Below are 144,179 nucleotides of genomic sequence, written 5' to 3'. Positions count from 1 at the left end.
GCCTAGGGTTTAAGTTTGGCTCTTTATGGATGGTTCTTGAGGGTAAAGTTGGAAACTTTACCCTTCTAGAGATCGTTTTGGAAGAGATCTGAGATTGGGAGTCCCCAGATTCGATGGAAGTATCTTAATGCATAAAGAGGTTGGATTTCTGCCCAACTCGGCGAGTTCATTAGTGAACTCGACGAGTTGATAGGATTTTTCCCAATCCAGGCAGTTGGTGGAGAACTCGACGAGTTGAAGTACAACTTGGCGAGTTGAGTCAACTCAGGTCGTTGAATTTGACTTTTTACTTTAGTCTTTGACCAAGTTTGACCTATAAGGGGTTTTGGGGCATTTGAGTTGTATCTAAGGACTTGTTTTTGTGTTAGCGTTTATGTAGAGCTGATATTCGGAGTTCAGACCTAGCCGACTATCGTTCAGTATTGAGGTGAGTCTCTTCACCATATCAATGGGTCGAAGGCACCAAGGCTGTCCCATGTTATTTAGCTAAAGTGGTTATTTGCGAATGTAATGTTTTATGTATGTACATGAAGACCATGTGGGGTTAACATGACAGTTAGTTAAGACCATGTGGGGGTTCCCATGGCAGTTAGTCAAGACCATGTGGGGGTTCCCATGGTAGTTACTTAGGACCATGTGGGGGCTCCCATGACACCTTGAGTAAGACCATGAAGGGTTTTCATGGCATCCTTATATGTTTGTATGCATGACTTATGTGGTTTTATATGGGATATGTTATGGGAACTCACTAAGCATTATCTTACATTTTATTGATTGTTTCAGATACCTCTGGATCAAAGGGTAAGGGCCAGGCATGATGGCGCAACACACACTCTCCAACATTTTGTTATAGACACTCTGATCTTTTGAATAATTAATCGATGTAATGGATTATTGAGAAGTAAATTACGATTGGAATTTATAATTAATGAACATGGGTTTTAATATTTAAATGAAAATTTTTATTTGAAAATTTGGGTTGTTGCAATGTACAATCATATATGATTGTATTTTTCTTCGATATTATAATTTATGATTAGGCATACCCCGTTGTTGCCGGTACACTATGGCGTTAGAGCGGCAAATGAGAAATATATGGCTGAGTTGAATCTCAAGATCTCTATTTTATTTAATCTCAAGTGAACCATCCCATATATATATATATATATATATATATATATATATATATATATATATATATATTGGTGTATCTAGAAAGAAAGGTCTGGGTTGCACAATTGTTTTTAGGGTTGCACTATTAGGAAAAAAAAACTCATTCATGGAGGTAGTTTCCATCAAAAAAAATTGTCAATAAATTGACAAATTTTCACAAAATTCACAATTATCATACTTCGTGATGGTTTACCAACAGATTCATGAAAGATATGTGATAGATTTTAATGAATTTTCATTAAATTGACATTTGACGGAAAAATTTGAAGCATAGATCATCAATCTTCCAAAAAGAATGCAGTATTAATCGTTATTTTTTCGCAGAACACTCGACGATAGAACAATAAGATATATGTAATAATATATTTTGATCAAATATTCAAGTAGAATAATCTATATAGTGTATGTTTTGTTTTGTTATTACAGAGTGTTCTATTATAATAAATTGTTATTCTTCAAAAAGTTATGTCGATCAAAATATATATTCTCTCAGAACATTTATTATTTTATTGTTCAAGAATATTGTTAGTTTTTAATGTACTCATAAACATATTCTCTTAGACATGTCCGAATTAAAAGAACTATGATTCGTAAAATCAAAATTTAAAATTAATAAAATATATGATCCCTTAAAATATGCAATTTACCTTTATTAAATTTATCTTAATCGACTAAAGTACCCTTGCAATTAAATTAGATTGTATATTTCAATTATCTTTAATTCAATAATATGTGTTATTCACTTTATTAAAATAATTAAAATGATTCCTCCACAATCAATCATACACTCATACAATAAATTGTTAGAATATAATAACCTAAGCATATATATATATATATATATATATATATATATATATATATATATATATATATATATATATATATATATATATATATATGTATATAAATAAAAGTTTGCTTGACACTTACTCTATTGGATTACTTCTTTCATGATTATTTTTTTATTCTTTTATTTTATTATATCGTATAATACGTTTTATAACGTCCATAACTACATTTAGCCTCATATACAAGTTATAAAAAGAATTAAAAATTTGTAAACTTAGAATCTTGTCAAACAATATAAAATTGTTGGCACTGCACGAAACCAAATCGCACCACATAATGTGGTTTACAAGTTTTGCACTTTTCGAAAAATTCAATCCGCACCGTAAACTCCCAATGATACAATCCATTATCTATAGTTTTGAACAAAACCGGTCGTCAGAATTTAAATATTCTCATATGCCATGATGAGCTAGAAAAAAAAGCCCATCTAGTTATTATAATATATATATATATATATATATATATATATATATATATATATATATATATATATATATATATATTAGATGCTCATTTTAAGTGGAAAAAAAAATGAAATTCTAAACATTTGATAAGTTTGAATTTATAAGAAAAAAAATAAAAAAAAAGTTATTGAATTATTAAAATCAAATTGGTTGTTTATCTTTTAAATTAAACAAATAATTTAGATAAATAAATAAAGAAAACTAATGAAACTTTAATTTAGAAATTTAAAATTATAAGGAAGTGAATTAATAAAATTGATATGCATTTCTTATTACATTTATTGCAATTATTAAATTTAAATATTATGTTGAAATTAATAAAATCAAAAAAACCACAAAATATCATGTGGAAAAAAAATTAATTGAAAATAAACATAAAATGACATGTGGTCAAATCAATGAGAGCGTGACATGTGTGAAAAAATTATTTATTTAATAGGGAGAATATATATATATATATATATATATATATATATATATATATATATATATATATATATATATATATATATCACCCGTGGAACCATGGTTTTAAAATTAATTAAACTTTTTTAATAAAAAATTGTAATTATTAATCAGTTATTTTAAATAAGTCATTTTAAATAAAATATTAATTAAGAGATATATGAAATTTTTAAAGTTAATATAACTTCAAATTTAATATATAATTAGAAAATGTAAATTTGAATTTTGAAATGAGTGTCTAGTATATTTACATGACATATGACATAATATTAATCTGAAGTTCTATTAGAGTAACACTTGGCAAAATGAAATTAAAACTATTCATTTATTAGAATATATATATATATATATATATATATATATATATATATATATATATATATAATTCGGTCCCAAAATATTTTTGGGCTTGTATAGTGTCCATTTTGACCATTAAACACCGCATGGAATACGAGAAAATAAATTTGAAAGATGGCTTACAATAAGATCCTATTACTGTGAAACAACATTTTTCGTGTTGTTGATCTGCAGCGTAGCAATAACGTTTAACAAAGCCCAACTTACCTTTGGGCTTTTTAAGTACATGATGATGTCTTGTGACTCTGTTCTGGCTTTAGTTAATAACATATTCTATAAATAAATAGTAATATTAATTTGATTTTGGTCGTTTTACTTTTTTACTTGTACTTGGATTATTAACTGAAGAATGATGCCGAGTCGGGTACAAGTATGTATGCAAAAGAAATACGTATTTATGATGATCACTATTAGAATTAGGAGCTTAGTGACATTATTATGCTTTCGAAATTGAATGAAATTCATACGGTTTATGAAGAATGTAAAAATCTTTCATTGCAGGCCCGATGAAAGATTTAATATGGGGAAGAGAATACAAGATTTTTGCATGGATACGAAAACAACAAAAATCGTCGAAATCATAATAATGGTCTCCTAATCAGCGAGGACCGGTGCACAGATCCAACTAAAATAAAAGCGGAGGCCCTACGCTTTTTTTTTAAAAAAAATTCACTAAACGTTGGTCTTCTAGACCTAAATTCCGAAGTCCCCTCTTCAAAAGAATACCTGAATTAGATACGCACACCCTAGAACTCCCTTTCTTGCTTGAGGAAATTAAGGATGTTGTTTAGGCTTGTGGCAATGAAAAAGCATCGGCCCAGTGCGGGTTTACATTCAAGTTCATCAAAAGGTACAAGGAGGTCCTATTTGGGGACATTGTGGCTGTGGTCAAGCACTTCGAACATCATGGACGACTAGTTAAATCCTGCATCTCATCTTTTATCTCCCTAATCCCCAAACCAAAGATCCGATGAAACTAAGTGACTTTAGACCAATCAGTCGTATCACATATATATACATAATCATCGCCAAGATACTAGCTCTATGAATTAAAAATGTAATGGGGCATTGCATTAGTGAAGTACAATCGGCTTATGTGGAGGGAAAAAGTCTTTTACACATATCACTAATGGTAAACGGAATATATTCATGGGTAAAGAAAACCAAAAAGCAAGTACTTCTCTTCAAGGTCAATTTTGACAAGGCGTTTGGCAGCATTAGCTAGAAATTCCTTGATGGTAATATTATGCAGATCAGATTCGGAGCAAGTGGAGATTGTGGATGAGAGGCTGACTAAATTTAACGCATGCTTCTATATTAATAAATGGGAACCAAACTGAAGATTTCTCGACTTCGAAAGGAGTTAGAGAAGGGGAACCCCTCTCCACGTTTTTATTTGTTGCTGCCATGGAAGGTTTGAGCATGGAAATACAAGTAGCGTGTGATGCAGGTGTCTTTCAAGGACTACAATTGCCACACAATGGACCATTATTCTCACATCTCCTATACGCCGACAATATGCTATGTTGTAGGAGAATGATCAAAAAATTGCATCAAGAAATTACCAAGAATCCTTTGTTGCTTCCATGTGGCTTCGGGATTCAAAGTAAATTTCAACAAATCAAGAGTTTTTGGTGTTGATGCCAATATGTATGAAGTTTCTCGCTGGTCCATACCCTTAGGTTGTGAACCGTCTTGCCTACCCTTCACTTATCTTGGGGTACCTATGGGTGCTTAACATGAGAATCACTAAACATTGGACACCTATTTTTGAAAGATTTCATAACAAACTTTCAGGATGGAAATCGAAGATAGTATCTTTTGGTGGTCGTTTGACACTCATCAAATTAGTTTTGGGAATCTACCAAACTATTACTTGTTACTCTTAGTCGCACCTGCTAGTGCTTTGACCAAGCTAAGGAAAATACAAAGGAGTTCTCTTTGGGGTGGATCGAAGAATAAAGCAAAGATACACTAGGTTTCTTGGGACAAAGTCATTGCTGATAAAACCATGGGTGGGTTGGGCGTTGGTTCTATCAAATACCTCAATATTTCACTGATTATGAAAGGGAAACTATCAGGAAAGTCCCAATATTTTCGAAAAAGTTTCACTTTAGTCTAAAGTTTTGTTTGAACATAAAAGTCATGAATATTTCATTTTGGCTCAAATTAACAAAAAAAGTCTTTTTTTTCTTTTAATAGGAAATGACATATTATCGTGTTTTTACAAATAATCAGGACTTTTATGTTAAAAAAAACTTAGGACTACAGTGTAACTGTAACGTCCCAAAAATATGACCAAAAAATTTTATTTTTGATTTTATAAAACATTAATCAAAACATTGTCATCCAACCCTAAAAAGATCAAAGTATGTCAACACATCAAAGCATATCAGAGTAATTCTCAAAATGCGGAAAAATGTGGTGTGTGCTCTGCAACCATCCCGGGCTCTTCCATTTCGATCATGAAGTACCTGAAACATAAAACTGAAAATTGTAAGCACAAAGCATAGTGAGTTCCCCAAAATACCACATACCATACATACATACATAAATAAACACATAATGGGCCCCGCTCGGTATACAGATCTGTCAGTCATCAGGCCCCGCCTGGCATCGGTCCAAGCCCAATATACATATAAACATATAATCATATAATCAAACAAACACATGCGATAATCACAAAGATAATAGCATACATTACAGTCATTGGGCCGCGTCCGACATCAAGCCCCGCCCGGTAAACATAGACACATAACACATGCAAGAGTCATGTAGACAATGAGCATACTAAAATATCAAACCATCGGCCGACATTGGTGCCCTCAATTCGCTAAACATAGTGAGGAAACTCACCTCGTACTGTTGAATGTCACAGAAAAATCTCTAGATGTTGGCCCGCTAAAATCCTTGCGCTGTCAATCACAAAATAACATCTAACAAATAATTGGATCCCGACTCATACTAAGAGTCCAAACTATTGGATTTAGTGTCTAAGCCCATAACTATAATTGGTATGTACTTGACCCGAGAGTAGCATGGTCCATTTGGGTTGCATGGCACCGAAACAATTTGTAAGGATGGACTTTTAAGAAGAGGATATTCATGATTTATTAATATATTATAAGTTCTAATATACTAATATGAAATCATATTATTTAATTAGTATTGATCAAGAATTAATTTGGAATTAATTTTGTGATCAAAAGAGACTAATTAAATAAAAGGGGTTGATTTGGGAAATCATTCATTCTTATGGTGTGGGCCAATGATCCAGGATTCCTTAAGTTGGGCTAAACCCATGTGACAACCCATGGATGATCCATGGAGGTTTAAACCTATGGAGCATAAGGAATATGGAAGGTCATGCACATTAGGGTTTACATGGTGTAACCCTAGTTTTGCCACACTATATAAGAAACCCCTTGGCTACCAAAATCGGCACCTAAGTGAGCTTAGAAGAGTGCTAGCCGAATTTGTGAAGCACGTAATCCTCTCTCAACTCCTTCATTGTTGGTGATATTGTGTGAAGCATTTGAGTCATCACATTTGGGGTTCTAGGATCTTAAAGGTCCAAGGAATCAAACTACAAGAAAAGGTATGTGTTATAAGTAGTTTTTTTTTATACAAGTACCCATGATTGTATGCTAGTTAGGGTAATGCTTTGGAATATCATTTTGCATGTATAATTAGAGAAAACATAGATCCAAAACATTTAGGGTTATATGTGCACCTTAAGGTTGTTAGGATGCTCAAAACCTTTCATTGGTATCAGAGTCTAGGCTTGTTTTCTATTATACTTGATGTTATATTGATTTTCAAAGTGTAAAAAATCGAATTTCTACCTTCTGCTCAGTGAACGCGCCAATTCCACTAGGTGACTCGCCGAGTCCCCTTGTTAAATGATCAACTCGACGAGTCCAGTTCATGTACTCGCCGAGTTGGTGCTCCAGTGGGCAGATTTTCTGTAACACCGTAAATTTTCAAACAAAATTTTCATTTTAAAATCACATAATTCACATAACACAAATCACAAAAATGTCATTGATTTACTTGACAAAATGCGACTCCATAATTGTTTGATCAATAATCCAGGTTCCTAAAATCATAACTCTTTCTCGGGTGTGTAAAATCAAGTCGGTACCTTCCCGTGATCCTCAAAGCATATTAGTGAGAAAGAAATGAACGAAGTGTACCCAATATACAAAGTTTAGAACACATATGTTCACTTTTAATAATTTTGAGGAGCGAGATAGGGTGAACGTTCGTCCCAATTTGTGTCTCGAAAAATCGGAAACGAACTAGAGCGAGCGTTCTTTCTATTTTGCTTCTCTAGAAAGTAAGAGCGAAAGTGAACATGTAACCCAGAAGTGAACGAGCTACTTAGAAGGCAAGAGAGGCTTTGGAACTGATTCAGCCTCCATCATTCCTATACCTTGGAGTATTCTATTAAATGATGCTTCAGATAAGGCCTTAGTGAATATGTCTGCTGATTGATCTGCTGAGCGAACGAAATGGATTTCAACATTGCCATCCTCTACATAATCCTTGATGAAGTGATACCTTAGTGTTATGTGTTTCGTCTTTGAGTGTTGCACTGAGTTGTGACAGATGCGAATTTCACTTTCAGAGTCACAGTAGAGTGGGATTCGCTTCATATTCAGGCCATAATCACGCAGTTGATTCTGAATCCATATGACTTGAGATGTATAGGATACAACAGCGATATACTCAGTTTCGGCTGTTTACAACGAAACGCATGTTTGCTTTTTGGATTGCCAACTAACTAACTTTCCATCAAGAAATTGACATCCACCAGTCGTGCTTCTTCTATCTAAGTCGCACCCACCAAGATCAGCATCCGAAAACGCTTGAACGAAAAAGCCTGAATTCGCAGGATACCATATGCCTAGAGATGAAGTTCGTTTCAGATACGTGAAGATATTCTTCACTGCCACCATGTGAGGTTCGCGAGGGTTTGCTTGGAACCTTGCACAATAACAAATGGAAAACATAATATCCGGTCTACTAGCTGTTAGATACATCAAAGAACCAATCACCTGACGATAAAGGGTCATATCCGCAGCTGATTTTTCTAGAGAAGGTGTAAGTTTCGTTCCGAATGTCATTAGAACCTTCGCTTTAGAGTCTCCTATCATGCCAAATTTAGAGAGCAAAGTTTTCATATATGCTTCATGGTTAATGAAAATACCTTCTGGTCCCTGTCTTATATTCAATCCAAGGGAAAAGTTAATAGGACCCATTGAGCTTATCTCAAACTTAGTTTCCATCAACTTTTGGAATTTAGCTATGAGGCTGGGATTTGTGGATCCGAAAATGATGTCATCACCATAAATTTGGACGATCATCAAATGGTCACCCTCTTTCTTATGAAAGAAGGTTGGGTCAACCGAACCTTGTTTAAACTTAGACATTTTGAGGAAACGAGTAAGAGTTTCGTACTAGGCTCTTGGAGCTTGCTTCAGACCATAGACTGCCTTGTCCAACATATAGAAGTGATCAGGATACTTTTCATTCACAAACCCAGGTGGTTGCTCTACGTATACGGTCTCTTCTAATTCTCCATTTAGTAAAGCGCATTTAACGTCCATCTGAAACACCTTAAAATTCTTATGTGTTGCATATGCCAGGAATATACGAATAGATTCCAACCTTGCAACAGGTGCGAAGGTTTCTTCGTAGTCGATACCCTCTTCCTAGCAATATCCCTTAACCACGATTCTCGCCTTGTTCCTTATAACATTGCCTTCTTTGTCCAATTTGTTACAAAATACACATTTCAAACCTACAACTGATGCTTCAGGTGGAGTAGGAATCAGCCTCCAAACTTTGTTTCGTTCGAACTCATTGAGTTCGTCTTGCATCGCTTGCACCCAATCAGAATGATCAAGAGCATTGTTGACAGTTTTAGGTTCTATTTTGGACACGAACGCATTGAACATACAAAATTCCACTTTGGAGAATAAAGCAATTCATTTCGCTTTTAATTGAGATCTCGTAAGAACACCTGTAGAAGATTCACCGATTACTTGGGTTTTGGGGTGATCTTCGGTCCATTTGACAAGTGGAGGATAATTTAGATCATAGGAGGGGTCTAATTCGGCATTTACTTCCTCAAACTCTGATTGAACATCTGAAGCGTCATTTGCATCCTTGTTCTCCCCCTCGAATGACGAGTGATCTGCTTCATTAGGAATTGAAGTGTCTTCTTCACCCTGTGATGGAATGTTCGTTTCTTCCATAGCCGGTTGCTCCCCCTGAGGAGGTGCATTAGAGTCTGAATCATCCCCTTGGACTGGAGTGCTCGTGTCTTGAGGCACATTCGTAGTTGGTGGCTGATTATCATTGAGTTTCGTGACTTCATCTATTATCTTCTTCAATTCATTGACTTTGTTGTCAGCAGCTTTCTCTTCAGAAGAAATAGTTCTTTCAGGTTAATCAAATAGAAGCATGATTTTTTCATAAATATTAGCCAAGGGAACAGCCACTTGGTTCGTTGAAGGAAAGATCTCCTTTGCTTGACCATCATTCGCTTGAGTCTTCTTTAGTAATTATCATCGAATGTGACATAATAGGTTTCTTCAATCCTTTTGGATCTTTTGTTGAGAACCCTATATGCTTTTGATGTTAGCGAATATCCCAGAAAAATCCCTTCGTCAGCCTTCTCATCAAACTTGTTTCGTTGCTCCTTGGAATTGAAAATAAAACACCTGGAACCAAAAACATGAAAGAATTTTACGTTAGGTTTTCGTTTATTGATGATTTCATATGGAGTTACATAAAATCTTTTATTGAGAAGATATCTATTTTGAGTAAAACAGGCGGTGGCAACCGCATCAGTCCAGAAGTAAAGCGGCAGTGATGCGAATGAAAGCATGGTCCTTGCTGCTTGACACAGTGAACGGTTTCGTCTTTCAATTACCCCATTTTGCTGTGGAGTATAAGGAGCAGAAAAATTATGAGATACTCCCTTGTCAGTGAGGAATTCTTGTAATGCTTGGTTCTTATACTCCAGACCATTGTCGCTTTGAACATTGCGAACTACCTTTCGCAGTTGTAACTCAATTTGCTTGATGAAATCTTTAAGCTTAGGAGTTGCTTCAGAATTCTGCTTAAGAAAGAACACCCAAGTGAAATGAGAAAAATCATCTACAATTACAAGAATATACTTATTACCACCAATACACTCGATTGTAGATGGGCCACAAAGATCGATGTGAAGAAGTTCGAGTGGCTCAATAACCTTCGTGTTCACTATTTTTGGATGACTTTTCCTGCTTTGTTTTCCTAATTCTTAGGCGGCACATAGATGATCCTTGTCATACTTCAAGAGGGGAAGACCTCGAACATGATCACCAAGAACCAACTTGTTGATATCTTTGAAATTGAGGTGCGAAAGTCTCCTATGCCACCACCAACTATCGTCTATAGCAGCCTTAGTAAGTAGACAAATAGAAGGCTTCCCTCATATTGGATTGATGTTTAATGGATACATCTCGCCTTTGCGTTTTGATTTATGCAATACCGATTTCGTCTTCTTTTCGATAATTTCATATCCTTCATCATCAAATGAGACCTTTAGACATGTACCCACTACTAACTACGAAACACTTATTAAGTTATGTTGCAGTCCTTCAACATATGCCACATTGCAAATCAAGAATTCACCATTCCTTATCATACCATATCCTTTAATTTCTCCAAGTGCGTTGTTGCCAAACTTCACGAGACCTCCATCCTTCAGTTCTCTATATTCTTTCAACTCCTCCTTTCTTCTCGTCATGTGATGCGAACAGCCACTGTCAATATATCATTCAGTGTCAAACTGTTCATCACGAATTACCTGCAAGAATTAAGCAGATTTAGGAACCCAAAGGTGTTTAGGTTCTCGTGAGCCTTTTACAGAAACTGGATAAGCAACAGAGAGATCAATCATGTAGGTTCGTTTAGTTAAGGTTTCTTGATCTTTCTTCTTTATTATAAAAACTTTGATTTTGTTGTTTTTCGTTTCTTCAGAATCAGATTGTTTATTGTTAACTTGATTCTTGACGAATTATCTCTTAACTCTCTTAGGGTTAGCAGTCGATTTCTTGGTTTGAGCGTTAGGATTTGAGACTATCTTTCCCTTTCCTTTGACATCCTTGGGTGATACAGATGTGGAATGATATTTTGTTTTCTCAGTATGCTCCTTAGGAAAAGAGGTTTTTCGAATGAAGTTTGCATTTGATCTGCAAGAGTGACAACGCGAACATTGACTAGGACTTGCTTGCAAACGAGCTTTCGTACTCCGATTTGAAGATTTTCTCTACGAAGGTAATTGGAATTTTGAGATTGCCAAAGTTTCTTCCTTTCACTGAGATTATTCTAATATCTTCGATTCCTCAAACGTTTTTGCTCAGCAAGTTGTTCAGCTGACTTGTGAATATTCACTTGAGGTTTCGCTTTCTTCACATGAGGTTCGTTCTTTGCTGACTGAGGTTTGGTTTCGCTTTGAACTTCCTTGGTACCACTTGGGCTACCCTTTTCAAACGCCGAACGATTGTTCAGTGGTTCTGTTAAATATCTTCCTTTAACTTTCCAAGAGGTTCTTTTAGACAAACCCTCGGTTTCATTTGCATTGTCTATTGGTGCAGACCAAAAGAATTCATCACAACCACCTTTGTTGTCTTCATTAACGAGGGACGTAAGTTCGACTGTTTGATTTTTGTCTAGTCCTCCAATGCCAAACACTTGATTAGGAACAGTTTGGACCTTTGGGAAAATAGTTGCTTTCGCTTATAATGTTTTTGGTTCATTTTGAGAAATACGAGTGAATTCAACTGAATTTTCTGAAATGAGAACTTTCAACTTTTCATTTTCCTTTTGAAGGAATTGAGAACAACCGACCTCATCTTCTACATATATTTCACTCATTTCATTGTCCTCATCGAATTCAGAAACATTTTCAACATTTAATTTATTTTCTGAACTCAATTTTGAACTCAATGAATCAAATTTTTGTACAGTCTCGGTTTTGATTTTTAATTAGCCATTTTCATCAAGTAATTGTCTCAACACGTCCTTGTGATCCTTAGACTTGATGTATGATTCAATTTTATCAAGTCCAATTTTAAAGGCCTAAGAGGTTTCATCTGATGAAACAATAGATTCACATTGAAAACAATCAACATCAATTTCATCTTCCTTTAATTCCAAAAATGGCAAGATCATTTTATGAATTTTCTTACCAATTTCACAATCTAAATGCAATTGAGTGATATTAAATTAAATCCTCTTAGCAATCAAACAGAAAATGTTTCTTTGTTTTAAAAGCTTCAAATTGTCTCGTTGTAAATAAATAGACTCATCCCTTGACCTAGAAAGCTCGGACTCAATCTTCTCAATCCACATTCTCCACTCCTCACTTTTTGATGACACCCTGCTCATTTGATCGATCATGTTAGCGTTTGATATGCGAATTTATTTCAAACTTTCACTTATACTTGAAAAGGTGAATTTTAGATAATTTAAGTCAGTATCATAAATAGATACTGGAATATTAAGAGATTCAAGAATAGAATGTACCTTATTTATCAGCTGATCACATTCGTTGATTTGTATAAGAACCGGATTCGCAGCGAAGCAGTTGACATCCCATCGTTCATCTGCATCTCCCTTTCCATCATTTGTTGTGTACCCTCGCATTTGTGACACACCATTTGTCACCACAAAGCATCTTCCACCCACATGCAACTCTCCTTCTTTTGCCACCAAGCTCTTTCCATGAGTGGGTTTTCTGACTTCTTCATCTTCTGAATCAGTTGACCATACTTCCACTCCACCAAACTCGTTTTCATCATTATTTTCATGCACAACTAAAGCAGGCATAACTTTATCAATTTTCTTTTTCTGCTTGATTTCCTCAAACTTACGAAGATGATACTCCTTATCATCCTCTCCCTCCTTCTTCTCGTTCATTCTCCTTAGCATGCGATCTTTTGGTAAATGATTCTTATTGTGACAGTAGTTGCGATCATATCCTGAATCACCTGCCACCTTCTTCTCTTTCTTATCTTCTTCTTTCTGTAAGTTGTTCACTTTATCCTCTTTCACCTTTTCTGAACTATAGCTTCCCTGCTAATTTCGGTTTTCGGAAGGAAGCTTTTTCTTTATGAATCTCCTAGGGTTTGACACCATTAGAGCATACTCTTCATTTGTGAGTTCACAGTCAGAAAGGTTAGACTCAGAATCATCCTCATCAACTTGCTTTCCTTTTGCAACCAGAGCCAACAAACCCATGCTTGACACAACTTTCGTTTCTTTAGTAATTTCACTTTCATGTGACTTCCAGATCCCTACCAGCTTTGCTAAGGTATAGTTTCTGAACTGTTCGTGGGCTTTCATTTTCGATACCACTGCCATCCATTATGACATTAGTCCATTCATGAATGTTACCTTTTCCTCGATGACTTCTCATCCTATCCCATGCTTCATCATTCGGCTTAAAAGATGATTGAAACGATTGAACGTTTGACTCATGTTTTCATCAGCCTTTTGTACAAATGCACCAAATTCAAACAACAAGAGGGTTTGAGTTGAAGGTTCCAAATCTGCGTCTGTTGAGTAAATCTCTTTAAGCCTGTCCCATAATATGGCTTTTTCAATATCACAAGTGCTAACAAGACGAAATGTATCAGCTTGCAATGCAAATCTAATGATTCTCATTGCTTTGATGTGGCTTTGCAGTTTTTCTTTCTCATCTTGAGGAACTTCTTTGACATCAAGAAAAAGTCGATTGAGGTCGGTCTGAGTTTTAATCTCCTTTCTTGTTCCAGAGTGAACGGAATTTCCAACAGTAATAACTTGCCATATCAAGTATCCATTATCTTCCAAACCTAAAACTTAATCTTCAAAGTGAAGTGCCCAGACTTCATAGTCGCCAGGAAAGAGAATGGGAATCCTGGTTGTAGACCCAATGCTACTAATGGAATTTATTTGAGAATCATCATGCTACATTTTTAACAAGATATTGGGAACCTGTATATGAATCAGACGTGTAAAACTTAGGGTAATATTTAAATCACAATCACAACGTCAAGAACATAGAGATGACGGCTTAAAAGGATCTAATATCAACAGAAACCCTAATAGCTTCTTTTAATAGAAGAGATGTGTATGGATTACACAGTCTCCTACTCTGATACCAACTGATATGATTAAAATCCTTAATGATCGACAAGATTCAAACAGGTAAATAAAGAACACAAAGATGATCAAACAAATGCTAAATGATTAAAAGTCATGCCTCAGGTGAACTCGATGAAGAATTTCAATTGTAGAGGCGTGCTAGGGTTTACAAGAATGACTCTATCAAAAAAACGTTTTTGGTCTATGGTGCATGCATGCACTATTAATACTCAAACCCTAATTAATGACACGGCATGGACAGGCCCAATACCGAATACTAAATGGACTAACTAAACAAGCCCAAAGACGCACCACTTAACACCTTACATTCAGCATGGTGGTTACTAGACGATTTGTTATTGGATCCGGATCAAGATTAGGAGATGGCGGTCAGGAGGGACTAGCAGTGTCTGAGGTCATTGGTCAGATGATGTCGGATGAGTTAGACGCCATGATTCGAGAAATCCTGCATGATGAAGTTGCTACTCTGTTCCAGGCACAGTCGCAGAAATTTTTGGGTCTATCAACACCTCTATGGTGGAGTACTTTGGTGAGCGCTATGCAACTCTTGCTGAGACGGCTACCATTGCAGCCTCCGCAGCCGTAGCAGCCGCTGGTGGTGGGACCAATAGGGCTTTCTAGTACCGGGACTTTGATAACATGAAGCCCCCGACTTTTGATGGGGTTCAGGACCCGATCATAGCCATGAGGTGGCTATCTGGCATGGAGGGATGTTTCTTCACATGCTCATGTCCTGCTGACCAGAAGGTCAGATGTGCTTTGAACCTGCTGAGGTCCGGAGCCAAGGACTGGTGGAGGTTGATGACAGGGTCGTATTGTAATGATCAGAGAGTTGCAGTTACTTCGGAGCAATTCAAGGATCTGTTTCACGCTCGCTACATTCCACGGGTTGAGCGCGAGCGGCTGGCATAAGAGTTTCTGGATTTAAGGCAGAGTGTGGAGACGATGACGGAGATCACTCGTATGCTCACTGAGAGGGCGATGTATTTCCTGAAGTTTGCTTCTGAGCAGGCTTAGATGACACGTTATCTAAGCATGCTCAAGACTGACATCCGTCAGTTTGTTGCTACCCAGTGTTATGATACACTGATAAATTTACAGGAGGCCGCTAGGCAGCGTGAGCTGGAGATTGAGTTACAGTTGTGGGAGCAAAGGCATGCCCTGGTGCAGTTACAGCCTGCAACGAAGCGGCCTATGACCGCTGATTCTAGGTCTGGGGGTCAGCGTGGCTGCACTTGTGGGAAGTGCGGGAAGGGCCATTTGGGAGTTTGTAGATTGAGTAGTACATGCCTCAAATGCGACAAGGATGGGCACTTCGCGAGGGATTGTCGCCATCCAGCCCCGGTTGAGGATATGAGGATCTTCTATCACTGCGATCAGGTTGGTCACATGAAGACCAACTATCCATAGCTCACTGTCAGGCCGGCGCTAGCTCCAGCGCCGACTACATTGAGGAATACTGATGGAGCAGGGTAGGGCAAGGCCTCGGAGGTCTCAGGGACACGCCTTCTAGCTTACTACCGAGGAGGCTAGGGCAGCACCAGATGTGGTTGCTGGTATGTTTCTGTCCTTTATATTACTAATTATATTTGGTTTATGCTTATATGTGTTGTACCATGTTAGGTACATTCTTAGTGAAATCCTTACCTGTCTTGGTATTATTTGACTCGGGGGCGAGTCGGTCGTTTGTCTCTCAGTCATTTAGTAGGGAGTTCGGTTTGCCAGTAGGAGAGTTAGAGTGTCCGTTATGAGTCTCTATGGCCAACGAACACGGGATTTTCGCTTCTTCAGTCTATTAGGGTTGTGTGTTGGAGATCTTCGGGGTATCTTTCTCGATAGACTTGATTCCAATTCCCATGGGGGATGTATGTGTGATTGCGGGTATGGACTAGCTTTGTCGCTTCGGTGCCATGATCGACTACGAGGGTCAGCGGGTGGTAGTTTGAACCCCAAGTGGGGGAGAACTGGTTATATTTGGCGATGACACCAGATTGGGTTCAGGGTTCTGCTCAGCCACCAGGGCTAGACAGTATATTTAGCATAGGTGTGCGAGTTATCTAGAGAATGTGGTGTATATGCGGGTCAGGGATCAGACCTCGGTTTTAGAGGTTCCAGTAGTCAAGGAGTTCGCTGACGTTTTCCCAGAGGAGTTACCTGGAGTGCCTTCGGAGAGGCAGTTCGATTTTAGGATTGACCTAGTGCTAGGTATGGCTCCTATCACCAAGGTGTTGTACGGATTGGCACCACCAGAGATGCAGGAGCTATCATCACAGCTGCAGGAACTTCTGGGCAAGCAGTTCATTCATCCGAGCAGTTCTCCATGGGGAGCGCTGATTCTCTTTGTTGGGAAGAAGGATGGTTCACACCGGATGTGCATCGACTACCAGGAGTTCGTGGTGATGTCGTTTAGGCTCACCAGAGCGCCGACAGTGATTATGGACCTGATGAATCGGGTCTGCAAACTGATTCTCGATCTCTTAGTCATCGTGTTCATAGATGATATCTTGGTGTACTCCAAGACCAGGGAGCAGCACGAGGAGCATCTTCGGGAGCTATTGGGAGTCTTGAGGCGATAACGACTTTATGCCAAGTTCTCGAAGTGCGAGTTTTGGTTAAGAGAGGTTTAGTTCCTTGGACATCTCGTTAACCAGGAGGGGATTTTGGTCGATCCAACCAAGATCGAGGCGGTTATGCAGTGGGAGGTTCTAAAATCTCCATTGGAATATCAAAAGCTTCTTGGGATTGGTTGGGTACTACTAGAGATTCATACAAGATTTCTCCAAGATTACAGTACTCCTCACTCGTCTGACGAGGAAGGGGTGGATTTCAAGTGGGGCCCTAAGCAACAAAGGGTATTTGAGACCTTCAGACAACGACTTTTTGAGGCTCCAGTCTTGACTCTCTCGGAGGGAGTTGAGGATTTTGTAGTGTTCTGTGATGCATCTATCACGGGACTAGGAGTGGTCCACATGCAGAGAGGACGGATGATAGCCTACGCGTCACGGCAGTTGAAGCTGCACGAGATGAGATACCCTACTCATGATCTGGAGTAGGGAGCGGTGGTATTCGCTCTCAAGATTTGGAGACATTACCTCTATGGGGTCCGTTATACCATATACATGGACCACAAGAGTTTGAGGCACATCCTGGATCAGCCAAACTTGAACATAAGACAATGTAGGTGGTGTGACGTAGTCAAGAAGTATGACTGTGAGATCCTTTACCATCTTGGTAAAGCGAATGTGGTTACGGATGCCCTGAGCTGCAAGTCAGCTGGATCTTCTGCTCCAACTGCATGTATGAGGATATCGGTGGACTCTCCACTTTTGAGCTTGATTAGGGAAGCTCAAGCTGAGGGTATGCGTCTAGAGAACTGGAAGCTTGAGAGGATCAGGGGCGAGAACACCCATTTTGTGTAGGATAGTCGGGGATTATTAACCTATTATGGTCAGGTATGGGTTCCAATGTCTAGTGGGGTCAGACAAATTGTTCTAGAGGAGGCTCATAAGTCTCGGTTCTTTATTCACCCGGGGGCCACCAAGATGTATCGAGATCTGCGTCTGAGTTATTGGTGGTCACGCATGAAGAGGAGTTCACATGGTACGTTGAGAGGTGCTTGACCTGCCAAATGGTCAAGGCCGAGCATCAGAGGCCGCATGGTCAGCAGCAGCCTCTGGAGATTCCTATGTAGAAATAGGAGCAGATCATGATAGATTTCATCACCAAGCTACCGAGGATGGCTAGGGATTTCGATTCTATTTGGGTCATCGTGGATCGATTAACCAAGAGCGCCCATTTTCTAGCGATATGGGAAAGTTCATCAGTCGAGAAGCTGGTCGACTTGTATATCTGCGAGATCGTCGCTCGCCATGGGGTACTGGTCTCTATTGTCTCAGACTGTGATGTTCTGTTCACCTCCCATTTCTGGCAGAAGTTCCACAAGGAACTAGGCACGCGGCTGCACTTCAGTCCAGCCTATCATCCGTAGACAGACGGCCAGAGTAGGCGCACCATCTAAACTCTCTAGGATATGCAGAGAGCCAGCGTTATTGACTTCGGTGGGAGTTAGGACTCCTACCTACCTCTTGTAGAGTTCTCCTACAACAACAACTTTCATTCCAGTATTAGTGCTCCACCTTATGAGTTGTTGTATGGACGGAGATGTCGCACCCCAGTCTGTTGGGGTGAGATCAGTCATAGGGTGATGGGATGGACAGAGGTAGTTCTACAGACTACCGAAAGGATACAACATATTAGACAGAGATTGCAGGCCACTCAGAGTCGGCAAAAGAGTTATGCCAACTGATGCTGGTCTGAGTTGAAGTTCAGGGTGGGTGACATGCTATTACTGAAGGTCTCACCCTGGAAGGGTGTGATCCGCTTCAGAAAGAGGGGAAAGTTGGGTCCTTGATACATTAGGCCATTCAAGATCATTGTCAGGGTTGGAAAGGTGGCGTATAGACTGGATCTCTAGAAGGAGCTTAGTCAAATCCATAGCACTTTCCATGTGTCACAGTTGCGAAAGTGCATATTAGATGAGGAGGCAGTGGTGTCATTGGATGATATACATGTTGATGATCGTCTGAATTACGTGGAGAGACCAGTGGCCTTTCTGGAGAGGAAAGTGAAGGTTTTATGGAACAAGGAAGTACCTCTAGTAAAGGTACAATGGGAGCATCAAAGGGGATCCGAGTGGACTTGGGAGCCGGAGGCAGAGATGCAAGAGCATTACCCGTAGTTGTTCACTGCATCAGACTTCGAGGACGAAGTCTAGTCTAAGTAGGGGAGAGTTATAACACCCCGACTCCTAGGTATAAATTTTACAGCTTTATATTCATATTTAAAGGCCTACTTGACGAGTTGGATGCCCCAACTTGTCATGTAGAAATGGATATGGCCGCGTGACTTAAGGGACCTACTTGACGAGTAGGAGGACCCAACTCGACGAGTTGGATCTGGAAAATGAAACCCTGATTTTTAGGGTTTGCACCCTATGTAAAGGACCTTAACTCCTTCCTTCCATCCTCCTTACCACCCTTTCACATCTAGAAGAAAATCCTAAGCGATGTAACCCCATTTTTCAGTGTTTGTGAGGCTAAGATAGTGTTTTGGTGCATTAGTGGAAGAAGCTTGAAGGTTGAGAAGCTTGGAATGGGAAGGAGCTTGTAGATCTAGCATCTACATCATTTTGGCTTTCTTTTGAAGGTAACAAGTTGTTACCTTGATCTTTATAGTGTTAGATCTCCATATTCTTGGGTTTAAGGCCATTTTTAGCATATTTGTGGGTCATTTCGGGTATTGGGCATGATCTGAAGTTGTAACTTTAGATCTGGACTCCTCTAAGTCCTCAAAGTCATAAAGTTGTCGAATTTATCAAGCTTTGGCCATATTTTTGGCTTAAACCTCTTCCTTAGCTTGGTTTTGGCATTTAAGGCCTTCCATGCACGTAAAGTTTGTAACTTTACGTGGTAACCATGCCCTAGGAGGTTAGATCTACAACTCGAGGCCTTGGTCTTGCTTAAAAGCATCTGAATAAGAAAAAGACTGAAGGTAATCGACGAGTTGCATGGTCAAATCAACGAGTCAGATGAAGATTGCCTGTTTTGGTTCTGCATGGAATCAGCGGGTCAGTAAGATGACTCGACGAGTTGGTTAAGGTTTTCACGACATTTTGGACACTGCATGGACTTGACGAGTGGTCTACAACCTCTGTGAGACTAGGGTTTTCGCGATTTCTTGAGTTCTGAAGGAACTCAACGAGTCAATGAACTACACTCGACGAGTTAGGTCAACATGGATTGTTGACATTGACCGTTGACTTTGAATTTGACCAAGGGTTGATCAGTTTGACTTCTACGGGTATTTTACTAATTTGGAAATTTATGGAAGTGGATCATTGGTGGATGTAGGTGTTTGAGTTTGGAGTTGTATTTGGGGAGTTTGACATTATCATCGCGAGCTACTTGTGAGGTGAGTTGTCCTCACTATACTAACAGGGTCGAAGGCACCAATTTTGGCACTTCTTTTGGATTGTTATCATGGTTATTGCATGATGATATGCTTAGTGACCTGTTAGGTCGGTATCCTAGTATATAGGATGATCTTATGTTAGTGATCGGTTAGATCGGTATCCTGGTTATAGGATGATACTATGTTAGTGATCTGTTAGATCTGTATGGCTATCTGTACATGCTAGCTAGCGTATGATATTTATGTGCACATGATTGTTTGTTTGGGGTGGGTTGAGGCGACACTACTTTGTGTTGTAGGCCAACATACCCAGGGCGGTCCGGATAGACTGCAGTCCAGTAGGGCACATCAATCAGGCCGAAGGCCCGGAAAACGTTCCAGACAGGCTAAAGGCCCAGGTGGGTGGACCAGACATGCTTAAGGTTCTGAGAGTGGGCCAGATAAACTGCAGGCCCGGTGAGGGCAATCCAGTCATTTTGTAGACTCTATATGCATTTTCTTTATTTGCTATGACATGTTTATGATTTTATGGTGTTGGTATTTTGGGGGAACTCACTAAGTTTCGGGCTTACGATTTTGCATTTTTTTCAGGTACTTCTGATGATCGCGGGAATGAGAAGGCATGATCGTGCACCTCCTTATATTTTTATGATTTGATTCTGGGATACTCTAACATGAAACCATTTTGAAAACAAATTTGTAATAATTATTGGTTTTTGAATGATTTAAATTTTTTTAAATTGGCATGTTTTTTTTGGGTGTTACATCAAGAGCATGTTTATGGTGAACCGTCTTTAGTTCTATCCCAGTATGGAAGCATTTTAGGAGGCAAGACGAATCTTCGTGAAGCCTATCGTCTAGTGGCTGATCCCAAGCTAGAGCAAGACAGTAGGAAACCAGGTTTAGAAGATTTGGTGAATCGGTTAATTGCACTTGAACAAGAGGTGTATTTGAACCGACAATGCACCGTGGTGATCGTGGAAGAAGTGAATGACGAAATTATATGAAACAACATAAATTTTGATGAATCGGCGAAGTTTCACCAAATTATTCTTTTGATGAAAAGGTTAGTGATACCCTATATTTATGATATAATTTGTTAATAAATATGTATATTTTATTAATAATTAAAAGGTATTAATGTAGGTTTTAGATGAAGGGGAACTGAATAGAAATCACTTCGATGATGATGTTTTTGATGATAATGAAGCTGAAAAAGTTATTATACCTTATATTTATGATATAATGTGTTAATAAATTTGTATATTTTATTAATAATTATAACGTATTAATGTAGGTGTTGGATGAAGAGGCGTTAAACGAACGGGGGAAGAATACAAATAATTTCAATGAGGATATTTTGGATTTTGATGATAATGAAGCTTAAAAGGTAATTATACCTTATATTTATGATATAATTTGTTAATAAATACAGATATTTTATAAATAATGATAACATATGAAGTAGGTTTTAGGTGACAATGTAATAATCTTAGAGAGTACAAATCACTTTCATGATAATGTAGCTACACCCAATAGACATAGGCTTCGTAGTCCATCAAAGTTTATGTGTACTTTCACGTAGGTATACATTAAAATCTATTATGGAAAGAATATTTTTTATGTCAAATGTTCATAAAATAATGATATAAATGTTTGAGGAATGTTTTAGTTACACATGACACCGAAGCCAAAGCGAAGAGCAAAGAAGAAGGTGGATACCAGATCAACAACCCCTCCTACTCCTCCAATATTCGGTGTTGCTCATGACTTTTCAGTTTTACACCCGCAACCTTATGTAGTAGGCGATGAGGTTGTGTTACTAAATTATTTTTCATGTGTATAACGTGCAACACAGATTCTACAATTTGATATTAGATAGAGAGCTTTGGTGCGCGTTGTTTGGGCATACACACAACGGTTCGTTAGATGAAGCAGTAAGTATTTATAAATTTATTCCTATAAGTGATTATTTATTTATTAATTTATAACCAAAGTATCATAACCTTCGCAGCGTATCACGAATTGGATTAGACTGTTGATGGAGAGATGGTTTCAAGCTGACCAGTATACCATAAAGCCTTCAAATTTTTTTGTTTGGCATCTTCTGGAAGATAGTAACGATTGGAGGGCATTTATGTCTGGGGTAGCTACATACGCCAACATTATAGTTCCTTGGTGGGATGTGGATATGGTATATTATTGTTTTATTGAAATTACATTCATTAGTCTCATTTTTTTGTATCAAAATATTAATAATTAATTATTTTTTAAACTTGATGTTGGTTTATATGCTGATTCATTCCTATCCAAATCATTGGTTGTTTGGGGAACTACGATTGGAGTCAATGGAAGTCCATCTATATGACAGTCTTGGTAGGAGTGTGTTTGAAAATTTTGAGTAAAATGGAACTTTTAGCAAATGTGAGGTGTGGGTGGCAAAAATTTTAGACAAAATTAATTATTGGCAGAGGAAGAACATCCCAGGAGACCATTGAATATGGCATTTACTCTCGAAGATAATGTTCCCCAACAAAGCAGCGGGTTGGGAGATTGTGTTGTATTTGCTTGTATGTTTATGGAACAACTAGTATCAGGACAACAGATACGTGAACTTATAGACCCAAAAAATGTAGCTTTAGAGTTTCGTCAAAGGATGACCAAAATTTATTGGGGATCGTGTGTTGGTCCTATGTAGTTGGATGTGATATGTATGTAACTGAATGTTTAATTTATAAATTCAAGTGTTTCAATAGGAAAAGTAATTTTATATATAGCGTGATAGAATATATTAGGAATCGTGTGTTGGTCCATTCATCACCTACCAGGCAATATGGGGAAGTCAGTGGTGTTACACCCTCCTTAACGCTAATCCAACATCGTGTTACAACCAACACCCCGATTGTCGTCCATGGTCATGGAGAATTGGAACCAGTTACTGCATTCGAAGAAGTTGCTACATTGGACAACATTTTTGAATATGGGTGTTCGTTTCGTATAGATGATATGGGTGTTCGTTTCGTATAGATTTAACATCTATTTATAATAAAAAGGGAGTTAACAAGGACTTGACCAGTCTAGTGGAATCTCTATGTACTACAGTGAGTTATCACGTCAAACAGTTATCTATGTGTAGTCATTTCCAACTTTGACTACGATTTGCAGGTTACTATAGTGACTTGTCATGTCAAACAATCATCTATGAATTCCAACTCTACTACAAAATGGTTGCCTTTGGACTATGATTTGAAGATTACTAGGATGTATAAATATGACATATATGATCATTTACTTATTAAAAATATTATATATAATCTCAACTTTATTATGAGTTCATCTTGAAAGTTCGAAATTTGCTAATGCGACGAAGTGGATTGTTACTAATGTGATCCAGTCGACCCCATTGTTACACCCTCTTTGGAAGGCCCATATATGTGGGATGAAAGTTTTCAAGAATTGAAAAGGGTTGAAGAACAACAAAAATAGGATAAAGAATCGTCCCGACTTCTCAGTCAATGTCGTAAAGTTATTGCATTGGAATGCAAACAAGATCGATAATGGATAGACCTTAATAAAAAGAAAATCAAAGAGCACAAAGAATGGATCAAAAAGACTAAGAATACTATCAAATAACTGAAAAATAGTTTGCTGACAAGGACGCGGAGATGATACATCTTTGGGTGCAAAAGGATCGTTCCGAAGATAAAATGAGAATTAGGAATGAGTATATAACAATCGAGAAAGAGAAGTACACATTAAAGTTCCCTAAGGTTAATAATTAGTTAAAAAATGGTGTAAGATTAGCATGTCTTGGGTTTGCTATATGTTTTTTAGATTAATATTTTTGTTTACCGTTAATTTCCATGTATTTTATAAAATCATGTATAAAAACTTCATTTGCTTTTATGATGTTCACACTAAATTAAAATATAAAAGCATACGAACAACATCTTCGAAAACTAATAAAAACATTACAATACATAATAAATTAAAAAATCTTCAATTTAAGGTAGTTTTAAATCATAATCGGTGTTATAGCTCTATGAACAACTCGCAAAAGCCCCAATATAAAATGTTGTCTCAATAGTAGGAATTCTCGTGCGACTTGCTCCATTGTTGGATTCCATTCCAAAACAATTGTTACTCATGTGTCCTGATTGGACGCATGTAGAACACTATTTTCTTATTGGACCCTTTCCTTGGGATAGAATGTGTTATGTGTTTCTTGGCCTACCTTGTTGACGTTTATCCATCATAGGTGGCCTAACAGTCATCAAATCATCAGGGATCCCCCATTCGAATGGATTTGGCAAAGGGTTTACTGATTCCTCTTATGTTGTCCACAATGTTTCGGTATGGTAAACTTTTAATGCATACATCGAGCAGTCTTGGTAATTGTTGATTGTTAGCACTCTTATGACATGACCACAAGGTATGTCGTCAAATTACAAACGCCTAAATGTACATGTCATTTGTCTAAAATCAACAATGACGTTTTGTGTCCCCTTTTTGACCTCGCATTTCTTACTTGAGATCACGCGAACATCCCAATTACTAAAAGTATTTTTTTTTACAATATCATCGACCCAAGGGGTGAGAGTTGTTGTTGCTTCCGCTAAAAATAGAGAAAATTACATGGTTAAGATCAACAGCATTTAACACAAACATTAATATTACAACTTACTACCTGCAAAGTTACGTCTTTGAAACTACCACCGTTGCATTGTTGCATGAAAAGGTCAATCAACATCAGTATTGACACCTTACGTGCATGGTGAGATAATGCATTTATAGACTCCGCACTGTCAGACAACATAAGATTGTATCGGTTGCCTCTAAAATATGCCCTAGACCAAGTTTCAAGATTTATACTTTGTAAGTATTCTCATATTGGTTCTTTTGTCATTTTCTGATTTTCATAAGGTCCATGACATCATTAAAACCCTCAACTGTATAGGCTCTACAAGCCTCCAAAAAAATTCCTTTAACTGTCTTACTCTTCCCGTATCTAGCTATTATGTTGAAATATAAATGGACACCACATATTCCGTGATGAGCGTGTGGAAAAATGTGGGCAACAGATGTGTCTATAGATGGAGACCTATCAGATATAATTGTACGATCCTCCATATTGCCTATGCAATCACATAGTTTTTGAAAAAACCATGTCCAATAATCTGTACACTCATTTTTGCATATACCATATGCAACCGGTAATATTTGGTTTTGTCCATCCTTTGTAACTGCAAGTAACATGATACCTTTGAACTCTCCCTTTAGGTGGGCTCCATCTACTAGAAGGGTCGGCTTACAACAATTGACAAAAGCGCGTACCTACAATACATTGTGTGTGTGTGTATATACATATATATACATATATATATATATATATATATATATATATATATATATATATATATATATATATATATATATATATATTCAAATACACTAATTATAGTTAGGTACACCAAAAATAAAAATAAAAATAATAAAATACAGTAATACTAACCGAGCAACCAAGTGCGACAAACAAGAATTCAAACCGATCTTCACCATCTGTTTGAATATGTGTCACCGTGTTGGGATTATGTTCGACCAAATTGTGGAAATAAGTCGGAAGTTTGGTAAAAGAATCATCTTGAATACCCCTTAACAACAACAGTACATATTGCTTCGCACGCCAAGCTTGATGGTATGAGATACTGATTTTCAGTTGAGCATTCGTATCATTAATAATATGTCGTCCCCGATATACTCTACTATAATCTTCAGCCAAAACATTAGCAAGATATTCACCCAAAACATGTTTGTTTGCTTGTCGATTATTAGGTTGCAATATTGTTAAAGAACATGTGTGTACGTCAACAAATTTATTCACTTGGAAAAGTCTGCTAGAATTTTTAATTCCTTTTGCTCTTAGTAACCGAGAACATTTTTTTCCCAACACACACAACCTCATACCTTAATTTGGTTGATCTACTTGCATTCGTCTGAAAACCTTCTTGAAGACATTTTTTCCAATCGCCCATTTTAGAAGGTCTTTGTTCTTAAATATACGGAGACATTCAATCTTTTATGATTGACATCTACCATCTGTGATGGGATATCTTCATTAACATCAACTGCAATGCTAGTTGAGGGGGCATACTGTGAAACAGGTTATCGGGAAACTTAGCTTTATGTTCATCACCCAAATTATCTCCATCAAAATTGCTTTCTAAGTCGGTTATATCTCAAGCTACATCAGCAACATCAATAAAAATCCCCGTAACCATGTACATTTTCATCTTTCTGAATCATAAATTTTTTCTCTTTACTATTATCTATTTCACCCCTATTCTTAACTTTATCTTCTTATTGGGAACGTCAACATAACAACCACTCATGTCATTAAAATATGTACCAACATCATCATCAGCAACATACTTGTAATTTTCAGGATCCATATAGTTAATATGTGAATACCTCGCATTCACATTTTCAGCAACACTATGAAATTGAGATACACTATGAGTCATGAAAGTACCTATTGGATTGTTGCTCCCTTTATCACTGCATAAATTAGCAACCAACTTATTTCCACTCTCGCCACCCTTCGTAATCGCATCACATTCATTAGCCACTACAAAGACTTTCACGACCCTTCCTCCAATCAATTTGATTACGTTGATCAACACCCAAACATTCATGTCTTCATCTATGGCTATATAATGATTCAATTCAGGATGATGGAAACGAAGACTAATTTTATATATGTCTAACAAACCGGTTTTCATTCTCACCAAAGATATAAAATCTATATAACTAATATACTTGGAAAATATCAAAGCGAATTCAAAAATTCCTACATGTGGTCATACGTATTCAAGATTTATTTCCACAACTTTCCACCTCTCATCAGTTACAACGCAAACCAAATATTCATTCATTTTATTAGAGAGATTTTAAACAAATTTTCAAAAGAAATAATAACTATAGTGATAATTTTTTGTAAAACTTTATATATAATATGATGGTTTCGTAGTCAAACCCTATCAATTTCGTAATTAAAAAAAAGTGCAAAATCGCAGGTGGGTCGTAGAGGAAATCGCAGATGAACTTAGTTCATCTGTTATTTTAATGTGAGGTTGCAAAGTATTTATACGAAAAAAAAATAAACAAATAAAACCACTTGCGAACGTACAAGTCACTAAAACGTACCCATGTTCTATCAACTTGTACGCTCGCAGATGGAAGGTTAAAATCGTAAATAGGTTTAATCCATCTGGATTTTGATGGCTATTTTTATAACTTGGATTTTTTTTCCTTTTCTATTTTGCTATTTTTTACAAAGTAATTAAGGGATTAGACTATTTTTGTAATTTTCTCTTTTTAAAATTTTAGTGCTAACTACCCATAATAGTTTTAGGAATAAAATTAGAAGCGCATGAATGATCAAACTTTGCAAGTTGCAACTGAGACTTGCACCTTATACCACCCACTACGAATATTATTTAATGAATGAGATCGAGAATCCATATTATCAACCATAATAAACTCAGCAAATCCATAGGGTTTTATAGCTTTACTTACTTTTTAGCAAGATACAGATCCACCATAATTCCATATTGTGAAATACTGGCGATAAGTTTTTAGATTTCATCTCTCTTGGTAAGTTTGAAAATAGAATACAAAATAACTTTTGGTATTCCTAATCCGATTAGATACCTCTAAAACTCGTTGGAGTTCGTTGATCAATAAACTATAGATCATCGTTGGAGTTCGTTGATCGATAAACTATAGATCACATTTTATTCACTTTTCCTCTTCATATTTTTCACACGTTCCGTGTCTTCTAGATGTGAGTGAGTAGTCCCATGTTTTTGCCCACACTTTTTCCCTCTATAATGCTTTTCCTCTACTGTGATTTTTTTTGTTATAAATAGAATTGATTTGATTGAAGTAATCCCTTCACATCTACCATTTTACTGACGCTTTGATCATCCAATATTCAGACAGAATGACAATAGTCAATTGTCACACATAAGAGGAAAATTCCAGTCAAAACATTGAATGACGCAGGATGTGCAACTTACAATGCTTCCAGTACACCACCTTATGACTTTATCATTAGTAGGATTAAAGACTTGTAGCCATATTCATCAAATATACCGAATTGAATTTCGGTCATTCTTGATTGTTTCAAGGCTCAAATCCCCGTTTTTCTTTTTTTCTTTTTTATGTTTTTTAAATCTAATATTCTTTATGATTGTTTTAGATTTTAGATAAATAATTAAAAATCTTTTCCTAATCAATTCCGTGTGCTACAAATAAGGGTTGAATGTTATTTCATTCCCTATGAATATCAATTGTTTTCTATGTTTTTGAGGGTGCTCAATATTATTCGAGAATATCCTCGTGGAATTTCCTAATCAATGGTTATGTTGAGGGAACAAGAGAGACGTTAAATAATTAAAAATCTTTTTGTTGCTATTTTTTTTTTCCAATCTAATTAATTAAATATTTTTCTACTTTTGTTCCTATAAATCCTTCTATCCAATTAAATAATGACATGTGTCATTAAATGTGAGCATTAATCATTAAATAAGCATAAAATGTGACACATGTCATTATTTAATTGGATATGTAGCAACAAAAAATATAAAGATATTTAATTTCTCAATTAAATTTTGAAGTTAATAACTTAAAGGCCTTTGGCCTAACAGAATGATGGTTTTTAAAAAGTGTTTTTCCCCTAATGAGTTAAGAGTTTAAGTTGGTTCGTAAACAGATGAATAGTTAGTAATAAGATTTAAAAGGGGCGTGTGTTATTTGTTGAGACTTAAAGTCTTAACCATAGTTTATAACTTGTAGGCAGACCTGGTAAAATCTGGCAGGACACAACAACCCGACACGAAGTTAGCGGGTTAGGGTCAGAGATTTCGACCCGTTTATGTACACGAGTTGACACGATACGACACGATAATTAAACGGGTAGGGTTAGGGTCAAGACTTTCAACTCGAAGATGACTCGAAGATGACCCGTTTAATTTTATATATATATATATATATATATATATATATATATATATATATATATATATATATATATATATATATATCATATTTTTATAAATATTTTCGATATTATAATTTGAAGCGGCCCAAATTCAAGAATTAACAGTAAAATTCAAACTTTCAAAGTGACTTAATTTTACTCATCCTCACTACATATCTCATTTGCTTCATAACTCTTAACTATTTTCATTTTGCTTTTTAGAGTTACTAGTAAAATTTTTCTCCGTTCCACCTCCCAAATCAAACATTTCATTTTTTTCATTTTTTTCCTCCATGACTCTTACTTTTCAACCTTTAAAATGTTTCAAACCGACATTACACAACATATTTATAAAGTTTAAACTTTAACCCGAAACCCGACACGAAATCGACACGAAAATAAACGGGTTGACACGACACGATAATTAAACGGGTCAGGTTAGGGTCAAACACTCTCAACACGTTTAATGTCTTGACACGACACGAACCCAACACGACATGACACGTTTGCCAGGTCTACTTATAGGTGGTAGTTTAAAATTATGTATTTAAATGCTCGACTTTCTTCTTAGATTTTAACATTAAATAAAGGGAAATGGACTTAATAAGGTAATTAACTTTTCGGTTTGTTCACATCTGGGTAACTATCTTTTTTTGTACACATTTAGGTAACAAACTTTTTGTAAGTGTTCACATATGACCATTATGACCGGCTGTAGCAGGTTATATCTGGTCATAACCAGTCATAATGGTCATATGTGAACACTTCTAAAAAGTTCGTTACCTAGATGCGTTCAAAAAAAGATAGTTACCCAGATGTGAACAAACCGAAAAGGTAACAGTAAAATACGCGAATGGTCCCTGTAGTTTGGGTAATTTGTGCGTTTGGTCCATAACTTATTTTTTAACTTAGATGATCCTTACTATTTATTTTTGTTGTGTATTTGGTCCCTGTGCTACCTCAAAAGATTATTGTGGAACCCAATTTAAATTTCTCAAATGTGGTTTCAGATTTAAGGTGAAGAGATGCAGATATATGAGGTCTATTAATTTTTTTTAATATATAAAAATAAATACATAAATAAGAAAAAAAAATAAAAAGGGCACAATAGTCTTTTGAGGTAGGACAGGGACCAAATGCACAACAAAAATAAATAGTAGGGATCATCTAAGTTTAAAAAATAAGTTATGGACCAAACACACAAATTACCCAAACTACAGAGATCATTCGTGTATTTTACTGTTACCTTTTCGGTTTGTTCACATCTGGGTAACTATCTTTTTTTGTACACATCTAGGTAACGAACTTTTTGAAAATGTTCACATATGACCATTATGACTGGTTATGACCGGATATAACCTGCTACAGCCGGTCATAATGGTCATATGTGAACACTTCCAAAAAGTTCGTTACCTAGATGTGTACAAAAAAAAGATAGTTACCCAGATGTGAACAAACTGAAAAGTTAATTACCTTGTTAAGTCCATTTCCCTTAAATAAAAATTCACTATATATTACATTATTGTTTCGGAACAGCACCTATAAATAGGTAGCTGCATATTCTATAATTCCTAACCCAACACTAATAATCTGAACAGTATTATTCCAACCAAGAATCCTCCCATTATCATATTCAACATTAATTTGTTTGCATTATGGAAAATCCTTAAACGTTAGCCACAAAAACAAATAAGTTTATAATATAACAAGACTACTTTATATTATTTAATCATTAAAAGAAACCGTCGAAATTATTATGAACCTTAGTGCAAAATTCCACTTTATATTTAGTGTCAAAATGTCAATATTTGATCATAGTTATACCATTTATAAAGAACAATAGGATTTTCTTGATATTTAGAACTTCATCAATAAATAAATCTTCTATATTAGAATATCATCCATTTCGGGTCTACAATTTTGTATATGGTCTATTGGTCTTCCATCAATAATCAATAAGGAAATAATAAAAACAATCATAATTGAACTGAAAGGAAAAAGAATCATGATCCTCCATCACCACATCTGACATATCAAACCTCCTCCACCACTTATCGCCTCTTCCTCTAATGGAATGTATCATTATACAAAACACCATTTTTATTTCCCATATTACAGGAATTGTTTCAAAATGATAATTAAATTAATTAATAATTTATAAATGTTGTAAAATAAATGCATTTTCACTACAAAACCACTTTAAATTTGTGCATGTAATAAGTACACGTTTACTAACTGCACCGCATCTTCTTCTTTTAAACCCATTATATATATATATATATATATATATATATATATATATATATATATATATATATATATATATATATATATATATATATATATATATATATGGATGAACAACTATTGTGTGGACGTGTGGATAATGCTATTTTATGAAAATTATTAAGAGAATATGTTGTTTAGTAATGTGAATACGATAAATCTCATGGTCATCTGACCAAGGAGCATCACGTTGTCTTTGAAGCAGTTGCATGGTACTGGCAAAACTATTGTTATTTTAATGAATTCTCACAAATTCTAATTCATTTTTGTTCTCATGCATCGTTTTTTTTATATATTTTAATTCTTACAGAATACGACTCAATAAACATCCTGATAACATTCTAACAGAATAAGAATAATTAAAAAAAGTGTATAATAACCTTATAGACTGCTTAATAATTACAATAATTATATAAGATTGAATATATTCATATTATCAAACAAAATATTTTCTGTCATTCTCACAGAATAGCATTATCTACACGTCCACACAATAGATGTCAATCCACATTTGAACCTATATATATATATATATATATATATATATATATATATATATATATATATATATATATATATACACTTATAAAACTAGCATTTTTTCTTGAACCTCATGCATTTGAAACCTCCATAAAAATTTGCAAACAACTCATGCATTTGAAACTTCCTATTTTAATGAATACCTCTCAAAAGTCTCTTAATAATGATTAACAATTCAAAGATTTTATAACATATATAATATATTTAATAAACAATTAATGGATACTCTACTATAAAAATGTCAATCTTATTTAGTAGACACACAAATACAAATCACATACAAAATTCACAAAGAAAACAAATTTAAAGTTTTTTGTGTTGGTTTGAGGGCTTTGAACAATTTTTCGAACCATGTTATTATGTTAAAGTTTTTAATTTGTAATTTTGTTATATACTAATTCTTTTTGTATTTTCTTGATTTAAGTATTCTTTTAAGAATATCATTGTATGTTGTGGTTGAAATTTTAATGTAAATTAGATTAGATTCATGTTATCGATCATATGTTATGGAAGGTGATATATATATATATATATATATATATATATATATATATATATATATATATATATATCAATAACATTTAATTAACTATTGTATACATGTGTGTATGTTCATGTTGCTTCAAAACAATAATTAATTAAAAATCATGGATATGTCATATTATCCATGTAAGCCTTTTTTAAAATGCAAATTGTCTATCTTATCACTTTATATTTTAGTATATGTTTAACATTTTAATTATAATAATAAGTACTTTTAAAAGTTTCTTTCACTTATTAATAATAACAATTGGTTTTAAAATTAATAAGCAATAATTATAAATAATAAAATCAAATTACATGGATATTTCATATTATCCATGCAAATCTCTTTTAAAATGCAAACTGTCTATCTTATCACTTTATTATTTAGTATATGTTTAACATTTTAATAATAATATTAAGTGTTTCTTAAAAGTCTTTTTTAACTTATTATTAATAATAAGTGGCTTAAAATTAATGAATAACAATTTTAAATGATAATAACATCAAATTATAAATTACATTTAGCTATAAATAAATTGTATTTTAAATGAACATCATTATTGAAATTAGAAAATGATCGCATAAGTAAAAATATAATTAATCAATAATAATAATTGTTAAGAATAATACTAAATATTCCTTTCACCACATTCATTTAAACTCCCATTCACATTCATTTGAAACTTCTATGACTTTTTAATTTCTTTTTAATAATAATTATAAGTTGTGTAATAAGATTAAATAAATATCAAACCTAAAGTGTAATCATATATAAACTAAATTTCAATATTAAAATAATATATTTATTCTACTTATAAAGTTATGTTTTTTAACTTTTAACATATTATACTTAATTTATAAGTTTTAATATATTGTTGGATTATAAAACATTATCATTTTAAAGATAAAATTTTGGACCAATTTGTATAAAATACTTAAATTATTAATTTAAATATAACATTACATGGTCAACTTAAATATAAATTTTAGTTTAACTTAACAACCCAAAGAATATTATGTAAATAGTTAAAAGTGATTAGTTGTAGTGTCTTTAATAATGATTATAAGTTGGTTAATATGGTTAAATACATATCAAACTTAAAGTGTAATGATAAATAAACTAAATTTCAATTTTAAAATAATATATTTACTTATGCTTCTAAAGTTATGTGTTTAACTTTTAACATATTATACTTAATGTATTAGATTTAATATGTTGTTGTATGTAAACCATTATTAGTTTAAAGTTACAACTTTTGAACAGTTTTGACAAAATACTTAAATTGTTATTATTTTTTTTAATTTAAATATAACATTACAATGTCAACTTAAATATAAATTTCAGCTCCACTTATAAAACCAAAAAATATTATGTAAATAGTTAAAAGTGTTAAATTGGAGTGATAAATGCAAAAACAAAATTTTAATCTCAAATTAACTAAAATATCTCCTAAAGATATTTTATAATCATTAAAAGTATTCAAATAAGTAGTTTAAATAACTTATGATGACAATAGTTAAAAATAACTCTATATAAATGATTATATTGTTGCATTTAAAATCAAAAAACAATGTTTGATGTTTTAAATAATTATAATGATAGAAATTAAAACATTAAGCAAATAAATTTTAAAAAATTAATTAACAATAAAAACAGCTATAAATAACATTAAACCATATATTATATTTAATTTTATTCATATGTAACTTGCGGGTAGAAGTCATTCAAACGATTGAGATTATATACTTATAATAGATGTATATGTTATCAATGATTCAAAATAATCAATATATTATATCGATTTAGTAAATGAATTACTATATCAAATTTAACAACAATGTTATTACTATATTTAAAAAAAACATATATTTGTAAAGACTTCAACTATATATGTGTTTCAGCGCAACGCGCGAGCATTCGCCTAGTATATATATATATATATATATATATATATATATATATATATATATATATGGGATAGGGAATATACATTACAGCCCCACCTAAGCTTATGTACTAAACTTCTAAAATATGTCGTTTTAACATGCTAGATATACCCGGTTTGGTTTCACTTGGTAAATATATCATCCTCCACAACATATCATTCTTTCATTATCGTTTTACCATCCCTGTTTTCTTTCCTCAATTATCGTTTATTACTTCACCCAACTGAACATTACTAAACCATAAACATAAACCCTAAACCCTAAATTTAAACCCTCAACCCTAAATCTAAACCCTAAACCCTAAACCCTAAACCCTAAACCTAAGCACTAAACCCTAAATCTAAACCCGAAACCCTAAAACCTAAACCCTAAACCTAAAACTAAACCCTAAACCCTAAACCCTATTGTGTCGATCTTGAATTTACATCTTGAAGTATTAATCGTGAATCCATTAACCATAATCTTTATATAGTAAAACAATGTATTTCAAGAGGTTTAGTACCTAAGCTTAGGTGGGGCTGTAATGTATATTCCCTTTTCTCACACACACATATATATATATATATATATATATATATATATATATATATATATATATATGCGTGTGTGTATATGTGTGTGTTTATGTATGGTTATGCAACATCTATATTTTAAGGCTAAATTTTTTATTTAAATTAAATAAAACTAAATAATTAAATATTTAATTAATAATTAAAATAAGATAAAACTAGTGAATTAAAAGTTTCAAAGTTATTAGAAAGTTAAAATGAAAATAATAGAAAGCTAAAGTTTCATTAACTAAAATTGTCCTCCCAAAAAAATTTAAGTCCGCTTTAACATAACAAGGTTGGGTCTAAACTTATTTTAGACCAACCTTGTTAAGTCAAAGCCGATTTAAATCCAACCTTATTATGTTAAAACCGACTTAAATTTTTTGGAAATGACAATTTTAGTTCCTATAGCTTCAATTAATTCATATTTGTCATATTTTAGTTAATATAACCAAAATGAATAAATAAGGTTAACTTTGTGAAACTTAGAACGTTAAGTGTTGAGATCATTTTGTAATCATATAAAGAACTATTAGTATAAGGGGCTAAATGTTACAAAATACCAAACTCAATAACATAATCTGTGCACCCTTCTTTTATGTCTATTTGGATAGTTTTAAAATTAAAAGAGGAAGGAAGTCATGATTTTGAAGATGTAGAGAGATTGGGAGCTCATCTGAAGTTTAATCGAGTGTTTAGAGACTTGAATATTGTTCTAGCTTGGGATCAAATGATAAATTGATACCCAAACATTATTGGGAGCAAATGGCTCCCATATATTGATATACTTCGATAATTTTCTTATAGGCATTACTATTTCTATACCTTGCTTGGATATTAACTATATTTTGTGTGGTATTCTCTTTAATTTCAAATTCTTTAATGAAAGAATTTCTAAATCTGAGACATCCTATAAACAATTAAATGACATTGTTTAGAATGAGTTTTGAAAATAATTGAAATATTTAAAGATACTTTAGGATTTTGCATCATAATTGTGTGTGGTCCGGACACTTGTGACATGATACTTTTGGTAGGTTTGGAGGTTTATGTGTGGTCCCAATACTTGTAACTTAGGTACCTACTTTGATAATTGTTCGTCATTGTTTGTTGCCCCCAATTCAGGGTAGTTTGTTGTCATCCGTCAATCTTACATAAGGGTGGTTCATCGTTGTTCGTCGGCTCTATATGAGATGATTTGGATTTGAGATGTTTTGTACTCCAGATGTTTTGGATTTGAGATAATATGAGAATTGGATACTTTGTTCTGTTTTATATATAGAATTTTATGCATCACCTTATAATGTTTGATTAATGTTATGTTTCCCCTCAAATATGAGTTTTGATGGTTTTTTTTGAGTTTTCAAAAGGTTTATGTATATTTGTATACAAATCATGTACTCATTTATATAAAATGTATATAATGTCTAACCTTAAGATTATTCACTAGTCGTCTCGAAGCCTAACACTACATTGATATGTTTCCATGTTCGTGACATTTATTAGAAACATTGAGGATAAAGAAGGTTAAGGACATTAAGAAGACAATTTATTTGTATCGGATATTGTTTAAGATATTAAGACCCTTATCCACAAATGACATTTTAAATTACTAGCAATTGTTTTGAAATTTATTAATTGAACGGACTCATATGAAGACTTCATTTGAAATTCTGGAAAAAAAATCTTGAGATTCAATATTAGCCATATATTTGTTATTTGTTGTTCTAACGTTCTAGCGTACAGACATCAACAAGATATATATATATATATATATATATATATATATATATATATATATATATATAATCACAAATGATTATATAACAAAAGGTATAATAATATATGATTATAAATATATGTTTATTTAGAAAGTAAGTAATCATATATGATAATGGTGGTTGGTGGCAGAGGAGGTGATAGTCACTGATGTGGCGGTGGTCAAGGTTACGGAGGTGGTAGCGGTGGGTCGGTTGGTGGCAGAGGTGGTGGTGGTAGTGATGGTGACGTTTGTGGTGGTGAGGAAAGTGGTTGGGGTAAAAGGAACGGACGACACTACATAATCATTTATGATTATAAGACTCCTATCGTGTCGATACACCGTTGCGCTAAAGCGGGAAATGAGAAATTGATATCTCTATTTTCTTTAGAATCTCAACGAAACCTACTTCTCTCTCTCTCTCTCTCTCTCTCTCTAGATCTCACAATATTTATTGTTTTTATTTGAACTTACTTATATATATATATATATATATATATATATATATATATATATATATATATGTTGAGGTTCAATACATAACCATTATTAACAAGGAACGAATTAATAAATCTTGAGCATTGGAAATCATAATTATCAACGACCATGGGAATGGTTGTAGATTTGTACATTGAACATACATACACATATTTCTACTAAAAAACTCACCTCTTTTCATAGAGATTCATGCTGATACATAAAAAAACAAAATCTTTTTTTTTTTTTGAAAAAACAAAATTCACTTCGTTTTGTTGTTTTTTTTTTTTTTTTTAATATTTAGGTTTATTTTTACAAATAAAAACAAAAAACAAATTATACCAAAAATCTTAAATTTTTGTCCTTTATTAACAAATACCAACATCCATTAAAAAACATGGACCAGTTCAAATTCACATAATAAATCTGAACTGTAAATATTTCAATTTTAAAATTCACAATGTCAATACGGCTTACTATTTCAACTCTTCAATCATTCAAAATTAATTTAGTGAAATGTATACACAAATCAAAATATTAGTTTTATAAAATCAACAACTAGATTTATTCACATTGTAAATATGAACTTTATATAATTTAGTTTTTAAAATTCACAACGTGAATCAGAATTATTATCATTCACACGGTACATCTGAGCAGATTCACAATATCAATCTAAGCTGAAATTAAAAAAAGAAAAAAAAAAAAAAAAATATGAATATATGTTTAAAGAGAATAAAAAAATATGAATTTTGAAAACAATTTTTTTTCTTTTATAAAACGGAAAGTTAACTCTTCAAAAAAAAAAACAAAAGTAAATAAAGTAGCTTTTTATGAAGAAAAAAAGTATATATATATATATATATATATATATATATATATATATATATATATATATATATATTAGCTTTTTAGTTGAAAAAGCAAACCGAAATCGAAATTGGTTGGAACTGAATAGTGGTATTCGGTCCCGGCTCCTCCATTTCATTATTTTTGGTTTTGGTTCTTTCTATTTTTGTCCAATTCGGTGGTTTCGATATCAAACACTTATTTAATAGTACACTTCCTAGTAAAAACGAACCGAAACCGGAACCGATTGGAACATGTTAGTGCTATTAGGTCTGTTTTTGGTTGCTCATTTACTTCTTAATCAGTTTTTCATTCTTATATATATATATATATATATATATATATATATATATATATAGAGAGAGAGAGAGAGAGAGAGAATTGACGGAAAGAACAAACAAATTTTTTATCTACAATAAATTTAGTTACCAAATTTCACATGTGTGTGTACATACATATATTTATGAGACTTACAAAAAAAATTGAAGAAAAATTATAAGCTTGTATATATGCACATTTTTTATTGAAAATGCATATATGCATAAAAAATATTAATATGCATTAAAAATGCATCTTTTTGAAAAAAAAAATTTAAATCTTATTTCCAAAATATAAAGTGTATTTTCATATATTTGAATTTTTTTAATTGTTTTTAGTTTTTTTTAACTTTTTTTTAATTGGCGAAAATATTCCTTACATTTTGAAATTAATATTTGAAAAAAGTATTTTAAAAAAAAATGCATTTTTAATGCATATTCATATCTTTTTTTTGTATATATGCATATTTTTAAAAAACATATGCATATGCACATGCACATTTAAAAAAATTGAATATCTCTATATTCATATGATTAAGTATATACATATGCATATATACATATCAATAAATATGCACATATGTATATGCATATGCATATGAATAAGTATATACATAAGGCAATTAAATACATATGATTATGATTTTGTTTATGTATATGCATATGCATAAGAATGAGTTTATGAAATATGCATATAAATAACTGTGTGTGTGTGTGTGCGTGTGTGTGTGTGTATATATATATATATATATATATATATATATATGTGTGTGTGTGTGTGTGTGTGTGCTTATTAATATACATATGCATATACATAATAATAAGTATATACATATTCATAAGTATATGTGTATGCATATTAATAACTATAAGTATATACATAAGAATAAGTATATGCATATGTATATGGATAAGTATATGTATATACATAAGAATAAGTATATGCATATGAATAAGAATAAGTATATACATATACATAAGAATAATGTTAGGGTTATGATTTTCGATTCGAAGAAAACTAGTAAATAACCTTTTAATTAAATATAATATTTTATAAATTTTATATTTTTATAAATATAATGGGTCAACCTAATAGATAATTAAAATAAATAAATAATTGAGTGGTTAATAATATAAACTATGGGCTACTAAAACCCCAACAGATTCATTAAGTTCAAAATTAGACTTTTTTTACACTTACCAAACCTAATTCAGGCATTCCCACAAAAGTTCCATTCTTCACGACTTCAGCGGCACATCTTAATCCACTCAATGGTGCGTTGTCGTTTGGATTTCGTTCATTCCGTCTTTCCTTCCACCATTCGTTGAGAATTAGTCAATTCAGCTACTTCCAAACAAGGTTCATGTGGAAGTGAAATGAATAGAAAAAAGGAAAAGGAAAGAGGAACTCTTGGAGTAGTTTCTGATTTCAAAGCCTCAAACACAAACGATTTGAGTAGTTTGCGTTACTCTGTCATGGAAATAAATGACTGTAGTGCTACTTCCTTCTCCATAAAAAAGGCGGTTGATGACAAAATTTCCATTAAAGATTCTTGTTCTCAAGAATATGTTGGTGTTCTTTTTTATGATACTCATACTGAAACCAAAACTACTGATTCTGGTTCACATGATAATATTGTTTCTACTAAGATTCCGGATAAAACCACTACTACTTCTTCCAGTGAACACAAACTCCAACTGCCAGGAATAGAATATATGTCCATCCATTCGCATTCCAAGTCCAAGTCCAAATCCAAATGAAATTGCTATGCAAAACGATCCCAAAGGTAATATTAATTCCATAAGAAGGTTCAAAATAAGACTTCATTATTTTAATTTTCACTAAAAATTATATATCAAACAATCGACGATGGATGAGACGTTGTCTTCAGCATCCCCGAGACGCCATTAGATTCCGCATAACATTTCCATTCCCATATTAACATCTTATTAGATATTCTCTTTCTTAAGAACCAGAAAAGGCTAAGTTTTCTTTTAAAAAAATCTTATGCATTTGATTCATGCACACTTTTTTTCCTTTTTGCTTCTCATTCGGTGCAAATTGACCAAATTTGTTGATATCTTTAAATATGGACTGTAATCGTTGTGCAAGTTGTTGGTTTATGTAGAAATCAGAGGTTACTAGTAAGATTTTGAATTTAATTGACAAATCAAATGAATCCCATATCAGTTCGTTGGTTCGCTCCTATAAAATGAGTTCGTTGTTGAACTTGATATATATATATATATATATATATATATATATATATGATTAGGTTATTTTGTTTTTACTAACTATTGTGTGCTAGAATGCACATATCTAGACCACCGGATGGAATAGAATCAGAGGTCATGATCTGAGAGTCTATGATATTACAATAAGGTAACATGCACCATATAATCACACAATTTTCAGCATAAGGGTATTTTGGTCAATTTAACTATATTAAAATAGGAAATTTTCGGATTTTAAGGGATAATTAATTCCTTTTTATTTTAAAATCTGAATATTTTAAATTAATTCAAATTCAAAAACTCGATTTTATTCTGTCAGGATGATAGAATGCCAACCATTAACTAGTAAATATATTTTTGATTTTATTCTTGCAGAATACATTTTCAATGCAGTTATATTTGATAATTGACCTAATTTAAGAATAAGATATTATTCATATACATCCAACTTGGGTCTATGATTTTATTCTTAATATATATCCAAAATTAAATACAAATTCATACATATTCTTACAGACTAATATCCTTATACATTTTAATATAGTTATACATATTCTAACAGAATATCATCAAAAATTAATAAAATTCTTAGAAAATAACATTCGTGAATATACAATTATTGAACAAATACACTTGATCATCTTCAATGGTTCATATAATCAACTTGATCTTCACATATATACTTGTTGTTGAACTCGATTCCAAATATTTCTCTTGTATGATCAATAGTGAATTCCTTCTTCATGCAATTCTGAAAGAATAAGGTACATTACTCGTTAGTATTACCTGTTAAACAAATATACTTGTTGTTAACAAACATTCTCAAAGACTTTCTAACAGAATGTATTTATATAAATAAATTCTAACAGAATGCACTTAAATCACAGTGTTATCTTCTATATGCATAAACATTCTAAAGCATGTATAAATGTATTTTGTCAGAATTACTAGCAACATATGTTTTATGTAATACTTATATTCTCATAGAATGAAAGTGCAGAAAAACCCATAAGTAAAAATTGAAGAAAATGCACAAAACAATGAGTAAGTGCAGAAAAAATTACAAGTTTTAGACATGATAGCTCATATAAAATTCAATGCTTAGGTTGAATTGGAATTTAAGCATTGGAATCCAAGATTTCATTCTAACATAATTGGAATTCAAGATTCCTTTCTGGCAGAATTACCTTCATCGTATTAGATACCAAGATGATATTCTGGAAGGACTACACAACATCTCTGTTCATCAAAGATATACATCAATAATTCACATAATGAAACTAAAAACATCAAGAATAAATGATCATCATAACTTCATTTTTTTTCCTAAAGAATAAAATCGAAGAAAAAAACAACCAAATTCAAACCACCCTAATTAAACCAATTTCAATTTCAAATACAAAGAAGAACAAAAATTAAAAAATTAAGATGTTCTTTTCAAAATCTTTACCTAGTACAAACCAAAAAGGAAGGAACTTGAAAGTCGTTGATTCACAAAGACAACTTTGTTTACCATTTTTTTTCCTACCTGTGTTATTAATTAGACATTGATGTGGAGTTTGCACCATTAGTAGGCATGGCAACATCATATGGAGGCAAAAAAATCGGATATTAGGGTGCAATGTTGGCTAATACTAAAGGGAAGATGACGAGAATGAGAGAAAGGTCTTAACCGACATCAATTTTTCTATCTTCAAATCACCAACGATGGTTGGAAGCTTCGTTCGTTAATAAGCAAATGAGAGGAGGCAGAATTATAATACCAATGATATGAGAGGTTAGGGTTAAAGAGTTGGTCAAACAGTTTTTTATGGTAATTTCCATGATTTAAGGGATTTTATTTTAATTATCATATGTTAAGTTACATAACTACCCTTATAAGAATTATTAATTATTTAATTATTCCTAAATTTCTATTGGTTCTTACATGCACACAATAGTTGTTAGAAACATTTGAACCTAGCTCTCTCTCTCTCTCTCTATATATATATATATATATATATATATATATATATATATATACACACACACACACACACACACATATATATATATATATATATATATATATATATAATTTTGAATTTTTAAATTAATTCAGATTTAATTCTAATATAATTTTTAATAATAACCGATTTTATACAGTTAGAATGATAGAGAATGAACTATAAACGAGTAAAGATATTTTTGATTTTATTCTTATAGAATATGGTTCCATTCAAGATAATTTTATAAGATAACTTTTATAATTAACATGCTTAAAGATTTGTACAACATATTATCAATAATAACATTTTCTAAAGAATAAAAATTTTATTCTTTAAAATCACTAATTACATTAATTCGTAAAAAATAAGACTAAACAATTATTACATTCATTCTGAAAAAAAAAATATATGACTAATAAGGGTTTAAGAATTAAATTTATTCTTAATGACTAAAACTAAGAATGGTTTAAAAAAGAAGAAACGTAAAAATCTAACAAAAACACTAAACCATTTTGAAAGAATATTGCTGTTAAAAAACATTTTATACATTATGCTATAATACTCTTGTTTTCCATGTTTTTCTTCTTTTCCACATCAATGACAGTCTCTTCAAAAACCTAAATCCATAAAAAAAACATAATCAACTTTCAAATATTTAAAAATTTAGTGTATCCTATGAGAATAAAAAGTATAAATTCTGATAGAATGTAGTAGACATTATTAATTCATTTTGTTAAATGGATGTTGATGAAATCATATTATGTTAGAATAAGTGACATTTTGAGATAAACATTTATTACAAAGAAAAGAATAAAAAACAGATTTTGTGAACATAGAATATTTAGAAGTATAATTGTGGTTCAAATTCTTGACATTAAATTATGGTTCGCATTTTGTAACTTTACATGCACTCTTAAAATTATTAAAATTGAGGACCAAAATGTTTTAAAATGAAACCGTTTAAGGTGTTTACATTAACAATCGTGTCGAACCCTCTGTGTAGTTTCATAAAAATTACAAATTCTATGATCCATTTATGAGCCATTTTGATTTTTCTTAAACGAAATCCATAAAAGAAATTTCAGTACCACATATCTACAATTTTTGTTTAAAACTTATAATTCAAAGTTTCAATGATAAAGTTCGGTGGTAATAAAAACGATTTGGTGAACTTAGAATACTAAGAAGTATAATTACATACCTATTGGATGTTAGATTTCGGGTTGATGAAGGTGACATTTGCATGTTTTTATATCACCATTCCACTTTATAGGTTGCACACATTCAAGGCCTATCCTACCTATGTTATCAATTACTCATTGATGTGCAGTTTTCACCATCGGTAGGCATGGGGGCATCATATGGAGGCAAGACAAAATCGAATAGTATTGTGTGATCTTGGCCGATACTAGAGGGAAGAAGACGATAATGAGAGAAGGGTCATTATCAACATCAATTTTTCTATCTCTGAATCGCTGACGAAGGTTGATAGGTCTGACACTCCTTTGATCATACAATGGTTAAGGTTTATTCATTAATAAGAAAATTGGAGGAGGCAGAATTGGAATACAATAGGGTAGGGTTAAAGAGTTGGTCAAAGAGATTTTTATGGTATTTTCCATGAATTAAGGGATTTTATTTTAATTATCATATTCTAAGTTACATAACTACCCTTATATGAATTATTAAATATTTAATTATTCCTAAACTCTTATTGGTTCCTTACATGCATATAATAGATACAAGAAACATATAACCTTTATATATAAACCTATATATATATATATATATATATATATATATATATATATATATATATATATATATATATATATATATATTGCCGCAAAACACTTAGGCATGCCGGCGGAAACAGGCAAGGGATACACATGTGTTTTCAAACCAAACATGTTTTCTTAAACTATGTTAATCATTACCTTAATATATAAAAACATAGTTTTTCTTGTTTTTTTAATTTTTAAGGAGCTGTTTTTATCGAAAAGTTATTCTAAATATATTAAAATTCATAATTTTTTATTCTCTATAAATGGACATCTGTATTGATATAGTTTTAAGATAAAATAAAGTTTTTATTTTTTTATAGTTTCAGCTCCTGTTATTCATAAGTGAATAAAAATGCATCAGATTTTTATTATAATACATTCATTATTCACTTAAAAATAAAACACATGCTTACGTTTTTTTAGAGTTTAAGTATCATTTATATATGAATATAATACGTAATAAAGTTTTCTTACCTAAAATATATTTTGTTACATCATCTTTTATCACATGTTATATTCATATATAAATAAAACATGTATTAACATCGTCATATGTTATATTGAGTAAACATTTATCAAATTTTTGTTACCGATTCATTTGTTATTTATATATGAATAAGTAGTATGTTAATAAAAGACGAAGTGTTTTGAAAATTTAAACTTATTATTTAGATATGAATAATAAATGAACTGTGATAAAATTCTGATAAATGTGTTATTCATAAATGAATATAATTTGTGAGAATAGCTAATACATGTTTCATTCATATATGAATGATAGTTAAACTTTAAAAAAAATTAAACATATTTTTTTATTCATAAATGATTAACGAATATACTATAATAAAATATTATAAAAAAATAGATGTCTATTTATAGAGAATAAATAACGAGAGCTGAAACTATAAAAAAAATAAAAATTTTATTTTATCTTAAAATTATATAAATATAGTTGTCTATTTATAGGGAATAAAAAATATGAATTTTGATATATTTAAAATAGTTTTTCTATAAAAAGAGTTTCCTAAAAATATATATTAAAAAAACAATGTTTTGTGTATATTAATGTAAGGATTAGTATAGTTTAAAGAAACATGTTTGATTGAAAAACACATATAGAGGTAGGTTCAAATGTTTCTCACATCTATTGTGTGCTAGAATACACCAATAAAAATTGAGTAAACATTAAATGTATATTAAATGATATCCATATTTATAAATCTTTTTTATGGAAACTAATTTAATTCGTCATTAATGTCAATAATAATATTCTTTTAAAATGAATTCATATATAAAATAATAAGAGTGTATTCTGGGAGAACGAGAGTATGTTCTACTAGAATACACCATCATTCTTCATATTCCATACAACTTTATTGTATTTTAAGTGAGTGAGTCCTGAAATAATGTTATTGCTGACATAAAAACCTAGATACGAATTCATTCTGAAAGAATGTTATTGCTGACATTAATGACGAATTTAATTAATTTCTATAAAGAGAAAATTATAATTATGGATATCATTTAATATACATAAAATTATGGAAACCATTTAATATCTATCATTAGTTAATTAAATAATAATATAATTTTACTAAATCCCTATTGGTGCATTCTAGCACACAATAAATGTAAAAAACACTTTAACCTAGCCCAACACACACACACACACACATATATATATATATATATATATATATATATATATATATATATATATATATATATATTCATTTCCATTTCCGTCGGTATTATGGAGGATTTAGCGGCAAAAATAAATGATTGACTAAAAGTGATTCCCCCATTTTATTAATTTTTTATTTTTTCAATTCAACTTACCTCTCTCTCTCTCTCTCTCTCTATATATATATATATATATATATATATATATATATATATATATATATATATATATATATATATATATATAATTATCAAGTGTATATTATTAATATTTGAAAAGATTATATCGTAAAATACATAACAAATCAACTAAGCGGACAAAATTTATTATTATTGTTATATCAGTTCTGGCTGAAGAATTTGAAGAAGTCGCTTTCCCTTTTCCTTTTGCTCGAGCTTTTGTTTTGTCCCTTTCCATTGGTCAAGGAGGCAGACGTATTTCTTCAATGTCGTCGTTATCATCATTAAGATTAACGCCTACATGACCATCTAATGAGACTTGTTGTGAGCTCGAATATGAAGATGTCAGGCTTCTTTTTGGCGGATTTGCAATTTCTTCATGTGTTGCAAGTTCCCTCCACCTAATGCTTCTTTTGACAACTTCCCACACATGAATAAACATTAAAGACTTTCGCATATCATCTTGGAATGTAGCATGTGTTTTTTTCAACAAACTTGCTTCACTTTTTCCGCTAGCCCATTGCTTCTCAAAGTTTCTGTAAATTCCACTCTAGTGTGTGAGGACTTTGTTCATAAGATTCCATTTGGAGTTGCATTGGTCGGAGGTCCGATAATCTAGATTTCGACCCATTCCCCTACAAAAGTGCTCACTGATACGTAACCAAATTTGATCATGATTTTGACCTTTTCCCATGCCACCACCTTCAGATATGTCGACCCATGCCCTTGCTAACTCAACTTCTTCTTTTGTGTCCATCTTCTCGGATCAGCCTTCGCTTTCTTTTGTTGTTGAGGTTTTTGTTGTTGTTCTTCATGTTCTTCGTGTTCGGTTGAAGGTGTGAATGGCGGTTGGAATGGAAATTGGGTTTGAGATGGTTGGGTTTGAGGTTGATATTGGAAATTGAATTGTTGGGGTATTTGGAATTGTGAATAATAGCTAGGAACACCATCCATTTGTGGCCGGTAAGGTGGTGAAGATGATGGATCGTAGCCGAAAAGTGCGTAGGCGTTGTTAATATTTTGGTTTGGAGCATTTTGTTTGGAAGAGTTTGGATTATTGGAAGTAGACATTTTCAAAGAAAAAATTGTTGTTGAGAGTGTATAGTGTGGTGATTTCTTGGAAATTTGATTTGTATATATAGTAGATTCAAAAGGAAAAAAATGAAATGTGCCAAACTAGCTGTTGCCGACCGTTTGGCAATGTTTCATTCTTAAAATCCCCACAAAAATCACACATTTGCCATCGGTAAAGGACCACAAACAGTGCTTCACCGACACTAAAATCCCCTTCACGGCACGGTGTTCACAGTTGGTGAAAAGGGGACACGCCGGGCACCGTCGGTGTCCCCTTTATGATACCGTTTAGCCTAAGAAAAATATTATCAATCATGATACTTCTTTTACTAAAAGAAAAAAACAATCAAAATATCATAAATGGAGAGCAAATGTAAACAACATTTGATTTAATAATGTCGATTAAAAGCTTGTTGTCCAACATAGGGATGTTATTCGGGTAGGAACTCGACCGAACCGACCCGAACCCGAATAACCCAAAAACCAAATAACGATAGTTGCATGAACCGAAAACCAAACCGATTAACCAATACGAGTTCGGTTCGGTTCGGTTATTACCAGAATAACCCGAATAACATGAATAAGATGATTAGGGACCTAATATAACCAAAACAAACCGAATAAACTGTATTAGGATTCTATAACCCGAATAATAGAATAACAATGTACTTTTATACATCGACTGTCACACCCTCGGACCAAGGATGGCGAAAACATCCGGGGGTGGAGGACTTCATGTATAGTGTCACACCCTCGGACCAAAGGATTTTTCAAACTCTTCATGTATAATAATGTACTTTTTGATGAAGAGTTTGAAAATCCTTTGTTTGTGAATGTATTGCATACCAAGAAAATCTCTTATTTTCCTTAATAAATGTTATGTAGTCTTAAATCCCAAGACCGAGTGTCTATGTGTTTCGAAATTTTAACGGAGTGTGCAATTTTAAATAGATAAAACCCTTTTAAAGATAAAAGTTCTCGTAAACTTAAAGTGTGTTAACTCCATATGTGAGTCGCTATAACCATATTATGACTAGATGACCTGCTACAACGTTTGTCAGACGTTTAGAAATTGTTATGACATTTGTCACCCGTAGACCTGCAGGTCCGGCTATAGCTAGCAGCAAGGTGTGGGGTGTCAATCCCAATATAGATCTATACACAATTATCACGCTCTCCCTACGAGAGACTTTGGTTATAACTTACATGAATTTTAACCTGTACTCTAGGATTACAATGAAGACGTGTCTCACAATTTACGTTAACAAGTTTACGTGTAGTATGTTTAGTAATGCATAACTATGCTTCTTATGTTCCATCATGTATGTTTGTAATGCTAAAGGACTATTACCATATATAGAGTACCTTTTTTTATTAAATTGTAACTTAACGGAAAACATATATGAAATATGAAGTCATCAAAGACAAACACTTTGCTCAACATGTTACAAAGTGTTATGAAAACTGTAAGCTACGGACTATTTTTTAACCTTTCTGCACTGTTTTAGAAAAATCATAGAAAAATCATACGAAATCGAAAACCAAATCCGTAAACTATAGAAGTTTACGATATGTGTCTAGTATGTTCAAAAATTTTATTATGATTTTTAAAAATCTCTAACTTATGTGGAAATGTTCCTACTTACAGACTGGTTCGGATTCATTTCTGAAATGATAGGCAGTTTTGTATAAATCACCATAAATTGTGGAAAATTCTTATGGAGATGTGAAAGTAGTCATTTTAAAGGTAAAAACCTAAAATTTTTGCATATGAAATAGTTTTGAAAGATATTAGGTTTGAGGAAGTCAAAACAGTCCGTGATTAGGACTCAACTTTTATGTGAAAAGCTGATGTATGAGTTTGAGTGATAATAAGGAGTGTTAACTTGTACTCCCCCCCTCCACCCTAAAACCTGAATAAAACATAAAAATGTAAGGGTATGAACTCACCTTGTGTGACTTCTTTGCAGTGGACGATGAAGAAGGTGAAGCTCCAAGTCCAGAATACTTGGGGAAAGCTTAGGAGTTCAAGGAATCTATGGACAACATGATGATTTTCGATTAAGAATCTTGGTTGAGAACTCATTGAGTGATTATTATTTTAGATGATTGATGAAAGACTTACCAAGGTGAATGTGCATGAAATTTCTTCCTAGGGCTTGGTCGACTTCTAGAGAGATGAGAGGAACAGGAAAAATATATGTTGGGGGATGCACTTGGGTTTTATAGTGAAGGTTGGAAATCCAAATGATTAGATTCGAGAAAGATAATCTGATGGAGTGTTGGTACAAAGATATGGATTTGCCTAGGTAATTGGAGAAATAATCCCAATAGTTTATCATAGAGTGGTTATGGAAAATAGGGTGTGTCATAACTTTTTGGGGAAGTCAACTGTCCTTTGGATAAAGTTTTGTACAAAAGATATGATGTGGTGCGATGTTTCTCTGGTCATGATTTAAGTGGGTTAGCCCTCGCTTATTGTGGCGTGACTTGATTCTAGCTGACTATAGAGGTGAGTCTGGAGTCGATTTGCCCAATCCGGAGTCAAATTGCTACATCTGGAGTCGAATAGCAAGGTCCGGAGTCGATGCGAAGATTTCGCGGTGCGTGGAGTCACCTAATTCCGGATTCATCATATTCCGGACTCAAATGGCTTCGGTTCATGAAGGCTCTTTTGTTTTACGAGGTTTTTTCTCCTAGTTTAGAGTCATGTGGTTGAGGCAAGGAGTCTCGATTTGAAAGTGGACCCGGACTGAAAGAGAGTTCCGGAGCGACAGAGGGTTCCAGACCGAAAGAGAGTTCCGGTCCTAATAAAGTTGTTCCTTAAGAAAATTCCCGTTTTGAATGGTTTTTGGCTAAGTTAAGGGTTGAGTTGTCCTGGTTGATTATGAAGAGTTAAGAGAGGTTTTCGAGAAAGGCCTAGGAGAGATTTCACATACTTGGAGAGATTGAAATAGACCTTGTCGTAGGCCCTTATAAATGTTTTCCTTCATAGATCGAAGGTCGTAGGTTTGGTTATATCTTATTTTGAGTGTTATGCACCCCCAAAGGGTACATAATAGTGTCTTATAGAGTTGTTATTTCCCTCAAACTAATCAGGGTTTAGAATTTTTGAACATTTGAAACTTTCAAGTGTTACTTTGCATTAAGATTTCGAGTCATACATTGATAATTATAAAGAAATCCCTACATATTAGCACTAGTTGAGTTGACCAGTTTGACTTTCATTGACTTTCTTTTGACTTTGACTTTGACCAGAAGGTGACGATTGTTACATCATCCCCCCGTTAGAAGGAATTTCATCCTGAAATTAGCGTTTTGACTGGGACTTCAGGCGTTTAGGAAGAGATGCGGGTATTTTTGTTTCATCTGATCTTTGCGTTCCCAAGTGAACTCGGGTCCTCGCTTAGCGTTCCGGTGGACCTTCACTATAGGGATGCGACTCTGTTTTGTTCTCTTGATCTCTCGATCCATGATTTCTAGCGATTCTTCGACGAAGTGGAGACTCTCATTGACCTCGATTTCCTCGAGTGGGATCACAAGAGTCTCTTCGGACACACATTTTTTTAAATTTGACACGTGGAAGGTCGGGTGTACGTTGTTAAGTTCTTTAGGTAGTCGAAGTTTGTATGCCACTAGGGCAATCCTAGCAAGGATTTCGAACGGTCTGATGTACCTTGGATTTGGTTTGCCACGTCTGCCAAAACGTATTGTTACTTTCCATGGTGAGACCTTCAGTAGTACCCGGTCCCCAACCTGGAATTCCAATGGTTTGCGCCGCTTATTGGTGTAGCTCTTTTGTCGATCTCGAGATGTGTTCAGTATCTCTAGGATTTGTACGATCTTTTTTGTAGTCTCACTTATGATCTCAGGGCCAGTGAGTGTGTTGTTAGGGACTTGCCCCTCTGCTAACTGTGTATCTGCCACTTCAGCCCAGCACAGTGGTGATCTACACTTGCGGCCATAAAGAGCCTCGGATGGCACGACTTTGGTGGTAGTATGATAGATGTTATTGTACGAGAATTCAATAAGTGGTAAGTGGGTATCCCACGCTTTATCGAAGTCAATAACACAAGCTCTTATCATATCCTCTAAGGTTTGAATAGTTCTTTCACTTTGCCCGTCGGTTTGTTGGTGGTAGGACGTACTCATGTCTAGCCTGGTCCCTAGAGATTTCTGTAAGGACTACCAGAACCGTGAAGTGAATCTACTATCTCTGTCAGAGATAATGGATATCGGCACACCATGTAGTCTTACAATTTCTTTAATGTACTTCCTAGTCAATTTTTCCATCTTATCGGTCTCCTTTATTGGCAGGACTCCTTGTTGACCGGCCTTGTGATTCTCGTTATAGAATGTAGTGCCCAACAGTTTAAAGGAACGGGTGAAGTCTCGGGATCCGCTCTAGTCGAGTAAGAGATTTCCCCTGTAGAGTAGTCTCCGTATCAGTCCATGGGCTAAGGTGCAATTGCCTTCTTAGAGCCAGTAACTTCATACTTTAAATTGGAGAAAAAAGAGTTCCAGAGGCATCTTCCATTCATCTCTATTTTGGTTTTTCTGCAGCAAGGCCTAATTGAAAATGAAGCGAATTATTAATTGTGTCATAAAGGCCCTTATGCCCACGTCCCAATCGCCCTCCCGGAGGGATATGTGCATCTAAAAGATCTTTCATACTGTGCCCAATCCCAAAATTAGTTCTATACATATGCCCAACAATAAGAAAAAGAAATGCAATAGCTAAATGATGATGAGCCATATCAGTCAGCCATAAACTTTGGGTTTGTGGATGGAATCCCCCGAGAAGGGTTAAAATGGCAGTTCCTGCTCCTTGGGAGGTACCAAATAAATGACTACCTGAATCGGGATTTTGAGCATAAAGATTCCACTGACCTGTAAAAAGTGGGCCTAACCCTTGGGGATGTGGTAATACATCTAAGAAATTATTCCATCGAACGTACTCCCCTCTGGATGCAGGAATAGCGACATGGACTAGGAATCGAACCTACGAATTTACCCGGTTGGGTGCTTTAACCATTCAGCCATGGATGCAAAGAGACTCAACGAGTGAACTAGGTTTTGGTATTCCTTCTTGAGCTTCTATTTCTTCCGTTAAAGGAGATTCGAGAAAAGATGGAATAAGAAGACGTGTTTCCAGAACGAACAAGATACGGTTTGAGAAGGGGGAGTTAGCAAAGTTAGACACGATTGGAATGGGCATAGGAACATGTATTGATGTACCATATCGGCTAATGCTCCCAGGTTTTCATATGAGAAAATGGGATGATTCCTCAGGCAGTGTAGCTTTGTCGGGGTGCACCTTTGGTAGCAGCGGCATCTCTCTTTCTCTCTGCAAATGCATCCCATTGAGACTTCTCCCCCTGGGCAGGATCTTCCAACCTTTCATTCATTTCTTGATCCATCAACCTGGGAGCGAAGCCCTTCATCTTTCTCTTTTTGCTACTAATAACTGGGCTTCCCTTCACCACAAGATGCAACAGCAAAGACAACAAGAGGGAAACCGAAAACCCAGAGACTTAATACGCTCATCAGTGGATATTGCCTTATGCATAAGTCGCCAAACAAAACCTGCAATTTTTGGGTGTACCCATTTATTCCAAACATATTTCTACCAGTAGACAGAAGGATGAGAAGCCCGCGCCGATTCCCATGCACTAGAAACAGAGAAGGCATCCATCAGGAATCATGGAGATGGGTACAAAGTGATTCGAGACTCTTTACACGGATGAAAGCGAGACCATCACTGACGACTCGTGAGCTCGCAGGGCTCATAGGATGGGATCAAAGAGGAAAGCCCTTCTCTTATTGAGAAGGCAATCGGACTTAAAGAGAAGACTTAAAGAAGCGATCTCCTATCCTGTGCGGTCGTTGTGGCAAGAGAATCTATTGAGAGATATATTGAGCCGGTAAGCGGGACTGAAACAGCCTAAGCACCTTTCCCCGGGATTCTTCATAAAACCAGCTTCAGCAACAAAGACATCTACTTGAGGACAGTCTACCTTTGGTGGTGTGAGATGCTATTCTTTTATACGGTGGTGTGAGATGTCATTAGACTTTATCATATTCATTTGAATTGAGCGTATTGTAAGACTAATATGGCAAGTCAACCGAGCGTGGGGAACGAACGAGTGTGGGGGTAGTAAATAAGGATTGGTGCGGAAAAGAAAAGAGGGCGGCCCCTCTTCATCATATTAAAGGGGCGCGGCTTTGTATGATGCTCGTACTGCAGAGCAAGCGAAGAAAACGTAAGGGCGTGCGGGGGCTTTGGCTACCCTACCTCATTCCCTTCACAAGCCAAAGGAAAAGATGAATCTATTGCCCTGCCTCCAAGAGAAGAAATGGAACCAATCGATTCAATAGAAGGCGAAGGCCCCGACCAATCATCGTGAAGAGAACCAATAAGAGCCAAAGGAGGTGATGAAAAGACCTTCTCTCTGGCCCCCTTTTCTTGCAGCTTTCGGACTTGGCCGATCATGAAGAAGATCGTCCTCGCTCGGTCACAGGAGAACTCATTTTCATTTCATCTTGTGACTCATTCTCTTCGATCTTCTCTTTGATTGCTTTTGAAAACGTCTTTTTAACTGAACTACAATGGTCTGATTCTTTTGAAGAAGATATGTAGGCAATGCAGAATAAGGCCTACGAGCTCTCTCTTTTTATGGCAGAGATCTCTCTTTGTCTCTAGCCTCTTTCTAAAGATAGATAAGCAAGGTTTTTCTCACTACTGGCAAGAAGCCTTAAGAGAAGAAGCTCTTTCTAGTGGAAGAGGCCAACTCTACTACACTAGTACCAATAGGCGGCATAGAAGAAGAAGAAAAGAAGCACTTTTATGCCCTAGCACTAATGACTCTCTTTGGAAAGAAAGGAATGCAGGGAACAAGTCTTTCCTTTCCACTGGTTCTTCCCATTTCTTTCTCCTTATTTTTCCCATGTATTTCTTGGAAAAACCAAGGCAATTGAATTGAATTAGCAAGTCTCCAGACTGATTTACTGGAGCAGGAGAAGTCACATCACTGAATCAATCATGCCTCAACTAGATCAATTCACTTATTTCACACAATTCTTCTGGTCATGCCTTTTCCTCTTTACTTTCTATATTGCCATATGCAATGATGGAGATGGACTACTTGGGATCAGATGGATTCTATCCCCTATATCGAACACTCATTCCTATCTATTGATAGAAAGATCTTCGTCAAATACTGGACTTTTCCTTTTTTTTGTTTTTTTAGAATTCCTCATATCCAAGGCAGCTTATCACAAGCACCCCACCCCATACGACTTGTTGGGGGGCCGTTCGCCTTTTGAATCAAACAAAGTAAGTAGTAGGGGCTTCATAGCAACTTTCATTCTAAAGCAAAGCGAAGAACCCGCTTTTAGTCAATAAGAGCCCTACTTCCCTCAAAAAACCTCATCACTTCAATTCAAGCGCAAACCCATTTCTTAGTCACCAGGTTGAGCGCACCTTTGGTACTTCAGTAGGGCGAGCTCTTTGATAGTGACTTCTTTCGGGGCGACGAAAGGCTACTTCAATCTAGAAAACAGCCGGAAACTCGAGAGGGTCGCCTTTGGGAGCGTTCGCCGGTAACCATCACGACAACATAAAAAAGAAGGAGTGAGGCCGACTGAATCCAATCCATAAACCCGGAAGAAGTGTGCGGATTTGGTCAGTCTATTGGCGATTACCCAAATGGTATCAAGACCACCCGCTGTCTTAGGCAGTTTGGTTATGAAGTCCATGGTTATTCGTTCCCACTTCCATTCGGGTATCTCAGGTTGTTGTAGTAGACTCGAAGGCTTTTGGTATACTACCTTAACTTTAGCGCAAGTTAGACACTTGCTCACATAGGTAGCAATTTCGGCTTTCATGTTTGGCCACTAGTAGAATTTCTTCAGGTCCAAGTACATCTTGTCCGATCCGGGATGTACGCAATATCGATTTTTGTGTGGTTCGTTCAAGATGACGTCCCTGAACCCGCCGAATTTGGGTGTCCAAATTCGATTCAGGAGATATTGAGCTCCGTCGTCCTTGACTTCTAGATTCTTACCCATTCCTCTTAATGCCTCACCTGCCACATTCTCATGCTTCAAAGCTTCCAGCTGGGCCTCCTTGATTTGTACGGATAGGCACGAATGGATGGTCATGGTTAATTACTTTACTCGGTGACCCGAGTATTATTTTCGACTTAAGGCGTCAGCTACCACATTGGCTTTACCTGGGTGATAACGTATCTCTCACTCGTAATCATTCAACAATTCTACCCATCGTCTCTGCCTCATGTTGAGCTCTTTTTGATTGAGGATGTGCTGAAGGATTTTGTGGTCGGTAAAGATAGTACACTTTGTTCTGTAAAGGTAGTGTCTCTAGATCTTTAGGGCGAATACTACTGCCCCCAGTTCGAGGTCATGTGTGGCGTAATTGACCTCGTGCATCTTATTAGATTATTATCAGTGACATTTTGATTCCAGTCATATAATGTTTTGTGCATGTAACAACAAGAATATCCTGTAAGCGAGAAATCCATGTAATAAAAGTAGGTTTACAAAGAACTCAACAATGTATGACAGTCAATCCATCTTATAATTATATGACAAAATCATAGTGTTGTCCAGAAAGTAATATGAATATTTCAGAAATAGTAACAAAATGAAAATTATTAATTTCAGGATGTAAAAGTTACATTGTTGTTCGAGAGATTTTTAAGAAAGTCCAATACCATTTTTTTCATTTTTAAATTCCAAAAAAGAGTATAGACTTCAGAAACAATCGAAAAATGTGAATTTTTACAAAGTAGAATATTATTTAAGAGATATTCAAGAAAGTATACAATGTCATTTATGATGTTATTTTTCAGAAAATACCATCATTATATCAGAAACGGTGAGAAAAATGAAAAAAATGTAATGTTATTTAAGAGATTTTTCTGGAAAGTCAAATGCTATTTATGATGTTAAATTATTTCAGAGGTTTTTAGTGTAGCACTTCGCTTATAGTCGGTAGATGATGGCGGTGGAGGGGCTTTTTGGAATCCGTCTTCTTCTCCACGCTCTCTTCGATCCCTGGTAACAAGTCATTGCTAATTATGTCTTTTGCTAAAGATTCCTGCTATTGACATCAATATAAACCCCTCATTAACTTATTTTTCAAAGAAAACCAAAAATATATATTTAAAAGTGGATGATAATTTATATGAACGCACAGTAGCACTCATAGTGAAAATTAAGTACCTCTTTGTCCTAGTTGGTTCTATAGAAAATCCAAACCAAGATTGAAATTTTTATCACAGTTCCAGTTAGCATGCCTATCCATATACCCATATTAGAAACGTAATTTTAGATATAACACGAGAAAAAAAATGCCCTTGTTAATTATAAATAAAATACATAGAACATACCATGATTCGAAAATTAAACCATCAATTAACAATTATAGGTTTTTAATGGCAAAGCGCCTACCTTATTTTCACTTATCCTTGAAAACAGAGAAATCAAAAGAGCAATCACTGAATTTGAGAAGTAACAAATTAAAAATCAACATCCTGTTAAAAACATTTTTGTCATTCATCAATAATGATAAAAAATGATTTATAATGTTTATCTCTCCATCGTTCTTCAATAATGATAAGAGAATAATATATAACTTTTCCCTCTCAATAAAAACAAGACAAACATAGATTCCATAAAAAGCATCCCTTAAAAGAATGTGTAACTTCTATAAGAAAACAATCTGCATAGAATGTATTTACACAAACATGACATAAATGTCATGAAACATGGATACTGTGTAACCTCCTGTTTCTTATCATTTTTTATTTCAGGGTCGTAGGCCAAAAATAGATTGTGTAAAGGCATTGAACCTTAAGAAGGTAAATTTTAGACCATTTTGGAGGCGATAGTGATGGTTGTAAGATCTAACCCTTGAATTTTGTATTGCGGCGAAGGGTAAAAAGGGAAAAAGTCATAGACTGGGTTTCTTGCATGAAATACAGATTTTAGTTCGAGAAGTTTTTAGTCAAAAATAACTAGATTAGATTGTGGGGCTTTTCAACATCTTTTCGTGCATACAAAGAACGCCAAAATCGGAGTTGGATCGAGGAAGTTATGGTAATTTGAAATTTGTGTTGAATATGTATGAATGGTAATACGTTGGGCGTACTAGCATCTTAAAAATGTGCCTTCACTGGAGTACGTTGGGTCTACCATTTGGTACTCTAGGCGTAGGCGACCAGAACCTAAACCCTAAATCTCGAGGTTTGAGCCCTATTTAAGCACATTAACTCTTCCATTCTCAGCCTCCATCTCTCTAACATCCTCCCTTGAAACCCTAACCCTAGTTTGAGTATTTTGAGCCAAATATTGTGCTTTTGGGTGCCTTTAAAAGAAGAACAAGGTGGTGGTAGTGCTTGGAATCTTGAAACAAAGTTAGATCTAGAAGTTCTCTTCCCTCATTAATCTCTAGAAAGTATAAAGTTTGTACCTTTATGTCTCCATTGATAGATCTAGCTTAGATGTTAAAGTTATGTCTATTTTGTCCCACAAATTGGTCCATTAGAGTGTGAGATGTGCCATAGCTTGTGAGGTGCATTTCCAGGTGTAATTGAAGGTGTTAAGTTATAAAAATGAAATTTTGGTCTTGTTCTTCCATTCATGCATGAGCTATGAAGCTTAGAATCTTATGATAAGTTAGGTTTTTGGATTTAGACCATTTATAGGCGTGCAAAGTCATAAAGTTGAAAACTTTATGATTTAGGATATCATTTTGACTTAGATCTGAGCTTTAGACAAAAGGTCTTGAGCGATAAATTGCTTAATGGAAATATTGGAACCAACTTGAGTACGTTGGGCATACCTAGGAGTATGTTAGGCATACTAGGCTTGAATCGTGTATGTTGAGCGTAGGTTGGAGTATGTTGGGCATACTCTGCCTGCCTTAGACTTTAACTGTCTATGACTTCCATTGATTGTTTACTTTTGACCAAGTTTGACTTTAGGTCAAACTTGGGGGTTTTGGATTTTGGATTAAGATTTTACCTGGTTTTGGTGATTAGTTGATTCGCGGGACCAAGCAGTGCAGAAAGGGAAGCACATCTCAATATTTTGGGGTTTTCATTTCAAGTGAGTTCTCCTCACTGTACCCATGGGTTGAAGGCACCAATGTCGGCACAATAGCTTTGATTATCATTTATTAGGAGGATGCCCTAGGGACTATATGTACTCATGTAAGATATACTGAGGACTCTTGATCTAGGCTTCCCCGCCTGTTCCTTATTTGTTTGTGGCTGTAGACTAGGATCATCTGTCCGGATGTCTATCTCACCACTAGTTACATATAGTTACGCATTCCTTGTAGAGTTAGTCATGTATCCTTGTGTATAGGATGTTGCTATCTCGTAGTGATCTGCTATATATATATATATATATATATATATATATATATATATATATATATTGTTAGGATAAAATCCTTAAAGATCGATAAGATTCAAAACAGGAAGTAAACAAGAACACGACAATGATTCAAAATAAGCTGAATGATTAATGCTTCACAGCCTCAGAATAGCTCGATTAAGAACTACTACTGTAGAGGCATGATTAGGGTTTACAAAACAATTTCAAAGATAAAGAGTTAACCTCCTACGGTGCATGCATGCACTTTAAATACATAAAACCTAACTAATGAGATGGTTAGACAGGCCCAATACCATGTACAAGATGGACTAAATACTATAAGCACAATAACACAACTTCTAATATCCAACAATCTCCCCCATTGCGTCAATTGAGGCGAGATATGCTTCACTGCTGAGTCTTCTTAATTGTCTTGAAGAGTTTAGGTATCACAGCAAGTAGAGTACTGCAAAATAATATATACCACCTAATAATATCATTGAAGTTCTTCTTCGAAACAACATCATTCAGGCTACACTTGTTAATGATCTCCAAAATGTGTTCTAAGCAGGACGTGGAGAACAAGTGTTTGCCGGGCAAAGCGAAGAGGCACTTTTGGAAAGCTCTAGGAGCATCAGTCCCACGCTGAAACATCACTATCAAGTGGTCTGTATCAATCATACCCATACACATTTCACTCATGTCACTGGCTTTTCCAATTGTATCGACAGTGGGATTTCGTCTGAGAACTTTAGTTATTTCGATGTCAAGCTTTGCCACTTCATAGATATACGAAACCAACATTCGCTTTAGGTGAGCCAAAATGGGTTCGTATATTTTCTCTTCAGTCAGCAGGAGGTTGAGCAACAGAATCCAATCATGAGGATTAAGATTTGGCAGATCAGCAAGCGTGAATTCATTCATAAAATTTTGTAAGCCTCTTGTTGCCTTGAACATCACATTCAAAAAACTTCATGTAGCAATTGGCCCTATGACCTTGACTATTGTTAACTTTTGAGCACTCCAGGTGAGATACTGAGGTTTGCCATGAGTGAGATAAAAGTCAATCAAGGCTTTATCCACTTTTGCATCAGGAGAGGGAATGTTTGAAATTGAATCAAAGCAGTGGAAAACGAAGGCTCTTCGTGTTATCGACATGTCGAACTAGGAATCATTCGTGTTTTCCAATCAAAAGAAATTACTGGCTCCAACCAGTGAACACTTGGGAATTCAACTGCCTCATGCAACAATCTCTCCAGCGTCCACAATGGAAAGAGCGTTTTTCTGCTCTCCAAAGTGTCGTGAGCTTCTTTTTCTTTTCTTTCCTTCTCCTCAGCTTCTCTCACAATACGAGCACTTTCGTTTATCTAATGGTCACTAGCCTTTCGCTTTAGCTGATTTTTCTTTGTTTTCTTCTTCTTCATCCACATCGACCAATGGATCTTTCCCTTTCGAACTCGAAGCTACATTACCCTTCGGTTCGTTTTTGTTTTTAGGTGCTTCCCCCGTCTTAGTAGCTTTATCTTCTCCCATTGTTTCGAAGGGACAAGGGCCTCAGAAACACCTTCAAGTTTGTTCAGAAGAACGAGAGCAGGACGAAGCTTATCAGTCAAGTGCCTGCGAATAGTGATGGTTAGAATAGGATCATGGGCTTCAAGAAGATTTGAAAATAACGCATTCACGTCTACCACACCTTGTTTCAGAACTGCTATTTCAGATTTAAGTTCCTCCATTTATGTATTCGCGTGCTTGAGCTAGATGGTTTGAGCGTGGAGTTGAGTGGTGTGAGGAGCAATTTTGTCCATTATTTTACTTTCAACAGCCAGATCATCTTGGAACTTGGTGAGCCATGAACAAATATAAGAGTGAAATGTTGTGTTATCATCAAAGATACATGTATAAAGTTGTTCCAGTTTCTCTCGTTCAGTGCGAAGCGAAGTGCTAAGTTTCATAATCACATCATTCAACTTTTTCGGTCACTTTTTGTCTGGAAAGGGTGGAGTCCTTAACTGATTGGTTTGCTTTAGCGAGATTGGCTGCATGTTCTTTTACAAGAATATCAATCATACTCTGAACCGTTGCTTCAGAATATGCTTGGCTTGAAGAGGCAGTAGAAAATGCAATAAGAGTATCCAGCTTGGCGTGTAGATCTTTGAGATGTATTTGAGTGATAGGGGAAACATCATCATTGTATTCTTGGATCGAGAATGGACTATAGTGAAAAGTATCAAAGTCTAGTCCATCAGTACCAAAAGGGTCTTCAGAACCATGTTGAGGTTGAGGAGTAATGGGAGATGTGGTAGAAGTAGTTGCAAAACCTGAAGTCTTTTCCCCCGCATCAGATGCATTAACATGGACAGGTGGTTCGCCTGTGGTGGTAGTCGTAGTGGTTTCAGTGAAAATGGGTGGTTGTTGAGGAATAGAAGTTGGTGGTTCAGTAGTTACAGGAGGTAGGCAAGGAGCAATTATGATAGGAATAGATGTGGAAGTAGGTGATGGTGGAGGGGATGAGATCTGTGTACCCTATCTGATAGAACATGTTGATGATTTGAGCAGTGGAGATTAAGTCAGGGTTGACCATTGAATCGTCATGGGCAAGCCCAAGAAGAGAGCAAAATCTAGCATTCGTGAGGGAGGACTTTTTCTCAAATACCTCAAACGTAATCCTTTCCTCCTCCTTGACGTAGGTTGTTGTAGAATAAGCTTTTGACAGTAGCGACATCGAAACACATTCGACCTTGATTAGAGCGATGACCAGAGGTGAGTACTTCCGGCATTCTACGACCAGCAACATGAACACATCATATTTAAACGGATCCAAGTCGAGAATCATGTTTTGATTATGTTTGATAGTGAGGAGAGATGACTGGGCAGACTGTTCTTGAACTGAGGAAGATTCCACCATTGTTGCAGGTAGGAGAAGAAGTTGAACAGTTGAGAGAAAAATCGCCTTTGAGGGTTCATAAAAACTTTGAGAGTGGTAAAGGTTGAATTGTTGATTGATAGCTATATTTATAGTGAAAGAGAGAAACCAAGCGACGATTGCGTGACAATCCCTGATTGGACGCCTAGAAAAATGGGATATGACAACTGTTGCGGCTGACAGGGTGTCAGGTGACATCAAGCGGCGTGAGAATTGGAACCGTTTGAAATTCCATACGCATTTTATTTCAAAATCTTATCTTCAATTGCTGCGTCAGCAACTTTTATCCCCGACGTTGCAAATTCCTTATGTTCTTTTAAATGTATAAACACCTTTCGCTTTTGAGAAACAAACATCATAAGTGCATATAAAAGTGAATCTGCGGAAATGAAAAATGCCATAAGTGTCACGAACTAGACTTTTGGAAAATCATAAAGATCTTCGTGAAAGATTGTGCCAAAGATAAGGAAAAAAGAAAAGTATAGTTGTGAGATTTAAGTGATGTCAATAAAGACATGAAACTGTGGATCCCAGACACGAATCTTTTCCTTCTAAGTCAAGAGAGACGAAGAAATATCTGTGTGATTTCCCGTTGAAGTAAGATCATTTGTTTGTTAAGAAACAATGAAAGGCATCTTTTTAAAGTTAGGCTGAAAGGGTGGCTAAATCTCCAATCATACAATGAACTTTATATAAGTGTGAGTGTTGGATTAAGTACTTGTGTGACCAGTGTAGTCAGTTGAACGAGTAGGCTTCGAATTATTTTAATGACTAAGCAAAACTTTGAAATCTCAAAAAATGGATCTTATGGGTAGAAAAGTCTTGGTTTTAGAACAATTCATAAAGATCATGCAAAAAGAAAAAGAGATTTCGTGGTACAATGCATAAATGTGAAAATCTAGAACTTTCAATGATTCACCGTCAATTCATGTAAGGGTGTTGAATGTTGGGTTTTACTTAGTTTGTGGTGAATGAAGCTAAGATCATTAACTCAGATGTTTCATAACCATAAACCTCAATGGTATAACTGAGAGTCTCAAGGGTTACAGGTATGAGTATGAAGGAAAATGGAGAAAAGAGAAGGTGGCTCCAAAGAAGTAGATGTACCTCTACTATGCGAATGTGACCAAGAAAATAACTCTTAACTCAAGATGAGATGATTAAGGTAGCTCGTGACTAATGTGAATTTAACAGCCTAGTTTGGAAGAAACGAATGGTAGATTTGATTCATTAAGGCTTCATATTAAGTCTATTGAGGCTTAGGACAACATGCAACAACATGCTTCTAGGGACACTTAGCTAGTACAAAGATATGGAAATTATACCTGCCCCATCATTCGTTTTTGCAATGGAACCTGCAATGGTAATCAAAGAAAAATATTAAATAAGAAAAGAAAATATTTTTGTATTTTGATAATTTCTGAAAAAGAAAGAAACAAAACATAAATAAAATATTTTTATATTTTAGATTTGGAAGAGGAAAACATAAACAAAGGAAATATTTTTGTATTTTTGAAAGCTTTAATGAAAAAATAAAACGAAGCGAGCGTAATATACAAAATATACAAAAAGATCAGACCACGAGTGTTCACTTAAAAAAAATTGAGGCGTGAGATTAGATGAACATTCGTCTCAATTCGTGTCCCAAAAAAATTGGAAACAAAATACAGCGAGCGTTCGTTCTATTTCGCTTGTCGAAAAAGTAAAAATGAAAGCGAACAGGTAACCCAAAAGCAAACGGGCTACTTCGGAGGAAAAAGTGGTTTTGGAACTAATTCAACTTCCATCATTCCTAGGCCTTGGAGTATTCTATTAAAGGATGCTTCCGGCAAGGCTTTCGTGAATATGTAAGCCAATTGGTCTGCAGAACGAAATGAATCTCAACGTTTCCATCTTCTACATGATCCTTGATGAAATGATACTTCAGTGCTATGTGTTTCGTCTTAGAGTGTTGCATTGGGTTGTGACAGATGCAAATTGTGCTTTTTGAATCACAATAGAGTGGGATTCACTTCATATTCAGGCCATAGTCTCGCAATTGACTTTGAATCCATATGACCTGAGAAGTACAAGATACAGCAGCAATGTACTCAGCTTCGGCTGTTGACAACGAAATACATGTTTTCTTTTTGGACTGCCAGCTGACAAGTTTGCCATCAAGAAATTGGCATCCTCCAGTCGTGCTTTTTCTATCCAACCCGCATCCTCCAAGATCAGCATCTGAAAATGCTTATACGAACAAACCAAATTTCACAAGATACCATATACCAAGTGAAGAGGTTCATTTCAGATATCTAAAGATATTCTTAATTGTCATCATATGAGTTCGTGTGGACTAGCTTGAAACCTAGCATAATAACAAACGGAAAACATAATATCTTGTCTACTAGATGTTAGATACAGTAAGGAACCTATCATTTGGCGATAGAGAGTCATATCAGCAGCTGGTTTTTCCAGAGATGGAGTTAGTTTCGCTCCGAATGCCATTGGAACCTTCACTTTGGAATCTCCCATCATGTCGAACTTAGTCAATAAGGTCTTCATGTATGCTTCCTGATTTATAAAAATGCCTTTTGGTCCCTGTCTTATATTCAATCCAAGAAAAAAGTTAATTAAACCCATAAAGCTCATCTCAAATATAGTTTCCATCAACTTTCTGAATTCAACTGTTAAGCTAGGATTCATAGAGCCAAAGATGATGTCATCAACATAAATTTGGACGATCATTAAGTGGTCACTCTCTTTCTTGCGAAAGAAGGTTGGGTCAACTGAACCTTGTTTAAATTTAGACATTTTAAGGAGGAAGCAAGTGAGAGTTTCATACCAGGCTCTTGGAGCTTGCTTCAAACCATAGACTGCCTTGTCCAATATATAGCAGTGATCAAGATACTTCTCATTTACAAAACCCGGTGGTTATTCCACGTACACGGTCTCTTCTAATTCTCCATTTAAGAAAGCACACTTAACATCCATTTGAAATACTTCGATGTTCTTGTGCGCTGAATATGCCAAGAAGATGCGAACAAATTCCAACCTTGCAACAGTTGCGAAGGTTTCTTCGTAGTCGATGCCTTCTTCCTGATAGTATCCCTTAATCACGAGTCTCGCTTTGTTCCTTATAACATTACCTTCCTTGTCCATTTTGTTGTGAAAAACCCCATTTTAAATCAACAACTGATGCATCTGGTGGAGTAGGAATTAACCTCCAAACCTTGTTTCTCTCGAACTCATTAAGTTCATCTTGCATCACTTGCACCCAATCAGAGTGATCAAGAGCTGTATTGACAGTTTTGGGTTCAACTTTGGAAACGAAGGAATTAAACATGCAGAATTCCACTTTAGAGAATAATGTAGTTCGTTTCGCTTTTATTTGAGATCTCGTAAGAACACCTATAGAAGATTCACCAATGACTTGAGTTTTGGGGTGATCCCTTGTCCATTTGGCTAGTGGAGGATAATATGGATCATAATATGGATCCAGTTCAGCATCCACGTCTTCGAATTCTGATTGGATGTTTGGATCATCATTCGCATATGTATTCTCCCCCTCGAATGATGAGTGAGTCACAAAGACTGGATTCGCGTCTTCCTCCTCGACTGGACTTTCGTGTGCTACTCTTGACGGTGGATCCTCCTCCTGGAGAGGTGAGCTTGATGATGATGAACCCTCCCTCTGGAATATATCACTTGTTTTCTCCCGAGGAATTGCTTTGGAGTTAGAATTCTCCTCCTGGAAAGTAGTGCTCGTGTTTTTAGACCGATTTACAGTTGTTCGCTGACTTCGCATGCCTTTCGCATCGCAGCATCATCTATTATCTTTTTCAATTCAACTTCTTTGTTATTAGCTGCCTTTGCTTCTGATGTAATATTCTTCTCAGGTTCATCAAATAGAAGCATGAATTCCTCATAAATATTGGCCAAAGGAACAGTCACCTGATTCGTTAGAGGAAAGATCTCTTTTGCCTGACAATCATTCACTTGAATCTTCTTTAAGTAATTATCATCGAATGTGAAATAATAGGTTTCTTCAATCCTTTTGGATTGTTTGTTTAAAACCCTATATGCTTTCGACGTTAGCGAATATCCCATAAAAATGCCTTCGTCAGCCTTCTCATCAAACTTGTTTCGTTGTTCCTTTGAATTGAAAATGAAACACCTAGAACCGAAAACATGGAAGAAGTTGACGTTAGGTTTTCGTTTATTGATGGTTTCATTGGGAGTAACACCAAATATTTTATTAAGAAGAGATTTGTTTTGTGTAAAATAGGTTGTGGCAACAACATCAGCCCAGAAGTAAAGAGGCAGTGATGCGAACGAAACCATGGTCCTTACTGCTTCACACAACGAACGGTTTCGTCTTTCAACGATCCCATTTTGCTGTGGAGTATAGGGAGCATAAAAATTATGAGATACTCCCTTATCAATGAGAAATGTATCGAATGCTTGGTTCTTAAACTCCAAACCATTGTCGCTTCGAACATTACGAACCACCTTTCGCAGTTGCAACTCAATTTGCTTGATAAAAACTTTGAGCTTAGGAGTTGCTTCAGATTTCTGCTTAAGAAAGAACACCCAATTGAAATGAGAAAAATCATCTACAATACCGAGAATATATTTGTTACTACCAATACTATAGATTGCAGATGAGCCACAAAGATCAATGTGAAGCAGTTCGAGTGGCTCAATAACCTTCATGCTCACTATAGTTGGATGACTTTTCCTGCTTTGCTTTCCCATTTCGCAGGCGGCACAAAGATGGTCCTTGTCATATTTCAAGAGAGGAAGACCTCGCACATGATCACCAATAACTAGCTTGTTGATGTCTTTGAAGATGAGGTGCGAAAGTCTCCTATGTCATTGCCAACTATTGTCTATTGCAGCCTTAGTGAGCAGATATATAGAAGGTTTCCCTCGTATCGTATTGATGTCCAATAGATACATCTCGCCTTTAAGTTTTGATTTAAGCAACACTTATTTCATCTTTTATCCAAAACTGAAGCATTGTCTGTAAGCGTCTCAACAAAACTCCGTATGGGGGCCTTAACAACCGCAAACCAAATGTCCGTTTCTTTCACATCTTTGGGTGTAGATGTTTTGTGATCAACAACAAGGATCATCTTAATAAGTTTGCACCGAAGTCAGATGAAGGAATTTTCCTTGGCTATTCTACTAACAAAGTATCCTATAGGGTTCTCATTAGACGCACGAGACTAATAGTTGAAAGCTTCGATGTCAAATTTGATGACTATTACGTCTGCAACACTGCTCAATAAAAAGAAACTAAAGCAATTCTGGAAAGTGATATCCCAACCTCTTCGGGTCCTCTAAACATAGTTGAAATAAACTATGATGATCTTTTCCACCCTGTAGAGACTGCTCAACTATCCGGAGTTCTCGTGTCTCCAGAAGCTCAACAGCAACATGTCGAAGTCTCTGGTCCTACTCTATCTGATGATGTGTCACTCAATACTTCCACCTCGCCGGTTGAGGGGGAAAATCCACTCTAGATCAGATGACAACCATCGAGGTTCGAGTTCTTGAGGAAGCAGTTTCGGTTCCTATCCGCAATATTATTGTAACACCCAGTTTATAAAATAAATAAATAAATGTATAGAAGCCCTAAAATGAATAATAATTGAGCGAGGTGATAGTTTTGAGGAGTTAAAAGTCATAATTACAGAAGTCAGGGTGCGTTTGGTAATTAATGGACTTAAATTGAAAAGATTTGAAGGCTTAAGGGTTTATTGGTGATTTATGGATCTGTTATGAAAGAAATTTATGGGTTCAGGGTTTAAAAGGTAAGTTTTGGATGCAATCTGTAAAGATTTCTGTGGGCAGGGTCTATTTGGTATGTTTTGGACTTTGATTGAAAACAAATTAGGGTGGACGGAATGAAGTTGAATAATCCGATCATATGTTTGAAATAAGATACGGGATATACCCATATCCCTTCCCCCACGTTATTTCCTTCAACCCTAAAACTAAGAGACCATTTCTTTGCTCCATCCGCCATCACCATGCGATTTTCCTTCAGCCGCCATTGATGAAGAAGTGCTCGCCGTCACCTGCTTGGTTGAGTCCGGCCGCCGCAGCATCTTAGCCCACCGATGTCGCCTACGCAAGACAATCGTCGACATTTCAGCCGAAGTAGGACCGTCGAAGACCGAGAACGGAGTGTTGCCGCCGCATCCTCCATTCCCAGCGACGACGGTGGCCCTTGTGCCATCAGTGAAGACGAATGGACACTCTCCTTCGTAGTTGCGCTGCTGATTCCTCCTCATCCTTCATTTTAGCGCTAGACCTTAGTCATGTCCCGCCGTCCGCTGCCGTCATGTCGATTGTTGCCTCCGACCAGCGCCTGTCGCTGAGATAGTGGTTTTCAGTTGCGCCACTGTTTCAGAATGGTTCATTTCGTGAGTTGTGGGTGTCTTTCAGTGTGTATGCGCGTTGTTTGAGTGGGGAACAAGAGGACCGCTGCCACCACCGTGAGGTGGTGGCTGTTATCGAAAAAGTCGCCGCTGTGCTACCTTTTTAGTGTTGCTGCCGCCACCGTGAGCCACCAAGGGAGGGTGGCTGGACCTTTGTGCAAATAGAAATCTTGTAGGTGTGTGTTTTGTTGTAGATGGTGTTAATGGCCGGAAAACGGAATAGATGTCCACCATGGCCGCCAACCATGGTGGCTGCCGCCTTGTACCACCGCCGACCACCACTAGGGTGGTTGTGTGTGTGTTAGTTAGTGTGTGTGTGTGTATAAAGCATTGTAATTGTAATTTCCAAAATATTAATGAAAACATATGGAAAGCCACCACCTTATGGTGGTGGCCGCCGCCGTGTGCCGCCATTTACCACCACTACCCGAGGTGGTAGTGGGTGGTGCCCCACAAGCAAAACCCTAATGGGCTTAGAGGTTAATTTTGGGCCTATTGGGCCACGTTTGGGTGAGGAACTCTAATTAGGGTTTAGAAAACCCTAATTGTGAGTAATTGGGCTGGGCCTTAGACTTATTGGGCCCACTTGTGGGTCATAGGGATTGGATTGTGAATTAAGCCCAAACTATTCCAGACCATTTATCTAGTAGAGTAAAGGACTTAATGGACTAAGTCCTTAATGGGCTAATTGAGAAAATCCTAATATTTGAGAAATTATCAGGACACACACGAGAATTATTTAATAAGTGAATATTAAATAATAATCATTGGCAGAAATTAATCTAAGCAATAATGGATTAAGTCCCTAGTGTGTTAAGTCCTTAGTGGGTTAAGTAAGAAACACTTAACCCTAGTTATCATTTGATGTGAAACCCTAATTTCACTTAGGCTTTGTGTTGGGCCATCCGAGAATAATCAAATGGACTAGAGTAATTAGTTGGGCTTTAGGATGAGGCCCATATGAAGGATTGGGCCCAATTTGGAAAATTGGGCCATAGATGGGCCATATGTTGGGCTTTGATCCCTAGTTAACTTTGGGCCTATGGATTAGGCCTTGGGCTTGGGTAAGCCAACCTAGGGGTAATGTAGTAATTATCTAAAGCATATATTTTTAGTTATGTGTTAGAACCCAATTATTAATTGGGTGTTATTTGGTGTTGACAGTTCGGGAATCTGTCAACCAGCAGCTGGGGTGGAGTCTGCGGGACTTCAACAGTGTGGGATTGTGTCTGCGGGACTTCAGCAGTGTGAGGTGAGTTTCTTTCCAGTAGGAACAAGTCTACAACCACAATGTCGGCCCGTTTAGTTAGCAGTAGTTCCAGACTTCGGTCTGATGCAGTAGTTCAGTATGCTTGGTGTCTTTGTGATATAGACATGGTATGAGTTATGTGTTCCGGACTAAGGTCCGATGCATTAGTTCAGTATGCTTGGTGTCTTTGTGATCTAAGTATTTTGCATTTTTGGCCTTGGACTCGGCGAGTTGTAGGCCCGACTCGCCGAGTAGAGACGGGTTTGGGAGCACGTTTAAGTTGGCGACTCGGCGAGTCCACATTCTGGACTCGGCAAGTCCCCGCTGTCTGATGAAACCCTAAATTTCAAGGGTTTGCACCCCATTTAAACCAACCTTATGTGCCCCAACCTTGCCCCCTTCACCCTCAGAGCTCCAAACATCGTCCAAACCCTTATTCCTTGTGAGATTGAAGTGGTTTGGTGTGTTTCTTGAAGTTTTTGAGAGAAAAGAAGAGTAGATCAAGAAGAGAAGAAGGAGGCTAGGCATTTTGGTGTTATCTCAGTGATTTCCTTGAGGTATGACTCAGTTTCCCTATGTTTCCATGCTTATAGTCCCTTATAGCTCCATTAAAGTCCTTCTTGAGCCATTTCCAAGCTTGATTACGAATTAGGGTTTGTAATAAGTTGATTAACCCTTAGATCTAGGCATGATTGAGCTCCAGGAGCTCAGATCCACTGCCTTTATGGAGTCATATTGCATGAAAGCCATAGATCTACTTCTTTAGTGCATTTTGAGCCCTAAAACCTTCATTGGTGTTTATTTACATGTAATGTTGGAAACTTTACATGTTAATCAGGCCCTAGAAACCCAGATCTATGAATGGCATGAGCTGGATTCAAGCAAAATCGAGTACATAGTATTTGCATGTAACAGACTCGGCGAGTCGTTCATCGGACTCGGCGAGTCGAGTCGCGAGTCCCCGCGTTTTCCCCCTTTTCGTGTTTGCTGGGTGGGGTAGTGAGTCATGGGGTGTGACTCAGTGGGTCGGAAGCCAGACTCACTCATGAAGGAACTCGGCGAGTCAACGCCCTGACTCGGCAAGTTCAAGGCAATCTTCTTGCCTCAAGAACAGACTCGGCGAGTTGTTCATACAACTCGGCGAGTCTCAGAATAGCATGTTCTTCGGATGAAGATGAACTTGACGAGTTGTTCATACAACTTGGCGAGTAGGATAAAGGACTATTGGACCTTAGATTAGAAGGAAAACTCGTCGAGTCAATGCCTAACTCGACGAGTAGAGAAGGGATTAGGGTCAGACAAAGGGAAAAGGACTCGGCGAGTTGGCAAGCCAACTCGGCGAGTCGGGTCAACTTGAAGTTGACTTTGACTTTGACTCTTGGTTTGGTTAAGGGTAAATGGTCATTTACTCTGAGGTTGGTTAGCAGTATTTGACTGAGTGTTTTGTGGGAATTATAGCTGGAGGATTTTCGGGGCAGCAGCAGCAGAAGGCAGTCAGTTCCCACACAGATCAGCAGCTACTTTGAGGTGAGTTACCTTCCAGTAGCGGTGGGTCTACGGCCACAATGTCGGCCCACCAGTAGGAGTTGTATGTTAGATGTTTGTCTTTGTGATATCATCTGGGTTTGCTACTACCTGATATGTTATATGCTGGCATGATATGCATATGTGATAGTAGTAGAGTTCGGTTGTTAGGACCGAAGGGTAGGTCAGACACCCCAGATATGTCTGACAGTATGTGATGATATGTTTATATGCTGGCATGATATGTTATATGTGATAGTGGTAGTAGGAGGGGAATAGTCCCCAAGTTCGGTCGTTAGGACCGAAGGGTAGATCGGACACCCCAGATATGTCTGATAATATGTTATGTTATGATATATGTGACAGTAGCAGTAGGGGTGAAATAGTCCCCGAGGATCGGTTGTCAAGACCGATGGGTAGTCAGCCCCCCAGAATGGCTTGACATGGGTAGTCAGCACCCCAGAACGGCTTGACACGGGTAAGTCGGCACCCCAGAATGGCCGTACCGGGTAGGTCGGGCACCCCAGAATTGTCCGGCAGTATGTATGATATGTGATTGTATGGTATGTGGTATGTTGGGGGAACTCACTAAGCTTCGTGCTTACAGTTTTCAGTTTTGGTTTCAGGTACCTCTTCTTCGAACGGGAAGGAGCTGGCGCGGTAGCAGTATATCACACACATGCTTTATATTCCGCATTATGATATCACCTGGGGATTTGTACTCTGACACTTTTATGTTTTATAAAAATGTTTTCCAGACATGAATTATCTTTCGTGAAATGACATGATCGTTGAACGTTTTATTCCAAATGTTTGCTAAGTACATGTTTTAAAAATGAAAATTTTGGCTCGTATTTTTAGGATGTTACAAGTTGGTATCAGAGCTCTGGTTTGAGGGATTCGGACACACCTTCAGGGGTGTCTGAACTCAAATCGAGGGATTAAAATATTTTAAAGAAGAAAATGTTTTCTAAAAGCTGAGTAAAGAGTTTTAAGAAGGAACAAAGTGTGTGATGAGCGCGACCGGCTGAGCTCAAGTAAGTATTCCCCAAAGTACCCATACCAGCTTATGTTATGTTTATCAGTTTCTAGTAGAACAACATGCTAGAATAGGACTAAGGATCTAGGAGTGATGCCTTATGTGCCTGCTTTATGTGCTCCAGTATATGAAAATTGCATGCTAGAATTGAGTAGACAGCAGTAGGGTAGCCTGTTTAGGTTATGCCTGATAGTACGAGTTTAGCATTGTATGCTAGTTCAGTTTTTTCTCTATGAGAACAGATTTGCTTGAGATTGTTCCCTTTTGTCTGAATGTTGCTTGCTTTGTGCGGTTGTGAGTGATGGGAGTTAGCCATTAAGTGAATATGTCACGTCACATGTGATCAGGGTTGAATAATCTTAGAGTGCTGGATTTGGCCGTATTGCGCAGCTCTCGTTTGAGTCTAATTGTTATAGGGACGAATCTGTTACTCGAAGGATTATCTGAGCCTCATCACATGTGATGGTGTTCAGGTAATGGCTAACTGGCATCACAAGGAGGCCTTCAGCAGCTGACGACTGGGTCGAGTAGAGTTAGAGATTTTCCTAGGGCAAGCCTTGGATGAGTATAGCGGTGATAAGCGGTAGTGACAGGGATCTGGTGGAGTCAAGGCAGTCCTTGGAGAAGGTACGGATAGATGTGGAAGGTAGTATGGGCTTGTACTACTGAAAGCAGAGGATCCGTACCCAAACCGAGGAAGGCCAACATAAGACCAGGGAACTTGTAGTAGGTGTGATCCCTCCAGAGGTATCAGTACCGCTAACAATTATTATTTATGTATTTCGGAATGGTGGTACTACGCTCAAGGCCAGCAGTTGGCAGTTCAGGAGAGGGATCGGGTTCTGAGCCAGTAGACGAGGGGCTACGCGAGTTCATCGCGTCAGAGATCACCAGAGACATCCTTGAGTCGACCCCCATTATCTTCGGGTTGATCAAGGAAGGGATATTAGAGTTGATGGAGGATCGCCTTAGGGCATTCAGGAGCGACATGGCATCAGGCCAGTCGGGATCTCGCACACTGTCCTTCAAGGACTTCCGGGGCAGTGGTGCGCTGGATTTTCACGGGGCGAAGGACCCCATAGCTGCCAGACGATGGATTGCAGACATTGAGTATGCACAGATGATTAGCTTCTGCCCTGAGGGGTAAAAGGTGAGGTTTGCAGCAGGGTGTTTACGAGATCGAGCTAGGGATTGGTGGGAGTCCGTGGGTGACTCATTGGGAGCCTCGGTTGTCGAGGCTATGACCTGGTCGGACTTCGCGACCAGGTTCAGGGTAGAGTTCGCGCCGGCTATCGAGCTTCAGCAGCTGGCCAGGGAGTTCTTGGATATGAGGCAGACGACAGAGACTGTGGCGGAGATCACCGCCAAGTTCCGGGAGTGGGCATTGTTGGTGCCCCAGTATACGGGTGATGAGGACATGAGGAGGACCCGCTACCATGACAGGCTCCGAGCTGATATTCGAGAGCATGTCAGTTTTTCAGCTTGTCCTACCTTGGACTCTATGATTGCCAGGGTGAGGGAGAGGGAGATAGATATGGAGCACATCCGGAAGAGGAAGACAGAGGAGGGTCAGGCAGGAGGGACTTCGGGGAAGAAGCCCAAGGGATCAGATGGTAGGCCGAAAGGCCAGTCAGGACCGAGCCGCTGCAAGAAATGTGGTAGGCCTCATGAGGGGGCATGTAGACTGGGATCGCCGTGCTGCTATAAGTGCGGCAAGACGGGGCATTTCAGCAGGGATTGTACCGCCCCTGCACCTGTGATTCAGACATCAGAGTTGCTGTGTTTCCACTGCAACCAGAGGGACCACAAGAAGGCCAATTGCCCCCAGTTGACAGCATCAGTGTCGGCTAAGGCGCCAGCTCCAGCTACCCTGCGGATTACAGATGGCCGGCAGGTCAAGGCAGAGGCTATAGTGGTGAGGAGCCGGGCATTTCAACTGACTACCGAGGAGGCTTGCACCGCACCCGATGTGGTGACGGGTATGATCCTTTTCCTCTATCTTATTTTTACAATGTTATGATATTGATCAGTGCTCTGTGTATATGCGTTAGGATCGTTCCATGTGAACGGTATTCCTGTTCAGGTGTTGTTTGACTCGGGTGCATCCCGATCATTTGATTCCATTGCGCTTAGAAAGAGGTTTACTGAGTCTCCGGGCATGTTGGATTGCCCTTTAGAGGTAGAGATTGCCGATGATCGATCGGTGCAAGCGTCAGCAGTATTCAGGGATTGTGTCCTAAGGTTATTTGAAGAGCGCTACTTGGTGGATTTGGTTCCCATCCCTTTGCAGGGGAACAAGGTGATTATAGGCATGGATTGGTTGAGCCGTAATGGGGCGGTAATAGATTGTGCACAACAGTTAGTGCGGATCAGGACCCCAAGTGGGGGAGAGTTGGTGATCCACGGCGAGAGGCCACATCGTGGACCCACAGTATGTTCAGCAGTGAGAGCTGGGCGCTACCTTCAGCAGGGTTGCGCGGGGTATGTCGTGTACATTATGGATACCCGGGATGCGGGTAAGGCGACGGTGAGCGAGGTTCCAGTGGTGGGAGACTACGCTGATGTGTTCCCGGAGGAGCTTCCTGGAATACCTCCGGAGCGTCAGGTAGAGTTCAGGATCGACCTAGTTCCTAGTGCGGCTCCGACAGCCAAGGCACCCTATCGGTTGGCTCCTTCCGAGATGCAAGAGTTGTCTATGTAGCTGCAGGAGCTGCTACACAAGGGATTTATTCGACCGAGCAGTTCACCCTGGGGAGCCCCGATCCTGTTTGTGAAGAAGAAGGACGAGTCGCATCGGATGTGTATAGATTACCGGGAGCTGAATAAGGTAACAGTGAAGAACCGTTACCCATTCCCGAGGAATGACGACCTCTTTGACCAGTTACAGGGAGCATCTTGGTTCTCCAAGATCGATTTGCGTTCAGGTTATCATCAGATGAGGGTCAGAGAGGAGGATGTACAGAAGACCGCGTTTCGGACGCGTTATGGCCATTATGAGTTCGTGGTGATGCCGTTTGGGCTCACCAATGCTCTTGCCGTGTTCATGGACCTCATGAACCGCGTGTGTAGACCGATGCTGGATCGGTCTGTGATAGTTTTCATTGATGACATCTTGGTTTATTCCAAGACGCAGGAGGAGCACGAGGAGCATCTGAGAGAGGTTTTGGAGACCTTGAGGAGGGAGAGCTTGTACGCCAAGTTCTCCAAGTGTGAGTTTTGGTTGCACGAGGTGCAGTTTCTTGGGCACCTCGTCAATCAAAACGGGATTTCAGTAGACCCAGCCAAGGTGGAGGCCGTGATGAGATGGGAGGTTCCGAAGTCTCCATCTGAGATTCGGAGTTTCCTAGGATTAGCAGGCTACTATCGGAGATTTATTCAGGATTTCTCCAAGATAGCCGTACCCCTGACATGGTTGACTAGGAAAGTCGTGGTCTTTCGATGGTGACCTGAGCAGCAGGCAGCATTTGAGACTCTGAGGCAGAGATTGTGCGAGGTGCTAATCTTAGCCCTACCCGAGGGCGTAGAGGATTTTATGGTATACTGTGATGTGTCTATCTCGGGCTTAGGCGCAGTTTTGATGCAGAGGGGGCATGTCATTGCTTATGCCTCGAGGCAGCTGAAGCCTCACAAGGCGAACTACCCGACGCATGATTTAGAGTTGGGGGCGGTGGTCTTCGCCCTCAATATTTGGCGGCATTATCTCTACGGAGTTCGATGTACCATTTACACGGACCACAAGAGTTTGAGGTACCTCATGGATTAGCCGAATCTGAACATGAGGTAGTGTCGGTGGTTGGATGTGGTGAAGGATTATGATTGCGAGATCCTTAATCACCTGGGGAAGGCCAACATGGTGGCCGATGCGCTTAGCCGTAAGGAGGCGCCGATCAGAGATGTGTGTATGAGGATGACGGTGGTGACTCCACTGTTAGAGCAGATTCGGGAGGCTCAGCAGGAGGCTATGAAGGAGGAACATCGGAAGAGTGAGCGAATAGTGGGTCAAGTCACCTCCTTCGATTATGATAGCCGAGGGTTATTGACACTACACCGTAGGGTGTGGGTGCTGTATCACGGAGGAGTGCGCCAGATATTGATGGAGGAGGCGCACAAATCCCGATTCTCTATTCATCCAGGGGCGACGAAGATGTATGGGGATCTTCTTCTAGACTATTGGTGGCCCTACATGAAGCGGGATGTGGCGTGGTACGTCGAGCGGTGTTTGACCTGCAGGAAGGTCAAGGCCGAGCATCAGAGACCGCACGGCAAGATGTAGCCGTTGGATATCCCATTGTGGAAATGGGAAGATACTACGATGAATTTTATCACAAAGCTTCCCAGGACTGCGCGAGGAGTAGATTTGATTTGGGTCATCGTGGATCAATTGACCAAAAGCGCCCAGTTTATTCCGATCCAGGAGAGTATCTCGGCCGAAAAGTTAGCCGATATCTATATCAGGGAGATAGTGGCGCAGCACGGGGTGCCAGTGTCAGTGATATCAGATCGAGATGTGCGGTTCACTTCCAGGTTTTGGAAGAGGTTTCATGATGAGCTGGGCACTCGTCTACATTTTAGCACCGCCTTTCACCCACAGACGGATCGTCAGAGCGAGCGGACCATCCAAGCATTGGAGGATATGTTGCAGGCATGTGTGCTAGACTTCGATGGTAGTTGGGATACCTATCTTCCCTTGGCTGAGTTCTCGTACAACAACAGCTACCACACGAGTATTGACCGTCCCCCATTCGAGATGTTGTACGGACGGAGGTGGAGGACCCCGGTATGTTGGGGTGAAGTTGGCCAGAGGGTCATGAGGAGCACCGAGGTGGTGCTCAAAACGACCAAGAGGGTCCAGCAGGTTCGAAGCAGGCTTCAGACTGCGCAGAGTCGGCAGAAAAGTTACGCCAACAAGCGTCGATCAGATCTGGAGTTCCAGGTCGGGGATATGGTTCTCCTGAAAGTGTCACCATGGAAAGGCGTCATTCGATTCATGAAGCGGGGCAAGTTGGGCCCGAGATTCATTGGTCCGTTCAGGGTTGTAGCCCGGGTGGGCAAGGTGGCATATAGGTTGGATCTACCAGCCGAGCACAGTCAGATCCACAACACCTTCCATGTCTCCCAGCTGCGGAAGTGCCTAGTGGATGATTCAGCGGTGGTGCCGCTAGAGGATATACAGGTTGATGACAGCCTGAATTACATTGAGCGTCCAGTCGCAATCCTCGACCGGAAGTCGAAGGATCTGAGGAACAACAGGGTGGAATTAGTAAAGGTGCAATGGCAGCATTGAAATGGTTCGGAATGGACCTGGGAACCGGTGGAAGAAATGATGGAGCATTACCCCGAGCTGTTTCAGGATCGAGCAGCAGACTTCGAGGACGAAGTCTAAAATAAATGGGGGTGATTTGTAGCACCTAGTTCCTGGTACGTAAAATTTATCTAAGTATTTTGCATTTTTGGCCTTGGACTCGGCGAGTTGTAGGCCCGACTCGCCGAGTAGAGACGGGTTTGGGAGCACGTTTAAGTTGGCGACTCGGCGAGTCCACATTCTGGACTAGGCGAGTCCCCACTGTCTGATGAAACCCTAAATTTCAAGGGTTTGCACCCTATTTAAACCAACCTTATGTGCCCAACCTCGCCCCCTTCACCCTCAGAGCTCCAAACATCGTCCAAACCCTTATTCCTTGTGAGATTAAAGTGCTTTGGTGTGTTTCTTGAAGTTTTTGAGAGAAAAGAAGAGTAGATCAAGAAGAGAAGAAGGAGGCCAGGCATTTTGGTGTTATCTCAGTGATTTCCTTGAGGTATGACTCAGTTTCCCTCTGTTTCCATGCTTATAGTCCCTTATAGCTCCATTAAAGTCCATATTGAGCCATTTCCAAGCTTGATTACGAATTAGGGTTTGTAATAAGTTGATTAACCCTTAGATCTAGGCATGATTGAGCTCCAGGAGCTCAGATCCACTGCCTTTATTGAGCCATATTGCATGAAAGCCCTAGATCTACTTTTTTAGTGCATTTTGAGCCCTAAAAACTTCATTGGTGTTTATTTACACGTAAAGTTGGAAACTTTACGTGTTAATCAGGCCCTAGAAACCCAGATCTATGAATGGCATGAGCTGGATTCAAGAAAAATCGAGTACATAGTATTTGCATGTGACAGACTCGGCGAGTCGTTCATCGGACTCGGCGAGTCGAGTCGCGAGTCCCCGAGTTTCCCCCTTTTCGTGTTTGCTGGGTGGGGTAGTGAGTCATAGGGTGCGACTCAGTGGGTCGGAAGCCAGACTCACTCATGAAGGAACTCGGCGAGTCAACGCCCTGAATCGGCGAGTTCAAGGCAATCTTCTTGCCTCAAGAACAGACTCGGCGAGTTGTTCATACAACTCGGCGAGTCTCAGCATAGCATGTTCTTCGGATGAAAATGAACTCGACGAGTTGTTCATACAACTCGGCGAGTAGGATAAAGGACTATTGGACCTTGGATTAGAAGGAAAACTCGTCGAGTCAATGCCTAACTCGACGAGTAGAGACGGGATTAGGGTCAGACAAAGGGAAAAGGACTCGGCGAGTTGGGTCAACTGGAAGTTGACTTTGACTTTGACTCTTGGTTTGGTTAAGGGTGAATGGTCATTTACTCTAAGGTCGGTTAGCAGTATTTGACTGAGTGTTTTGTGGGAATTATAGCCGGAGGATTTCCGGGGCAGCAGCAGCAGAAGGCAGTCAGTTCCCACACAGATCAGCAGCTACTTTGAGGTGAGTTACCTTCCAGTAGCGGTGGGTCTACGACCACAATGCCGGCCCACCAGTAGGAGTTGTATGTTAGATGTTTGTCTTTGTGATATCATATGGGTTTGCTACTACCTGATATGTTATATGTTGGCATGATATGCATATGTGATAGTAGTAGAGTTCGGTTGTTAGGACCGAAGGGTAGGTCAGACACCCCAGATATGTCTGACAGTATGTGATGATATGTTTATATGCTGGCATGATATGTTATATGTGATAGTGGTAGTAGGAGGGGAATAGTCCCCAAGTTCGGTCGTTAGGACCGAAGGGTAGATCGGACACCCCAGATATGTCTGATAATATGTTATGTTATGATATATGTGACAGTAGCAGTAGGGGTGAAATAGTCCCCGAGGATCGGTTGTCAAGACCGATGGGTAATCAGCCCCCCAGAATGGCTTGACATGGGTAGTCAGCACCCTAGAACGGCTTGACACGAGTAAGTCGGCACCCCAGAATGGCCGTACCGGGTAGGTCGGGCACCCCAGAATTGTCCGGCAGTATGTATGATATGCGATTGTATGGTATGTGGTATGTTGGGGGAACTCACTAAGCTTCGTGCTTACAGTTTTCAGTTTTGGTTTCAGGTACCTCTTCTTCGAAGGGGAAGGAGCTGGCGCGGTAGCGGTACATCACACACATGCTTTATATTTCGCATTATGATATCACCTGGGGATTTGTACTCTGACACTTTTATGTTTTATAAAAATGTTTTCCAAACATGCATTATCTTTCCTGAAATGACATGATCGTTGAACGTTTTATTCCTAATGTTTGCTAAGTACATGTTTTAAAAATGAAATTTTTGGCTCGTATTTTTGGGATGTTACACAATTGTTATGATATTTTGAGCTACATTGCTTATCATTTTTATATGAGGTTTATCGACTATGGTTTTTATTATTAAATTAAACGAAATTTTCAGACTGTGTTTTTGGGATGTTTCAATTACTCTTCCATCAAATGTCTCCTCAGACTCGAACATTGAAGATATAGAGAACATTGACACTAAAACCGGTCCAAGGATAATCACTCTCTCTACAATCTAGGGGGAACCTTCTCAGGTTCGGGGGGAATTCCCATCCCCAATCCAGGGGAAAATTCTCTCAAATGCTCAAGTAAATGCTAATCCCACTTCCCCGATTCATGACAATTTTGCGGGCTGCTCACAAGTCCAAGGGGAATTGCCCTCTTCTGCTGCAGAGTCTTCAGATATTGAAGACATTTCCTCCACCACAGCCGCTGACCATCTGCAACCCTGTCTTCATGTATGGACGAAGGACCACCCACCAGTTCAAATCATCGGAAATCCATCTGTAGTTATTCAAACTCGTTCCTCCAATGATTTAACTGATCACTGTCACTATGCAACGTTTATGTCCTCTGTCGAGCCCAGAACCATCAAAGAAGCCTTAATGGAGCCCGACTGGATATCCCCAGTGCAAGAGGAACTGGCAGAATTTGAAAGAAACAAAGTGTGGCAACTCGTTCCAAAGTCAAAAGGTCAAACTATTGTTGGAACAAGAGGGGTGTACAAGAATAAATTAGATGGATCCGGTTTGGTCGTCAGAAACAAAGTGAGACTAGTCGCTAAGGGGTGTAGTCAACTTAAAGGTGTTGATTATGATGAAACATACGCCCCCGTAGCCAGGATGGAGGCCATACAAATTTTCTTAGCGTACGCTGCTCACAAGAACATCAAAGTACATCAAATGGATGTAAAGAGTGTCTTCCTTAATGGTGAATTGAAAGAGGAGGTTTATCTTCAACAACCTTTAGGCTTCGAAAGTCATGAATTTCCAGATTACTGTTACAAGCTTGAGAAAAGTGGTTTATGGTCTAAAGTAAGCACCAAGAGCGTGGTATGAGACCCTTTCAGAATTTCTTGTCTCATCCGGTTACAAAAAAGGAATGATTGACCCCACTTTATTTAGAAAAGCAAACGGTAATCACCTTATGCTTGTACAAATATATGTGGATGATATCATCTTCAGATCAACTGATCAAGGGATGGTAGATGAATTTGCAAAGCTCATGACCAACAAATTCCAAATGAGCATGAACAGAGATATTAAATTCTCACTAGGACTTCAAGTGAAATAGGTCCCTCAAGGGATATTCATCCATCAGGAGAATACACCTCTAAACTGCTGAAGAAATACTCAATGGACAACTATTCCTTTGCCAAGGTCCCTATGGCCTTCGGATATAAGATCTCTATTGATTCTTCCAGAGAATCAGTAGACCATAAAACTTACAGAGGAATGATTGGCTCATTGATGTACCTCACCACAAGCAGACCTGACATTGTCTTCGCAACAGGCTTATGCGCAAGATACCAGGTAGATCCGAAAGTATCACATATGACCGCAGTTAAGAAATTCTCAAATACTTGAAGGGAAGCAAAGCTCTAGGCCTCTGGTATCCTGCAGGGAACGAATTCAGTCTTCAAGCATTCACAGATGCGGATCATGCCGGATGCAGATTGGACAGAAAAAGCACTTCCGGTGGCTGTCAATTTCTTGGTGGAAGACTCGTCAGTTGGTCATCAAGGAAACAAAATTGTGTCTCGTTGTCTGCCGTAGAAGCTGAATATGTGGCTACAGCCAGCTGTTGTTTACAAGTCTTATGGATGAAGACTCAACTTATAGGCTACGTACGGATATATGATGCTGTGGATACCAATTTACAGTGACTCTGAGAGTGCTATAGTGATTTCCCACAATCCTATTCATCACTCTAAGACAAAGCCATATGAACTACAGTATCACTTCATCAAAGACCATATCTTGAAAGGTAACAATGAACTAATTTTTGTTAACACTAATGAAGAGATTGCTGGTGTATTTACAAAGGCACTTGACTCTACAAAACTAAACAGTTTCTTACAAATGTTAAGAATGATGAATCCGGACCCGCAATTCTTTTTGAATTGATAGGTACCGCAGACCACTTCTGGTCTCTGTTGCGGTCCTAGCTAAATATATCTATCATACATGGTTTCAGTATAGCTTGTGTATCGCAACCATATATCATACCTATATTTCAAGGGTCCTTATTGTTTGTTATTTCTGATTTTGTTCAAGTGTTTCTCTCAGTTCCTTCTATTGCTGTCTTCTAATCATCCACCACAACGACGAATCTATCCGCAATGATGATCCAATCCACAATGGTTGTTCAATCCTCAGTTGCATTGAATGAATCTTCAACTACTTCATAAATTCCAAAAAACTTTATGTGCTATTTAATCATCCTTCATTTAATTAAAAAAACATTCTCAAAGAACATTCGTTGTATAGCACATCACCGTTTCAGTTCTTCTTTTTCAAATAATCCTTTTGTCAGACCTATTTTGGGTTTGATACCAAATAAAACAGTTTCCCAATAAAAGAAATCTTTTAGAAATCCTTTTTCCTAACTATCTAATCCCCTTTGCCCGAAGATGTCAAATCCGTTACAAATTCCACCTTTATTCAACGAATTTTCGCCCCTCACCACACGATCTTCAGACGTGTGATATTGGGCCTGACACTTCATTAAATGCTACATTTTTGAAAAATCAAAACATTAAAGATTTACTTTTCTTTAATCTTATTTTTGGTTGTCCTTAATTTTTAAATATAAAAACTCAAGGGTTTTTATTTTTATCTGTCTCATATAAGGTTAAAACAATAAAATTTTGAGATCCGCTACGATATAAACTTTTTTTCCCTCCCCAAGAAAGCTTTACGCTTTCTGAACTCTCTTTGGTGATTTTCATCTTCCTCACTCTCTTGCACTCAAAGCTTTTCTGCAAGTTCTTCAAAAAGAATTTCTCAAAATGGTGAAATCAGGCATCTCAAAGAAGCAAGCCAAGGCTTCTAGTTCCGCACAACCCGCTGGTTCAGACTACGCTACTCAAAACCAATCTCCATCCATTGCATCAAGCAATTTCAGGGCCATCTTTGAAGATCACTCATCCTACAATGAGTGTGTTCGTCTCATGATCAAGTTAATAAAAAATAACCCTTTGTTTGGACCCTTTGAAAAAAAATTATAAAAAAAAAAAATTGATTTTTTATTTTATTTTTCAGCGAAATTTAAAAAAAAAGCTGCGATTTTTTGATGTGTAAAGTCAAAAAAAAAAGTTTTGTGATGTCTAAGTATTATTTTATGCATTTTTATGATTTTTAGGGTTTTTTTATTTTCCATATAACCCTTCCCTATATATATATATATATATATATATATATATATATATATATATATATATATATATATAAGAGAGAGAGAGAGAGCTACGTTCAAATATTGATTGACATTTATTGTGCGGACTTATGGATAATGTTATTTTGCGAGAATAGCAAAAAAATATGTTGTTTAACCCAACGGTATCAGGTGGTGCCCTCCTTCTTTGAGGTCGAGAGTTCAAGTCTTGTCATGGACATAGGTGGAATAGGTGTTGTTAACTTAGGAGTAGATTAACTTTTCTAGGTTCAAATATGAATTGACATCTATTGTTCAGACGTATGAACAATGTTATTCTGTGAGAATAGCAAAAAAATATGGTGTTTGACAATATGAATACGTTCAATCTTACATAACTATTTTCATTATCACATATTCTCACTATTAAATCGTCTATAAGGTTACTATAGACTTTTTATTATTATTCTCATTCTTTCAGAATGTTGTCAAAATGTTTATTGAGTCGTATTATGTAAGAATATAAATTAGTGAAAAACCATGTGTGAGATCAAAAACAAATAAAGTCGTATTCTATAAGAATATAAATTAGTGAAAAACTATGTGTGAGAACAAAAAACAAATAAGAATTTATGAGAATGCATGAAAATTACGATAGTTGTGGGAGGTTGAACGTATTCACATTACTAAACAATCAACTCTCTTAGTCATTATCATATAATAGCATTGTCCATACGTCCGCACAATAGTTGTCCATCCACATTATAACCTAGCTCTCTCTCTCTCTCTCTCTATATATATATATATATATATATATATATATATATATATATATATATATATATATATATATATATATATATATATATATATATGGGGAAGAGTTATATGGAAAATGAATGATTAGGGCGACACATATTTGAACCAATGAAAATATGACAACACATCACTTCCACAATAACTTCCACAATACATTACTTGTGAAGAAAGAAATGGACACGTGTCATTTGATTATTGGTTCCGGTAGATGTTGCCCTAGTTATTTGTTTTCCATAGAACTCATTCTTATATATATATATATATATATATATATATATATATATATATATATATATATATCAAGGTTGCAGAAAACGCTAGACGTTAGCTAGGCGGTGGACTGAGGTCTAGGGATTAATTTGTTAGACGGGGATTAATCGGGGACCATTAATTATTAAAAAATAATTCATAAATTTATAAATCTAACTTTAATACTAAGAATATAAGTAAATAAGCATAAAAGTTTAATAATAACTTAATAAATTTAACAAGCACAACCATTTATCATCCAAAATAAGCATAAAAGTTTAATAATAAGTTTAATAAACACACAAAATCATCATCCAACAAGTCCATAAAAGTTTAATAGTGAGTTTAACAAGCACAACAATTTTATTCTAATATTCTCCACATACTTCCATTATTTGAATCCCATCTGACTCATATTCATCTTCTTCTAACACTTGCTCCTCACTCTCGGACTCGAAATCTTCATTGAAAAGTTCCCTCGTTTTTGGACTTTCTTGGGGTACTTGACTAACATCAGTTGCAAGAGCTTCATCAACTATTATAAAAAAAACTCACATTAACACATTAAAATTCTTCACTCAAATCAACATGCTATGTATCATATCAGTTTATCATCACTTCATCTAATATATCATCACATTAACACCATATTCATATCAGTTTAACACATTAAAAAATCACATTAACACATTAAATATACTCACTCACATATCATTTTAACAGAAAAATTAAGTATATCATCACATTAATAGCATATTCATATCAATTTATCATCACTTCATCTAATATCATCACAAATCAGCAGGCTCTGTATATACTTCATATTAATTTAACTGGAATTAGCAGAACCAAAAACAATCAAAAACTGTAAAATTCAAAGAAGCTTTCACACTTTAATAACCAGAATCATCAACGATGACAAAATTCAAAGAAGCTTTCACTTTATTCATTTCTATAACCAAGAACAATTAAAGAAAGAAACTAATATATGAACAAATATTGACTATAAGATGAAAAATTAGCATAACCCAAGTGAAAAGCTAAGCTTAATTCAAGATCTAATCAGGGAATTTCAACATTTGGATGATTACCTTTGCAGTTTCAGTATCGTCGGGAACTTTGTATAGGTTGGCAGTATCATCGGGAATAAAGGAGTTGAAGGCATCAGAGGGATTATAGAGGAGCGGAGGATGTCGGAGGGGAAGGAACAAAGACAGAGGATATTGAAGGAGAAGGAGCGACAACACAATCTTGTAGATGACTGGAATGCGATGACAATCTTGGAAGGCAACAATGATCTTGGAAGGCGCGCAACAACGATCTTGGAAGACAACAACGATCTTGGAACAGACAGAATGCTTAGAAGAAGAAGAAATTGCCGTTTTTGATGTGAGAGAGAGAGAGAGAGATAGCAGTGAAATTGATAATGCGATTGAGATGGAATGAGTAAGAAGAAATGAACCCTAGCAATGGTTTGACGATTTTGCCCCTGAAAATTTTGAATTCTATTGACTGTATTTTGACCGATCAGGGCGCCCAACTCCGCCTAGTTCCGATTAGGTCCGACTTTGACCCAAACCGATTACATAGGCCGATTAGGTATAAACGTAATCGGTTGGAGACCGCCTAACGCCTAGGCGCATTGAACTGCAAATCTAATCTACTTCTAAGCTAACAACACCTATTCCACCTATGTCCACGACGAGACTTGAACATTCGATCTCAAAGAAGGAGGACACCACCTGATACCGCTGGGATATAAATCTAAAACTTTCGGATACCAATTTCTGCTCTTAGTTTAATATGTTATATAAACCAAATAAAAAAAAAAACATAAGTACGTAGAAAGAAGGTATGTAACCGTCGTTTGTTTATAATTATTATGCTTCCTAATCTCGTTTTCCACTCTCAGCCGCAAAACAAAATAAACTATTTTTTGTTTACTTTTTTATTTTCAACCCCACCGACCACTAAAAGTCATGACACGTGTCCAACATATAAACCAATATCCCGATTTCCTGTTTATATAATTCCGGTCACCTTCCTCGCCATTCATGCGATTTTGCTTATTCCCAATTCACTTCCTTCCGAGAACAGGTAAAACTGTAATACATACATATATATATATATATATATATATATATATATATATATATATATATATATATATATATATATATATATATATATATATATATATATATATATATAGTCCATTGCAGAGCTTTGCTTAATCTCTCTGAGTCAAAACCTTGCTAAACATGATTTAATCTTGATAAATCTCTTAGCCTTTCTTTGTAATCAAATTCCTGCAAGCTCTCGAATGGCTAAGTCAGTGTTTGATGTAAAGAACACTCCATGCATGAATCTTGTTTACTTCCCAGTTGATTATACCAAGATCATCACCACCAAAAAACCATATTCTTGCAGACCTGATTTCAGAAAGAAGATATGTAGCACTACTGTTGCAATTACGTCTTTACCCTCCTCACTTTCACATGCTAGGGTTTCTACCATATCTCCAAGTTTACCTCTTAACTGGAGAGATGTTCAAGGTTTAAACAACTGGGAAAATCTCATCCAACCCTTGAATCCTCTTCTCCAACTTGAAATCATTCGTTATGGAAAGTTCGTTACTGCTTCCTATGACGCTTTTGATCTGAACCCCGATTCCAGTCGCTACTTGACCTGCAAGTATGCCAAGAACCGAATGTTCATGGAGGTAGGGTGGGCTGACTGCGGTTATGAAGTTACAAAGTATGTTTACGCCACCCCTGACATCAACATTCCAATCCAGAATGGTGGTTCGTGTGCGCGGTGGGTCGGGTACATTGCTGTGTCGTCAGATGAAGAGGTAAAGAGGATTGGGAGGAGGGATATTTTAGTAATTTTCCGTGGCACGGCTACTTATCCTGAATGGATAGCGAACTTAATGAGTTCGCTGTCTCCAGCTAGGTTGGATCCTAATGATCCAAAACCTCATATCATGGTCGAGGCTGGGTTCCTCAGCTTGTACACTTCTTCTGAGACCAATGTTAGATTTGGTGTCGGAAGTTGTCGTGAGCAGCTTATTTGTGAAATTTCTCGCCTTTTAAGAAGGTATAAACACGAAGATATGAGCATAACGTTAGCCGGTCATAGCATGGGTAGCTCGTTAGCCCTGCTACTCGCATACGACATTGCAGAACTAAGACTAAAACAACCCACGGTCCCGCTTACAGTTTTTTCATTTGCAGGACCGAGGGTTGGGAATGTTCGTTTTAAGGAACGGTGTGAGGAGTTGGGGGTGAAAGTTCTTAGAATCGTTAATGCAAAAGATCCTATAACAAAACTCCCAGGAGTTATATTCAATGAGACATTTAGCCCTTGGACATGTGCTTGTTATGCTCATGTTGGTATAGAATTGGTACTTGACTGTTTAAAGACAGATGAAGAGGAGAACCTTGAAATACCTGATTACATGATAGATAAGATTGTGAAAAGGGGAATGAATGTGATGGATTTCCTCAAGATCGATGATATTCTATGTGTTCACGACATGCAGACATATATCGATATGATAAAGAACTGTCCAAGGAGATCGAAAATTCGACAAAAAAGGGTGGATTTGATCAAAAATTTGAAAGAAATTAACATGAAATTTTCAGTACCATGGAGATATGCTGCAATAACATTTTTGTTGTACCATGGTTGTGTAATGTTTGCAAATATGATGAGTTTAGCTAATTACCCATAGATGAATCTCCTTGAAAACATTAATAATTTCGTAAATAACAAGGTTCTCTTCTTGTTTTTTTAGTTATGAAGAGTTAGAAAAAGTCCACGCATTAAGGTGAAAGTTTTGTCGTTCTTTGTTGAAAATAACATTTTACAATAATTGGACCCAACCAATTATATATGAGATTCCATGTTATAATCTTGGAGGGGTCATCTATGAAATAGATAGCATAGATGAATTGTGTAAAGTGTAAACGTGTAGGTGGTTATTGTGGTGAATTTTATTTACGCGATATTTGGTAAATTTATTTAAACAAATAAAGTATAACAAAAACGGGGATTACATGAATACAATATACTTTTTATTCATGTTTTCTTTTTTCTTTCCTTCAGTTTTTAGGTTTAGGGAACAAACGTTTTTGTGTTTCTCCGACATGCTTTTAAAGTCAAAAGTTGTTTGCTTGTATCCATCTTAATGGCATAAGTTTTCTTACGTAAAAGGTATATAATTCATTTTATATAATAATGTTAACTCCATGACTAATTTATCAATATTGAATGTAATGTTTTAATTATAAGTTGAAAATGTTTAAATGAAAATCTTTGGTTGGCTCTCTCATTATACATTTGCATGTAATGTATTATGACATGTTTGATATTATGGAATAAATGGAAAATGAATCGAATACATCAAATAGTGTCCTCGACTTCCTTCTGGAAGTGTAAAAATATTTATATGTTTTAAGTATTAGTACGCAATACAAAAAAAAATTATGCGTAATTATAGGTCCAAAAATAAACAAATATGGTGCAACAAATAGTAGCTCAAACGTTAACAAAAAATAGCTCAATGGAAAACGATTAGTACACAACAGTTTTTTTGCCATAAACAATAATTTATGTATTATTGAGTTGTACAGTATAAAATTTTAAAACATCAATTGTTATGTATAGAAAAAAATTGTTGTGTACAAATCATCTCCTAAGTAATTAATAACCCAATGCAGAAAGACCAAATGTGTTTGTGTTCGTGTGATCCAAGCAGCAAAATGAAAACCGGAAGCAAGAGCTCAAAGAGGGAAAGAAGTAGAGAAAGAAAAAAAAAACACCACCACCGCTACAAACCCTCTGTGAAGCTATCGACCCTCGTTCTTCCAAGGAAAAACGAATTTGAGAGCTCTCTTCAAGCTAAAATTGTGCTCTCTCCAAACCCTAGAATGAAACAAGTATGGATCTTTTAAGTTTATGAAATTAGTTGTTTTTTTTTTCTTTATGAAATTAGTTATTGACTTCTTAGTGACTTGTTTCCATTAGTTGTTTTGTTGAGTTGTTGCATTGCTTACTTGTTGAAATATTGAATTCTTAGGGTATATATAAGTATCATTTCCGAATGGTTTATTTTTCGAAGGGCGACGAGAAGAAGTTTGTTGACTTTCTTACAAAAGAGTATCAAGAATATAGTTTAAATCGTCCTTCACCTTATCCATTATGTTGTCCAAGATCTCGGATAGCTTGGAGAGTTCGGTGCTTGATTTTCACTGATTTCAGAATTACCCTTGTCGATAATACGATCGATTTAGTATACATAATTCAACTTATGAAAGAAAGTGTTTACTTAAATTGATAACATATTATCTTCCTAATACTTTCCTAAACATATATTTGCATAACAATCTAGTCATACAAGTTTAAGCATCATCCTAACATCCTTACGGGTATACGCATCTAAACTTTCGTAGTTTAAGCCTAAGAATGTAATCAAACCTAATACGCTTAAACAATGGATCTGATAAAAAAAATGTAAAACACATTCTTTTTAAAATCATAAAAAAACTATTATTTTATGATTACCATGACATTAGATCATAGCTGAACTACAGTTTAATAAAAACTTTTCCAAAAGTTATTAGAGTTCAAAAACTTTTGTGTTACAAAAGATATACATAACCATAGTTTAAGGAAAAAGATAATACATATATGAGACTATTCTAAGTCTTCTAAAATATCTCCACTTACATGTGAACTTGTAGTCCTTAGCCCCCGATCTGGAATACATAGCATTTGAACAAAACAATATATGTACGTCAACGAACTTGTAAGATATATGAGTTTAGACTCAACAAAATAAGTGTGAAACATACTTTAAAACATTTCATAAAACATACAATATAACGAGCTTACAGATTATCCTTATATATGGGTATTTATACCCATTTCCAGTTCACAAGCAGGTCTTTACTAACCATGGGAAAGCTAATCCCATTGTGATCATTTGGGGAGTTCATACACCTCGATAACTATGTCACGATGGTAGGTACCATCTCAATAGTGTCTCATTCGTCTTGTTATGGGGATATGTTTAGAACTTTCCCATTTATTAATCAGAACATAAGAACATTAAACTTTGAAAACGATAAATATTTAGGATGCTAAAGCTTTTATATTAAACTACTAGTTGTGACGTTCAAACCATTCACATAAAAAACATAGTATTCAAGTATTAAGATACTTGACATTATATATATATATTCACATAAAACATTTGTTTTGTTATGTATTTATTTAAATTCATGTATACTCACCTTAACTACTTAGTAAGGTCTAACTATAATTTTTATCATTTTCTTGGCGTTCCTTGACTGTTATGCCTTCAACTCCTATCTTATTATTACATAAAGCTCATATCAACATAAATTGATCCATTATGAATTTAATTCCATTTCATATTCAATACAATCATTGACTTGATTGTTTAAACTTTACATTTCAAACTTTTGTCACAAAACTAATTAAGCTCTATGTATATCATGTTGGGTTATAGGTCATTCTTAAACACATGACTATAACAGTGGAAGACTTAAACTATCCATAAGTGCTCATCCAACCTTTAATGATCTAGGTTTCAATCTATTACTGCAACCACTAGATAAATAGAATAACATACCTCTTTTGTAACTAGAGACTTTCTGGCTTGCGATCTTATCCTTACAACCTTGCTTGGATGAGATGATCCAAAGTAGAATCCCTTTAATAGTTCACACTCAAGACACCAAATAGTGAATCAAATGAAAAACATGAGATAATATCGAATTCTACAAACTCTAATGAGGGTTAAGAATTTCTTACTTAAGAGAGAATGGAGAGAATGACCGAAAATTGTAATCCAAGAAATAAAAAAAGGCTTGATCCTTAGCACCCTATTTATTGTCTATAGTTACTTAGTCCCAAAGCACTCCAATCCCATGTGGGATAAGCCTATATTTCGTCTTCTTCCTCATCCCTTAGGATTTCTGGAATATTACAAATAATTAACTTTTAATTGATTAATATTCAACCCCTTGAATTAATTAATTCTCAATTAGGTTAAAAATAGTTTCTAACTAATTTAGCAAGTCATGACAAATTATTAAACTAATTTTCTCCTAAATTCCATTTCCTTTTAATTTCTCAAATGTGTCATGAGTACAACCAAAAAGGACCATGCTATTATTAGAAATATTACCAATAGTAAATGATCTTGGTCACTCTTTCTAATAGTATCCCACTTCGAAAAGTCATCAATTGTACGAGGTATAATGCTTCTCAAATAATCCACAAAGTGTTAGCCATCTAATGCAATTGCCAAACTCTGATCAAATCAAGATTCAACCCTAAGATAATTGATCAATTATTTATTTTGTTCTTCAAGATATATGTATGAACCTGAGACATAGATAATGGTCAATCTCAGTGTTCAAGATTATATTTCCTGATAATGATTTGTAACGACCACATCAAACTACTAAATTGATCATATCAATTTAGTCAAAGCTTGGTCAAGCACTTTTGGATGACAACACCAAATCATTGAGGGGCCCATATATATCACTTCTTCTGTTAGGGTGGAAGGAATAAATAAACTTTGACTACATAGTTTCTATCTACTCATCATATCATACATGGACATACTCTATATTAGTACCATTTACGAATAGTGTTGGAGTAAACCAATGTATAACAGACTTGTAAAGCAAAACAACTCACTTATCTTATTTTGAAGAATAAGAGATATGATCATCTTAGAATTGTTGGGTTTTGAGCATTCTAACACTCCTAAGGTGTACATGCAACCCTAGAAACCTTGGATCTATGTTTTACTATGATACATGCAAAATTGATTTTCCAAGGTTTTTAACTTATCTAGCATACCATGGGGAACTTTTAGACATAAATGTTAGAAGAAGAACATACCTTTTGTAGTTTGGATTCCTTGAGAACCTTGTGAGCCTAGCACCTCTAGTGTGATGCCTCAAATGTCTCACACAACACCAAATACACTTGGAATAACCTTGAGAGAAATAGAACACTTCTAAAATTGGCTATGCCCTCTTGTTCTCACTAGTGGCCGATTTTGGTTGCTCACATATTCCTTTTATAGTGTGTCATAAGTAGGGTTACACCATGTAAACCCTAACTTGACATGGCTCTTCATTTCCATGGTCCATGGGGTCAAAGACACCATGGTGCATCCATGGAGCATCCTATGGGTTTTAGCCCCAACTTGATAATCCATGGAGCATTAGGCCACTATACAAGTAATGAGTGATTTACACAATCAACCCATATATTTAATTAGTCTTCTTTTGATCACTTAATTAATTCGAAATTAATTCTTGATCAATACTAATCAAATAATATTATTAATATATTAGAACTTATAATATATTAATAAACCTTAAGTGTTATTTCTCTCATTTTAGTCTATCCAAATGCATGATGCCATGCAACCCAAATAGACCATGCTAACCGGGTCAAGTACATCCTAGAAATAGTTATGAACTTACACACCTAATCCAACAAGAATTACTTATGAATTGATCCATAAATTAATATCTAAGTGTGTATTGTTCTAATACTTAAATCTCCATTAAGTACTCATAAATATAAGCCACAATCTCTATGTTATGTCCAATAACTATGGACAATCTACTAATAGTCCATGAAAATCTTAAATCACTACTTATTTCTAAGAGTATGATTGATTATGGAGGTTTGAGTAGATTAATTCTCGGAAAGTGGGTTCCAAACATGCAAAACGAAACATAGTAATAAACGAACACATAAATGGCAGCAAACCGGCTTATTATTAAATTCCCACAAAATAATCACCAAATTGGTTACAATTTATATGATTATAAGTTTCAAATTTTATCAAACTATCAACTAAACATTTATACCATATCACTCGCAAATCTAATGCATATGCACCAAGTATGACTATCATGCTTTGTTCTTCATAATCGCTTCGTGAAGGGATCAGTCGGATTCTCCTCTGATCATACTTTATTCATTACGATATCCCCATCCCCAACTCGCTTCCGAACATTGTGATATTTCCTAAGTAATGAGTATATGTCTCGACTTCCCATGATCCTTAGGTTATTTAGTCAAAGCGATTACACCTACATTATCACATAAGATTTCTATGTGATCTATGATGCTAGGAACAACACTAATATCACTGATGAAGTTCTTCAACAATGTATCCTCTTTTGTTGCTTCACTAGCTACAATGTACTCGGACTCACACATAGAGTCTGCCACTTTCTTCTTCTTGGAAATTTTCCAAGTGACTACTCATCCATTGACCAATAATACCCATAAGTAGTATGCCACCAACATACAATACTAGGAAGACTACAACATTCCAATTAGCTTTGACATATACACAAGACTCATCTTCGCTTCAAGAAAATCCAAACTCTTTGAACGTTTCATAAAAACAAATATTTCAGCTGCGAGATGCTTGTTCAAGTCTATAGATGGACCTTTCAAGCTCACACACTCTATTTGGATATTTAGGATCTATAAAATCCTTAGCTTGTGCCATATACACATCCTCTATGATTTTTTCATTAAGATGGTCTTTACATTCATTTGTCATACTTCATAATCATAGAAGGCAACTATGGAAAGTAATATCATAATAAACTTGATCTTAGCTATTGGTGAGACGGTTTCCTCATAATCAATCCCTTGAGTTTGAGTAAAACCCTTCGCAACCAGTCTAGCTTTGAAAGTGTGCACATTCACATCCATATCGGTCTTTTTCTTGAAGATCCATTTACACCCAACGGTTTTAAGGCTAGGTGTAAGATCAACCAAATTCCAAACTTGGTTATCATACATGGACTAAATCTTACTCTCCATGCTCCTTAACATGTAACAACCTCTAGGCTTGCCATCACATCCTTATAGTTGGATGGATCTTCTATACAGGCTAGTGATTCATCATTGATATGTAAATCTCCTTCAATGATAATATGGAAGCCATAGAACTCAAGAGGAAGACGAACTATATTAGATATGCAAAGAGGAGGTGGATCTACGTCATTTCCCTCAATGGGTGGTTCAAACTCCGGTTGAGTGCTAGTGTCAAGTATAGGTTCCACTTCGGTTGACTCTTACAATGATCTTGAGCTCCCTTGGCTTCTTTGGATATTAGTTACCTCTCAAAGAAGAAACCTCTTTGATTGGAAAACACTATTTATCAGAAGGCTTATAGAACAAGTATCCAAAATACTATTAGGGATAAACCACCACGAAGTAATACTTCTATGATATAGGTTATAGTTTCGCTTTGGCCTCTCGATGAAAAAACTTTGCAACCCTATACTTTCACATGTGAAAGAGAGAGGGACGTTTCCCACTTCATTGCATAGGGTTTTTTTAGCAACCTTCTTAGTTGGTACAAGTTTTAGGATGTGAGCTATTTTTTCTAAGTCGTAACCCTAAAAATGTATTGGAAGTGTAGCACGACTCATCATAGATCAAACCATATCTAATACAATTTGATTTATTCTCTTAGTAACACCATTAAGTTGTGGTGTTCTGGGAGGAGAAAATTATGAGACTATTCCATAATTCGTTAGATGATAGATGAAATCAAGACTAAGATATTATCCACCCTATAGGATCAAAGCATCTTGATCTTCATGCCCATTTGATTCTCTACTTCGTTTTGAAACTCTGTTAACACTACCCACATCTGCTATATTCAACAATAAAAGTCACAAAGTATCGTTCGTCGTGTCGTATGGCAGATTTGAATGGTCCACATACATTTGTGTGTATAACGTCCAACAAATTCTTGCCACTTTCACAGTTACATATGAATGGTGTTTTTTTATCTTTCCAAGTAAGCAAGACTTGAATACATCATTCGAATTTAAGTCAAATGATTCCAAGATGCCATCCAATTAGAGCTTAGAGATGAGTTTCTTGTTTATATGACCAAGACGACAATGCCACAAACAAGACTTATCCAAAACATATTCGAAAGAATCAACGTTTAAAATTTTATTATTAGATTTACTGACGCAAACAATATTCTCATAAATACCATTTCAAGGACTAGCTTTAAATTAAAAAAGAACCATTCTTATAAACTAAAATATCACCATTCTCATTATCAAACGAAAATGAAAAACCATCCTTGAAAAATGCATAAAAAGAAATAATGTTTTTGTGACATATCAAGAGATTAAAAACAATTTAATAATCTAATAGAAACACCACTACTAAGCACGAGCTCGTAATACCTAAACCTTGTAACATCTACGGTGTGTATATTTCCTATGATCAACTTCAGCTGCCCATGCTCTGGCTTCCTACTTTCCCTTAGTCCTTGAATATTCGAGAAAATGTGAGTACCGCATCCAATATCAAAGATTTCAATCATACATATTCTTGATGAGCCACACTCTTTGACTTTGTTCTTCTTCAGATTCTCAAGGGCAGATAAGTTTCTAGTGCCACTTTTATTGGCAATAGAAACATATAGCCTAATTGGGGTCAATGGTATGAGCTATATCAGATTTAACATTTCTCTTCAGAATTTGGTTGGACTATCAAGACTTGTAGTTTCCCTTTCCCTTTTCGAACATAAACATTTTGCCTTTTAGCAGCACCATAATTAATTGCCAAAATAGGAGCAATGGAGTTGTAGTTGTGAGTTTTCAAGATACTCACTTCAGCAGTTTTCAACATTGTCATATAGCTCCATTAAGGTCTTATCCATATTATTCATATTATAGTTCATAATAATTAAGTATCGTATGAACTGGAAAGCGAGTTCAATACCATGTCAATGGCCAACTCCTTTAGGAACTGGACACCTAGACTCTCCATTCTATTTATGTACAATTTCATCTTTTGAACATGTGTAAACACATATGTTCCCTCTTGATTTTTACACACAATAAAGAACTTTAAAATCTTGAAGCATTCTTGTATAGTTTGCTCTTGGAACATTTCCTTGAGCTAGTAGTTTATGTGATATGCACCCTATTTCTTAAAATCCCTTTTAGAGCTTAGAGGACATGGCCCCTACATAAGGAAAACAACCTTATTCGACTCATCATAGGGCTTGTTGTAAGTAGCCATATAATATTTAGTAGAGGTATCAGAAAGTTATGAGACACCCTCATCGAGAACATACTCCTTCCCATACCTCAAGTTGATCCTTAAGGTGCGAATCCAATCTAGGTAATTGGGTCCAGTGAGTATCTCCCTAGATACAATTGATATGAGTCAAAAGTTGGAGTGAGGTGTTGGTGGAGGAGGAGGAGGAAGGTCGTTGTTATTATTAGGATGTGACATCGACAAACAATTAGTTTGATTAATCCTTAAAAATAATTTACCCAAAAACAATTATTTAACAAGGCTAGTATCCATATTTGTCTTTACGATGTATAAAGGGATGTCGTAAATACACCACAAAGTTATTTAGGCAGGCAATACTCTTCGCTAATTTCAGTCTCTATGAAACTCATAGATCTTTTGAGATTCATTGACTATCAATGGCATTCTACTCTTGGATTATGCTCATCTCAATTCTAAGACATGGAAGTCGTGAATCATAAAACATATGGTGAATCAACCATACAAAAACCGTGTGATCCTGGGTTAAAGTTACACTTGAGAATCACAAGTCCCACATCATTTGCTACTTATACTCTAAAGTTGACGTGTCAGTAAACCACACACACCTTATCAACATATTATAAATAAAATATATGTATTTCAAGGGTATCACATGATTCGTGTTTTAGTTATATAAAATGAGATTTTGTTTTAATAATTTTAAGTTAATACTTTTAACTTGAATAATATCCCGTGAAACCCTTTCGGTAACTACACTCTAAAATTGAAAAGAGGCGGTGAGGGTGGTAAGAAATGAGTTTTTAAAAACCGACCTCATTAGGAATCAAAACAAGCTCCTTAAACCTCTCTTCTAGCATTAGAGTTGGTGAGCTTGGTCATGGTAAGACTGGCAACGTTTTATTTAAACATGTGAATACACTCTTTTAAATTGAAAAGAGGCGGTGAGGGTGATAAGCAATTGGTTTTTTTAAACCAACCTCATTAGGAATCAAAGAAAGCTTCTTAAACCTCTCTTATAGCACTAGAGTTGGTGAGTTTGGTCATGGTAAGACTGTCATTGTTTTATTTAAACATGTGAGGACACATGTCGTGTGTGTCTATATATATATATATATATATATATATATATATATATATATATATATATATATATATATATATATATATATATATATATATATATAGGTAAATTTAAGCGTTTTAAATAATGTGTCTTTTATTAATTCTAATCAACATGCAAGGACGCAATGCTAATAATTAATATTATATTAATATTCAAATTTATAAATTACATTTATAAATTATATTTAAATTAATTAAAATATTCAAATTTAAAATCACTATCTAAATAATATTTAAATTTAAAAAGGAACATTCAAAATTCAAAATAATTTATATTTGTTTCTTGCAAGACAAGTTAGCAAACTTGTGTACAAATGGACTCAATCAGAGAGGGCGTGTCGCGTCTTGTTGATTTCCAAAAGTTTTTTTCTTCAATTTTGTCTTTAGGTGTTTATGATTATTAAACCCAAGCTTAGGGCATAAGCAAAAATCGATAATTACCATCAAAAACAAAAATAATATTTTCACACTCTGAAAACCTAAAATCGAGAAATCCTAATTTAGCAAACAAGATTCAAACCTATTTTGAATAACAATGCTAGTAATTATGAACTTATAGTTGTGATAGTAATATTAGGTTATAAGGCATTCTTAAACACATGCATATTATAGTGGCAGAATTAAACAATTCACATGTGATCATACAACCTTTAATGATCTAGGTTTCAATCTATTACTGCAACCACTATATATATATATATATATATATATATATATATATATATATATACAGAGAGAGAGAGAGAGAGAGAGAGATAGAGAGAGAGAGAATAACATACCTCTTTTTTAGATAGAGGATCGAATTCTACAAACCCTAATGAGGGTTAAGAATTTCATCCTTAAGAGGGAAATGAGAGAATGGCCAAAAATTCTAAGGGAATAAATGAGCAAAAGGGTTTGATTTCTAACATCCTATTTATATGCAACTATTACTTAGTCCCAAAGACCTCCAATCCCATAAAGACCTCCAATCCCATGTGGGATAAGCCTAGATTGCTTCCACTTACTTATCCCATAGGATTTTTCGAATATTCCAGTTAACTAAATTTTAATTAATTAATATTCAATCCCTTGAATTAATTAATTCTCAATTAACTCAAAAATAGTTTCGAATCAATTTCTCTAGTCAAGACAAGTTACTAAACTAAATTTACCCTATATTTATTTTCCTTTTAATTTCTCAAATGGGTCATAAGAGAAACCCAAAAGGGTTTTGCTATTATTACAAGTATTAACAATAGCGTTGATTATAACTTCATAATAAAATATAAAGTACTTGAACCTAATTTTGTAGATTTCTTCCAATTTCATATTTAATAAACACATGCACATGAGAGATTAAATGAAGAGGTTACCTTAATTTCACTAGTGGAAGTTGAATCCTTGAACCTCCTTTTGATTATTGGTTTGGCTTTCTAACAAAAAAAATTCATAAAATCGCCCCTCTCAAACTCCTAAGCCGTTGTGTAAGAAATATAATTCAAATGAGCAATATGTTCCTGATATATCGTGTGTTGATTTGTAGTTTACGCGTCACATTCACTTAAATGATGTCGTGTCAGCATTAATCTACTAGAATATTTGGTGCGTACTCCCGTATGATGTGTCATGTTCTTAAAGTATGGTTAACCTAATTATAAATAGAAACATATATCACCGTGTTATGTCAAATTTTGTCCAACGTGTCACGTTCAACAAATATTACGCATCACATTTTTTTGTCTATTTATGTCAAATTTTCATTTCCAGCTTTTCCTTTATTTGTTTCTAATTTGGCAATACCATAACTTCACCATACCTACACCAGATTGCATGAATTTCATATCCACATGAAGATATGAAAGAGCTTAACAATTTTATTAAGTTGTTTTTTACTAAATGCTTACATAAATTAATTTATTAAGTCATAAAGTTAGTACTTAAAATTAGAAAAAATATCTTTTACCCTTATTGCCATTATATACATTTCCTTGACTTAATTAATTGCATTTAATCTTGTATCTTACCAATATGATCACTAAAACACATATAAACACAATCGTAACATTTAAAATTCAATTGATAATATTCATAGAATGATCATGTTACCCTTTTGACTAAACTAATATTTTAACACAGTTAATAAGCTTTATAACCCTTTTATCCAATCTTAATATTACACACATAAAATTGACATTATATAAGATACTCACCACTCCAATGGATATTAGGATCTTAATCTATCCTGCTCTAGAAAGTCATAAACACCTCAAAAGGTTCCAAACTTATTGTGAATCAAATAAACATATACATACTTACTGAAATCATCAATAAAAGTCATGAAGTATATATTACCATATCTAGTGGTAGTTCTAAAAGTTCCACATACATATGTGTGTATTAGTTCCGAACTATATTTTACTCTTTTACAAGATCTTATGAATTAGACATTTGTCATCTTACCCAATAAATAAGATTTGTATTCATCATAAGAATTGTACTAAAATGACTCCAAAATCCTATTTGATTGGAATTTATCCATGTGTTTCCCATTTATATATCTAAGACGATAATGCAAAAGATGGGTTTTATCCAAAACACTTTCGGACGAATAAATGATAAATGTTGAAATTTAGTTGCCTCTTACGCTTATAACAGTTTAATAGAGGCCATGGATATGTTTTATTTTAAAGTGAAGAACATCTTTTTCATAATGTAATATCCCAAAAATAAGACCCAAAAATTTCATTTTTTAAATTAATAAAACAGTAAACCAAAACATTGTCATACAACCAAGATGGATCAAAGTGTATCACTACATAATAAAATATCATAGTAAATCACAAAATGAGAAATGAGGTGTTGTGTGCTCTGCAATCATCCTAGGCTTCTTCCCTTTTGAAGCAGAAGTACCTGAAATGTAAACTGAAATTTGTAAGCACAAAGCTTAGTGAGTTCCCCAAAATACCACATACCTACACAATAAACACATATTGATCCCCGCTCTTTATTGGGCCCTGCCTGGCATCGAGTCCCATCCGGCCTCGGTCCCCGCCTGACATCAAGCCCTACTTGGTTTACAGATGTCAATCACCAGGCCCCGCCTGACATCGGGCCCCACCCGATTCAAATATAACCATATAAACATATAATCATACTAACTCATGCGATAATCATAAAGATAATAGCATACAATACTATCTTCGGGCCTCACCTGAAATCGAGCCCCGCTCGGTATACATACCAATGCATACACATGCAAGTTACACGCAGACATCTAACATCCTAACATAATAAACCATAGGCCGACATTGGTGCCTTCGACCCGCTAAACATAGTGAGGAAACTCACCTCAGACTGCTGAATCTCACATATATATCTCTAGCTGCTAGTCCGCTAAAATCCTCGTGCTATGAACGTAAAATAACATGCAATTAATAATTGGATCCCGACTCACATTAAGTGTCTAAACTAGGGTAAAATTCCTTTTTACCCTTTACCTAACTTGGCCCAAGCCAACTATCCAAAAGGCCCAAATTCCAAAATGATCACCCAAGCCTAAATATGGCCTAATCTTCCAAATTAAACCCAAATCCCTTCGTGGGACTTCAACCAAAAGAGTCCAATAAAATAGCATCGGCCCAAAAATAGAATTATGATGGTCTAATATAGCCCTAGATTCCTAAGGTCCAACATGGGCCCAATACCGAAAAGCCCAAAATTCTAAAGCCCATCGTTGAGTACGTAGGGCGTACTCAGCTCGTACGCCTAACATACGCCTCAGGTGCCTACTTTCTTCATTAAGATCTTATTCAGTGAAGACCTCAAACCAACTCTCATATGTAAATTCCTTAGGGTGGCTTATCGTGTAAATTTTGAAACTTTATGTGCATGCACGGCTTAATAGGGCTCTACAGCTCAAAAGAGCTTAACAAAGGGTCTTAACACATGCTTGAGTCCATAAACACCACAAAGCGTGCAGTTTTATGCTTAAGGGACCCATAAAATGTCTAGATCTAAAAGGTTAAGCTTCTGAAATGGTCTTAGCTCACAAGGACCAACCAAAAGGGACCGAAATAGCCATAAACAAGCCCAAAAGAAGATCTAAACAAGGAGTTGACAAGTTGTGGACTTTATACCTCAAAAGTCACGAAATGATGAAGCTAAGCCTGGATCTCTAAGCTCTTCTCCAAAGAATGAGTCTTCAATCTTCTTCTACCATTTCAAGATACACAAAAACACATCAAAATGCTTCACAAGAGCTCAAGAACACCAAAACAAAGGCTAAGGGCGAGGTTAGGGTTTTCCAGGTATGGAGGCTGGCTAAACATTACCAAATAAAGCTATAATATGGTTTATATAGGGTGAAAACCCTAAAAAAAACTAGGTTTTCATTAATGATTACGTATGTCATGCATACTCTATGTATGCCCAGCGTGCGTGGATGACCTACACAATCATAATCAGACTAGTACGCTAAACGTATCACCTAGTATACCCTGCGTAGTAGCTTAAGGATTAAATTGCAAGCTCTTTAGATAAAAGAGGTTAAATGCGAAACTTACCAAATTCAAGTGTTACACATAATATAAAATTTAGTCATCATCAAAGATAAAATCAAATATGCCTTTATTTAATGCATGAAAAGAAGTAATATTATGTGTCATATCAGGAGAGTAGCAACAATTTTATAATATCACATACAAACCATTAAGAATTTGTAACTTATAATCTCTAATCCTATGGAAAATCTCAATTTTCTTATTACTCATGATAAGATCCAGCTTCCTATTCTTGAGATTTATACTTCTTTTTAGTCTACACACATCCATACAAATGTGAGTACCATACCCGGTATCTAACACCCAAGATTTAAAAGTAAAATTACTATGCAGTTCAATCATATAAATATATGAGCTTCTAGACTCCTTGGCCTTTAACTTCTTAAGCTCCTCTAGGTGGGGTACTCAATGTATGGTAACTCTAACATAATTGGAAAACCTAATCGCTCTAGCTGATCAATGTATGCTTTCATTTAAAAACATGTGTACACAGACCCTTCCACTTGTTGGAATAAGTATCCAAGGTCATAACTAAATTGGTCAAGCTCTTAACTAAATTGGCATAACTTTGTGGTATAAAAGTAATGTCCTGTTAGCATTGCCATCATAAACAGAATAGCTAGAATTGATATTAGGAGAGAGATAAAATTATTTATTAATTTATTATGTGATTAATGAATTAATTAGAAATAGATGTAATTAATTAATTATTAATCAGAATTAATATGAAATTAATTTGAGATAAAATGGAATTAATTAAAGGTGTAAGGCGGTGCATTGTAATTGTTTAATAGTTGAACAAAAGAAGTAATTCTAGAACCATCCAAGCATGGACAGTTTTGAGGAGGCTTTCTAGGGTTTTTGGAAAGCTCCTGGTTGCTGATAAGGAAACGATTTGAACTAGAAGTAATCTAATATTTAATTGTTCAAATCTTGATTTATCTGCAAGTTACCTAAACTATAAATAGAAGGCCTGGGCATCATAAATTTGTGGCTTATAATACCTAAAATGTGGGGAACGAAATTCACTTCCTCGAACCTTTCTTGTCTTTCTAGTGTTCTAGGGTTTTGGGTGTGAGCCATAAGAGGCATTCACATTATTTGGTCTTACTATCCATGAAGCATTTGAAGAACTCACGAGTCAGTATATTTAAAATTTAAATATATTAAAAGGTATGTTTTCTACCTATGATTTTCGATTATCATAGGGTTTTAGTTTTCTTTTATAAAAGTATGTTGTTATCAATAGTGAGAAGTCCCAACGCTTTCATATAACTTACGACCCACAAGTGATCTTACACTATCACATGTCTCTTGACTAGCTTGTACTCAGTACATTTCATTAAGTTGAAAAACTGCATATTGATATCATATGCCCCCAAGATTCTTAAACTCTTTTAAAATTTTGGACCATAGTTTAATGCCATGATTTTCACGACATTTTTATCTATTTAAAACATCATTTAACGTTCAATTGCAACATAAGACTTTATTAAAACGTGTAATAATCACCAACATTACGTAAAATTGACCATGTCCAAAATCATAAGTAAAAAAGTGAAGTTTAAAACCCACAAAAACGAACATGACATGTCCAATTGGTATCCATACTAAAAGATAATAACTACCCAGAAGTGCACCCCAAACTTACCAAGCCTCACTCCTTAGTTATCTGTACCATCATAAGGTAAGCATGGAAGATGTGGAAAGATAAAGTGCCATCAACAACATAGTAAGTCAATCTCAAGTACAATAGGTATGGAAACATGCATATTTCATACAAATCAATCAGTCACACACATAAAGACACGTAATATGTGTCACATAGTTCACCTTACACCATTGACTATTTTCAATATTTAATGTATATATTGATTATTGACATTTCACCGTAGTAATTATTAATTGTTCATCCTCGTTATAATTAATGTCCACCATTATCAAGGGTCTAAAATACTACTAATCCCCCATGAAAGACCTTGTTCGCTACTTGCATGACCTGACGAACCAATACACTAAGTGAGGCACGACTCTCCCCTGCTATGTTGTCTCGGGTTCACCGCGTTCACTACTTTGACATTGCACAAGGCGTTGTCATTTGAGAGTAGTTCAACTTGGTATTTTCAACGTATATACACCCCACTCAAATGTGATGTTTGTATACGACATCCAATATCACTAACATCACTCCACCCCCACACATTAGGACAATATTTCCGAATGGTTACCTAAAAAACCATTTGACGCCATTTTAGCATAAGCTTTTTCCCTTTGGTAATGTTCCACCTAAATAGGCCACCATTAAATATGAATAGGGTACGCACCTAAGTTTCGGTTACTACCCTTTACCCTGGCTACATGTATTCCCCATTATTATTTAATTCATTATCAATTAATACATATGGGTTATATATTATCTCCCCTTTCTGTTCATTACTATGTAACTATGTCTGTTCATCAACTAATTATATCATAGCATATTACATTCCCATTAAACTATAAAAAAATGTAAGCATAATACACATTCTTAAGGAATACACTTTACTATCATGTGTCTCATAGTTCATAGAAGAATACATTCAAGAATCATAGCATCCATAAATGTCACATAACATCATCAAAACACATCCCTCACTTCTAGCATGATCCTAATATCACCATTTCATCAATTTCCTCTTATAATATTAACTAGCATGAAAATTCACCCAAGGTAATTTATGCATGGCATATTAACATAATTTCATGGATCATATAACTCATACGAAATAGATCACGACATATCATACCAAGTCCTAGCCCAATCAAGTTGTATCAAAACATACAAATCTCCTACATATGTATTTAATAACCACAAAGAAGGACTCACCTCAAATCCAAGTTGTATGAAGAAATGAACTGAGGAATAACACTCTTTTGGAGATCACTAAGAACCCTACAAGATAGAACAAAAGCCCGATCAAAAGCGGATTACAAAACAAAAATTGTTCTTTCCAGGATGAAATCGCATCGTTTCATGCTTTGGACCATGCCGCGATTTGTGTAACTTATTGAAAAACCGAAATATGAACCCCCCCCCCCCACCCCATCACCGCGCCATGGTGGCTAACATGTCACTTTGCAATAACAATGGCAGTTACAAAAATGAAATATGATCATCTTTCCTTTATAGTCTGATTTGGGTCCAATCAAAACCCCATTTGGGATGATTCTAACCCTCGAGAAGATGTCTAAGTGTTAAAGGAGGTTGAAACACTTAAGGACCAATCCAACACCTTTTACTATGGATTTTGCATCATCCATGGCTTGTTCAAGAGTGTGACATGCAAGGACAGAAAAGAACACCCAAGATGTGACAACTGAGAAATTTCTCGTTAACAACCGTCGTTAGGGTTTAGCATAGACAAATGGAAGCAATAGAGTTTTTCATATTACGGAAAATTTGATCAGATATGTTATCGCTTATAAAAAGAAAAGGGTTAATAAGGTAAAAAAAATATGTGACCAAAAATTTATACCCCTATGAATAATGGTTAGTGTATTTGGAAAGTACATAGTAATGTGATCCCAAGGATATAAACTTTGTAAAAATCCGACTCTGATTGGAGTAGTTATGAATTTATCAAAAGTAAAACTCAACCGTGCAACTAACGTAATTAACATCAAAATAGTATAAAGAAATCGGTTGAGATTTGACTAAATTGTTATAAGGAAAATCATAGTACTCCGAGAGATAAAAACTTTGAGATGAAAAAGGTCAAAAACAAAGTCCGTATAAAGAAGATACGATTTTTGGGAAAGCATAAAATACACGTTAAAAACTTAAGTTAAAATTCGACATCACAACCTTAAGGAAAGTTGTAGCACTTAAAGATAGCAACACAAATATATAAAGAGGCTAAGAAACAATGTTCATACAAGGAAGATATGAATTTTTATAGAAAATTTAGGGGTGGGAAAAGTGCAAGCCATGCAAGAGGCGCATATCTGACACCAGGATTCGTCGAGATGTGAGAGACGTGGACCACCAGAAGTATGACATGTGGCAAGTTTTGGTTTGAGTCAGGAATCGTGTACATGCCGCGCACATTTTGCGCCGCGCACATAAGCCTTATAAATAGAGGCTTTCACTTGTCAAATTCCACAATTTAGAAACTCATTCCCTTTCTATCTTGAAAGTTAGTTTTGACATTCTATTACCTTTCTGATGGTGCACATCTTCATATGTGGTTGCTAGAGTCTTCATGATCACGCTACTAGGGTGAGTTCATGGCCCCACTTTTATGGTTTTAAAAGATTTTACATGGGAATACATGGTTATCGAACTGGTTTATCAAAAAATATTTTTTAAATATATTTGTGTATATATGTAAACATGAAATGGTTGGATAATATGTTGGTAGAAACTCTGCCTAGTCTTAAGCAATGATATTACGCATAATTGTTATGTTACCCGATATAATAGGAAAAGATTATACCTAGATATTATGTTGCAAATTTCCTAGGATAACTTAGTAACTAAAAGTAATGTTGGCCACCATTTTAGGATAGGCATTTTACTTAATTGTTACTCTCCCATAATATCTTGTTATTATGATAATCATAATTACTATATATATATATATATATATATATATATATACACACACACACACACATAAAGTGATAATTATGGAAGAAAATGTAATGATAGGAAATGTACTTAACTATACCATAAATTATCAAAGAATATCTATAAAAGATAATTATTATATATAGGGTTAATTATATATGAATAATTATGAAAAGAAATTGGCATAAAAGAAAGACTAAAGATAAAACAATAATCATACTTACGATTAAATAAACACGTGTTAGTGAGTTGTTATCTTTCATCCTATGGCCTAGGACGTATACTCTGATAAGGTTTATCCTCAAACCTATAAATGAAAGTATTATTAAAAATTACACTACTAATAGACTACTTACGGGAGAGGTGACTAGTTTGAATTTTCGCTTGGGTTGTTGGATTTCAGAATGGCTATATGCTAAAATGGTCTTGCCCTCTGTAAATTCTCATCCTGTCGATCCTTATTTGATAGTCTATAAGTGCAAAACAATAATCGCCAATATAGAACAAGTAACTATACAAAGCAAGAATGCAAACTATGAAAGTTAATTATCTAGGCAGATTTAGTGTGTAAAGGTTGACTTACAACTAAACGTAGCCTGATCACCTATGTTTAGTCTTGGCTAAACCAAAGCACCATTTTAATTTAGACTCGGTAGTTGATAAACTAGAAACCACACACACACACACAATTTTTTTCCGATTTCCCAATTTGTGATGACCTCATATGACTTACCAATGGAACACATCAATTTTGCCCTTGCTAGGCCAATGACTATAACTCAATACCAAATCACTGAGGGGCCCAAAGATATTGCTTTACCCGTTAGGGAAAAATGAACGAATAAACTTTGATGCATATTCTTGTATCCTTTACTCACCAAATCATATATGACACTACGTTTTATAACATCAAGTTCCTGATGCATTTTTGCAATATCAATGCATGACCGACTTGTAAATTACAACTCCTATATTTACATTTTAAGAATATAATATATTTTCATCTCAGAATTACTCATGACAGAATCGATGAAGTAATTCTCTTAGTTTGGGTTTATCCAATACACAAATCTCCATTTTCTAAGTAATCGTGAATGTTGTAGCAACACAATTGCTATGTGTAAACTCCTTAGACAATCTACAATCCAATTCATGATAGTATTTATTCATTGTTTACTTCCTAGAGTACGAGCCACTTTGGTGCTTCGAATAATCAAATAATTCAGGAAGTAAAACATGGAAAATGAAACACAAGAATAAATAACTAACAAAGGCAATAAACAAACTCATAAATAATCTCTATTATTCAATCACCAAAATCAGTTACATTTATTCTATGACACGTTTCAAACTAATCATCTAACTACTATAACTAATTTCATCTATTAAACAAATGCTCCTAGAATGTTGATTATGTTTAACCCTACTCAAAACCTTTGTGAGAGGATCTCCATGATTGTCTTCTGATGAAACTCTCTTTACTATGAGATGACATTCTTCAAATCTATGTCTAATATAATGGTACTTTCTATCAATATGTATGGATTTAGTATGATCTCTCAGTTCTTTGGTCAAAGCAACCGCTCCTTCATTATCGTAGAAAAGTTCCATAGGCTCCTGAATGGTCGAAACTAATCCAAGATTGACGATGTAAGTCTTTAGCCAAGTCTCTTCCTTTAATGCTTCACTCATTTCTATGTACTCTGATTCACAAGTAGAATCAACCACCGTGTCCTTCTTGGAACTTTTCCAACTAATCGCTCCTCCATTTAATAGGAACACCCAACCAGATTGAGAACGAAGGTTGTCTCTATATATTTGAAAGATGGCATCACTATACCCACTTACTCTCAACATATGATTGCCAACAAAGTCTAGAATCAGATTCTTTGTCCTTTGTAGATACTTGAGAATTTTTTTTCAGTACTGTCCAATGAGCTTTGCTAGGATTTCCCTAAAAGCGATTAAGCATGCTTAAAGCAAAAGGCATATCAGGGCGAGTACATGCCATAGCATACATTATCCATTCTACAGCTAAAGCATATGGGACCCGACTCATTTCTGCTATCTCTTGATCTATACAAGGGCTTTGAGTCTTACTCAATTTGGCATTGCTTTGAATAAGTATCTCTCCTTCTTGGAATTTACCATACTATAACGTTTTAGTACCTTATCCCAGTATGCACTTTGGCTAAAACCAATTAGTCTTTTCTTTCTATCCCTTAAGAATTTTATCCCAAGAATATAGTTTGTCTCTCCTAGATCCTTCATAGAAAAACACTTTCCAAACTAGGACTTTACTTCTTGCAAAGTTGTAATGTCATTTCCTATTGTAATGTGCATACTCCAATACGCAAGGCGTATGTGGCTTAGACCAAACCCTAAGAATTAGGTTTTGTGCACTATTTAAACCTCATTATGGCTCAAGGCCCTACCCTACCTCAGCCTTCATTCCCTTTCTCGTCCCTCTCAGCAAACCCTTGTGCATTTTGGGATTTTTGGAGATTTTGAGTGATAGTGTGTGGTTTTGGTTGTGAAGAAGGTTGTGCAAGAAGGAAGCTTTGCCCTCAAGACTTTGGATCTAGCATCTCCTCTTCATTTTGCACCACTAGAAGATATAAAACTCTAACTTGGTTTGTGTTTCTTTAAGCTATATTGTAAGGCTAGTTTCTTGCTTTTGCCCCTAAAGTTTAGACCTTGGTGAGTACGAGCTACTCCTAAGCCTCCAACTTGTATTTGTAGATGTTTCTAGTCATCATTTATCTTAAGGTGCAAGCTTGAACCTTTTTTAGTCGCTATTCATGTGTTAGAGTGTAGATTAGGGTGAAATAAGCTTGGTTTAGAGTTTGGGCTCTTTGTATTCACCCAAAGGTATAAAGTTTGTAACTTTATGGCCTTAATGGTCTTATGGGGTCCAGATCTGAGTTTTAGCCATTGGGTCTTATGGGTTTGAGACATTTTTGCATGGTTTGCATGGGGTCGTGTACGCCATGTGGACTCCCAGTACATCGCGCGTACTTCATCCCTGGTCACGACTTCCCTCTTCATCCTTCTACGCTGTGTGTACCACTGTGTACGCCGAATGTACAACCCAAATCAGTTTGATTGGTGTTTTGGGCCCAAATCGATCGGATTGCTTGTTGGGATTGGGCCTTGGACGTTTTTTTGATGGTCAACTTCAATTGATGGACTCCTTTTGGGCCTTAGTTGATCCTTGGGTTTGGGCCTAGGATTTTATTGGGCTGGAGGTCTAGTTTGGCCCATCTCACTTTGGACATTAGTCATGTGTTGTAAGTCTTAGTCAGGATTTGTACCTAATTGTTTTGGTGCTTTATTGTTTAGTTAGCACGGGAATTTATCCAGCCTAGCATCCTAAGCGTTTTTCTAGGATTTTAGCAATTAATGTGAGCTTTCTCACCATGATCATGGGTAAAAGGCACCAATGTTGGCCCATTTCTTGTGATATGGAGTATTTATTGAATATGTGATAATTGTAAGGAAGACAATGGGGTAGCCCATGGCATTTATGTGTAAGACCGAGATTTGGCCCTTAGCATCGCAAGGAAAGACCATTGAGGTAGACCATGGCACTCATATGTAGAACCGAGATTTGGCCCTCGACATTGTGGGGAAAATACCCTGGGGGTAGCCCATGACACTTAAATTTTTTATGTGTGTGGTATGATTGGGAAACTCACTAAGGTTTTGCTTACAATTTATATTTGTTGTTTCAGGTACTTCCGATACTAAAGGGAAGGGCTCGGCTTGACGGCGCAACCTTCACTCCTCTCTATTTTTCCATATTTTGACATTTTACTCTGATGATTTGACACTATTATTATTAATGAATGGTTTTGGAACAATGTGACGATGGTAACTTTTGTGTTTATTTACAATGAAAAATTGTATCCTGCTTTTTGGGCTATTACAGTATGATCACTGACTAATGTATCACCATCTATAGTTATTGATGGGTTTTGAGCACTACAACAATTCCTATGGAGCACATACAACCCTAATGCTTTGGATCTAAGTTTTCTAAAGTTATACATGCAATTTTCATTTATCCAAAGCATGAACCCTAACTAGCATACAATTTAGAGATTTAAAATATAAAACAAGTTAGATGAATACCTCTTGGTTGTAGCTTGTAGAACTTGGCCTTTCAAGAGCTTAGTACCTCAAATGTGATACCTCAAATAAGTCACAAACACCTGGAACAATGGAGGATTATGAGAGAGAGGTTAGGAGGCACCAAAAATCACCTAGGGTTTCTTCTTGGAAGTCTTGGCCGATTTTAGGAGTGTTGGGGGTTACATTTAAGTGTGGAATTCCTAGGGTTTCAACTTATAAACCCTAATTCATTAACTTAGGCATTTAATCCAATAACTCATTTGATAACCTTTTGGACTAACTCTTCATGGACTTTCACATAGATTTAGTCCATCCCTAACCAACATGGATCATTAGCCCAAACTATATATCACTGATTTACTTAATTAGTCCCCGTTAATTTAATCAGTCTCTTTTGATCACTAAATTAATTCCAAATTAATTCCTGATCAATACCAATTAAATAATATGATTTCTCAATTAATATATTATTCTTATAATATATTAATAAATCACAAATAACCTCTTTCTCAAATATTCATCCTATCAAATTGCTCCGGTGAAGGCAACCCAAAAGGACCATGTTACTATCGGGTCAAGTACATATCAATTATAGTTATGGGCTTAGACACCTAATCCAATAGTCTCCCACTTGGATAAGTCTAATAACTATAACTGCCAATGTAACTTCAAAATCGATTCGCAATCGTAGCTCTCAAAAGCCGTTGTCAAACTCTGACCTAGTCAATAATCCGTCCTTTATATAAGGTATCATATAATCCTCTGTTCTTCAAGATATCGTGTACACAAAGACATGGAATAAATTCATACTCATTGTCCAACAGTTTGTTTCCCGATTTCTGATTTGTTTGACATAGAACTTAATTGAACACATCAATTGAGTCCTGACCGGGCACAACACATAAGTCAAAACAAAATCATCGAGGGGCCCATGATATCGCTTTTAATCTTCTTAGGATAAAAGGAACAGATAAACTTTGACTTATATGCTTGTACTAATTACTTGTTAAATTATACACAACAACACCTTTTATAACATCAAGTTACTACTGCATTTTCATACTATCAATACACAACCAACTTGTAATCAACAACTCATATATCTTGGTTTAAAGAATATATGATATTATCGTCTCACAATCACTCGTGATAAATTCCATGAACTGATTCATGTGAGCTTGGGTTTAGTCCAATACTCAAATCTTATTTCAGGAGCACTCATGAACGTTGCAGCAAACTTTTGTTATGTCTAAACACCTTAGACAATCTACAAGCCAATTCATGACAGTCTAAATTCATAACCTACTTCCAAAGTATGATCGACTGCGGATGGTTCGAATAATCATATTATTCTGGAAGTCAAAACATTCAAAAAGTGAAACATAAAATAAACAATTGACAAAACACAATAAACTTTACTTATAAATAAAACCCTTATTATTTAATCGCCAAATGTCAATTACATTAATTTATTACGCATTTCTAACTGCCTATCTAATCACTAAAACTAATATCGTCCCTTAGGGCAATGCTCTTAGCATGCTACAAATGTTTAACCTTACTCAGTCCCTTCGTAAGGGGATCTGATGGGTTATCCTCTGACGATACCCTCTTCACTACGAGGAGTCCCTTTTCTACTCGATGTCTTATGAAGTGATATTTTCTGTCGATGTGCCCGGATCTTCCATGATCCCTTGGTTCTTTGGTTAAGGCGACTGCACCCTTATTGTCACATAAAATCACCATAGGCTCCTTTACAGCTGGTACAACTCCAAGTTCTTCGATGAAGTTCTTTAGCCATATTGCCTCTTTCGACGCTTCGCTTGCTGCTACGTACTTTGATTCGCACGTTGAATCAACTACAGTCACATGTTTGGAAATTTTCCATGTTACTGCTCCTCCATTTAGGGTAAATACCCAGCCCGACTGAGATCGGAAATTATCTCTATCGATCTAAAAGTTGGTGTCACTATACCCTGTCACTCTCAAGTCATCACTCCCACCGAGGGTAAGGACCTAATCCTCACTCCTTCGCAGGCACTTAAGAATGTTCTTTACTACTATCCAGTGAGTTCTACCAAGATTCCCTTGATATCGACTAACCATGCTCAAGGCAAAAGCCACATCAGGGCGAGTACATGTCATAGCATACATGATCGAGCCAACGACAGAAGCATATGAATCAGAGACTTTGATATCACTGTTGGATCACAATGTAATCTTCATGTTCTTAAAACATATAATTGAAATAAGAAAAACAACTTAAACATTTAAAACAGTAACACTTATGATGATTAAACCATGGACCGTGATTCAGTTTATGTGGCATCAGATTCGTCATTTGTGGAAAGTTCATATTCCTATTTTTAATGTAGCTAAGGGGTGGCTATATTGTGCAGACCAAACACAACTATATTTAATGCAAAGGAAAATTCTTGATGAAATGGTTCTAATAGTAGTATGGTTGGTTCAGATATTTTGCAATTCTACTCTTTTCACATGAGAAGCTCGGGAAGGATTCCCTTTTTCATTACATTTCTTCTCAATCATATCGTTTTGTTTCTAATCGCCTTCGTAGAAAGAAATTCCAATGAACTAATTGGTTAAAGAAACCATATATGTATTCTAGTTCTTTATAATTTTTCTAGCTCCTTTCTAATGTTCTAATAAAATCTTGTCGTTAAAAATGACATTCGTCTAAACAATTTATTGTGATTAGTTTTAAGTACCCTTTCTGATTGTAGAGCTAATTCCTATTTGTAAGCAATTAACAAGTTCTCAATCCTACATGTAAACAATTAACAAGAGCCAAATCCCAATACTTGTCCCATTTCAGTCCCAATTCTCAAATTTGACATATACTTACTGCTAATTAGATCCTATGTCTAAGCAACTAACAATAGCTAAATCAACACAATATGACATTCATTAGAATAAAATTAACATCATTCACTAACTTTAATTTAATAAAGAAAATTTTAGATAAACAAAGTTAAAAGTACTTAAGGTAAAAAGTTGCAAACTATATAATGTTAACTCAATACCTTTGCTTTTTATTATAGAAGCAATTATCCATGTGCTTTATACAAATTGATTATCAATTTATTTTTCTTTTAAATTGTGTTGTTGTAATTGGTATCATTCCTACTGTTGATTTGTTACAATTTGGATGGACGGTATAAAAACCAATATAATATACTCGAAGAAAATGATTTGAAGGGATTACTACTAATTTCTTTAGAATATTGTGAAAAGCTTATAAACCAAAACTCTTTTTGTTTACCAAAAGTCCAAATATAGAAATATCCTCACTAGAAAAGTCATCCCGCTCCAAAACAAGAAGACCAAACAACTATTACAGAAAATAATGTTATATAGAACAAGTTTGTGAATACAAACCCAAATTATAGAGAAGACGATGAGATAGATGTTAGAGTGAATAGGAGTGGGTATAGTGTGTAATGAGCCAATAACACATGCAAACATCTATATATATATATATATATATATATATATATATATATATATATATATATATATATATATATATATATATGCAAATGACTTGTGTTACCAAGAACAGTCAATTATTCCCAAATTCAAACCACTTGTATGGGTTGAGTAAGGATAAACCAACAGAAGACACGAGACAAACACTAAAAACTCGTAAATCAACAACAAGATAAAAAGTAAGAGAATCTAATGAATTCACATAAACCAGATCCAACTAAGATCACACAAAACACATATACACATAAACAAATACATTCGATATCACATAGAACACATATACACTTGTGTTCATGACCAGGTTATCCTAATCCTGAATACTAAACAAATAGAGAGAACACCAAGAAAAAACTTATAGAGCACTCAAAAGACCAACCCAAGATCCCAAAAAAACAGAGTATAATGTAGAAAGTACAAAGAAAAGAATATTTCGGATAGAATTTTGATTGTATTTCATGAATGAATAATATTACATAGCGTTCTATATATACATGAATGATAAAATGACATTCTAACCTTCATTTAATGTGTTGACCGATCAAACTCAATACCCCCTTAAGTTGGAGGATAAGGAACTAAACCCAACTTGCCAATTGAAACATCATGATTTTCCACCTCAATGTTTTTTTAAACACAATTAATAGAAAAGGTCAACATAATTATTGTTTAATATATATATTATGAAAGCATCACCAACGTTACTTTATTATAAAAAAAAAAAAAACTGCCTCCATTAATATATTATTAATTCTAAGTTGCTACCCTTTACCCCAGTAAGTGTATTCCCCATTTTTAATTAATTTATTATTAGTTCATCACATTAGGGTTACACAACATACTTCTCTATCTACCCTAAGTAATCGTGCTTAATTATTATATTAAAGTGCATATTACTTCCAAACTTTTCATTATGTAAACATGCAAACATAACATACCAATATGAAGAATTTTACATTACTATCATAAAATTCACCTACTTCTTAAACAAACAAAACTCCATAAGCATAGCATGCATAACATCACAGACAATTAATACACAACCCTTTTTCTATCATAAATCTATCACACACTTCTCATCAAAGTATCCTGTCAATAGCATAGCATGTTTTACATCCTAAACTTTCAGTCACATAAAATAATCAACATCCCCAGCATACATACCATTCATAATTAGGGCGCATGCATCCTAAAACAACCTAGGTTCATTCCACCCCTTCGCGGATATGGAATTTCCTAACAAAGTACTAGATTTACAACAATGATTAACTCACCTCTTGTCCAAGATATGTGGGGTTAAGAAGAGAGTAGAAACACCTTCTAGGAAGCAATTAAGTATCCTAAAAGATCACACAAAGGATCCATCCAAACAAATTACAAAATAAGAACTATCATGCCCAGAAAGTGTGTCGCAGCTATGAGTGTGTCACGTCGTAGTTGCTCCCTAAATTACGATTAGGAATCGTGAGTCCCCTATCTAACATCTTGATTTTTCACCTCATTTTTTGAAAACATCATTTAACATATTATAGCAACATAATTCCTAGTTTATTATTTAGAAAATATCACCAACGTTACTTATTTCAAAACTTTTAAAATGAACCCATTAAAATTCAAAGTTTGCAAAACTGAACCAAAATACACACCAAAAATCAAATATAAAAGAAACATCATCAACAAGTCTCAAACTGGTATCATAAATAATGAAATACTTAAAGTAACTACCCCAAAAGAGTCCCAACCTCACCAGGCCATTAAATCAAGCTACCTGTTCCAATGCATGACCTAAAATAACAAGCAAAGAAACAAGTGCCAGCATCAGCACATTGAGTCAATCTCAAGCACATAGGTATCGAAACAAACATACTTCATACATTATGTTTAGTCATGAAATCAATTCATACCAATCAACATACATCGCTTATTATTTTTAATATATGAATAATATATTAATCTAGACATTCTTTTCATCGTAGTAATTATTATTTAATTTCTTTCCTATAACTACTTATAATGTCCCTCACTAACTAGGGTCTACAACATTAACTCCCTAAAGAAAGACCATGTTCGCTACTAACGTGACCTGACGAACCAGTGCACCAAATTGGGTGTGACTCCCACCCGTAACACTGTCCTTGATTCTCTGTGTTAACTACTCCGACTTTGCATGTACGAGCAATATGTGTTGTCGTTCGAGGGTGGTACAATGGCACTTCCAAACGCATACCCCCACCCAAAAGTGATGCTTGATCTAAAGTTTCCGAGTAGCCAACATCACTCTAGTCACGATACACCAAATGCATCGGAACCATGTTTGGACAGGGTTACCTAGAATACCACTCAACATCGACTTGCCTTAATCTCTTTTCCTCCAAAGACATCCTTTTACCACAACATCCAATAACAATGACATTTAGAGCAAGAGCATGAACATACTCTTGTGGTATGCAATAAGAATTACCAATACCAATGCAAAAGTATGTAATAGTATGAGAACATTCATCATAATATGGTTCATGACTAACTACACTGCCAAACACATGTGATGTTACACTTCTAACTCTAGTGAACCTTTTGTTAACTGGAAGTGTATGAGGTTGTCCTTCATCATCAAATGAACTGGAGGTCATAGATGGTTCCAGAAGATGATTTATCACTTATTCTACTTGAGGACTATTTTGAACAGGAACATTAAGAACATCTACTTCCCAATAAGATTTTCCTAACCCATATTGAAAATAAAGATCCCTTAAAACCTCCAAAATGTGTTTGTCTTTTCTTTCCACAATACCATTTTGTTGTGGCGTATAAAGTTAATATTTTTGATGCAAAATTCCCAAGTGTAGAGTTCGAAATGTGGTGTGAGATGTCGATGCATCTTTAGTCATGTTTAGTGTCGATGTCTGTTTTGATGTATTTGTTATATGTATTTCATAAGGGCAGTTTAGAGTTCGAAGCTTCAGTATCTTAGCCCTTATGTATTTTTTGTCCTTATGTTAACTCCTATAAATAGGGGTAAGTATACACATTAGAGTAACTTTTGTAAACTGTAAGAACACCTTACTCTTTCATATTGTGTAATATTTCATAAGCAATAAAGAGCCAAACAGATTATTTTTACGTTTTGTCTTCCTGATTCGATTCATACTCTGATTTTGTTCTTACACATGATTCATACGAACTACATTTGTTATCATATCAGGATTCTTTTAGTTGAATTCATATTTTCTCGTGTTTACAAAAGTTTTTGAATCTTTGTTTACGATTTAAAATTATTCCGCACTTTTGAACTAGAAAATCTTTCTGATCAACTGTTTTGATTCCATTCTGCTTTTCGTTAGACAAATCGAGTGTTCATTGTTTGTTTTCTAGAAAATTTGTTCATTAGATTCTTCTTTCTGAAGCTTTTCATCATTTTTGTCCGTACATCTATGGCGAACTTCAACATGAACACAATGACTGGGTTCTCTCATCTTCTCGATTCTTCAACCAAAAGTCCAATGCTGATTCCTGAATATTACAAGCAATGGACAGATAGAATGGAAGATTGTCTCAATGGGATTGATGAAGATCTGTGGTGATGCATTTCTGGTGGAAATCGTCTTGCAAAAAGGCTAGAAAAAAGTCGGAACTGGTGGTTCTGCTGTTGATGTTGTATTGCAAACTGATAAACAAAAGGCAAATGACAAGAGATGTTTGCGAGAACTTGACGGTGCTCTTCCACCAGTGGTTTACAATTATGTATGTGGTTGCAAAACAGCAAAGGAGATTTGGGATACTTTGAAAGAGAAGTATCAGGGAAGTGAGAAGACTAGAAAGAGCTCAGTAAAGCTATGCTTGCTCGAATTGGTAGAATTCAAGAAGAAAGAGAATGAGACGATCGAACTCTATTATGATTGTCTTAATGAGTTGATCTTCAAGTGCAGTCGATATGGAGTCAATCGTTCTACTCTTGAGTACAATCTCACCTTCTTGATGGGACTTCGAAAGGATTGGAAACACATCAGTTTGATGATCAAGACACAACAGAGCTTCAATAACTATTCGCTGGGAGATCTCTATAATATTCAAAAAGCTCATGAAATTGAGATCAACGAAATACCTGAAGAAGGAAAATGAATTTGGGAGGTCCTCTTGAATTGGTTTCGAAGTTGTCAGGAAAAGAGTCTGAAGTCGAATCTGCTGATGAAGGCTTTCTCATGAATTCGGAAGATGAAGTCGTGGCGTATTATTCAAATAACAAAGTTAAGAAGTTCTTTAAGAAGCCATTCAATCCGAAGTTTAAAGGAAACAGTGATTTTAGTGGAAACTCATCATCTGGGAAGAATGTAAGAGAAGAATCAAAGGTTGAGAAGAAAGAAAGTAAGGTTACTGGTGAGAAGGTGGAGAAGAAGTTAAAGGGAGATTCTGGTTTTTATTGCCACTACTGCAATGGTGTGAACCATATGGCAGTTGACTGTATGTTGAGGAAAAGAGAGGAGAAGAAGGATATAGTGAAGGATGAGGCCTATTATTTCGAAAGGTTGGAGGAAGTGAGAGCAAGGATGAAGGGGATGTCGCTTGTAGCAAAGGGAAGTAGTGATGGGGATGGTACCTATGAAATCTGGACATCTAGATCAGATGACGAAGATATGAGAAACCCCACAGATGAAGCAATGTATGCAAGGTACGAAGAGGGAAGTCAGGATGAGGAGAAAGTGACCAGAAAATGTTTCATTTCTACTGGAGCACGCAAGTCTCCAATGACTTCGAAGGTATGTTCTCTTTTCAAATCCTTTAATATTCCTTTTAGTCCATATGATACTGTTTTATCTGACTTCGATGATACTATTACGTATGTTAATGACTTGTGTATTTTTGTTAGTAGTGTTGCTGGAAAATCGAAATCATTATTGATAGAAACACAGAAATGATTGGAGTCGAAAAGGAGTAGAATAGACAATCTTGAGTTACAATTGAAAAATGTTACTACTGATAGGGATTATGTTAGAACACATAATTGTATTTTGATGAAACAACGAACATCTATTGCAATTCTATTAAGAGATTCTATGCTAAAATAACAAATTTACATCATTCCTCTAACATTAGTAAGGAACAACATAGGAAACTATTTCCCTTCTTGGTATTCGAAAGCGAGAAAACAGATTCGACTTCCTATGATTGTGAGAAAAAGATTTCGCAATTTGACAAAGTCCTAAACGATTCATATGAATATAGTATTGTTAAAATAGATGAATTTTTAGATGCTAATAATATGGTACATATTGTGAATGAGACCTTGACGAAGACCAAACAAATAAAATTTTAGAAAAAGACTGAGAATTCGACATCTGACTCTCAACACAATTTTGCTAATATCGAAGACAATTCTGACAATATCAATGAAATTGAGGAGGAAGAAGTTGTTGATTGTTCTCAGTTATCTATCATTAATGTCACTTCGATGGCTAAGGGTAAAGAAATTTGTAATGATTCGATGGAAAATGTTAACACTGACCAACCCTCTACATCGAAAGTTAATGACTATTACCATGTGATTGTCGAAGATAGTTAAACTGATAGTGATAATGATGAAGAAGATGTTCCAATCGAAACAACTATTCCTAGAGTTGTTGTTGATCAAGTTTATGAGGAAACAGAGAAATTCAACAAAGCGATGAAGGAAAAAGGTCCTTGTTATCTCGAATCAAACTCAGTTATTTATCCAAATATCAAATGCACCGATGATATGGTGTCTCCCAATCAGGTGTTTGTCACTACAGGAAATGGAAACAAAGTGAATCGTGAAATCAAAAAAGTTGTTGTTGAAGATAACAAAGGAGTTTCGAAAGAAGGGTTTTTTTCAAACCAAAGCAGAGTTGAAAATACTCTTAACAATAACTCATCTACTTTTCAAAGGAAAAAAACAAAAAGAACTTGGGAAGTTAAGACAGAAAAATAAAATGATGACAAATAATCAAATGAAACATTTTCTCAAAATCAAAATACAATAGCACAAATTTTCAATGAACAACTTCAAAAGGTTTCAAAAGAAGAAGGAATTTCAATGTCAAAAGCTCGAAACAATGTGTGTTGGAAAAATAAAAAGTCTTTTAAGAAACCAAAAGATTTTGCACAAAAATCATCTAATTAGAAAACGACTAAACAAGTTCATACTTTTTCACAAAATAAGTCTTTTATTCAGAACAAACCCACTCAAAAACAAAATGTTTTTTTCAAAAAGTAATACAAAAGTTCAAAAACCAATTCAAAAACTGAATGTTCAAAAACCAAGAAATAAGAATTTTGTTCAAAACCAACAACAAAAGAATTTTGTTCCCAATCTTCAAAGTGGAAGGTTTTCACAAAATAATTTTCATAAAAATGGTTTTAAACAAAATGAACAAAGACATTTTCACCAATTTCAAAATCGAAGACGATTTTCGAATGGACAACAAGTTTATTATCGAACATCTATCGGTTATAAAAACTTTTTCAAACCCATACAAAACCATCATTTCTAAAAAGAGATTTTGTAAAGTTGGATGTCAAAGACAAGAGAAACGAACCATTTAAACCAAAACACCTCACTTTCCTAATCCTGATTCGAAACAGAAAGTCAACGTTTCATTTGTAAAAGGAAAAATGGACACGAAGAATATAAATCACCGGCTTGAAGGAAAAGGAAGGTTATACCAATCAGGGAAGTTTTCACAAGAGAAAATCAGGTATGCCTATGAAAGCTACTTGAATGAGTCACAAACTAGAAGTTCTTCGTCAAAGGAATCCAATCCTTATGTTCGAACATGGAAAGTTGTTCCCAAAGCAAAATTTGAAGTAAAACGAACTACTGAGGAAAAAAGTAAAGTCAGTTTCGAACCAAAACCAATGAATAATTTCATTTCGATACCTAATTCTATAGAAGTTGATTTGACCAATAGTTTGAAATCTATAGAAGTTGATCACTTGATACTCGTTCAAATTTACATAGATGATATTATTTTTGGTTTGACTAGATCCTTCATTGTCTAGAGAATTTGAGCATATGATGAAAAGTCAATTTGAGATAACTATGATGGGTAAGATCAATAATTTTCTGGGATTGAATATTCCTCGAAACAGAGAAGGAATTTTCATAAATCAAGAGAAGTATTCTCGTAATCTGCTTAAAAAGTTTGGATTGACGAATAGTTCGAAATTGCGAGTACTAATGGTTGTTAGCACACGCTTAGGACCTTCATTGCATAAGCCTTCCGTCGATATTACGTTGTACAGGAGCATGAACGGTTCGTTACTATACTTAACTGCTAGTAGACCTAACATTATGTTCATTGTTTTCAATTGTGCCAGGTATCAATCAAATCTAAGGGAACCCCATCTACTAGCTGTAAAGAATATCTTTTGATATCTCAAAGGGACAATGTCGTTATGTTTATGCTACCCTTTGAAGACATGTTTCTTCATTCAGACGTTTTCCAATGCAGACCTTTGTGGTTGTCAAGTCGACAGAAAGAGCACTAGTGGTGGATGTCAACTATTGGACGGGAAGCTTGTTAGTTGGCAATCGAAGAAACAAACATGTATATTGGTTTCCACAGCAGAAGCTGAATATGTTGTCGTTGCATCTTGCACTTCTCAAGTCATATGGATACAAAATCAACTTTGTGATTATGCAATCAACATGAAAAGATACATTTGTATTGCGATTCACAAAGTGCAATACACATCTGCCATAATCCGGTGCAACATTCGAAAAGCAAGCATATAGCACTTCACTATCATTTTATCAACGATCATTTCGAGGATGGAAATATTGAGGTTCACTTTGTGAAAACGATTGATAAACTTGCTGACATCTTTACAAAACCTTTGGATGATAAGACTTTTCTAAGGATCTTTTCTGGATTAGGAATTCTTGATGCAACTGTTGTTCCAATCTTGTCTTCATTGTGAAATAACGAGGAGTCGAAACATCGCTAAAAGATTCAGAAGTTACTGTTCACTATTCAGATTTCGACATCCTTCGTTTTCGACATCTCTCTAAATGATTCAGAACATACTTCATTGTGTGAGCAGATTTGTTGTTTCGAATTAGTATGTCTAAATGTCAATACTTTTCCCTTCGATTGTCTGGTAACATTTTCTGGTTTTTAATATTATTTTTATCAATCAAAAATACCAAAAATATTTTATTTCTTTTATCTTTAATTTTCAAAAACCCTAAAACTCCAAAAATATTTTATTTTGTCTTTAAATTTCAAAAACAAAAATTACAAAAAGATTTTCTTATTTCAGTATATTTCATTTCAAAAATAAAAATCCAAAAATACTTTTTTGTTTTGTGTGTTTAATGATTTTCTGTGTAGTTCCCACTCGACATATTATGGTGGATATTGCTTCGTGACGATGGGACAGGTATAATTTTGAATCTTTTTCCTAGTTAGGAGTCCCTAGAAGCATGCTACTGTATGTCGACTTAAGCCTTGTAGACTCAATGTGTTTCGAAGCCTTAATGGATCACTCACTACGAGGGTTCCTTCACATTTAGGCTATATTCGCATTAGTCGACGAGCTACCTTTCTCTTCTCATTTTGAGATAAGAGATTTCTGATTTGTCCATATCATTCGCAGAGGTACACTATGTTTCTTAACCAATATTTTTCACCAACTTAGTTCTTCACAATTCACACACTTCACTTGCATATCCTCGACATATATGGTATAAACCAATCAGAATGTAGATACTGCACAAGTCGGTGTTAATGATCTTGATTCATGAGTCTGTGATGATGGTGAAACCCAACATTCCCAACTTATAAAGGAATCGACGGTGAACTTTAAGTTCAAGATTTTCACAAAACATTTGTTTCGGTACCTTTTTTTGATATTCAAAATCATATTCCTCTCATTTTGCGTGATCTTGGTAAGATGTTCTTTACCCAAGCCATTTTTGCCCAACAGGATCCAGTTCTTATTCATTTTTTTGGAATATGATTTATGTTTGAATATCATTTTGTATCCTTATCACTCTACAATTTTAACTCACATTTGCTTGTCTTTAACTACACTAGTCATACAGATAATTTTGATCATGGAACTCACACTTATGTTAAGTTGTGATTATGAACAACATTGAGCCTACCTTTGAAGCCTATCTAAAAGAATCCCTTCGATACTCCTTTACAAGTATTCGATTGTATTTCATGGGATACCACACAAGTAGTTCGATATCTCTCTTGATATTGAATGAAGTGATCTTTGCCTTGGATCCATCTGCTTTTACATCGAATGTTTTATTTGATGTCACTATACGCACATTTTTTTACCTTGGTTCCCACTATCTCTTTGCAGACACTTGCACGAAAATCCTAGAGGTCTTGGGTACTACCAACTCAAACCTAGATTTCGCAAGTCTGGCTATGATTTTGTTTCTCATCCCAAAAGCGAATGAGCCTGGCTTCGAAACGAAGGTTCAGTGACGGTTCTTATCCTCTTGGGGCACATGAAATTATTGATTGATGTGATACATTTTGGTTACTTCATGGTTTTCTAGGATAAAGTGCTCATTACTTTTCATATGTGGCGACTTTTACGGCGACTGGTCCACTTTCCTAGGATACATGTGGCAAGATTTCATTAGTGGACTGTTCAAATTCAAATTGTGTACTAAGTATAAAAAGAACTTGGGGGTATTAATCAAAACTTTACGCATCCTGGTTGAATATTTTCCACAAAATCTTTTTTCCTTGTACTTTTCTCTTCACACAAATCTCCAAAACCCTAACAATGGCGGCAACAACTACTCATGTTGATCCATCCCAAACTACTGAAGGGTTTTGAGCATTCTAACACTCCTATGGTATACATACAACCCTGAATGCCTTGGATCTATGTTTTCACTAATTATACATGCCATATTGTTTCCAAGACATTAAGACTATAACTAGAATGCATTTGAAATAATCAACATAGAAATGAGTTAGATAACATACCTCTTTATACTATCTTGCAGTTATGGCCTTTAAGAACTTAGCACCAATAGTATGAATGCCTCAAATGGAATCACAACACACCTTTGGACAAGGGATGAACTAGAGAGAATGTGCTAGACACCAAAGTCGGCTATGGCCCTCCAAGAACCCTTGCATAGGCCGATTTTAGCAATGAAGTATCATATATATAGTCTATGATTATGGTAAACCCTAATCCACACCTTTAGGCTTATTATCCATGATCCATGAACTTAGTCCATTATGTATCATAAACTTAGTCCATTATATATCATAATCCCAAACTATATATATATATATATATATATATATATATATATATATATATATAATTTACACAATTAGTCTGCATTTATTTAATTAGTCTCTTTTGATCAAAGAATTAATTCCAAATTAATTCTTGATCAATAGTAATCAAATCATATGAGTTCATATTAATATATTAGAACTTATAATATAATAATAAATCATAGATAACCTCTCTCTCTCAAGTATCATCCTATCAAATTGTCTTGATGATATGCAACCCAAATGGACCATGCTACTCTCGGGTCAAGTACATACCAAATATTGTTATGGACTTAGACACCTTATCCAACAGTCTCCCACTTAGATAATTCTAATAACTATAATTGCAAGTACGAATCCACAACCCGACTAGCAATCGTAGCTCTTAAAAGTCGTTGTCAAACTCTGACCTAGTCAATGACGCATCCATTAGATAAGGGATCATAAATTCCTCCATTCTGGATAACATATGGACTGAGACATGACTTATAATCATTATCTTTGTCCATCTGTTGTTTCTAATTTCCGATTTATGACGACCGACTAATTGAAAAAATGAAATCAGTCCAGGCTTGGCCAATCACTTAGGGGTGTCATCACTAAATTATCGAGGGGCCCACAGATATCGCTTTTATCCCTCCAAGGGTAAAAGGAATGGATAAAATTCGACTCATATTCTTGTACTAACCGAATTTTAGACTGCAACTCATATCTCTCCATTTGAAGAATATAAGATGTTATCGTCTCATGATCACTTGTGATAAAATCCATGAAGTGATTCAAATGAACGTGGGTTTAATCCAATACTCAAATCTTATTCTAGGAGTACTCATGAACACTGCAAGCAAACTTGTGTTATGTCTAAACGCATTTAGACAAACTACAGACCCATTCATGACAGTCTTGCCTCAATACCTACTTCCAAAGTATGATCGACTGTGGATGGTTTGAATAACCTAGTTATTCAAGAAGTCAAAACATGCAAAGTGAAACACAAGAATAATACTAATCCTATATGGCCCCAAAACTTTTGAGTCATATTGATTACTCATTATTTATTGTATAATGTTTCAAATGATCAACTTAATACTTGAATTAAAACAATAGTTGTGACATGCTCCAAGCATGCACACTATGTTTGTCTAATTTAAAGTACATTCCTTTGGAGATTGTTACAAGACAATTCCATGGAAGTGAAATCTCAAATTCAAAGTACATTCCTTTGAACATCCTTCTTGCATAAAAGTTTTCTAACCACAGATTCTTAATATCCAACTCCCATTATGGAAACTTTTCCATATTTTCCATATGAAAACTCATTATTAATAGAATCATTTCTATTCATAATAATGTCGATACGGTCCATCCATTACTATACTTCCAATTGTCCTTAAGCGACCAAACCTTGGCGAACCTTAGATTGTCCTTTAACAGTTGTTTAACCACTTTAGTCATATCCAGTTCTGGTCATTTTCCTTCTTAATGCCCTAGGCATTTTTGGAAAATTTTGAACGGATGAGTATTATAGCACATGTAATCGATCCTATACCCGAAGCATATGGGACACGATTCATGATGTCTTACATAAAGACATGATACTTGACCAGTCTTTTGCTATAATATTTCTATTTTCCCTGTTCTCATCATTCGAATTATGAAAAGAGATGTCGTAATTATAGTCGAATTTTGAGAACGCAATTAACACATCCATATATAGAATTTCCTTATGTTGAACCATTCCAACATAACATTCATATATATATATATATATATATATATATATATATATATATATATATATATATATATATATATATATATATTTGACTAAATCTAATTAAAATCTCAATCTAAGCTTTTAGATTTGAAATAAAGTATGAATTCCTCTCCCTTAATTATAGCAAAACAACTTTTCAAATCCACAAATTTGCAAATTGAAACTTTTGTTTTCTTTAATTAACATTGCTAACTTGCAACATTCACCATAATTGATTATGCTCCCACTAACATAATAATTATTTTTCTATTAGCATAATACTTATGCTCCCACTAGCTTTGATATGTACCCAGAGTTCAGTTGGACTTCTAGAAATCAATACTTCATTGACTTTCTTACTAAAGTTTAGATTTCTAATATAAGATGCTTCGATAAGACTTTATCTAGGCTTCTTAAACTCATACACCTTTCCTTAGGTAACTCACATGTGTGTCTAAGCAATTTAAGAACTTACAACAATAAGTCTTAAATGTTTAGACCTTTTTCCATTTCTCACAATTTGAATTATAAAAAGGGATTTCGTAATCATAATCAAATTTGAGAATAAAAAATATCACAACTGCTTTCTTCCTTGAAATCTACTTAGTGAAAGTGTTTCCTCACCATCATTTTCATGAATCGGAGAGAAACCTTATGACACTTAGATTTTATGGTGTATATGTTCCTATCCATGTGAATTTGTCAAACCATAATCATAAGACAAGGCTGGTGACAAATCCAAACTCATATGGATTGAACTTGTTCAATCTTCACATCTTGCCACCTGGTAGCACAAGGGCCTACCATGTCTTCCAAGTTGTTAAGCAGATCACCCTCACTGATCAATGAAACTTTCATTGATCCAGGTGCTTTGCCTTATGCAAACAATTAAGAAGTCATAGAACTAACATGCATAGTCAACTTTAACTGGAAATGGGCATAAAAACAAGAATATGTCAACACGATAGGTTACAAACCTCAAGTCGTGTGCTAGTGTTTAGCAATAGGTTTACTCTTGATTAGTTCTTGAAACTTTCAAGATCTTTAAGACTCCCACTGACCTCTTAACATATAAGATTCACTTTGTCAAGGAACATTACTTGACAAACAAATATTCAACACATTAAGCCTACAACTAGCATGCATTTGACATTAAGCCTACACTCAAGGGTTTTGAGCATTCTAACACTCCTATGGTATACATACAACCCTAAATGCCTTGGATCTATGTTTTCACTAATTATACATGCAATATTGTTTCCAAGACATTAAGCCTACAAATAGCATGCATTTGACATAATCAACATAGAAATGAGTTAGATGACATACCTCTTTGTAGTAACTTGTAGTTATGGCCTATAAGAACTTAGCACCAATAGTATGAATGCCTCAAATGGAATCACAACACACCTTTGGACAAGGTATGAACTTGAGAGAATGTGCTAGACACCAAAGTCAGATATGGCCCTCCAAGAACCCTTGCATAGGCCGATTCTAGCAATGGAGTATCATATATATAGCCTAGGATTATGGTAAACCCTAATCCATACCTTTGGGCTTATTATCCATGATCCATGAATCTAGTGGGCTAACTCTTTATGGGTTCCACCATAAAATTAGTTCATTATCATAAGTCCAAACTATATATATATATATATATATATATAAAACTGATTTACACAATTAGTCCCCTTTGATTTACTTAGTATCTTTTGATCACAGAATAAACTATTAATATATTAGAACTTATAATATATTAATAAATTATATATAACCTCTCTCTCAAGTATCATCCTAGCAAATTGTCCTGATGATATGCAACCCAAATGGACCATGATACTCTCGGGTCAAGTACATACCAAATATAGTTATGGATTTAGACACCTAATCCAACAACTACTGATGAAGCCACATCTCAACCTTTGTTGAAGATTTAGAGTTCCAATTATCGAGTTCAACCAGACATTTTCAAGTACCCATAAGAGTTATAAATTTTGATAATTACTCTTAGTCACTATGTGCTCTCAACGGTCATGACTTCTTCTTTTTCAGTGCCCATGACCTGGTTATCTTTGGCCGGTTCTACTGATGTGTTCAATAATACCTCCAAAGTTGTAATGTTTCAACTTACGAATGAGAAGAAATACAAACTCACGAAGACACGCTTTGCACAAATCATGAAACTTCCCAACACTGGTCCATTTTATGAAGTGAAGAATAACCAGGTGATCCATATGTTCAACAAGATGGGTCATCAACCCCCACTCACCAGAATCGGTCAGTTCAAGAAGTATTCTTTGCCCTGTATCTAAAATTTTCTATTTGGAAATTTTCTTTGTTGTCTCACAAGTCGAAGTGTTGGTCTTGACAAATCCAAGTTGGAGATCTATGCATTGATCGTTGGGTTATAATATGATTTAAACGTGGATTATGTTTCACAGTTATGGGAGGAGTTCGGAATTGGTATCTCACACACCAATGTTGAAAATGGTGTTTCGTGTGCTAGATATTGGAGTTTAATTCTTCAAGAGGTGTGTGAGAAAGAAGGAATTCTTGTTCCATCTAATGTTCCAAAATTAGAGTAAATAATCTATCAACATCTGAAGATTGTTGAAGATGATTCAGAGGTTTTTCCTTCAGTTACACGAATTCCTGATTCCATGCTTCGAAATGTGGATCCAAGTAACCCAATTCTTGTTAATTATCTTTCAACAATCAACCCTGATGGGCAAATAGGGGTTTTTTTGCCAAAAGGAATTGATGGTACTTCAAAACGTGGTAAAGGATCCAAGAAATAAACAAATGTTGCACAACCTAAGTTAGTTCTTGAGCTTGTTGAGAAGGAAGTTTCAAAGCCTGTTCAAGACCCTATTGTTTAAGAAACTCAAAAGGAAGTGGTTCCTTCAAAAACAAGAGTTCTTAAAAGAACGAAGAAGCCAACACATAGACATCGTCATTCACCAGAGAGGCCTATTTTTTACAAAGTTCCTGAGAAGTCTCTTACTTCACCAAAGGAGGATTTTGTGTTGAAAATCAAGAAGATTTGCAAACCCTAACTCAATCGAAGGGGTGTTATTATTAGAGAAATTCCTGGTCCTGTTTCTCCGACTTCAAAGAAACAAATAGCACATGTCATGGTTAAGAAAATCAAGAAGAAGAAGAAGAAGCAATTGGAAGATCCTATGGATGAGGTTGTTCAAGAGACTGATTTCGAAGATGAAACTACTCAACCTCCTCTTCGTAATGCAGGTATTGTCTTTGCATCACATCAGAGGGACTCTGTAGCCAAGTCGACTTTCGAGGCGAATGGAAGTCTAGGTGCCTCTGTGAAAGTACATAATGCAGACACAACCACTCCTTTGGGTGATTCTTCAACTATTTCCATCCATGAGCAGACAATTGTCATACCACCCAAAGTCTCGATGGCTGAATTCGTTTCGGAGGAGGTTCAAACTTCAAGCCTCCCTGTAAACATATCTAATATGGACACAAATGTCAATAAGGGTGATGGGATGTTGACTTTCGAAGCACAAGGTAATCCTACAGTTGTAACTTCCTCAGCTCCTATTTCACTTGTTTTATCATCCATAATCGAAACCACACTCATTGACACTTCTACTTTATTACCTCCATTTCATACACCTACTCCCATTTCATTACCTACTTCCACTATTTCACCTACTTACAAAAATATCATGCATCAACCTATTACTTCCCTTTTCCCTTCTCAATCAACCGAAGGTGAAAAATCAATTCCAGATGTTGATCAAGATAAAGATGATGTAATGGTATCGTTTGTTGACATTCAGTTCGACTCAAAGGAGGAGAACATTCCTGATTATATGGTGATGTCAGGCAAATAGTTCAAAATCTTGAATCAAAAATTGAATTCTTTGTTACAGATTCAGGCTGATACTAGGACTCGCAATACGGTGTCTAGGATTGAGGTTGATTTGTTGTTGAAATCTCAATAGCATAGATTAAATATTGCTATGAAATAGATCGAATCGAAACATGAAGAGCTTTTGAAGCATCATGTTGATAATTTTCAATGTGAAGTTAAAGAACTGAAGTAGCCAAATAACGACATATTGTTTTTGTCGAAGAGGTCAAGAAAGTTCAAGAATCTGTAAATTTGAAGGTGGAGTCCCTCAAGTCTAAAATGTCGAAGGATGTGACTAAGCTTGAACAAATTCATTTGTCTCTTCATACCAAACTTGATGTTGTTACTGAGGCTATCCGAAATCTTGTTGAAAATTTCACTGCATTCTCGACCAAGGATTCCCAAGTGTTTACAAAGATGGAAGATTTTCTGGCAAGCTTTAAGGAGTCAATTTCGAAGCTTGATTCTTCCCAAAAAATCTTCTGTTTCTATGGATTCCTTATCCCAAATTTTTTCTTCTTTGGATTCTAATCTGAAAGCCGAACTTTCTCCTCTTCTAAAGCTTACGAATTTGATGCCAACAGATTCCCCACCTATTAAAACAGGGGTGCAAGGGGGAGAAAGGGGAGTTGGCTTATTGAAAGATCTTGATCAAGGAAAGGTGGTTGGGAAGGTGATAACCACGCAAATTGTAACATCACTTCCCACTTCTATGTCAACAAGTTCAACAACAATGACTTCAAAGCCATTAACCAAAGGCATAGTCATTGGTTCTACTACTGGAGGTTCAAGTTCGAAGCCACCACCTTCTAGTCAAGTTAAAGGTGATAGAGGGAAGGGGGTTGTGAAGGAGATTTTGGAAGAAGAGAAAAGGAAGAATATTGAGAAAGAAATTGAAAAACAAAGACATATTAATAGCATCTTGAGGCAAACGTAAGGGGATCCTCCAGGTCTTGACAAATGAGATCCAACTAAGCAATACTATTACGAAACAATTGAACAAATTTATTCACTTGGGAATATGCATGATTTTGAGAAAATTCCTAACAAGAGTTATGAGATAGCGAATTCAGACTTCAACCAGCTGTATTTTCCCATCAATCATATGATGTTTATCTCAGTTCAGTATCAGTTGTTGGACAAGTTTGAAGATAAAGAGCAATACAAGAAGCTTAAGTTGAGATTTCATATAGTCCTTGGAAAGATGGAGGAGGAAGTCTGGTCCTTCGTAAAAATAGTTAAAGTTCTGAGTGTTTCCAAGGATAAGTTGTTCGAAGGGTTGTTGCAGAACTTTCGTTATCATGTGGTTCGAGCTAACAATGTTTCATGTGACTTCTCGGTGGCAGATTTTCCTTTGATAAATCTCAATGATCTCATCTGTGTTGCGAAGGTCTTAAGTAGTGTTGATGTGTTGAAACTTCAAGTGAATAGCAAAGAAGATTTCTTGATAGGTTTCGCTCATATCATGATATTCATAGACAATTACTATAATTGTCTAGCCTTGACTAATGTGGAGATTTCTTTAGCAATGGGAAGACAAGTAACAGTGCCCCAATCATTGCTGAAAGGTCAAGGGAGTCTGCAGGATTTCAAAGATGGGGAAATTTGTGTTAAGCCACTGGGAGTTGTATTCATTGGGAAGAACAAAAATCAAAAGATCACAAAGTTTTTGTTCAAAGTGGAAGATGTTAAGAGATATACGAATACACAATACACAAGTCTTCTTGTTCATCTTAACAACTGCAAAAGGAATACAGCTAGTGATAAGGCTGAGATACGAAATACGATCATATGGTACTCGGAGATTCGAAGAGTACTTCATCAAGCAACGAAGATGCTAATGACTTAGGATTCGAAGATTCTCACAAAGGGGAGAATTTAGAGTTCGAAATGTGTTGTGAGATGTCGATGCATCTTTAGTCATGTTTTGTGCCGAAGTCTATTTTGATGTATTCGTTATATGTATTTCGTAAGGGCGGTTTAGAGTTTGAAGCTTCAGTGTTTTATCCCTTATGTATTTATTGCGCTTCTGTTAACTCCTATAAATAGGGGTAAGTATACGTATTAGAGTAACTTTTATGAACTATAAGAACACTTTACTCTTTCATATTGTGTACTCTTTCAGAAGCAATAAAGAGCCAAACATATTATATTTACGTTTTGTGTTCATGATTCAATTCATACTCTAGTTTTGTTCTTACACTCGATTCATATGAACTACACCAAGGATTTGTAGTATGCAATGCCCTCATTGCTAGAACTGAGTTCAAGAACATTAACATTTCGTACAACTTTTATAATGGTTTTGTAGTGAGTTTGGATCATTCGGATGAAAGCCTTGATAAGAGAAAATGTTGAATTCTCATTTTTGGGAAGGTGTACCCAAGTTTTGCGACTATAGTCGTCAAAAATTGTCAAAAGAATACTTATAACGATCATGATTTTGTACTTTGAATGGTCCCCAAACATTCACTTTAATAAGATCAAAATTTTGTTCGGAAAATGTTTGACTATTAGGAAAAGGAAGTTTATGTTGTCTATCTTGAAAGAAAACAACACAAGAGTCAAGATGAGTTATCTTATAATGTTCAGGGGTTAATATAATCATTTTCAGATTACAAAACTAAAGATGGCCAAATCTCTTATGTCGATTTAGTACATTCTCTTTTCTAATAGAATTGCATCTAGAAACATTATTGTAAGAAGCTATATAAAAAGCTTTACTATTGTTATCTTGACTATTGTTGATGTAAAGATTACCTACCTGTTTACCCATAAGTAAGTTTATCGACCATTTCCCCTGTATATCGATCATGGAAAAAAATTTATCAATAAACACAATCCATATGTTTATCTGAGAAGTAATCATTGGAATAGATACAAGATTGTATCTAAACTCAAGTACATACAACACATTGTGTAAAACAATGTTTTCATGTATTTTAGCATCACCTGCATACACGATTGGTATGTTTTGTCCATTAGGTAATCCAACTAGGTGAGGCTGAGGAAATTTGATCAACAAAGAAATCATAGATTTCTTATAACACATATGATGAAACGCTTCCAATTCTATTATCCCTGAACATACATTGTTTGATGAGCACCCGTTAATAGTAAAGGTATATGAAATGTATTTACATAGTATCAACAATTTACCTGCATTGTCCATCGATTCATTTGTGATGGTAGAATTAACGTGACTGGAATTGCCATTCATGATCTTTTTTTGTTAAGAAGCTGGATAAGTTGTTGATATTGCTCTGGTGAAATCTATGAATTATGTGTAACAACATTATGATCATTTATTCATTCTTCTTGGATTTAGTAAACTTGAAGTTTGCAGGAAATCCATAGATTCTGCAACAATTAACCTTAATATGACATGTTTTATTGCAATGATCACAAAAAATTCCCTAGAATTGTGTAACACCGTAAAATTTTAAACAAATTTTTCATTTTAAAATCACATGATTCTCATTAACACATTTCACAAAAAATCCCCAAAGTATCAAATTATCAAAAACACATATCCATAATGTTTGAATAAAAATCCAGGATCCTCAAAAACATAACTCCATCTCGTGTGTACAATAAAGTCGGCACCTTCCCGCGATCTTGATAAGTACCTGAACCTCATATCACATAACATGGTAAGCACAAAGCTTAGTGAGTTCCCCAAAATACCACATACACAAATAATAAGCCTCTCATGGCTATAACTCGACATGGACCCTCCGGTCATGCATCTCGGTGAGGACCCTCCGGTCTCACAGCTCGGGTTGGACCCTCCGATCTGATTGCAAAATGCACAGAATAATATAGCATATATCACAAAGACAAAATGCATAATATCACATAACTCAAATAAGACCCTCCGGTCACTCAATAGTACCACTCAGGTATGTATAGTGAAAAGGCTCACCTCGTAAGTAAGCAAAGAAGTCGTGTACCCCTCAAATGTTATAATCCCTGCCTACATGTCATAAGCATCTCTAATTAACACTTAGATCACAACTCCAAATAAACCAAACTATTCCCTCTCTCTAACTCTTGGGATGGGTAAAAGACCATTTTACCCCTCCATGGTCTCCATAATCCCTATCTTGACCAAACCCTAAAGACAATAGAAGTCAACACTCGAGTCAACAGTCCATGTTGATGTGACTCATCGAGTGCATCTATGTGACTCGTCGAATTCCCTCGTTCCTTCAGCAATGTCGCGAAAATCCAACTTAACTCGTCGAGTTGTCTCATCAACTCGCTGAGTTACTCATGTCCAAACTCGTCGGGGAAAACCCTAGCCGACACGTCGAGTTGACTCATCAATTCGTCGAGTCCCTTAAGTCTATTTTCTCATTCAGACCTTTTATGGTAGAGTTACAACCCCAAACTGTAGATCTAGCCTCCCAAGATTGAGATACCACGTAAAGCTGCAAGCTTTACGTCCATGCATGGCACTTGGGGCTTGAAATGCCAAAACAAGTTCCATTTAGGGTCCTAAGCGTAAAACCTCTCCTCTAGCTTGATAAAGCTTGGACTTTTGGGCTTAAGGGACCTCATTAGGTTTAGATCTGAAGTCTCAATCTCTTGGCAAGCTCAAAATACTCAAAGTCTCGAGGAAAGATGAAAAAAACCCTAAAACTTCCTAAACACGAGATCTAATCAAAATAATGAGCAGGGTGGTGACTTTTACCTTCAAACAGAAGCTAAGGATGGATTAACACTGGATCCAATAGTCCTTTCTCGTTCCAAGCCTTGATACTCTTCTCCTCTCTTCCAAAAGTGCACTAAAATTCCCAAAGTTAGCTCTTCTTTCTCTTTAAATCAATCTAAACGATTAGGGTTTCACACAGGGGAGTAAGGTGACAAGGGAGGCAGAAATGAGGACTTAAGGTCCTTTAAATAGGACACAACCATGGAAAATTAGGGTTTCCTCTCACAACGCCAACTCATCGAGTTGGTCGTAAAACCCATGTGGCCAAATCCTTCTCTACTCGACGAGTTGGAGCCTCCAACTCGTCAACTTGCTCAATCAAAATCATGAAAATTATATAATTATTATACCTGGGAGTCAGGATGTTACAATTCTCCCCCACTAGAATCAGACTTCGCCCTCGAATTCATGCTCCGGAAACAACTTTGGGTACTGCTCACGCATCTCGGACTCCGGCTCCCAAGTCCACTCGGATCCCTTTCGATGTTGCCACTGGACCTGAACTAGGGGCAGCTCTTTATTCCTCAAGACCTTCACTTTCCTATCCAAGATCGCTATCGGTCTCTCAATATAGTTGAGGCTTGCATCAACCTAAATGTCCTCTAAAGGTACCACTGCCACCTCATCGGCTACTTACTTCCTCGGCTGAGACACGTGAAAGGTGTTATGAATCTGACTCAATTTTGCAGGTAGCTCCAACCGGTAAGCTATCTTACCCACTCAGGCGATCACCCTGAAAGGACCAATGCATCTAGGGCCCAACTTGCCCCGTTTCTTGAATCGGATCACCCATTTCCATGGGGATACCTTCAGGTGGCAAAATCTCCGACCTGGAACTCTAGCTCGGATTTTCGAGTTGGTCGTATAACCCACGTAGCCAAATCCTTCTCTACTCGACGAGTTGATCAATAAAAATCATGAAAATTATATAGATATTATACATGGGAGTTGGTATGTTAGAAATTGTAAGAGTTCTTTCCTTCATTAGTTGTGTTTATAGCCAAAGCCTAACTGATCAAATTAGGGCTTGTATTGAACTCTCTTTGTCTTTGTTCATGAATGATAAGAGAATTTACAACAACACTAGGAAGAGGTTGCATCACCAGTATTTGGCCCCTTATGGCCTTATATGACTCACTAACCCCCATTAACAGTTGAATTAACCTCTAATTTTCCAAGTACTTACAAATTACAGTAGTAGCATCGCAAGAACAGTTGGAATTTCTTGGACAAGTCTTAAATTGTCCCAAGTTCTTTTGAATTTAGTGAAATGTGATGAGAATTCCTTATATCATTGAATCCTAGATTCTAATTGTTTTGTATTTTGAAAAACCAAATTTCCATTTGATTATTGATACCTTTGGTTAAGTTCATCCCAAATTTCATGAGCAATCCTTAAGAACAAAACACTCTTTGTTGTTTCTTTGTTCAAGGAATTGAGAATCCAACTGATTATCATGGAATTGATACGATTGCAACTATGATAAGCATCAAAATTAGGCTCTGGTATCACTATGGATTCATCAACAAACGCTATCTTGTTATTTGCCAATAAAGCAAGAGTCGTCGACCTTCTCCAAGCTTAAAAGTCGGTTCTATAAAGAAAAAAACTTTGAAAACAAGAAACGAACTCGGATTATCAGACGGTCCAAGAAAATAAGGACTCGGTGAATCTATGGTAGATCTGGATCAATATCCCTTTAATCTTACTCCATCTCAATAGATCCAAATATAATGATGATGAAATAAGAATCATGACAAAGAAACGAGATCTTCACGGCAAAGAAACGAGAAAACCTAGATCTTCCATCTCTGATACCATGTAGAAAGTACAGAAAAAAGAAGATTTAGGAGAGAATTTTGATTGTATTTCTTGAATGAATAATATTACACAACATTCTACATATATACACAAAATGATAAAACGACATTCCATTTCTAAGAAAACTTAGATCTTCCATCTCTGATACCATGTAGAGAGTACAAAGAAAAGAAGATTTAGGAGAGAATTTTTATTGTATTCCTTGAATGAATAATATTAATCAACATTCTATATATACCCAAAATGATAAAATGACATTCTAAACCTTCATCTAATGAGTTGACTGGTCAAACCTGTGACAACCGTCAAGTTCCGGTCAAGTCAAAGTCAACTAAAGTCAACAAGTCAAACCGGCCGACTCAATTAGCCCATGGGTACTAGGGCTTACGTTATGTAATTACTAAACAACTCGCTATTCTAATAAGAGATCATAAATCGAAAGCTCGTACATCTAGATTTCCTTAACCTAAAAATGTGGTAAGTAACGAACCAAACCGATAAAACAATGTTTCATACTCATCGGGAGTGTGTAAGATCCTTAAACAAGGCTTAACGGGGTTTATGGACCTTGCTTTGCGAAGCCGGACACTCAAATTTGTCACACACGAAACCTCTCTCAATCGTTTTCACTCTATCTCTCTTTATCGGGAATCTCTCCCAAATCTCTCTAAGTATGTGAAATCTCTCCCAAATCTCTCCTTGTATGTGGAATCTCTCCAAGAATGTGAAATCTCTCCCAAATCTCTCTTTGTATGTGAAATCTCTCCAAGAATGTGAAATCTCTCCCAAATCTCTCTATGTATGAGAAATCTCTCCAAGTATGTCAAATCTCTCCCAAATCTCTCCAAGAATGTGAAATCTCTCCCAAAACTCTCTTTGTATAAGAAATCTCTCCAAGTATGTCAAATCTCTGGCAAATCTATCGAAGAATGTGAAATCTCTCCCAAATCTCTCTCAAAAGTTCCTTAAACTTTTTGTAGTCTTTCGGGCCATCCCGACCCTTAACCGGGTCAAAAACCGCTTAAAACGGGGTAAAAACGGATAAAATAGACTTAAGGACCCGAAACCCCTCTTAAGGAGCCGAACCCTCTTAAGGACCCGAAACCCCTCTTAAGGATCCGAACCCAAGTAGTCCCAGTTCTTAGCTTTAAAATGACTACTTGCACATCTTCATACGATTTTTCTATAATTTATGGTGATTTTTACAAAACTGCCTATCGTTTCAAACATCAATCCGGACTAGTCTGTGATTATGGACTTTTTCACACAAGTTGGAGGTCATTAAAATTCATAATAAAAATTATGAAAAAACTAGACTCATTTCCCAAACTCTCAGAATTTACGGATTTTGATTTGGACATTTGATGATTTTGCTATAAATTTTCTAAGAACAGTAAATGAAAATATTAACAACAGAAAAATGATATCAATTTCATTTCACCTTGTATCATGTTGAGCAAGGTGTATATCTTTATGTGAAAATATGTTCTTACAAATAGATGACATTTTGACTTAGTATATAGTCATACATCAGAAAACAAATTGATTTTTACTTACAAAAGTGTAGTAATTAATTTGTTGTTATAATGCATGTTGCTTCACTTTAGTAAAAAGTACATATACATATCGGTAAACAAAAGGGTTTTTACCTTCACCAATACAGTAGTTAACCATAATAAACAAATTTATAACTATTACATTTAAACGTTTTGATAAACTATAATAGGTATGGTTTATGTTTCCATTAACACATCAAACACATTTCAGAAGGTTTTATTCCCACAGAAAAAGGTTTTACACTCACGCACACCACACGTAAACTTGTTAACTTAAATTGTGAGACATTCTCTCCCCATACGTCCGAGTACGGGATCTAAATTCCTGGTAGTTATAACCAGAGTCTCTTGTAGGGAGAACGTGATAGTTATGTATAGATCTATATTGGGTTAGACACCCCACACCTGAGATGCATGCAACAGCTAGACCGGCAGGTCTGTGGTGACAAGTGTCATTTCAGTTTCGCGACGCCTAAGAAACGTCGTGGCAGGTTCATTCAGTCATAGTATGGTTATAGCGGTTCACATAGGGAGTTAACAACACATAAAGTTTACGAGGATTTTCATAAATCAAAAGGGGTTTTATGTCGATTTAAAATCACTTTTTATATCAATAATTACAAATATTGTTATATATTTTCAGTCTTGGTATTTAAAACTACACACCATTCATTACGGGAGTTTTCTCAAATCAGAAAGTGTTTTACGCCAATTTGAAACCACTTTGATATATCTTTAAGTATGACAAATACTTGTTCATTTTCGGTCCTGGTATTTAGGACCACATAACTTTTTAAAGGAAAATATTGGATTTTTCTTGGTGACACACAACACATTACAAAGAACGGTTTCCAAACTCTTTAACTCAAAAACTTATGAACTCACCAACCTTTGTGTTGACACTTTTTCAAAACTACTTGTATTCTCAGGAATTCAGTGAAACAGGAAATCAACAGCGTTTTGAGGATGGGACGATAAATCGTCAAACAGTTCATTTTGTCATCATAATGTAATTGATTTGAAATATGTAAACATATATATTGGTGTAACTTTTTCAATTATATTTATGATGGTTGTATTTACTTTGAGCACTATTATACATGTTGTTGTGATACTATACATGAAGTCCTCCACCCCCGGACGTTTCCGCCATCCTTGGTTTGGGGGTGTGACAAAACCCAATAAATAGAATCACAAGAATACTTACAGAGGTTCGCAAACAAACAAACAGCAAGCAGCAACATCGTTTATCGTTAAAGCTAGCATTGATTGCCATATCTAAGACTGAGAAGCAACGACATTCAAATTCCTGGCAACATCACCTTGTCAACACACTGTTTTCACAACTCTAAGGTTGACCAACAATTTAATGTTGGTTGTTAGAGGAAAACAGGAATGTTAACCCTAATGTTTACTATTAAGTCGACGTTTACTCTTAAATAAAGTGACGATGGGAGACACGAACAACTTCTATGAAACCATAGGAACACTAACAACACCACAGATAAAGAAAAAATTTCCACACACACCAGATCTATAGGACCTAATGTCAGGAGAGCCAAGAACCGATCAAAGGAACGAATTCGTTGACTGGAAAACCTTAGATCTAACAAAAAAAACAACGATCAGAAGACAATCAAAACAATGATCTACAAAATAAAAATAAAATAAAATAATAAAATAAAAATAAAACTCTAGATCGAAAAGAGAAACCTAGATCGACACAACAAACGGGAAAAAAACACAAATCAATCTAGCACTTAGAACGAAAAATGAAGGAGTAATGAAGCCAAGAACATGAAGCAAAACAAATAGCTAATCTCGCTGTGATAGAATGTGAAAAACTTATAAACCAAAACTCTTTATTTACCTTAACTCTAAATACAGATATATCCTCACTACATAAGTCACTCACGCTCTAAAACAAAAAGAACAAACAACTATTACACAAAAATGTTATATAGAACATGTGAATACAAACCCTAACTGAGTAATTGTAAACCCTAATTCTAGACTCTAGAGAAGAATACAAGAGAGATGTGAGAGTGAACAAGAGTGTGAATGATGCTGAATGAGCTAATAACACAGAAATATCAATATATACTTGGGTCACCAGGTCGGAACAAACCCGGTGTGACCCGTAATCACCCGTCAAGAACTGACCCAAGGAGGGTCCGCATGTCCATGATACACCATACTTCTGATTAAAAAAGGCGCAGTCCTCTTACTTTTGCAATCTACACTTCTAGTCCCTGCACCTTTAAATCTTTCCACCTTCCACATTTGTGACTTTTACAGTTTGTAACCTTTTTCGTATAACCTGCACTAAACACCTTAAGTAAGTTTCTAATACAATAGTTTATCTTGAAATTATGTTATTCGCAAAAAATATGGATCGATCGAGTATATGTTTGCGATTTTGATGATTCACAACCAATATGTAGAACGTTAAATCAAGATATATCATTCCTTAATAATAATAATAGTAATAATAATAATAATAATTTAAAAATAATTTAATATATATTTGTATTTTCCGTTTAAAATAAATAAATAAATAAATAAAACAAGAAAAAGATCAAGTATGGAAAAAATGTACGGGTTGATGAACAATGTTTTCTTTTTCAATCATCAACATTTTTTTTTTCATTCATTTTTAATACATTATTCATTTCCTTACATGATTACCCCCATGCCAAATAAGCACTAAGGATGATGATGTAATAATGTGTTTCGTACCGATATTATAAATAAGGGTAAATTACACCATTAGTCCCTCGTGCGCATGCCAGAAAGCGTGTTTAGTCCCTATTTTCAAAAATTAACTCGGACCGTCCCTCGTATCGTTAAAAGGTGCACGTTACGTCCCTCGCAGACGTAAAATGACTATCTTGCCCTTTTCTTTTTCTTTTTCATTTATTTTTTAATTGTTTATAACTTATCTATTATTTTTTTATAATCATTATTTTTAGAAAAGGAAACATCCCTTAAAAAGGAGTTCAAACCCTTTTGGCCATCAACCACCTCGAACTGCAGTCACTTCCGGCTACCATCCACCTCCGGCCACCCTTGACCTCCGACCACCATCCACCGCCACCGGTAACCACCGCTTCTCTCTCTCTCTCTCTCTCTCTCTCTCTCTCTCTCTCTCTCTCTCTTATCCCATCCTTAAACTCCGACACCTACCCTCCCCGTTCATTATTGCCATTCACAACCACCAACATCCATCATAATCGACCATCAGGACCATCACCTACCCTACCATATCTACTAATCTTCAACTGATCAGACTTGTAACCCAAAAGAAAGAAAAAAAAAAGAAATTTGAAGAGGAATCTATGATTGAGAGATATAGGGTCGAAGGTTGGGGGACATAAAACCATACTCCTATGATCAATTAAGAGGAGGTGCAGGTGAAACCTACACTGTTCATCGCCTTCTCCACCTTACACCTGAAATCATCCAACCACCACGCTTACATCGACATCGACTTCAAATGTGGAGCTCGCTGGTCTCTATATCACAGTCACGATGGAGGCAGAGATCGATCTCTATAAATATGTCGAAATGCATAGAGCTTTATGACATCTATCGAAACCCTAGCCGACGCCGATGGCAGGGTACATGTGACGAAGCCCTAGCTGAGGGATATCGGAGATCGAAGACTGAATCACAGATGGAGGCATCGATTTTAGACGATTCAAAACCACTTATGTCGGAAAAGATGGTGGCTGGAGTGTGATGTGTGTAAAACGGCGGTGCAAGTGTAAAACGACGGTGGTATCCACTGACGGTGGCTTAAAGGGCATTAGGGTTTTTGAAGAGTTTGGAGAAGAGAGACAATAAAGGGAAGGTACGGTGGGTGGAGAGATGTGATTGGGTATGAAGTGGGACCACATGTTTTTTTTTCTTTCTTAATTAATAATAATGATAATAACATAAAATTAATTGGAAAATATAAACATAAAGGGCATTATGGTCATTTCAGATATGGAAAGGACTAATATTGCAACAAAAATGTGTATAAGGGACGAAGCGTGCAAGTTTTAGACAAATGAGGGACGATCCGAGTTAATTTTTGAAAATAGGGACTAAACGCGCTTTTCAGCACCTGCACGAGGGACCACATTTTTTTTTTTTCATTCATTTTTAATACATTATTCATTTCCTTACATGATTACCCCATGCCAAATAAGCACTAAGGATGATGATGTAATAATGTGTTTCGTACCGATATTATAAATAAATATCAAGTGGTAAAAGCTTTGAGCCACCATCAATTGTCAACCACCACCGTGGCAAAAGGCCAAAAGTCTACTTTTATTTTGCCTTTTTGTTAAAAGAAATCACACTCTTATTCTTTGGTCTTCATTAGTGGAGACCAGACAAACCACGATTATTGATATTGACGCACCATATATAGTCAACGGCACAGGGCACCCTCCTAAGAAAACGTAAACATATTGTTGCGACTAATAAGTGTGAAAAGATATTTATCTAAAATAGAACAAACAAATTTTTTGTCGTCGCAAAATAACTGTTATATTTTGTCAATACATATAAAATGTTAAAGTATGAAATAATGTAAAATATCATACAAATCGTTAGAATGTTATTAGACATTTATATTATCTTTGGATTTATTTAAATTATTGAAACATAATATGTGGAGTAGGTTGTTTATATATTTGGATATATTCTTTTTTCTATAAGGTGAGGTTCAAAAATATTTTATATTTTTTTATCATGTTATATTATTATTATTAGGTATAAGACATGTATATTATACGGATTGATTAAAAACAAAGTTAAATATCAGAATGTAAAATTAAAAAATATTAAACTAATTTTCAAATAAATACAAACGAAATTATGAATAAGTAATTCAATCTATATGAAATGTTGAATAAATACGTAATTTAATCTATACTAATAAAAACATTATTGAACGTTTTTTAATAATTGTGTTGAATAAAAACTATTGAAATAAACCTCTAACTTTTTCTTTTCCTATATTCAAAAGTCATTTTGTTGATATCAACATAACATATTTGGGTTGATATTTTCGTTGTCATCAGCAATATATGTTGAATTATTTGAAAATTTTAAATGTTGTTACGACAACCTACATATGCTAGATAAGAGTAACAATAATTAATATAATTAATAAGAAAATATGTTGGTTATGTAACATACAAAATGAGAAGATATAAAACAATATTTTTGTAAAAAATGTTAAATAAATAAATGAATGACAATCAAATTAAATTGAATTTAAGATAAATAATTACCATTGATATTGTAGACATAACATTAGATTTTTTTTAATCCATAAGCAATTTTCTGTGATTTCGTCTGTCTTTAAGGTCAGTATAATCAATTTCGTGTTTAAAGCGTTTAAAAAAAATCATAATTCTCGTAATAAAACTATAGTGAACAAAGAGTTAATTTTTTGTAACAAATCAATTAGAAAATGTGTAGATGTTAATCAATTTAATGCAGGTAGATAGATAAAAATAATGTTAAAGATTAAAAATGTGTAATTTGCATGATAAGGATAAAATGCAATTTCACATCTTTTTGTTGTGTAATTGTATTATATAGATAATGCATAATACGCAAGGTTGAAAAAAACGTTCGGCGTTTGCTAATCGGTGGATTGGGTTTAAGGGATTAATCGACTAGTCGGAGATTAATCGAGAACCATTAATTGTTAGTTTGTTGAACTTTATAAATTAAATATTATTAATATCATAACAAAGTCCGTAAATGACACTAATATCTTA

The 144,179-nt window shown here is 35.6% G+C and overlaps 1 protein-coding gene across 1 annotated transcript; it reads left to right on the top strand.

Moving 5' to 3' along the window:
* The first annotated feature begins 85,515 nt into the window (after positions 1–85,515).
* Positions 85,516–88,061, top strand: LOC145057919 (galactolipase DONGLE, chloroplastic-like). The gene is made up of 3 exons (XM_079005833.1): positions 85,516–85,705; positions 86,614–87,731; positions 87,798–88,061. The coding sequence occupies exons 1-3, from the start codon at positions 85,516–85,518 to the stop codon at positions 88,059–88,061; spliced, it is 1,572 nt and encodes a 523-aa protein (XP_078861959.1).
* Positions 88,062–144,179: the final 56,118 nt, after the last annotated feature.

The sequence above is a fragment of the Lactuca serriola genome, chromosome 1 (assembly GCF_051521515.1).
Source record: "Lactuca serriola cultivar US96UC23 chromosome 1, Lser_US96UC23_V15, whole genome shotgun sequence".
NCBI lineage: Eukaryota > Viridiplantae > Streptophyta > Magnoliopsida > Asterales > Asteraceae > Lactuca > Lactuca serriola.
This window is presented reverse-complemented; position numbering and strand designations above follow the sequence as displayed.

Excerpts from the sequence above, each read along its gene's own strand:
- LOC145057919 (XM_079005833.1), top strand. The coding sequence starts at position 85,516 with ATGTCGGAGGGGAAGGAACAAAGACAGAGGATATTGAAGGAGAAGGAG. Across the intron at positions 85,706-86,613 it reads TAGAAGAAGAAGAAATTGCC|CCTTTCTTTGTAATCAAATT; the intron begins GTTTTTGATGTG and ends TAAATCTCTTAG. Across the intron at positions 87,732-87,797 it reads CTCATGTTGGTATAGAATTG|ATTGTGAAAAGGGGAATGAA; the intron begins GTACTTGACTGT and ends ATGATAGATAAG.